Source organism: Malaclemys terrapin, chromosome 9 (assembly GCF_027887155.1).
Source record: "Malaclemys terrapin pileata isolate rMalTer1 chromosome 9, rMalTer1.hap1, whole genome shotgun sequence".
Classification (NCBI taxonomy): Eukaryota; Metazoa; Chordata; order Testudines; family Emydidae; genus Malaclemys; species Malaclemys terrapin.
Window position 1 is genome coordinate 38,208,707 of NC_071513.1, and position 144,179 is coordinate 38,352,885.

A 144,179-nucleotide genomic window follows, 5' to 3' on the forward strand; every position below is an offset into this window, starting at 1 on the left:
ACAAATGCGGAACCTTGCCCCCCCGTGCAAAGAGCCATGCCAAGCCTGACTCACCATGGAAGTACTTAATGTGGGGTTAAAGTGGTGCAAATTATTTTATGCAGGTCCTCCACAATGCAGTGAATTCAGCCTCAACGGATCTTCATAACTAAAAACCCATCAAGGGCTCAACCCTGCTTCCTTTGCTCTCTCACAACTCTCAGTGAAAGGACATTGGAGTGCTGAGTGTGCAAGGAATAGAGGATCTGCAGCGAAGCACAGATTTTATTTTTCCTACCACACATTGCAGTGTAGTGGGATTTTCTTCCTCTGGCTTGTAACAGGGCTGCCACTTACTGAGTGCCCCTTCATGGCCAGAGGTTCCCTGCAGCACTCTTCCTCTCTTCAGGACCCCTAATGAGCTCTACATAGTCTCTTATGAGTAGAACCACCCTCCACTTAAGGCAGGTTTCATGACCACAACCAATCCCACATAGTCCTTAAGGTCTCAAAAATAAAGTTCCGCATTGCAACGCCAGAGCTCGCATTTATCTCTGGCTCTTTGTCCACTCAGATGGCGTTCTTCTCCTGCCAGCATCTGTTCTTCACAGGGTCACTCCTAGCCATTTCTAGCTCAGCCTTCTGGCTCTAGCTTCTTTCTGCTACTGGCGCTTCTCCTGTTCCAAGGGAAGTGGTTATCTATAAACTACCTTCCTCCAGAGTGCATCTCTTGACTGGAAGAGAGGGGAGCCTTACCTCACCTTACACTCCAGGGCTCCTGATCTGTGCCTTAAAAAGGACAGAGTGCTGGGTTTTTTCCCCACCCATACTAATTCCCTGGCACTACTTCCTATCTTCCATTAAGGCCATCTTCTGAGCCTTTGTTCATTCCGTCTTCCTGGAACGAAGTGATCTAGCCCCCTCTATTGTTAAAGGGCCAGTATAGGCTGTTATCAGCCTATACTGTGTTAAATCTCCCCAGTGTTAAATCTCAGAATCTGGCAGTTTTTAAGGGATAAACCTAGAGGAACCTTCACTATTGTACCATACTGCTGTAACCTTCTCCATTGCTTTAAAACTAAAGACAGCAAATATAAATCTGTTTTTAAACTATTATTCCCATCATCACCAACAGTCACTCCACTTCCTCACGTGTTTCTAAAAGGAACGCCTCAAACAGACCCCACTGAATAATTAATTTTCTGCAGGATATTTGGGTTTATTTAGTCTTTCACCAGAACTCCACGATCATGTGTTTTAGCTAAAATGAGTACCAATCCAGTTAATGGAAAAAGACCAATGTAACACCCCCTTATGGGTGAAATTCACCCCAGTGCAAGACCTGCAGAAGGATAATCAATTAAGGGCTGAGAAAGCTCCCTAACCACTTCTCTAGGTCCTCCAAAGAGACCTCCTGCAACACCTGGAAAGGCAAGACTTGCTTTCCCTCATATTCCTGTGGAAGAAACATTTTATAGGCCTTCTTTACAAACAATGAAGAAGGGGGCACACACTTTTTTTCCTTCCTTTGCAGTTCACATTTAAGCCCTCAACATGGGTTGTAAGTGGAATTTAAATAGAAGGGAGGGGCTTATATGGTCCCAATGCACTACAATGAATTTCGCCCTTCGGTGAACCTATTATAGATCTGAGATTTAAAACATTTCAAAATAAGGCTGTTATATTAAAACTGGGCAGTTGCCCCTGGATATTACAGTATCCATTTTAGCACCAGTTGAAATTCTACAGGGTTAAGAAAAGCCCATGTGAACAGCTCTGTTTGCCTTGATTTCTGCCGGGCCAACAATCTGAGGCAATCACAAGCAAACCCTCTTAGTCGTATTTAACCAAACGCTTATTTTCCATTTTATTCAATAATTGCCTTTAATACTAAAATGCATTAGATGTTCGAAGCGGGGGAGGGGGGAAAAATCACATTGAAGTGGAAAACAAAGTTCTCATCAGATGAGAGAAAATGTGGCAGGTACACCATTTTGAAACAGAACTGTAATAATTTAATAAAGCTGCTTTATCATCTTCATAAAATAGACAGAATGGTGATTTTTTTTCCATTTTTTTTTGTTTACAATGATTCCATCACTGTGAAAATGTACATAACATACATATCAGCATATACAACAATTTATTCTTCATATAATCAGCAACAGAGACACCTTGATGAATCGAACTGTACTTATGTCCCACTGAAATCCGCCTTGCTTTGGCAGGCAGTTATGGTGTCACCAGACTGGTCAGCAGGCTACAGAAGCTTGTAGCTTTAAGACTTAAGATCTTCTGCAACCAATACCTTAGCATTTGAATAGTGCAAGGAGGTATTTGTTGCTGAAAACTAGCTTGCACTCGGTCAGCTCTTGTCGCTAAAGATTATATCCCAGCTCGTATCAGCTGAACATCAGCTGATGCCAGTAAAGAATCCATGTCACCAAGGCTTGCAACAGAGTTAGCTGGGTTCTTCTGCTAAGGTTAAATGCACCTCATAAGTTGGATAAAAGATTATCTGTAGCAGCAAAAGCAGCTGTAGCAACAAGATCATCCATTTCCCCCAATGACAGACAAAGGTGTTTCTATTTGTAATTAGTTCCCCCCCCCCCCCAAGAGTAATTTCAATATATTAATCAGACAGTGTGTTGTTCACAAAAGCAACTTGTTTCCTATTTGAAAAAAAGTAATTCACTTCTGCACAATATGTGATCCACAGGCCATTTCCAGCTTCACAGTAAAACAGGGATAACCGCAACAACTTCATCAGGACAATGCATTAAGTGCTTACGGATTATTTTTAAAACCATCAATCAACCCTCCCGTAACCAACCCCCCCATATTCCCCTTTGTATATATCAGCATAAAAATAAAACCAGTGCTGCAAGATTTCAATGTAAGGAAAAGAAAATTCCACTTGTGAAAGGATTTTCTAAAGATATTCTATCAAGTAGGTAAATATTACACTGAGTACAGCATGTCATGAATTTACTCATAGACTGTATCTTTGGGATCTGGTATCCAGAGGTGCTGCATGCACAATACAGTATTGGTTTCATTGTGGGTTATGATCGGCACCTCTGGAAATCAGGCTGTTAAATGTGGATAAACTACTACACCGTTCTTACGATTTTCCTGCACCAAATTAGATAACAATATAAATTCTAAAGAGAGCTTCATTACATCTTGTCCAAAAAGGCCATCCTGGGTCATTCACATTTTGATGTGGTTAATTTAACTACTTTAAAAAATTATAATACAGCTCAGTCATAAGCTCTGAACTGATTTCAAATGAGAGAGGGAAAGCAAGTCGGAATAGGAAATATTTGGAAGGGGGAAGGGAACTCTGTCGGTGATGAACCTTTTCCAGTCCCTCTCCTGGTTTTTCTTCTCATGTGATAACAATACGTCATGCAGGTGCCTTAGGCACTCAAGATCCCAAGCTTCAGCACAGGCCAGGATGGAAAAGACTGTTTAAATGGTTTGCTTGGAGGCAGTAGGGCTTACTGACCTCTTAAAACTCCCTTTTAATAAAGGAATATTTCACATATTTTCTGGGCTGCGCTTTTATTTCTAGTGGCAAGGAATGTTTTCAATAGGTAAATCAGAGAAATGTTTTATTTTTCTTTTCAGTTAGCATCTATTTTCTACCCAGTGCCAGGCTGATGCTGGCAGCTTGATAGTCAGAGGCCCAAGTTCAGTAGAAATCAACAGCTGGACTCTTCTGTCCGTTTTATATTCACCAGGTCAGGTGACTGGGGACCATCGCCTAGTTTCTCCTTGGATGGGGAGAAGGAGGGCTGTGGGAGAGGAATAGGACGGTCCAATTTTCACACCACAGTGTAGTGGATGGAGGAGAATCCATGCTGATTGGCTAGCCTCTCCTCTCCCATGTTGCCTGATGGATTGTTGCTCTCAGTTCCATAGAAGATAATGTACAAGCCCTTCTGGGCAAATTATTTGGCTTGGGGAGTTAAGTCCCAATCCAACCCCCAGGGAACCAATGGGAGTCTTCAGTGGAGCTGGATCAAGATAACCCAAGGCAGGAATCACGATGTTAGTGCTGGAATTTAGCCAGAGCTCAGCCACAGAGTCCAATGATATTAAAGTAGGGCCATACTTATGTGTGGAGTGTGTATGTTTGGAGAGAGAAGGCAGCTCTGTGACCTGGACCAAACATGACCTTCTTGGCTAAATAGTTTCCCACTTGTTGCAGACATGGAGTTGTTGGGTGAGGAATGGGGCTCTCTCCTATCACAGTGAGGGCTCATGCCTTCAGCTCTCCTCAGGGAAGCCTATTGGCTATTCCTCATCAGCTCCCTTTTGTGAAGTACTTGAATGGCTCATTTCAGGGAAATGACCTGCCATTAAATACAGCATGACACCACCAATTTCAAGTCAGGAAAGATTGCATCAACCAATCGGATAGGATCAGTTTACACCATTTGCAACACACACATCCCCAATCCAGGTTTGTTTACATTTGGGGGTGTGAAAATTCGAAATCTCAAGGTAACTTTTGGATGGAGAGTTTCACTGAACTTGGTGCAAAACTAACAAAATCCCAGCAGTAAAACTCAGGAGTTTGAAGAAACCCAAGCCCTTTTTGTGGGCTCTCCAAGAGAGCAAAAGGTTCATATAAACTTCAACCCATTTTGTCAGCTAAACTAAAGCAACCAGAGTCTTTGAGCATCCTAAGTAGAGGCCCCTGATGTCAAAAGTTTCATGATTGCCATCGGTTATCCATATGCGACTGAAGAATGTGTGTTGGAGGGGTGGGGGAACAGTACTATAGACTGATTCTGAGTTACTGCTGACACACACACACACACACACACACAAAATCCTTCTATAAACAATTTTCTGCCAATCAATGAGGATTAATTTCTGCAGCTAACAAAAATATCCAGGAGGCTTCTGTGGCTCAGTAAGGAAGGACATGAATTTTCACTGAATAAAGCTCTCAGAAGTTAACAAATACAGGTAACATCATAATGAACAAAACACCCATCTTAATATCCAGTAACTTAAACCCCCCCAAACCAACCTACCTGTTTCTTCTATTGCTCATATAATATACATCCACTTGCAAAAAATATATATTTTAGTGACAGCAGTACAGTACCCCAGATATAAAAAACTACAATAAAAAGAACATATTATTTAAAAAATGAATCAAACTTCAAAATTAAAGGAAAAAAAGAAATATGGGTCAGTTTTAGAGGGACAGATGTAGTCACATCAACTAAGGGGATTCCATCTACATGAGGTAGCAATCAACACCAATAAAAAAAGCTTTAGTAATTTAATTAGAAGTTCCTTTTGATAAATTATTTTCAAATTCCTGGACCCATAAGACATACTGGTAATGTACCAACTGGAGTAGTTAAAAACTCAACCATATTCATTTTATCCACCTTCTCTAAAGAAAAAAAGGACTGGAGTTTATTTGATTTCTAGGACAATAACAATTGGAGGCTCTTTTCCTGATGACATTTTTAATTTAAATAAATCAAAGTAATGAGAATGTTATCAAGATACATTAGTACTAGGAAGACTGTTTCTCTAGAAACCATTATTTTCAGTTCATTGGCAGAGCAAATGTTGGCAATATCTGTATTTTTCCCTGCCTCATAATGAACTGTTAAGCTCTAATGAATATTCTTTTGGGTAGAAAAGTCTGTCAAATAAAGGGTTACTAATTCACAAACCTTCATCCTCCACTCCACCCCACTCAAACCCAATCTGAACAATTATGTAGTGCAGGAGAGCAGAGAATATACCATGCTGTGAAAATCTTTATAGTTCCCCTTGTTTCTACAAAATGGCCGTTCAAGTAGCTCAAATGGTCCTTTTTCTTTTAAAAATCAATTTCATATGTGCAAATTTGTAACCACATAAAATATGTACTTAATTATGAGAAAAAATAATGATTCACTTTTTCTTCTCCATATGGAAGGCACATTAATTTGATTAGTAGTGGTGTTACATTTCACCTGTCTGTCCCTATACGTATATCTTTCTATTGCTTACTCTATACCTATTTTTGATGCAGGATAAATAGAAATAATACCACTCTAAAATCCATTCCATGATGAGATACATACACTCACGCCGGTACTTAGTGTAATCATGACTGGGAAATGTTGAATCAGGAAGTGTGTGTCTAACCAAGATGCTAATTTAGATCTGTTAAACAATTCCCTCACTGAGATGATTAGAGACAGGGAATATCTAAACCTGGGAACTAATAACTTACGGAGAAGCTTTTCCATGCAGTGCCTTGACATTACCAAAAAAAAAAAAAAAAAAAATGGATCTCAAAACGTTCAGCACGCTGCATCTGACAACTGCAAATTAGGCAGCAGAATATCCCCCAAATGACTTTCCACAATGATCTATCATAGCTCTGTGAAAACAAGTATAGGATGTGTGGGGTGCTGGAGGGTAAGACGGGGAGAGAACACTCCTTACATTGGCTTTGAAATTAGCAGTTTCCCCAAGTTTTAAATATATCTGTGTTTTTTTAAACTTGAAAGCCTTTTGCCATCACTAGACATACAGTAATTTGCAATATCAAATACGATAATAGTACAGATAAGCATGTGATAGCAAAAGGATTCTTAATGCAGGGGTGTCCACAGCAAAATAGCAACATTTTAAAGTACAAGCAGCCTTGTGCTCGGCAAATATTAAAACTCATTGAATTGTTCTTTTAACAGTTGTACACAAGAAATGGCCATTAAATTGTATAGACTACAAAAACATCAGGGTGATTATTAAAGATGGCCGGATAAGGAGTTTTCAATTCAATTCATTACAAAGAATGGCAATTTATAATAGAGAGTTTTGATATATAAAAATATATAAATTGAAAATACTCCATACATAATACTTCTTTATAACTGAACTGGTCTCACCTTCACCCCCACCCCGAGACACAAGAAAAACAAGCTAATTTGCTTCAACTGAACACCCCTGCTGGTTGCTGAAACAAGTGGGATTGTCACATTAACGATAGCTTCATTTATAAACAATACATTTAGGGAAAGCTCTTAAATACAGCAATTTGTGAACCATTGGTAAGCAATTAAAAACAATATGCGTTTGTAGTAGTGTCGGTTCTCCTTTTTATATGGTGCCGTTTAGAGTACTATGTCTTTTAGTCTCTTCACTCCTGGTGAGTCTTTTTCTCTACATTCTTGCAGAAGTGGGTTAATTTCATGCATTACATTTTCACTGTCTGCCCCTCTAGGCTCTGCTTCGGTGGGCCGAGAAGGGCCATTGTTTACAAATTGCTCCAGGTCGCGATTTACCGGGCAGTGCATTATGTTGTATGATACTGAAGGTTTGCTAGACAGGGGGCTCTTCAAATGAAGGGGTGAAGTAATGGGGCTCACAGCTTCGCAGCCATTCCCCGCTTCACGGACTGCGCCATTTACCTTTGGGCTGCAGATGGGCAGATCCATTGTTCTTTTGCCTTTCAGGTTGACGATACGCTCGTCGGCGAGGGGTTCACTCCCATCTTTGCCAAACGTTGCAAAAGTTCTTTTTGTACTACAGTCTTCATAAGGCTCTGTATCCACAGTGGTAGCTTCTATAGAGAGTGCTATGACATTCCTTCCATGCTCGGGGGATTTTGCACGACTGGGGACAGAGTTCCGGGGCATCCAGCATCTATCTGAGTGACCAAGGATCCGACACTCTTCCCTACAATGAAATCCTTCAGTTTGATCTGTGTGAAGAAAATACAATGGCTTATGAAATTGAGGAGTCTTTCTTTCTGGAAGATGACCCTGCAATCCTTACTCACACATGTAGTACTTACAAACTAACACTGAAGTCCCATTAGATAGCATGGTGTAAACACACACACACACACACACACACACAATTCATCAACATAGTAGGATGTGCTAGGACACAGATGCTGGCTTTCAGGGGATTCTCAGGAAGTTTTCAGGATCAGACCCTTTCTATTATGCCTACATAAATGTTGGTTATTTTCAAACAAACAGCAGACAGACATTTTAAAGGGGCATTTTATTGCATTTTTTATTATTATTATTATTATTATTATTAACAGGCTGAAGTTCAATTTCCAACAGGTTGTGTGTCATTTGCTTTTTGCTGCTGCTGCTGCCAGAACTAAAACCTAAAGGGAAACAACTTACGATAGGAAATAAATTAAAATGGGTTTGTCTCATGTGTCAAGCTGCTTAGAGTCAGCATTTTTGTTTCAGTAACCAATGCTAAAAGGCACTCTGCTTTAACTTTGTTCAACATGAAAAATCTGAGCATAAATTCTACATCTGGGATTGCCATTTGTTTGTATTTTTGTTGATTTTTACATTTTGCTTAATTCCCTGTTGGCCTCCCACACAATTGCAGAGGCTTTGTAAATAACCAGCACCACCCTCCTTCCACTGAAGATTAAATTTGTCACTTCCAGCACTTGATCTCCATTCGTATGGGAATAATAAAGATTCTCTCCCTACCGTCTGCTCCAGAACCTATGGCTGCAAATAGCAGCATTTCCATTGTTGATACACAGGATAATATTTTGCACTTCTACAGAATCTTTTATCCATGGATCTCAAAGCTCTTTACAAAAACTAAGGATCACATTTTCAATCTCTGCTCAAAATCATATCTGGTAGGATTGTCACGGGGAATCTATACCCCAATAGTGGCCAGATCACTATGCTGGGGTTTTGATCAGTGGATCTGCATAGTTTGTGAACCCGCTGGCCACACTCACGGCACACACAGGGTGTGGAGTTCCCCTACACAGCCATTTTGTGGCCAGTCCTCCATATGGAGAAGAAATTCCGTGGTTCTGCATCTTTTTCAGTACTCCCACACCCAAGCAAGGGAACACATTTTCCCCTTGTACATCACACAGTTCTCTTGTGAACTTGGAAATATTATCCCCCTTCTACAAATGAGGAAATGAAGCACATAGAGGTTAAATGACTTGTCTGAAGCACTAATGTGAATCTGTGGCAGAGCTGGGAATAGAATCCAGGAGTCTTGACTCTCACTGCCTTGTCCTAAGAACTAGACCATTTAATACAGATAACATCCCAGGTTTTTTCAGTATATGCTTTTGACTCTAGTGTTTTCTTCATTTGATCAGAACTTGTAGCTGAAGACAACTCAGTAAACCTTTGCAAAGCACACACATTTCATTCAAAATTATGTAGCAGAGGTTCTCAAACTGTGGTCCGCGGACCACCAGTGGTCCACGAGCTCCATTCAGGTGGTCTGCGGATAGTTCCCTTAAGGTGCGTGCCTGGGTGGCCGCACACAAGAGAATGAAGGGCCACCCACCTAATTAATGGAACTGTGCAGGCATGGCTCCACTAATTAGGTGCCTGGACCCCGGAGAAGACGCACATGTAAGGTGAGGTGGTGGCCTTGGGGAGACTAGGGGGCAGGTGGGATGAGAAGAGGGGGTGGGGGGAATTTGGGGTGTGCAGGGCTGCAGGGGCCAGAGAAAGAGGCAACTTTCCCTAGCTCCAGGGCTGCGGCTGCCAGGGAGAGACGGCCCTCCTTCCCAGCTCGGGGGCTGCTGCGGTGGGGGAGAGAGGGAGAGACCCCGCCCCCCTCCTCCCAGCCCAGCTCGGTGGCTGCCACAGCAAGGGAGACTCCCTCTCCTTCCCAGCCCCAGCTCGGGGACTGCTGTGGCGGAGGAGAAAGGGCACATCCATTGCATTAGAAAGGTAAGACTACTGATATTAAAATATGAGTTGTGTGCTTTTATTTGTAGAACAAAAAAACGTTAATTATTATTAAGTTTTTTTAATATAGCGCTTTTATCCAAAGCGCTTTACAATAATTAGCTAATTGTACAAACATTTGGAAAGATCATTTAGTGGTCCGCCGAGACCCTCAGCAATTTTCAAGTGGTCCAAGAAAAAAAAAGTTTTAGAACCACTGTTATGTAGCATATTCTTATTGTAATTTGTACACAAAATAAACAAACCAATGTGGTCAAGAGTTAATGTTAATAATAATACAATAATGCATTTAGTCCTTGCCAGTTTGATATACTGAACCCCACAGAGGTGCAGACTCAGCTTTGGTTTGCTTCCTGTCCATCTGAAAACAGTTCATTTTGATGCTTTGTACTTCTGTGCACATAACCTCAGCTTTTCAAATACATTTGTATTTCCACCACATTCTAGCACAAGGGCGGCTGATAAAAATTCTCAGCACATAGCACAATGCACCAAAATATGAGCAGCTTAACACTTATAGAGAATCAGCTAGTAAAAAGAAAACCTAGAAAAAGAGAGAAAAACCAATTCATTGAAAATCTATGTCTAAAATGTTAGCAATTTCTCTACATCACAGCAGCTACCTCACTGTACAAAAGGCAATGTTGACTGGCTGTGCAGGAGGTCTGGATTTCAGTAGCCTTTTCTACAGTGTTTTCAGAGAATGATGCGCTCAGCTTTACATGCAGAACAACCTGCATTAGGAGCTGCCTAAATACTCTTATACTTTGATTATGTTACTTTCAGTTACTGCTCTGTCTGGGAGGTGAATGGTTCCCTCCTTTGGCTTGTTATAGACAAATGGTTAGGTATTTGTTTTCGGAAAGTCATCTGTAGCCTGCATAGAAGAACTGACTGGAATCCATGAATAGCAGGAGTTGGGAAGAACTGGGGAATGTTACATTTATGGACATTGTTTGCTTTTAAGAAGAAAATTAGTGATTGTGAAAGATGCAGGACTGACTCCCTGTTTATTCACAGAACTGGTACAGTGCAGGAAGCATAACTGATAGCTTTGCCATGTTGTTCCTATCCCCCACAACATGCTTCAACTTTGTTCTGGAGACCATCTCAAAAAGTAAGATGGCGGCTTCACCTCTCTGCCACCTAACTTGCTGGACTCACTACAGAGATTGTTAGCTCTGGTAGCAGGTTTCAGATGTGCACAGATAGCCACTAGGAACTGGACTGACACAAGCTAATTCCTTTTGCAAAAGCCACAAAATGGCAGACAACAACTACTTTGGCTCCCTTCAGTTGAGGATTGGACTGGGCTCTCAGACACCCTGCTGATCAGCATGGCATGGATGACCAGTACTTAATCTGAAGTAATATTTTACTCCATTATACATGCCAAGGGCAGGTGTGCTAGAGGTAAGCACAGGAATTTCCTTTCCTCTTCCAGTGCACCTATGCAAGAGGCAAACATAACTGAGTTTCTAGTGCTCCAGCAGTGCTAAGCACTGATCCCAGAAAGATGATGTTAAGGTACGTGACCATAGCTCCAACCCTTCTATGCACTAGCCTGCGGCCACCATGGAACAGGCTGAACCCCAAGGGAGGAGTACCTGTAGAACTGGAGTAATAACTGCCTCTCGTTCCCCTGAGATATTCTGTATGCTCCTGCACCATTCAGGCACAAAGCCTCCAGGCAGTGTTGTTCTCCCTAGCGTAGCTCCAGTTCACCCAGCCATCACAGCACCCACAATAGTTATTCACATTCATGTACTGTTTCTTTAAAGCAGTATTTTTAAACTATCCAAAATAATAAGACAGGAAATTCTTTACAGCTCTAGGCTTGCCTGAGCCATACAATTGTTATCGTCTGTACTAAAAACATTCCTAATGTGAGAAGCAAAGCACAGGTAATAATCACACAGTGCAGTGCACACAATGCATAAACAACAGGGAGGCAGCTGGCAGCAGGGGACTTCCTGGAACTGGGCAGGAAGATTGCCTGGATCCTTGAATGAGCAAAGTGGGAGCAAGCAATCTGACAGAGTGGATGGAGGGGTGGGGGGGGGTCACTGATCCATGAAGGAGGCACCCAACAGGAAGTAAAGGGAGGAGAGAACAAAGGAGTGGCTGGGAGCAGTAAAGAGGCAACAGCTTCCTTCCTGCAGCAAGGCAGACAATCGACAGCTCTGCTGCCTCCATCTCCTCTCTGCTCCACTACGTGGGAGACCCCGAGCCATGGAGCAGGCACCTGAACCCAAATAGGACCACATGCATGTGACTGAATGATGGTATTTCCTGAACCCAAATGCACTGGTCTAGGAAAAACTGGGAGGAATAAGCAAGCTAAATCTGATCTGGCATCATGGAATTTGGACCACAACCTCGGGCTTTAAAAAAGTCTCAATATAGGGGTCAGATTTTCCAAAGAGCTCAGCATGTTGGAAGCTGAGTGTGTTTGAAATTAAGGTCCTAGTTCTGCTGAAAATCAGCCATAGAGGACCATATGTTGTTAGACAATGTTGTAGCTAGGGATCACTGAATGAGCAGCATCAGCTCAGCAGGTCAAATACTGTAAAGAAGGCTATGATTATGCAGTCCTTGCATGCAAGAAGTGTGAACCCCCTAATAAAAGGCAGCACATGCACAAAGTAGGTTTTTCCCTAAATCTCCCTGACCCTGGATTATATTCAGAAATTTAACCCAGAACAAAACACCATGGGACGGGATTATACTTAAAACAATTCAACATAATGCTTAATCCCTAACACTTTCCTAAAACAGCTACCCTCAGAACACTTCCCTTCTCTCGACTGCCTCTGCCTTTTATCTTGCCAAGTTGGAACTAATGAGATACACCTGGCCTGGCAGATACAGCAAAAAGCTCTGCATCTCCACACAGGGTCCCTCTTACACAAATGAGAGGAATTACTTCCGCATGGGCAAAAAGTGCTGCCCTGGGAGCCTGCTGGAGCCATTACCCTACCTTATCAGGAAGGTGTGCAAGCGCAGCATATGATCTCCTGGAAAGATCTCCTTGCATGTTCCTACTCAGGACTTTGGAACAGCCCAAGTAGAGTCAGCCCCCGAAGACTCCATCCCAGGTTTTACACAAGACCAAGTGCCTGCTGGGACATGATATTGGGGAGCATTTGGTCAGTTCTACACACACCTCCAGCCCAGATGGATGTTTCCAATGAAGCTTTTAGCATTTCACCTTAATATTGATTCCTACAATGTGATCCTCAGTGATCTAAGACACTACAGCACTTCTGGAGCCTAATCAGAAAGACAGTGGGCTACTGCTTTTAAGTTAGACAACAGGGGGAAAAAAAACAGTCAGAGCTGAGCATAATCCCTAATATAGAAAAATAAATAAATAACCAATCCAACCACCTCTGGAATAAATAGACTTCTCAAAGAGTAAAATAAAGCCCATGTTGAGCTCCAGATTTCAAACCATCTCTGTTCCCACCTCAGGGGACTAGCACAAAGGCAACTTACAATGAGCCCCAACCACACACATGTTGTGGCCGTATTGATTTTAAAGGCCTGAGCCATGCAGTCTTCAGACACACAGGCTGGCGAGGAATGAAATTGCTTCAGAAAGGTCTGGTGGAGGAGAGAAACAAACCTGTTTCCATCTGCATAAAAAAGGTATAGCCCATATTGGTAAGGGCGGGGGAGGGGAGAGGGGAAAGGAAGAGAGAGGAGAAGGGGAAATGGGAGCCAGGGAAGAGACTGGAACAGCATTGATCTAAAGCAACGAACTGGCACTGCAGGCATTAAATTGTGTCAGAACAGTGCCAGTTAGGCCCTCAGCATGTACCAAGCATGACTACCTCACAACTGCAGCTTGCTTAGCATGTCAACCATTTTTTTTACAAAAATCTATTGCAGAAATACTTCACCAGCTTCACGTACAAGTCATAAGAGAAAGGGTAATAAACATCCGTTAGTCAAAAATCAGACCAAGATATTGGTCCCCAGAGAGGTAAAAATCACCATCATTACACTAATACAGTGTTTCTTGACCTGAGCAGCTGACACCTGAGGGACTGATCCCCATGATTCCTTATTGATAGGGCCTTATCAAATTCACAGCCACGAAAAATGTGTCATGAACCATGAAATCTGGTCTTTTGTGTGCTTTTACCCTATACTATACAGATTTCCCAGGGGAAACCAGCATTTCTCAAATTGGGGGTCCTGACCCAAAAGGGAGTTGCAAAGTTATTTTAGGGGAGGTCACGGTATTGCCACCCTTGTGCTGCTTTCAGAGCTAGGCAGCTGGAGAGTGGCGGCTGTTGGCCGGGTGCCCAGCTCTGAAGGCAGTGCCCCGCCAGCAGCAGTGCAGAAGTAAGGGTGGAAATACCATACCATGCCACCCTTACTTCTGCTCTGCTGCCTTCAAAGCTGGGTGGCCAGAGAGTGGTGGCTGCTGACTGTCCAGCTCTGCAGGTAGGAGCACAGTAGTAGGGATGGCAATACCATGCCATCCTTACTTCTGTGCTGCTGCTGGCGGCACCTCTGCCTTCAGAGCTGGGATCCCGGCCAGCAGCTGCCACTCTCCAGCTGCCCAGCTCTGAAGACAGCGCTGTCACTAGCAGTAGCACAGAAGTAAGTGTAGCAGTACTGCTACCCTTCCTACAATAACCTTGCAACCCATCCCCACCCCCAAACTCCTTTTTGGGTTACGACCCCTACAATTACAACACACTGAAATTTCAGATTAAAATAGCTGAAATCATGAAATTTATGATTTTTAAAATCCTATGACCATGAAATTGGCCAAAATGGACCGTGAATTTGGTAGAGCTCTACTTATTGACTTCTGTGGACTTTCTTTCAGGCTCTTAGACAAGGTGAACAAGACAAGACATGGGGACAGTGAGGAGAGGTGTGAAAAGATTCTCTGAGAGAACAAGGTAGGGAGAATTCCTGGAAGCAGTGAGTGATCTGAACAAGGAGAAAGGGAGACAAAATGTAGAGGGCCACATGAATGACGGAACAAAGCCGGACATGGGGGAAGGAGATGAAGGGAACAGTGAGAAGGATCTGGAGTGGTGACAAGAGCAAGAGAGGCAGCGATAAGAACCAAGAGTAAAAATATGTTCAGCAAATGGGGACTAGAGTCTGTAGGGCTTTGAAGATGAGGATCTTGACTGCAATGCCATAGAAAACAGCATATGAACGGAGAGGGGGGAAGTGAACAAGGCAGAGGAAGAGGAGGAGGAAAGGGGAGAATGGCAACATTTTGGATTGGCTGGAGGGATCAATGGGAGGAAGTGAAGAGGCTGGAGAGGAGACAGTAATAGTCAAGATGAGAGATGAGTAGGCATGGACAAGGGCTACAGCAGTGGAGACAGAAGGGCTGACATGACTGCAAAGAAGCAACACCCAGGAGATAGCCTGATGTGTAATAGTCTGGACCCACAGAACCCTTCCTGTCCGTAGGTGCAAGGAGCAGCTTTCACTGAACTCTAGAACACAAGGGGCTGGGGGAAAGAGAAGCTGTTGCAGCCACAAAGTAATGAGGAAAATATCAGGACTTGTTATGGTGCTCGGGCATTTCTACAGACTCATGAATTCATGACACCAGTGATATACTGCAGCCTCCACAGAATGACAAAACTCAAACAGTCTGCAATCGAATTCCAGACACAGGAAGCATGCCCCCTGCTCCACCCTGCTCTCTCCATTCACCCCTTCTAGTCTTTTCTCTTTCCCTCTTTTTTACTTTCACTATATTTGGGGAGAAAGTTGGGGTAGGTGAGAAAAAGATTGTTGTGGCCCCAGTCCTGGGATGTGGCTGAGGAGTCCTCAGTACAGCCCAAAAGTGGGGGGGGGGGGGGAAGGGGGTGGAGTGTTTAACACGACCTTTATATCCCCTGGATCCCAGGGCAGTTCCTGGATGTAAGTTAGAGCACCTGCAAAGACCATTCCTGAAGCTAGGGTTAGTCAGGCATAAAGAAACCAGAGCCATGCCCTTTCTCCCTGCCACCGCACTGGAGCTGGCAGGGCAGTGGTGTAGGTGATATCATGATGGCTCTAGAGTCTAGACCAATGGTCCCGAAACTGTGGGGGTGCGCCTCCTAGGGGGGCTTGCAGGAAGATTCAGGGGGCAAGGTGGGGCCCAGGTCAAGCATGGGGGAACACGGGGGAGCGAGCGCCACCTAGCTCTGCTCTGCCCCCAGCTCCACTCCAGCCCCAGTTTCGGCTCCTGGCCCCAACCATGACCTGGCCCCAGCCCTGGCCACGGCTCCTGGCTCCAGCAGCAGCTCCTGACTCTAGCAGTTCCTTGAGAGGGCATGGGCAGATTACATTACGGGTAAGGGACGGGGAGTGACAAAAAAGTTTGGGGACCACTGCTCTAGACCAACCCAAGAGTCACTCACATTGAAAGAATTCTCCACTGGCCAGGTAAGCCAGCTCTCAAACTGCTATGTGCCAGCAAAACAGCACAAAGCAGCTGTAGTGGGACTGAGGTTCTGGCCTCGTAAGTCTCGCAACCTTGTGGCTGCTTTACAGGGTTCTATGCCATGGAAGACTCCCTCTTGCCCCGGAGGCTTTACATGCCACCTTCTGCCTGGCACAAGGTGTTGCTTCACAGATGTGAGTCGCAGCAGGGGACCTGTGAAGAAACAAACCCCAAAATGGCTTTTAAATCCCACCATCGAGCAGGTACACGTGTACAGTTTTCAGAGTAGCAGCCGTGTTAGTCTGTATCCGCAAAAAGAACAGGAGTACTTGTGGCACCTTAGAGACTAACAAATTAATTTGTTAGTCTCTAAGGTGCCACAAGTACTCCTGTTCTTTTTGCGGATACAGACTAACACGGCTGCTACTCTGAAACCTGTCAATTTGTTAGTCTCTAAGGTGCCACAAGTACTCGTGTACAGTTTTGTTTGGGGAGGTACATGAAGGCCTGTGCCCCAAATCATCTGTATTTGTAGTGTCTGTGGCAGTTAAGTAAGTGTTAACTGAAGCCTCTGCACTTCCCCTTTTTTTTCTCCTATTCACAATCATTCTCCTATTCACCTGAGTTCCCTCTAGCCCTGTACAACATGAAAACGGATTGAAAAGATGGCCCATTCAGCTCCCTGAGCAACTGAATTATCTTCAATTGGATCTCTAGTGCTGGCCAGAGGCAAAGTTAAAACATACCGAGGTGCAAGTGCTAGGGGATTTAATATTTCTGATAAATGGTGGGATGACATGTGCTGTTATACCATCTACAGTGCAATTTGGGCAATCACAATAGTCCCTGGAGTTTCCATTTTTGAAAAGAAAATCAGTTCAATCCAAGTCAGAGGAGGTTTGGAGAGGCAAATAAGTAGGGCTCATTTGTGCTACACATGGGGAGCAAAGAAAAGAAGCAGGGAGTCACATGAAAATGGAAAATAAGAAAGAAAAGGTTAAAAGGACACTCCAAGACTGACTGGGGCTTCAGCATGTGTATTCTGGCCTGTGTGATGGAGGAAAAGTACGTGACAAAGTGCTAGACTTCACTGAAGCACCTGATGCCATTTGGATTGTGCAGGTGTCTACAAAGGGAATGCCTGGATGAAGTACAGGCTGCAAATGATTCCTGGTGTCTCAGGATCCAGCTAAGAATTAAAGCAGCTTGCTATGGACTGATTAGAGCCAAGTCAAGCAAGTAGTAGGCAGGGGAAATGAAGATGCTAATATCCTAACTGAGATGTTTTGAATGATTGTGGCTGCATACTGAAAGGTGAGAAGGGATATTGTGCGTAAGCACACATGCATGTGTGAGAGACAGAGATCTGGAAGAAGGGAACTCCAGAAATTCTCCAAACATTTTGCAACACAGGAAGCACACAGCTTCTTTTTGAGTTGAGCTCTGGTTATTTGTCTAAAATATGAAATAAACAGAGTGGTGGCTGCTTTTTCCATACCATTGATCATGTTTTTGAGCCACATGAAGATGGTTCATAGGGAAGTCTGTGCAAGGGGCCATATAAGTGTTAATATTTATTAGTATATCTAATTTTCGCTACCCATTACCATAAGTACCCTCATATGAAAGTATGGCATTATCTTGATGTTTCAGTGTTTTTTCAGCAACCGTATGGTTATACTGTAATCATGATGACACTGCTGCTGGGTACAGCAAACAGCACGATCATTAAAAAATTCATTTCAAAATCTTCCTGGAAGCTAATACATTTTACAGCAGTTTCAATCCTTTCTCATTGCAACAAAGAAAAGCTTAGTTCCAGACAAATTAAAAGTAAATTGATTGCCTTAGGGGAATCTATTCAAATATCACTTTTCCATGTTAAAAATCTTTTCCTGAAACAAGAAGGGGAGAGCTGAGAAGAGCTAGAGAGCACACGCAAGAGAAACTATCTGGGATGGTAAATCATTAAATCCCTGTTTGAAAAACCAGAGGGGGGAGGAGGAGGGAGAGAAATCAAACTTAAAGTAAAATGCAAATGTGTCACTGGGGTGCAGGCCTAACATTTGTGCTGGAATTTATGAATAATAAATATGAATAAATAGTAAACATGAAGGGATCAAACACTGCCATTGATGTTTACTTGTGGTTAGCCATCTTTCATGGACAACTGCAGTATTTTACACTTTTCTTTAAGATTCTTTTCCATCTGACATCTTTATTTTCATTAAAACATACTCAATACAAGGCATTATCCATTCTCTCAGTGTAAATACAGGGTTCTGACCAAGCAGGAAATTTACAGAGTCCTCTATGTCGCGCAGAGCCTGGCTATTTTTATGCAGAAGGCCAGCCCCTGTCCCCAAATACAATCCTTTGCATCAGGCAATTGCAGAAATTGGAAAGTGTGGGTGAAGAGCTATCCTGGACCTGTCCTTTTAAAACACACTCTTCCTTCCTCTTCTCCCTCCCACTTGAGGTCACACATGAAAAAGGTGCAAAAATACACGCCCAACTTTTGCAATGTGCAAACTATGGGCTCAGTTGTGAGCCAGCCTACCCACTCCAACCTACAAGCTGCAGACATTGCCCTGGCTGGCGGGGATGACAGGGGAGTAGCTGCCATCCAGCTGCTACTTCCCATCCTGCAGAGGTGAGTGGGTGGAACCTCTGATTCCCAATTTGCTTCCTCCTGGGACAGTGCACCTGTGGGCTGCCCCTAATCAGGGGGGAATGGAAAGTGGTGATCTAGTGCTATGTGCGCAAAAGGGAGGCCAGCTGCTAAAAATATACCCCGGTACCAGTACCAACTTCACTGAGAGACGTCTGTCCCTCACTTTCATGGCACAAAATTCACCCCCAAATGTTTTGCTTTAAAATCAAGAAATAAGTGCTATAGTGCAGGAAACTAATTTAAAGTTAACTCAGGAGTTGCTCTTATTACAAAACAGAACAAACCACACAGCAGCCAAGTATCAGGGGGTAGCCGTGTTAGTCTGTATCTACAAAAACAACAAGGAGTCTGGTGGCACCTTAAAGACTAACAGATTTATTTGGGCATAAGCTTTCGTGAGTAAAAACCTCACTTCTTCGGATGCATAGAGTGAAAGTTACAGATGCAGGCATTATATACTGACACATGGAGAGCAGGGAGTTACTACCTACATGCCTCCAGCTTCCATCCAAGACACATCACACGATCCATTGTCTACAGCCAAGCCCTAAGATACAATCGAATTTGCTCCAACCCCTCAGACAGAGACAAACACCTACGAGATCTTTATCAAGCATTCGTAAAACTACAATACCTACCTGGGGAAGTGAGGAAACAGATTGACAGAGCAAGATGAGTACCCAGAAATCACCTACTACAGGACAGGCCCAACAAGGACAATAACAGAACACCACTGGCCATCACATACAGCCCCCAGCTAAAACCTCTCCAGCGCATTATCCACGATCTACAACCTATCCTGGAAAATGATCCCTCACTCTCACAGACCTTGGGAGGCAGGCCAGTCCTCGCTTACAGACAACCCCCCAACCTGAAGCAAATACTCACCAGCAACTACACACCACACCACAGAAACACCAACCCAGGAACCTATCCCTGTAGCAAACCTCGTTGCCTACTCTGTCCCCATATCTACTCTGGCGACACCATCAGAGGACCCAACCACATCAGCCACACCATCAGGGGCTCATTCACCTGCACATCCACTAATGTCATATATGCCATCATGTGCCAGCAATGCCCCTCTGCCATGTACATTGGCCAAACCAGACAGTCCCTCCGCAAAAGAATAAATGGACACAAATCAGACATCAGGAATGGTAACATACACAAGCCAGTAAGTGAACACTTCAATCTCCCTGGTCATTCTATTACAGATTTAAAAGTCACTATCATTGAACAAAAAAACTTCAGAAACAGACTTCAAAGAGAAACAGCAGAACTAAAATTCATTTGCAAATTCAACACCATTAATCTGGGCTTGAATAGGGACTGGGAGTGGCTGGCTCACTACAGAAGCAGCTTTTCCTCTCCTGGAATTGACACCTCCTCATCTATTATTGGGAGTGGACTACATCCACCCTGATTGAATTGGCCCTGTCAACACTGGTTCTCCACTTGTGAAGTAACTCCCTGCTCTCCATGTGTCAGTATATAATGCCTGCATCTGTAACTTTCACTCTATGCATCCGAAGAAGTGAGGTTTTTACTCACGAAAGCTTATGCCCAAATAAATCTGTTAGTCTTTAAGGTGCCACCAGACTCCTTGTTGTTCACACAGCAGCCTTCACTTCAAAAAATGCAGCATTTGCTTATCTGTGATAACAGCAGTTTTTCCCTCCTAGCAGCAATGCCCATCCTGGGGGAGGATTCCCAGGACAGATATGGGAACGGGTCCTGTACAATGTCAACCCTGCAGGGATGATACAGACACAATGGCCCCTACTGCCCAGGACTCCCATAAAATTTTTAATAGAGCAATATCCCAGCCCCATAAGGATATTATATTATGCAACCCCATCCTCCCTTAACTCAGATTCCAGGCTAGATACAATTCTACTGTCTTCAAGGAGCTACATTAACCTACACCAGCTGAGGCTCTGACCCTTGGTCTATTTTTGCAGAAGGGTTGGGGATGAGGGATTTGTTGGTATTGGTTAGCGAACAGTGATCCACTGTATTAAGTTCCAGATAAAATAATAAGCTCTAGCAATTGCAAACAGTCCCCAACCACAGATCATCATTTGCTTATAAATTAAGACTCTGCACCTCTCCCTTATCTACCCTAATGGCTTGATGTCAGGAAACAAGAGCCGGGGAATACTGTATTATATTTTTGACCTATGGGCTTTTACAGAGCCCTCTGCCTTTACTAATAAGAAACCTCCAATCCAGGCAGAAATGTAATCCTGCCACGGCTTCTCTTGTAAAATGTTTAGAGGCTACTAATAGTTGAGGACAGTGACAAATGCTTTTTACTGCAATGAGGATTTTTTTTAAACTTCCCTGTTTGGGGTTTATGAGTTGAAAATGTTTATGCTTTTAACCCCGTGTTGCCCATTCCAATACAGGAGGTCAACAATGTTTGGACAAAGCAATCGCTCACAAGGAATGATTTTAATGAAACAAGGGATCTGAACTAGGCTAATTTATTATTCAATTTTTGATAGAGACCAAGGTTCACATGCAGCTTCTGTAAAGAATTTTTGCAGTGTTCAACAGACTAGGCATAATGAGCCTGGCAGATGTAAATCAGCATAGCTCCAATGAAGTGCAATGAAGCTATGCCAATTTATACCACCTGGGGATCTGGCCCAATATCCTTATTTTTTCCCTGACCTATGTTACCATTAATAATTTCCTTTTCTTCTGATTAACTGTACTTGTATAGAGAATGAAAACACACACCCAGTTACAACTACGGTACCTTTTAAACTGTAAATTAGGTGGATACGAATAGATTTAGTGCAGGGGGAAGGAACAAGTTCTGCCATAAAAACAGGTTTTTTTGACAATTTAAGAAGCTTTCTGGAAACTGGGATGTTGTGGGAAGGAAGTAGATCACCCAAAGGAATGTTGAATTCTGGACACACTTTTAGTGTAGTATAGGATTAATGCTGGCTGTTCCCCCTTATCTGGGGACTGTGGATCAAATCATGCCTTAGTCATGAGGTGAAATTCACTCCTGTGCATAGGACCAGCACAGTACACCATTTAAACCCCAATTAAGACCCCCTTCCCCAGCCTTTTATTTATTTATTTATTTTTAAAACATGAGTGATCCATAGAGCTTGCGCTGGCCTCTTGCATGGGGAGAATCACCCCTGAAATTCTGCTCCCTACATATCTACTGCGATATTTTATATGGGACTCATCTCCATAGAACTGAGCCAATAGGGCTGCTTACAAGAGCGCAATGAGAAGGATTTGTCCCTAAGAGAAGAATAAACTCAATAATCTGATAGGTCTTTTCCATCTTTAACTATTATGATCCTATGATTCATCTGTGCAGCACCCATTAATGCTAATGGGAGTTACTATACTGCATGCATCAAAAGAAGAATACAACCCTTTGACTTCATTACTGAAATTCAAATTCATTAGCACAGGATACAAAGGGATTGTCCTAAATACACTCTTTGTTATATATTTTCATGTTAATGTAACCATTTAAGTGTATTATACCCTGCAGAGCAGGAAACATTTCTAGCCTGTTTAAACACATTTCCCACAATTGGGAGCAAAACTTTGTCTCCCTTTATGCCTTTGACAACAGCTGTCTTCAGTTTAATGGGACTTTAGCAGACAAAGCAAATTAATCCAAAGGTGACTTTTCTATCCTATTGTCAAATCTTAAGCAGCCAAATTCAAGTATTCTGTGTCATGTAACTCAATGCAAACCCCGTGTCCAAACTGAAACTACAGCAATGAATCAAATTACCACCATATTCTGGTAAAAATCCAAAAAAAAACCAGAAATTATAGCTGGGAAAGATAAGAAGATATGCCAAGTTGATTTGATCTGACCAACAAATGGCAAGGTCCTCAGAATATTTCATCTTAGTTTTATCTTATCCTTATCCTAATGAAAGTGAAAAAAACATTCATCCTCATACCCCCTTCTTGTGAAGCTGGCTCAGAAGATGCTGTTACTGTTATTGTAATGAAAGTGCTTAATTTCAGATGAGAGGCAAAACCTAGGACCTCATGCCCAGATGAGGTCCGTTAAGATCCATGGCTCTTTGTACAGTGGACTGGAATCCAGGCCAAATTCCACTTTGGGTCATTACATTCTGCTGCCCTAACTGAGCCATGGAATTTAATTACATATGCTGTTGTTCACTATTAAACAGGTGTTGTGACCTACCCCAGATGTGGCTGCATTTAAGTGGTGGTGTAACTGTTCTTGTATGTGTAAAGTGTGTACGATGCTTCAAGTTCCTTTAGGATAGAAGCTGCTATAGAAATGTAAGGTTCAAGTTTCTACAATCTCATTGTAAACATCATTTAAACACTTTATGCTTTCAAGAGTGATAGGAAAAGTAGGGATAGACAGCTTCAAAGGCAGGGAGGGAGTCTCAAGCATGTTTGCTACTATGCGCATCCCCAGATCCTTGGACAAATCAAAAGTCCCCCCGCCCACCCCCACTACCCAGGACACTTGGCCCACTTAGTGTTCTCCACTTTGGAAGTAGAGCTTGAGTCTCAGGAGGCAAGACAGACTCTAGCAGTCTAGCTCCTGTTGGACTTTTCAGCCCCTGGGCCCTTCCAGCCAGCCTTTGACTTCAGCAGAGAAAGATTCATTTATGTGAAAGGAAGGGGTCAGCTATTTTGGGCTGATATAAGAACACTGGGAGTGAATCTGGGAGTGAATTGCCAATGTGGAGTGAAGTTAGATGGTTTGGATGGTGGAGAAGTTGGAGGGGAATGTAGTATGTTGTTTAACAAAGCCAGCTGCACCCTCTCTAGGGGACTGAATTGGGCTGGCCCATCCCAGCTCAGCAAGATGGTACCTTTTTGTAGTGGGGACCATTGGGACTCCATTTTAAAAAATACAAATGATGTCTCTAGCCCTTATAGGTGCAAAAGTAACCTGCAGCATGTGAATTGGGTCTACGCTGATGCCAGGGTTTCTGAGTCTGCAGACTCCTTGCATCAATAGCTCTGAGAGGTGTGAACAGCCCCTCTTCATCTTAATGGAGAATTACCCCAGAAGACTAATGGTGATAACTAGAATATCTATATTGTGAACTCTCAATGAAAGCATGTAAGCAACCTACTGTAAACAGCACTTTATTCTGATACCATGAGTAGGTGGAGCTTAAATTGTGAGTGAAGTTTAGGGTAATACTGGCATATTTTTCATCCCAGTCCAATCCTTGTGACCTGCTGGGAATGAAGCTAGTCCTGAAGAAGGAAGGATTGAACTTGAAAGTGCTAGTGGGAGGGCAGCTCGGAAGAGTTCATATAATCAGAACAAAATCCTGGAATTAACAAGCTATGTGCTTAGCCGGAACTTTTTAGACGATAAGCTCTTTGCGGCAGGGACTGTGTATGCCCAGCACCTAGCCCAAGGAGGCCCTGATCCTGAGTGGGGCCCTTTGGTGATCCAAAATACAAATAAATTACTCCTACACCAAAGATGAAACATAGCTTTGCATAAAATAACAACTGTTCCTCACATTTTTCAAGGACATCATTAAACTTCATTATTATCCAAATAATCAAAAAAGTATTCAATAGAACATGCAATGGCCTGCCTACTGGAAACTTATAGCCTTTATCTAACACTGGTCCTCTGTTGTCCTTCATGTAAATATTGTTGGGACGTCAGCCAAAGCCTAGGGAAGTGAGCTTCACCCTAGTGGATGGGAATCTCTAGTGTCAGATACTGTCAGCCTGACTAATGAGACCCACAGCTTGCCAAAACCTACAGCCTCGCTGTCTGTTCCAGCCACTGAATATGCTTAGAAACCCAGTGGCACCAGCCCAACAGTCTACAGATCCCAATCAGCTATCAATAGCTTAAGTGTAAGTGATTGTGTATGAAGTATGAGCCAAATGTGTTTCCTTTTTCAGTTTTAGGACCTCCAGAACTATTAGTGCACCAGTAATGCTTGCTTGGAATTAATCATATACATACCCACGAGGCAAAACATTATGAGAAGCTCTTTGTACTTGTTAGAAACACACAGCTCTGAACTCCAGAGAAAGCTGGCAGGGTTCCCAGCACAATGGGGCATTTCCCACTATTGAGTAGTACTGGGGGAATCCTCTGTTACCGAAACTGTTGGGCCCTGCTTTTCCCCGCCATTATGCTAGCCCCACATTACTCCAGAGAAGGTGACTGTGTTGGTTTTGTGCTATTCCTTTCCTATTCTTTTGCTTTAACCCCTTTGTTCTGTGCCTAATACATTCTCTATTTTTCACACTAGTGGCTTCCTCGTTCTGAAGAAGGGGAATATTGAGTGTAAATACATTTTCCCTGATTCTCAGCTGCATCCCGTAACCCCAAAGGTGGCAAAAAAAATCTGCAGCTTCCTGATCCTGGGGCCAGTTTGACATAAACTGCTCTAAACTGTGCCAGCTTCCAACAGGCCCCTGGGTCCATTCTGGCATTGGGAATCAGCAGAGCACAAGGGCATTCTGGCATGCCCTCTTTTCCCAGCCTCATCTTTTACTCTGGGGGATAAAAATAGGGTATGCAAGCTCTGTGTCTCCCTAGGGAAAATCCTCAGCTGGCTGGTTAGGCTGGCTTTACGGCCTTCTTTGAGTATATCTACATTGCAAAAAATAAAAATAAAAAATAAAAAAACCACCATCATCACCATCACACACACACACGACAGTAAGTCTCAGAGCCCAGGTCTACAGGCTCAGGTTCACACTACAGCACTGAAAATAGCCCTGTAGACATTCTGACTTGGGCTGGCTCGGGCTCTGAAGTCCAGGGAGAGGAATCCCAGACTTGCCATAGGTTTGGAGTTTTTTTCAGTGCAGACGTATTCTGTCTCCAGAGCAGTGCAAGGGAAACCGAAAGGACAGGGAAGTGGCCCATTAAATTCAGCAGATGGTTAGTTCTAGCAATTGAGTTTATCCTCGTAAATTAATAGCATGCCATCGTATCATATTATATATATATATATATATATATATATATATATACGATAAAGCCAGTATGTCGTCATAGGTCAAACCTGAGACCTTAATACAAATCCAGGGGAAATTACTTTACCGATGAGATATGTTGCAAGCTCAGCTCCCAGTAGTCTTGGTGCAGTCCCTCTCTGACTGATCATAGATTCAGAAGGGCTACATTAACTAATCGGTTTCATGCTGAAAACCAGAGAGGTATGGCAAAACGACTGAACAAAAGAAATGAAAAACAATCACATTTTCATAATTTGTGTAAATATTCTGAGGAAAACAGTTGGCTCCATGGTGGCTTTTGTAGTTCCCCAACACACAGATGGTGAAAGTTTCTCACAAGGAACCTGTCACTTGGAAACTATATAATATCATTCTGATGTCAGAAATGCACAGCACTACTGGACTGACATCAGACCTAGGGTGGTGCTACTTTTTTAAATCCATGAAGAAGAAAACAATATATGTGCTGACCTTTGATTCCAACAGCGGTAAGGGGGTATTGCAGATTCAAGTCTTCCTGGTCCCACACTCTACTAAGTCTTGCTTATTTCTCTGACTAGATCCTCAGCTGGTGTCAACTGACATAGCCCTACTGAAGTCAACGGAACTACACCAATTGACACTAGTTGAGAGTCTGGCCCTCAAAGTTCAATTTTTCGTTTTTCCTCCTTTATCGGAACAAAAACTAACCAATCCCCAATTCCATCTCTTTTCAACTACTGAGGTCCAAAAACATTTGTAATGGATGCCAACTCCAGGGTAGAGTCAGACCAGCCTAAATAAGGAGAGAAGACTGTCTGGAATCTAGATCTCTGCTGGTTCCCCCCCATACCTAGTTCTAATCCTCCTCTCTTAGCACACAAGCTCTTGCCTGCTCAGTCAGCACAGCACAGATCTGCCACACAAGTGCCTTCCTTCAATTTCAATAGCAATTGGGAGAATAGAGGGTAGATGCTAATGACCTCCAACATGCAGGATTAAAGTGGCTTATGGTCAGCAAGGTGATCTTCTCACTCAACATCTCACCTCTCAGTGTGACTTCAAGCTATTTCTGATAACGTTAACCATGTAGCACCAATCCAGCTATGGGTAGGCAAGATGGAGTCTATTTGGCCTTGTACATCTTTCACAGAAACACTAGCTAAGTTCCAAGGACAGCATTGTTATTTCTGGTGAAGGTGTAAGAGGTGGACAGAACCCAGCTCAACTTTCAGATTCCACGCAATATGCAACACTGACAGCTAGAAAAACATCTTTTGCACTGAGCAGATTTGATCTGGAATCATACAGTTAATAAATATGGAACCCCACAACATTATTCAGACTGAGTCACCTTTCTGACCAAACCTTTTAAACACCACCGGAGTCTGAAGACCAGCCAGCCAGAGTCCTAATGTAAGTCCTAAACACTGCTAGTTATTTAGGCTGGCTTCCATCCTATCCAAATTGCAGCACTGCTGTAAGGGAATGAAACAGCACTGCAGTAAACTGGTGTAATTTGGGAGTTTCAAATACACTTGGTTAAAGGAGGAGAGTAAGCTTCATTATATTCAAGCTCACCACAGCCCCTTATCCTGCATTCCCCATGCAGGCAAGGCTCCCAGTGAATCAGCAGGCATTTTAATGCTATCTACCACACTCCAGGAGAGGCAGGAATACAATCCTCGCAGGGAAGGAGTTTACTGTTACTGCTGGCGAATATTTTAAGTTTGCATATGTTCCTCTGTACGACGCCAGCCTGATTTTCCCTTTGTGTTCAGTGATAGGGCTGCCACTTCCAAGGCAGCAAACATGGTCCTGTGGAAATTCTGCTTGAGAATCTCTGCAGGGAACCTACCTCATGCCTCCTCCCTGTCTGTGGCGCACAGATGTAAGGCTGTCTCTGCCACTGTGCACTCTCTTCATTTCAAAAACACTTACACATGCAGCATACATTAGAATTAAAAAACCATTAAACCTTGGAAAGGAAAAATTTTGACAGGATGTGTAATATACTAAGTATAATTAATTAAATTGGATGAGCCACAAGGGAGGACGAGAGAAGAGAGGATGGAGACTGTTCTTGGAATCGGGATGCTAATGCACTAATGTTTTGTGTGTCATTTAGTAAGAAATGCACTAGGAATGCAAGAGACCTGGGTGGATGAATGAGGCTTTGAGTGATTGTGGAGAGTGGTAGCAGCCAGTTGGGCACCTAAAATGAAAAGGAAGAGGGTGATAAAAAGAAGTGCAGGCAATTAAATTAATAAAAAATGATAATGAAGGCTGGAGGGGCAAATAAAATGAAAGAACAAAGGACTGGAAGCAGTAAGTTCTTTAAATACAGATACATAAAGGCACAAAGGCAACAAGGACCTGGAGACGGGAGCTGAAAAGTTACAACAAATGAGGTTAATAATATTGCAGAAGGACTAAAAGCATACAGCACCTTCTCATCCTTATCCTCAGTAGTCACAAAAGTAGCAACATTAGAGACAGAGATACATTTCCCATGTTTGGAGGGGCAAAGTTATAACAGGCTTAACAACTGCATCAGCACAGATAATTAAGCAATTAGAACTGTTGAAAGTTGACAAAGCACCAGGCCCAGACGAATTACACCCCAGAATTCTGAAGGCAGGAGCATAGCAAATAGGAAAGCCTTTGGCAACAATGTCTGGTAGCTCCCTGAGTGCAGGGGTAGGAACAACAAACTAGAGGGTTGCTCATTTACTTGCCATTTTGAAATAAAGATAAAAAAGGGAAGCTCCAGGAAATTAGAGGCCTTTAAAAATGCCCTCCTCGGTTGTGGGTGAGGGGGACTGGAAACACTAATTATGGAGAAGATTGCTAAACATTCAGGCATGCACAATTCAGTGAGAGACAGCCTTGGTGAGTTCAGAAAGGAAGAGCAGATTTTAATGGGGGAGTGCATTCCTAGGTGGTCTTGGACAGACTTACTGGAAAAATTGCTCATCCTGTATGAGTCCCACCATGGCGATTAACACTGCCTGAGCTACATTCTTCCTTTACAAGCTACTCTACCTTACACAATATCCTGAACAATCAACCATTTTAGAGACTGATGGTATGTAAGCCCAGAAGGGATCAATATGATCACCTAGCCTGATCCGCAGCATAACACAGGCCATTGAACCACACTCAGAGAGCCCAATAATTTATGGTGGAACTAGGCATATTTTTTAGAAATACATCCAAACTTGATTTAAAGTCTCTAAGTGATGGAGAATTTATCACACCCCTCAGGAATCTGCTTCAGTAGCTAATTATCCTCACTGTTAAAAACTTGGGTCTTATTTACATTTGGAATTTTTCCCGAGTTAAACCTGCAGCCACTATAACGCGTTATTGTCTTTGTCTGCTAGATTAAAGAGCTGTCTAATATCTTCTCCCTGTACAAGCACTGGGAGACTTGGTCTGTGTTGCACTAATGAGGGAAATGAACTCCAGAATCAAAGTATCTCCACTGAGAATGTCCTGCTTCCAAGCCTCCTAATTCAAATCGAAGACTGTCAGCTGGGGTCCTCCAACTGATAGCAATATTGAGATGGTACATTGGGAGAAATGTACTAGTGGCTTCTAAGGGCCCGATATAAACCCAATTATGTCAATGGAAACACCGCCTTTGATTTCAGTGGGCTTTCAATTAGGTTCTAAGTAAAGCAGCTACAAGACAAACCATATAGTGTTTTATAGAGCAAAGCCACCAACTGTAATCATACCCAGAAGCTTCTGCTACTGTCAGTTCCTGGAGTAGAATGGTCTAGGAATGGTTCCAGGTTGTTTTCAGTAGGGGACTTTCACTTATGAAACTTTCATTTTCTGATTGTTTGCCTGAGTTAGAGTATTGCAGCCTTCAGGGACCAGTGCAAGGCACATCTATTCAGCAAGGCTTCTGAACAAGTTTTCTAATCATAATGTAGAGAGATCTACAAAGCAGTGAGCAGAGAGTTTGGACTGAAGTAGCAGAGGTCATTTGACTACCCTGTACAGGTAGAATTTTTCATTTTAATTGAATATTTTTAATTAATGTGAAGTTCCCAGATGCTACAGTGATGACTGTTGTTTATAAATACCTGCATAAATAAATATATTCCCAATTAAAAAGACAGAGAGGGAGGGTGAAATAAGGCAGGATTTCCACTAGATTTCAAGAAAGCATTTGATACCGCTTTCCACCACTAGACAGAATGGCTTACCAAAGCACAATAGTGTGCTGAAGGGAGAGAGTTGATGACATGAGTTAAACATTTCTTATGAGACAAGAAACAGTGTCCATGAAATGAAATAGCTCAAGGCGGAATGATGTCACAAATGAGCTACAACAAAAGGCTGGTACCAGGGCCATTTGTGTTTCCCTTGCACATAAATGAGTTTGATATGGGCATGGTTACATGTGTTAACAGCAACACTGGAGGGCAACAAAACTTTGAAACAAGACAGACAAATTCAATTTGTGTTGAATAGTTCAGACTGCTGGGTTAACATGTGGTTCATAGAATTCCACAGAGACAAGCTCTATTGCAAAGTAAATAAGGTCTATAAATCAATAAGTCTGCAGGACCAAAATTAAACAGAGAATCATTTCAGAAGAAGCACACGTCAGAACAATGCAGAACATGAAAACCAAACTTGAGGGAGTTGCAAGGTAGAGTCTGTACACCCTTAAGTCCCCTTAAGATGGTTTCTGAGGAGCTTAGTTTAAGGAAACCAAAAAAGCTAAGCAGAATGAAGCATCAAGACCCACGCTGTGATTCAAGTGAAGTATTCTGGTGAGCAGAACTGTCAGTGACACAAATAACTCAGCAGACAAACAGAGAAAAATAGCAAATAACTGAAAGTCCAATACATATATCGTGTCCAATACTATAGCTATTTATACAAAGCTATTTATACAGTTCAGTAATTTACCTAGCACTCACAGTAGTGCATGTGGCTCCCTGGCCTTGTCTGATTTAGTGTTGTATTAGGTTTCAGCTTCAGTCTTCTAGCCAAATTCTCCTCTTCCAAACATGAGATGCCTCTTTTATAGCTTCTCACAGAGCTGTATCCTCTGACACAGAAGCAGCTGATTTGAATTGATAAAGATATTTCTTTTCTATAACAAATCACAGGACTCCTCCCCTGGATCAGAATTGGTTTAAGTATTAAAGCAGCTAATTGGAGGGAAGAGAGAGGTGTGTGAGCAGTGAGGGCAGTCCACTCGCACAGGGTGTGTTCACTCCCTTGTATCCATACACGTCAAAAGAGTGAAATCCAAGCAGATCATTAAAACAGGAAAAAAGGGTAGAGTGGAATTTTAAGGCATGAGTTGCTACCCATCATATAATGCATGCAATACAGTAACATTATGTGCTCCAATCAACATGGGAAGCACGCAGCATGGTGCATTTTGACAGACATCTACAGGCTCTTCAATGAGACTGGAATATTCAAAGGAACCAGAGTAAGTACCTACCTCTCATATTTCAATGGGATTAGGGCATCTAATTCCCTTAAACTCCTCAAAAAACTCACAGCCTAGATCTTTTATTGCTCTGTGATAGGTCACTTAATTGCAAGTGAAACAACGTTTCCTTTTAATTTACAACTAAAAACATCTAAGCCACACTTAGGCACCCATCTTGCAAGGTGCTGAGCACCCTCAACTCCCATTAACTGGGAGCTGAGGATGCTCAGCACCTGGCAGAATCAGACCATGGATCTCATTCTCTATACCTTCCATCTTAACACTCAGACTGTCGGCCCATAACACTCATCCCCAGCACACGTTGGGAACTGCACCCCCAACTGCATTACAGGGAAATCTGTAGCCTCTTTCCTTAGTCAGATCTGAATTTTGAAACCTCACAAGACAAATTATCACAAGATGATTTGAGACCAAGATTTTAGAATAGGAAACAGCAGAGTGCCAGATAGATTGTGCACTTGGATGGCCTAGCAAAATGATCCAGAGCCAAGCATGAGTTATGCTCATATAAGGCAAAGAGCGCCAAACAAGGCAGGTAGAACAATTTTTTCTGTGTTACAGCGTATCCAAGCAATTTTCGTCTCCTACTGTTTAAATTGAAGAGATTATTTTTGTCATTTTTTTCATTCACTTCTCCCCTTTTCCAATGGGAATTCACACATGCAGGGAGAGATTTTTCATAATATCGCTCCACTTGCACAAAATGCAAAACCACACACTTCACAATTTCCATATTTTGTTAGTTATTCGGCATAGACCTAGAGCTTGATACATCACTATGTCATTTCAGCTTTATGCATTCAGTGTATTTACACCAGACTAAAGGTGAAGTAGCAGAGTGGTAAATCCAAGTCACCTGGTGTTATTGTCTGTAACTTACAGCCTTCTATAGCTGAGGCTGAGACACCAAAACATGGCATTATCTTAAGAAGCTAGTTAAGCAATTCAGTCATTCTGCAAGCCACAACTGCTACTGTATAAAGGCAGAAGGTAAAAAACAGGTAAGGAAAAATGCACAGAGGCTGTTCCCCCTAAAAATAACAACAGGGAGATGCTTAGGCTTAAGAGGAGGAAAAGGTACAGAAACTACCACGTCCTATAGCACTTATTTGTAGTATGGCCTTCCAAGCCCTAACCCAAAATCAGGGGCCCCTTATGCTACCCACTGTACCAATATCTAATGAGAGAGAGTCCCTATTCATAATCTAAACAGACAAATGGTGGGAACGGAAACAGAGGCACTGAGCAGTGAAATGAATTGCCCAGTATGACACAGCAAATCAGTGACTGAATCACACATAGAATCCAGATCTTCTGATTCCCAGACAGTGTCTCATCCACTGACTTAAGAACTCCAGATCCTGGAGCCTTTACTCAAGTAAACTTCTCCCACTGAATTCAATGAGAGAATTGCCTGAATACCCAGTGACTAAGGGCTTCACAAGTTTTTCATAATTCTGTGGCCTGTTTAAAATCATCTGTCTTATATTCATATATGCTGTATAAGAAATAAATCTAAGACTCTCACTTGAGTGGCAGCATATCCTTTAAGATGGATAAAAGCTGGACATTCTCTTTACTGTGTAGTGTCAATTACAGCAGTTCTGATGTTTATATTGTTACATAGATCATTTAGTAAAACAGCTTAAGTAGAGTCCTGCAAATCCACAGATACCCACTTTATATCCACGGATCATTTTTGCAGCGCGGATGTGGATACAAATTTTGTATCCATGCAGGGCTCTAAGTTTAAGAACAAGCTCAGGGGTACAGTTCCCTTCAGCAGTAACCCCATTGTAAATTGCAACATTTTTGACATATATTATTTCAGAATATTGCAGATTCTTGTTTGTTTATCCAATGAAGGTGCATTTGTTCTTCTCTACAACTTTGTTTATAATGGAAATATTTTACTTTAAAGAACCCTGAACCAGGCAGAGTCCGTGACTTTTCTCTGCTACACTTGCTTACTGTACCAATTTTGCCACGGGGAATAAAACCAAACATCTGATTTACACCCAAGTGACCATGACAAAAATAAAGCCTTGTTTAATGGAATGAAAGGCTGTTACTGGCCATGGTGTCACTTCAACTGCTGATGGCTGTTGTGATCAGACAGCATTTAGCTATTGGGCATCCAACTTTCTATTGTCAGTGTGGACAGTATGTTAGCTCTTGTGATTACGGGACTATGGTGGCTGACAGTTGAAAGTGTTTTTGGTCAAAGCCATAAGTCTTTGGAGACCTGATCCGGGGTAAGGGTGATGTAGGGCATTCTTCCCCAACTGCGCACATAAAGATACTTATTTGTATTAAATATCTATGGCCTGATCTCTACACAGACCCATAGTGAAGGTGACAAAGTTTTCTATGTATATAACCAAGAGAACATTCGGCGCTCCTTAGTGGAGTGTGATGTAACTCACAGATGGAACACTGCAGAAAGTGATGTTATTCTCATATCGAGATGTCTGTACAGAGTTGCATCAACATTATCAGCAGACTTTGTGGGTACATGTTATGGGGCACACTCACCATCGTGCTTCAAGACGTGATGCTGCAAAAATCTGCATCCATAGCACCACCTGCAGGTCATCTACCTCTACACATAATTCAGTACTCCTGCTGAGAGGCATCTAATAGCTCAAACTAGTAATCAGAGTCTCTCAACAAATCTACCCTTCTCTGAGCTCCTCCTTCAGCTATCCAGAATCTTCTCCCCCAGCTACAGCCTTGAGCACTGGCCCCTCAGAATGAGCCTCTCTGAGGTCTCTGCTCTCTTGCAGCTGCTGGCTCAGGCCACTTCACAGTGTTTCACTGCTCCCTGTGGTTCCTCCCTTCAAAATGAATTCTCTCTCCTTTTATAGGGCCCAAGTGTCCATTAAGTTATCACCTTATGCCTCCCACTCCAACCCCTCTGCCTGAGAAGCAATTAATTAGGTACATCTATTGCACCTATGCCATAATTAATAGACTCTTAACCCTTTTCCAGCCCATGATGGAGTTTCACCCCACCACAGTGCAATATTACATAAGCCAGAAAGTGGTTTAACTTGATAGTGACTGGATTGTGAACAGAACTCTGGTCTTTAACTACCAGCACTGTGATATCATGTACTGAAAATCAGGAGAGGCTGCAGCTCAGTTCCACCATCTATAGTGACTATTCCTTTAATAAAGGGCCCTGTATTTTACTGCAGCAGCAAAATTGATGCAGGTTGCCATGGTAAGTACACATTTTCTTATTTAGTAGCATAACAAACAGCTTTGTAAAGTTCACTGATTTCAGAGTGATTTCTCACCCAAAGAGCATGCCACCCGGGTTCCGTAAGTCACCTGTTGTTTAGTCAATCTGGCAATTTTAATTAGAATAAATTTTACAATCCCTCAAATGCAACACTTTGTGCTGCCGCACCACTGGAATGCAGAGACATCTGTAAATTATACAGGTTCCAATGACATTTTTTCTCTCCCATTTTAATTACAGTAACATTACAGCATTAATCATATGAGCCTCCGTTAAACAGCAGCACAGCCATCCTCAATCATAATTAAAGGGAAAGGCCTGGCAATTGGGAGCTCTGGAGTTGATCATATTTCCTTTGAAAATTGTATTTTAACATAGCGATCCACACGTGGTAGTTTTTATTTGGTTCTAATTAGTGTCATGAAGGAAACACAAAAGGTTAATAAGAGATGGTTGGTTTGTAATGCAAGTTTCCTGGTGCCAGCCCCAGCAGTTCAGTCTGTTTTCAAACTCATTAGTTATGTAGATTGATTACAGTCTAAGATCAGGAACTGCTCACTTGCTGTGTTAGCAGAAGGTTAGTTTTTATTCATACACCTACCCTACTGCTAAATATGAAACAGATTACTTTAACCATTACCACACTTCATTGTTGTGATAGATTGAATGAGTTAATATTTTCTTTAGAGGTGACTGGGAAAGGGAAAAAAATGGGTATGTCCACTATTTGGCTTGTTTATGATGGAAAACGAAGCCATGAGTTGTTTGTTTATCTTAGAAATATCAGAAATACCAAGTCTTATCTTCATGATTTTTGCAAAAGGATGACTTGGAGGACCCAGAGAAAAGGTAAACTGGACTGTAACAAAGAGATCTTTTTTTCAAACTGTGTACTAGGAACTTGAGTTAAATAGATATTAACAAAAACAAACACAAAACTAATGGGTTTAAACCATTTGAATAAAAATCACTACCCCTCTCATTTAAGTTTTGCTCCCTTTCTCTCTCCAATTCAGAGCTCTCCAGAGAATCATTCTAAAAAATAAGTTGGACAAGACCTACATTTTTATTTAAAAAAACAACAGGGGGAAAAAGGTTAACTAAGAAACCACACAAACTTTCACATACATCACTAAGGAATTTTCCTTTGCAGGTGACCTTTAACAGATGGAAAAATCACCAGTATGTTCCAATCTGGAGGTCTATTTCCTGCACATACAGGAAAATGGGCTCAATTATCTACAAGATCTAACTTCTATGACCTTGGATTGATTAATTTTAATGAAAGAGATATTCCAAGAGTGATCTTTAATACGATAAGGTTGAAAACTGAGGAAAGCCTTCCAGAAAGCCCAGGATATAAGATATGAACTTGTTATGCAAAGAAAGGGGGATACAAACCTGTTTATTGTTTACTCTGTTGCTTTAAAATCTGATTTGTTTTTCTATTTTTCTATAGATATTTCAGTATCTCCTTTTTTTCACCTCACACCATGTTCCAGTGCAGGGTTTTATCAAACTGTACATGTGGAAATTTAAAAGCTACTGAATCTACAAAGCTAAGAAAGAAGTAACACAGAGGATCCATTAATGCCTGCAAACAACTCTACTGCCCTCAGGATTCTCTAGTGTCTACTAATTCCTCCACTACCTTTGAGATCAACTGCTGGTAGACCTCAGATACTGCCCCATGCGTCTCATGCACAGATCACTGGCACATTAAATAAATGCCACCCCAAATGACTGCCACCCTGGCCTGTTGCAGCAGAAGTTAAATACTTTACAGTCCAACAACTGGGGGTGACCTGACCCTGCTGTCCAGCTCTAGCTTTTCAGATGATCAAGCGAGTTGCAGTCCTTTAACAATCTGAGTTTCCAGTTTGGCTCCCTGTATCTGAAGCCTGCAGGATGTGGAAGCAACATTAGTCTTTTTCACAAAAGGAGAGTAGGCAGTTGGGAGAAACGTACACATAATTTTCCACTAAGTACAAAAATAGCCTCGTCACATCAGCCATTCACAACACACGCTAGCCCCTTTCAGCATTTCTCCAGTGAGGCATACTGAAGGCTTTCACTAACATTATACTTTTGGATACTCAACAGGCTATCATTTAAAAGGGGCAAAACCAACAACCAACTCCCCTTCTTATTCTAAAACTCAGTGTGACCATGTTCCACAATCCCTTCTTCCTGGGTTTCATAATTCATTCATAAGGTGGACTGCCCCCTTCCAAGCTAGCCAGAATGCACTATAGCTATACCACTGAGCTTGTATTTAAGCTCTTTTACTAAATGATCAAGGTAATGATACATAAATCAGAACCACTATAATAATTGATACTGCACGGTAAAGAGATCTTCCAGCTGTTATCCATCTTAAGGAATATACTGTCACTGAACCAGGAGTCTTAGATTTAATTTCTTACAGAGCATATATGAATATAGTTTGTTTGTTTTTTTTAAACAGTTTTGGGGTTTTTTTGGTTTTTAAATGCAGCAGTGCCTCTACATCCAAAGTCCTAGACCAGGGGTCAGCAACCTTTGGCATGCAGCGGGAAGCGGTGACCAGCACATCCCTCAGCCCGCGCCACTTCCTGCCGCCCCCATTGGCCTGAAGCGGCGAACCGCAGACAGTGGGAGCCGCGATCGGCCGAACCTGTGGACACTGCAGGTAAACAAACCGCCCGGGTGCTTACCCTGGCGAGCCGTGTGCCAAACGTTGCCGACCCCTGTCCTAGACTATATCACTGCAATCTTCATATGGGTACAAAAACAGACTACATTAACTGGCGTTTTGCAGTACAAAAAGGACTCCCTGGTATAAAATGTCTGTTTGAAACACGGACCAAAATCAACAAGTTATGTCAGCTATATATATATATATATTTCCAATTATAAATGTTAATCAAATTGTTTAATGCACTACTGGAAGGTGCTCTGAGATATCTATGGAAATGAGCACAGTGTAAGACCCTGTATAGAACAGAATAGGATCTAATCCTGCAAACACTTATGCATGTGAGTTATCTACACTAAGGCCCCTTTTCCACTGCCAGAGCATTGTAAGGGGGCCTTAAATTAGGAATAAAAATGTAATTCATTTCCACTCAAAGATCCCTTGACGCTCCCAGCGTAAATGAAAACCAGGCCCAATTAACTACCCACGCACGCATGTCTGCAGGATCAGGCCCTTAAAGATGATATTTTCTGCCAATCTTTGCTGCTGATTTGTTACTAGTAAAATAAAAAGTGGTGCTTTTAGAATCAATTCTCTGAACATACACGAGTGACACAAAGCAGTTTATCAAAACCCCTTCACCTTGATTTTTAAAGCTTTTCTATTATTGCTATAGTTATTTCTACCACAAACTTTATGATTTGTGTGTGATTATAATAAAAATAGAATCTGAGGAGAAAAATATTAGAATAAACAATGAATCATTGCTTTTTTGCGCAAGACACTGTTTCTTACAACAGATGTTAAAAATATTGACCACAACTGGGAATTCAGATAAGTTTGAAGTCTCTGTTGCAGCTAATAAATAAATATTTGAAGTAGTCAGTTACACTTTTGTTTCTAGATAAGCAAGTGTTTCTATGGCTTACGTTTTTAAAATACATGTATGCTTCTGGCTCATAACAAGGTGAGAAAAAGTAACTGAAGAGGTCTAAATATTTCTCTATATATCTACACACACACACTCCGAGAGAGAGAAAAAGAGAGAGAGAGAGAGAGAGAGAGAGAGTGCACTAAACTTTTGCAACTAATATGTTTGCAAGAGGACGAAGGCATTAAAAAAAAAAAGTCTCTGAATGAGCAAAACCAAGGGAGAAATAACTACATGAATTGCAAAACAGTATATCTAGCCTCAAAGATGCTAATTCAGGTCCTTAGGGATCTAATCAACCTCTTTGTTGAAGTAAAGATAAAACTTTTTGACAGCAAATGCTATTCTGATAAAATGGAATTTTCAATTACTCTATGAACATCTGGTCCATGCTACCATTTATGGAACAGAGCACCACACTGCCTTGCAATGTCAGAAAATATTCCACACCAAGAATTTCCCGCTTTGCTGAGAGGCTGGGAGGAATGCATGTTAAGAAGTTTCAAAATAAAAATAAAATAAAATAAAAAAGAACATTCTGCCACTAGCGTTGTAACCTGCCATTGTTTGACTTAGGCCTTTTCTCTGCTGGGCTTTTTGCACCAGTAGCTACCCTGATATTTCAAACTCAGTATAGGATTCATTGGTGGAAATCACAATTTCCACACAAAGTAAACCTCTATTAGAAGTTTACACCACCAGTGGAAATTGTGATTTCCAGGAATGCTTCATATACTGAGTTGAAACATCAATGTAGCGGATATGCACCTTCATTAGAGGTTTGGGCCAATACCCTGGAATAAAACTGGAGTGATGCAATGGTGAATTAGGCATTCTACAGCACATTGTTATACCAAAGCTGCAATAGCAGTTAGGTGTAAAAGGAATCAGTTTCTTCAAAACCTTGTTTTCCCAAACAAACCTGCTATGTGAAAGTTCAATTGATTAAAGAATTGATAAATAAATATGTTGAGTAAACTCATTGCAAAGCCCTGCATCTCCAGAAATAAACAAATGATTAAATTGCAGTAGGTAAATTCAGTCGAGAAAGGCAAAGAAACGTTAGTGTGTGTGTTCCTGTATGTTCCATTTGGTATCAATTAGGAGGAAAAGGAAAACAATTCAGTGTGGTAATGAACTCCAAATTGGGTGCATATTACAGCAATTAAAGTAATCTTTTCAAATGATGAATTTATAATCAATAATTAAGATCATGAGGTAAAGAGGGACTGGGCATGCTTCCGACTTCTAAAATACGCTAAGCAGTAGAGCTCAGGATATTATTTCTGACCACATGCTGCTACCCTTGACCTTAGGATCTGCATTTTAGAGGTGATACTTCACTATGGGGCATCTACATGATTTCCAAAGAAAGGAAAGGGGGAAAGGCATTGCCTTCTGGCGGAGAGGTGCATGCTCAGCACCTCTTGACTGCAGGGTCCAAAGCCACACAATTAAAGGGACACTGTCAAGTAGTCCAGGTCACACATTTCATTTGAACAAACAAAACAAAAACAAAAACCAGGAGGAGTTTAATAATATCATGGACCTGAATCCCTCGCATCAGCTGAGGAGCAAGAATACAAGGCAGGGCAGGGCCAGGATAACTAGCAAATGTTCTGATTCAGCACCCCTCAGCAGCAACCTTCCTACATAGCCCCACCAGAACTAAAAGGTGACCTCCCACCCCCCTTTCTCCACACAAACAAAACTCCCAAGTAGGGAGGGGGTGGGACACAGTGGTATCATTGCACTGCATGCATGTCATTCAGGGATTAATCCCCTCCTGAGTGCCGCTTCCCCCATAGACACAGGAGGGCTGCACTTTGCACACCCCATGCCTCCCAGAGTGTATTTGGCCTATGTGACGGCACTCCTGAATACTAGCTAAAGCTAGAGCAACTGGGCTTTATGAAGCTATCTTGCACAGGCACTGTAAGAGAGTGATGAAATTTCCCCCAAAGTTATAGGCAGGCTACTGGGTCCTTAGCCCACCAAAGTCACTACGCCTACCTGTGACATGGAGTAGAGGGTCTTTGTCCCTCAGCAGCAAGTTCCCAGCCAATGGACCCTTTAGGGTGGATCCTGTGTCTTTACCCAATACACCCAATCATGCTAACATATTCACAACCAGCATGGAGGTCAGCTCCCTACCAGCACAGGGATGCAAAGCCCTTCCCCACCCAGAATGGCCAATCAGCCCATGCCTTCTGACTGCTAAGAGTGCCAACAGGTGTTCCGCAAAAAGAACAGGAGTACTTGGGGCACCTTAGAGACTAACAAATTTATTTGAGCATAAGCTTTCGTGGGCTATGTAGTGGAAAATACAGTAGGAAGATTATATATATATATATATATATATATACACACACACACACACACAGAACATGAAACAATGAGTGTTACCATACACACTATAAGGAGAGTGATCAGTTAAGGTGAGCTTCTATCAGCAGGAGAGAAAAAGAACTGTCAGTAGTGGTAATGAAAATGGCCCATTTCCAGCAATTGACAAGGCGATATGAGGCTTTGGGGGGGGTGGGGGGGGAAAGGAGGAGAATAAGCATGGGGAAATAGTTTTACTTTGTGTAATGGCCCATCCACACCCAGTCTTTATTCAAGCCTAATTTAATGGCGTCCAATTTGCAAATTAATTCCAATTCAGCAGTCTCTCGTTGGAGTCTGTTTTTGAAGGTTTTTTTGTTGTAATATTGCGACTTTTAGGTCTGTAATCGAGTGACCAGGGAGATTGAAGTGTTCTCCAACTGGTTTTTGAACATTATAATTCTTGACGTCTGATTTGTGTCCATTTATTCTTTTACGTAGAGACTGTCTGGTTTGGCCAATGTACATGGCAGAGGGGCATTGCTGGCACATGATGGCATAAATCACATTGGTAGATGTGCAGGTGAACAAGCCTCTTATAGTGTGGCTGATGTGATTAGGTCCTATGATGGTATCCCCTGAATAGATATGTGGACAGAGTTGGACAGAGTTGGCAACAGGCTTTGTTGCAATGGCCAAACCATCAATCCAAGGTAATAGAAGTTAGAGCTTGTAGATAATTGAGCCCATTTTCCTGTATGTGCAGGAAATAGACCTCCAGATTGGAACATGCTGGTGATTTTTCCATCTGTTAAAAGTCACCTGCAAAGGAAAATTCCTTAGTGATGTATGTGAAAGTTTGTGTGGTTTCTTAGTTAACTTTTCCCCCCGTTGTTTTTTTAAATAAAAAACCGTAGAGACTGTCCAGTTTGGCCACCCCAGCCTGCCCTAGGGCAGGACATGTTCCAAAGCCCTTTTGACTAAGAGAACAGACTCCTTGATCACCTAGTATTTGGTTTCTCCATCCATGTTTAGCTAGGCCACTAGAGTCATATTCCCTGCCTGATGAAGAGGAATTGTTTGCGCAGCTGCCAGAAATGGAAATAGTAAGGCAGACTGCTTATAGCTCTAGAACACTTATGTAAAACTTAGCTTCTTGTCTAGATCACCAATCCTGAATTGTTTACTGGTTCAGGAGAGCTCCCACTAAACTGATGACTGGGTTTATATTCCAGATACTTGGGGCCTGATTCTGATTTAATTTAACCACACGCAAATCACAAGTTATTCCATTGTAGTGAAAGGAGTCACAGTACTCTAAAACCAGTGTATCTGATTCAGATTTTTGATCTTTCAGTGTTATTACTGGAAACGAAGAGAACTCTCAAAACTGCGCCAAAATTGTGTCTGTAGGCATGTAACAGAGAGCCAGATTCTGCCACCCACACTCATGTTGAGTGGTACCTTCCCAGATGGACCATGTGTCTCATCAGCAGCCAAAAGCCCAATTATTCCCCACCCAGCTGCCAAAGCCTCCAACTTTCCCCTTATGATCTCCTCTGAAGCAGTCGTGTTGTCAATACAAAACTCTGTGGCACACTGAAAACTGATACCAAGAAGAGAACATAGAATAAATGGAAGAGAATATCGAAATCAGTAACACAAGGAGCACTAACTGGTTCTGTTATTCATTTTCATACTTGATTCAGATCCCCAAACAAAGCCACCGCAAAATTTCCAGCATGCTGCATCAGCAAGTCACAGAATCCAGGGGCCTTGCAACAGAACATAGGTCCATTTAGCTGCAAAGTAGATGGGGCCTCAGGTATGTGTTACTATACAGTGTGTACCCACCTTTTTATAATTGGAAGCAGCAACACACGCACACAGGTGCCTAGTTTTTGGAAGCTGTGAATGCCAGAGGAGACAGGCGTCAGGAGAAAGTTAGAGTAGCCACAATACTTGCCCAACCATGTTCTGAAACACGCAGATGACGGTGGAAGCAGCCTGCAGCTCCACAAGCCCAGGAATGCTAGCATAATATCAACATAAATACTACTAATGCTGTCCTATGCTTGGTCTAGAGTACTCCCACTTCTAAAAATAGCCACCACAACAGTGTTAGTAGGGATTCAGGACCAAAGTCAGACCTGAGGTAAGTAGTGACTCCAATGGAGCTGTACTTCTCTTACACCAGATCCAAATACAGCCCTCCCTCAGCGTGTTAGTTCTCTAAGTATATGTGAAATGCCATCAGCAGAAAAGGATGTAGAGAAGCAGCATCCCAGACACCAGAATGAGCAGTTTTAGAAGGAGCAGGATGTGTAGGGATACTTCAGTCATGTAATATCCAGATCAAAATTTTGATGCAGGCTGTAACCACATAAATGCATATGGCTTAGAGCAGTGCTTCTCAAAGTGGTGGTCCGCGGACCGGTGCAAGTCTGCTAGTCATCGGCTGCCTGTCCACAGCGAGTTTCCTCATAAGAGCGTCAAATAGGCTATGGCACCGGTCCCTGGCACACTGGGGAAAAAAAATTGCTGGTCCCCCACATCAGATAGCTTGAGAAACACTGGCTTAGAGCGCATAACTAGGTCTTCCGCTACTCTATCACAGGATTCAGAGAAGAGGGCTTTCTCCCTCCCATTTAAAAACCCCTGCTCACATGAGAGTGTTCAGTCAAACCCAGCTAGATGGCAATATCAAGCCACAGGTTTTGGGAGGGCAGGACAGACCTCAACCCAGTAAAGCACTTAGGCCTGGTCTACACTAGAAAATTAGGTTGGAATAACTATATCTCTCAGGGATGTGAAAAATCCACACCCCTGAACAGCATAGTTAAGCTGGCCTAGGTCCCCGTGTAAACAGCACAAGGTCAATGGAAGAATTCTACTGCCTTTTGGGGAGGTGGATTATCTACACCAAAGGGAGAATCCCACATTAGCGTAAGTAGTGTTTAGACCAAGGGTCGGCAACCTTTCAGAAGTGGTGTGCCGAATCTTCATTTATTCACTCTAACTTAAGGTTTCACGTGCCAGTAATACATTTTAACCTTTTAGAAGGTCACTTTCTATAAGTCTATAATATATAACTAAACTATTGTTGTATGTAAAGTAAATACGGTTTTTAAAATGTTTAAGAAGCTTCATTTAAAATTAAATTAAAATGCAGAGCCCCCCGGACCGGTGGCCGGGACCCGTGCAGTGTGAGTGCCCCTAAATCAGCTTGCGTGCCGCCTTTGGCACACGTGCCACAGGTTGCCTAACCCTTGTCTAGACCAGGTGTCTCAAACATGCAGCCCGCGGGGCTATTTCCTGTGGCCCACCGAGCAACCCGACCCCACTCCCGCTGGCCTACCTCTAGGCCAGGGGTGGGCAAACTACACCCGCAGGATTGCCCCCCTCGAGCCCCATGCCGGCTGGCATCACGTCCCTGCGGCCGGGGGGGGAGGGAGGAGGGAAAAGCAGAGGGCTCCGTCTGTGTGTTGCCCTGGCTTCCAGGCACGCTGCCCCCCACCCTCCCCCCGCAGTTCCCATTGGCCGGGAATGGGGAACCGCGGCCAATGGGAGTTTCGGGGGAGGTACCCGGAGGAGCGGCAAGAAGTGTGCGTAGCCCTGTGTCCCCCTCCCCCAGGGGCCGCAGGGACATGGTTCCAGCTACTTCCCGGAGTGGGGCCGGGGCCGGCAGCCTGCCCTGGCCCTGGACCCGGTGTGCACCGCTGTCACCCCAGAGCCCGAAGCCTTCCTGCACCCCGCCCCCCAACTCCCTGCTGCATCCAACACCCCTTCTGCACCCCAACTCCCTGCCCTGAGCTCCCTGCTGCACCCCACACCCCAACCCCCTGCCCTGAGCCCCCTGCTGCATCCCACACCCCTTTTGCACCCCAACCCCCTGCCCTGAGCTCCCTGCTGCATCCCACACCCCTTTTGCACCCCAACCCCCTGCCCTGAGCCCCCTGCTGCATCCCACACCCCTTTTGCACCCCAGCCCCCTGCCCTGAGCCCCCTGCTTCACCCCACACCCCAGCCCCCTGCCCTGAGCCCCCTGCTGCACCCCACACCCCAGCCCCCTGCCCTGAGCCCCCTGCTGCACCCCACACCCCAACTCCCTGCCCTGAGCCCCCTGCTGCACCCCACACCCCAACTCCCTGCCCTGAGCCCCCTGCTGCACCCCACACCCCAACTCCCTGCCCTGAGCCCCCTGCTGCACCCCACACCCCAACTCCCTGCCCTGAGCCCCCTGCTGCATCCCACACCCCTTCTGCACCCCAACCCCCTGCCCTGAGCTCCCTGCTGCATCCCACACCCCTTTTGCACCCCAACCCCGTGCCCTGAGCCCCCTGCTGCATCCCACACCCCTTTTGCACCCCAGCCCCCTGCCCTGAGCCCCCTGCTGCATCCCACACCCCTTTTGCACCCCAACCCCCTGCCCTGAGCCCCCTGCTGCATCCCACACCCCTTTTGCACCCCAGCCCCCTGCCCTGAGCCCCCTGCTGCATCCCACACCCCTTTTGCACCCCAACCCCCTGCCCTGAGCCCCCTGCTGCATCCCACACCCCTTTTGCACCCCAGCCCCCTGCCCTGAGCCCCCTGCTGCACCCCACACCCCAACTCCCTGCCCTGAGCCCCCTGCTGCATCCCACACCCCTTCTGCACCCCAACCCCCTGCCCTGAGCCCCCTGCCTGAACCCCAACCCCCTGCTGCACCCCAACCCCATGCCCTGAGCCCCCTGCCATATCCCACACCCCTCCTGCATCCCAACTCCCTGCCCTGAGCCCCCTGCTGCATCCCCATACCCCAACCCCCTGCCCTGAGCCCCTGCTGCATCCCACACCCCTTCTGCATCCCAACTCCCTGCCCTGAGCCCCCTGCTGCACCCCACACCCCAACCCCCTGCCCTGAGCGACCTGCTGCATTCCACACCCCTTTGGCACCCTGAGCCCCCTGCCTGCACCCCAATCCCCTGCTGCACCTCAACTCCCTGCCCTGAGTCCCCGCCACACCCCTCATGCACCCTCTGGGGGCAGGGCTGGGGGCAGTGAGGGGTGTGTGTGTCAGTGATGCGGCCCTCGGGCCAATGAACTAGCCCTCATGTGGCCCTCGTGGTCATTTGAGTTTGAGACCCCTGGTCTAGACTGAAGCACTACAGCAGTGCAGCTGTGCATTTTAAGTGTAGACAAGTCCTTAGGCCCTGCTTAGCTCCAACTATGTGAGTAGCCCCACTGAAGTCAATGGGACTATTAATGTGCTTAAAGTTAAGATGTGTTTAAGTGATTTACAGAATCAGGGCACAGTGAATAATCCTGGCATGGCATAAATATGAGGATACTCCCATATGTGACAAATCTTAATGAACAAGAGCCGGAAGTTGCAACTAACTGAGTTTCCCTCAAAGAAATAAACCACAAGGGAGCTCTGCAAATGCACACTGTGTGATAAGCACCCAATTCCCATTAAAGGTCAATGGGAGTCAGGCACCTGACTCCAATATGTGCTTTTGGATCTCTCCCACCTAATTGTCTTTACCAGCAGTTAATACTGGAAGATTTGGTTCCAATATATTGAACCAAATTTATCACTAGTGTCTCTTTACTGACCAGGTCTGACTCCAGCCCATTCCTCTCAATTCATTCTCATTGTTATCTCATGCACACTGCAGGCAGTGCACAACCTTGTCAGAAATGTAATCTCTGTCAAATCCTATCCGGCACTCCACCAAGATTGTTTTTTGCTTAAAAAAAAAAAAAAAAAGTGACAAAAAAATTAACAGATGTTGTTCAGACCATTCCAACAGGACAGGAATCAATTATGAGCATTTTCACCCCCAGAGCCGTCTCTTACTGCAAGGAGCATCTTAGGAAACCTTTTCCTGATCGAAATGAAAAAGCATTTCTTTGTAATAGAAGAATAATAAATGATACCTATCAGCCTGCATTCTCTGACACAGTGCTAGTCCTTGGAGAATTAAATTGCCACTGTATAGTTATATAAATGTTTAATTTTTTCATCTTTAGCCACAGTATGGTTGTCTGGAAAATACATTATCATTGTAGATGTCACTGCTCTCCAGTTAATGTGACTGACAGTATAGAATTGGTAGGTGACCTCTATGTACTCCAACTTGTACAGTTTTCCAGGGTTAACTATGGTCATTTAACAGCATCCCTCAGGAATTACCATAGTGATCATTGTTTCTTTTAGAGGAAATGTTTTACGACACGGATGGTGAGAACTCTCCCCATTTGACTCTTTTACACATTAAAACAAAGGCTTTTAATGATGTTTACCACGAATCGAATTCAACAGCTGAAGCCCAGTTCATAATCACAGCACTTTGTTTTCACATCCTTAAGTCTTTTAGCAGTGGGGCTTCCAGTTGGGCCTCAGCTACAGCCTCTCTCAAGAGATATCCAAGCATCCCTAAGGCTTCCTTGAGCTTGAGCACCAAACTGCATTCATACATCTTAATTGAAAATGACAGGATGTTTACAGAGGATGTTTGCATCAGTAAGACATTAAAAGCGACATTCATGCCCAAGTACATATGAAGGAATGGGCTCAGCTGAACTCTTCTGACTATTTTCCTCCAGCTAACACTCATTTGGGTTTAGATCATAGCTTGATTTTCCAACTCTGCATATGGGTATGTGTAATAGGTGAAACTGCAGTTTAATGGGGTGGAGGGGAAGACACAAATACCTCGCCCACTTGACTGAGCTAATCTCCTGTGGAATGTGTGAATAATGTGTATATATGCTCAGCCGACCTTTTCGAAATGTTGTGTGGATGATGTCTGCTCACGATTTCCTGAAATCCTGCTACAGCGTGTCAAAAATAGGGCATGTGATCTTTGATTAAGAAAGTGAGGTCTAGTGCAGCAAGCACCTGACCAGAAACAAGTAACTCCTGCTCTAATTCTAACTCTGCCACTTGAATAGCTTTCACATAAAAACTCAGGGGGGTCTCAGTTTCCCCATCTGTGAAATGGAGGATAATCCTCATTGTTTACTTACTTGACAGGGGTAGTGAAGATTAATTTATATCTATACAGCACTCGGAAGATGAAAAGCATTATATGCAGTAAGTGCTAAGCATCCTTATTGCACACCCATGCAAGAATATATTCTAGCCATCAGTGTCCAGCTAACTACTGTTACTACAGTCAGAAAGCTCCATAGATCTCCCTCTTAACACACATTATTTTGAACTGACACAACCTACCTTGTTCAGGCATCTGAGACCCCATGGAAGTAACACTGGTGTTCAGCACATCGTTGACGGCAGTATCACAGTACAGGCCCCGTTGGACATCATGTTCACTGTCAGTCTGGTCACTCTCCTCATGCCCACTATCCTTGAGACTATTCCCCTCTAAGTCCTTGAAAGTTGAACTGCTGGGTTAAAGAAAGAACAATGATTTACTGTCATGTCAAGTCTGATCAGATAAAGTCTCTCGTAGCCAGGATGATGTCATAACCCTGAAGCAAGACTTATACTGGCTGTATTATCGGGGGGGGGTGGGGGGGGAGAATCTCTTTCATAGGTAGTCACAATTCTAAACCACAAAAGAGTGTTCCCAGTATGACACACTAACAATTCTATTCATTGATCTTTATGCACGTTCCAGTAGGCAACTAGAACTAGCTGCAAGTCTGAAACAGGAACTGCCTACAGGTTTGTGAGAATTACAGAAAGATCTTGCTCATTTATCACACAAGCAAAGTGCTGCTGCTCATTGTGGAATAAGCCAAAGAGACGAAAAGTTGAAGCGGCGCACAGCTGAAGCAGACTGGAGGCAAGATCAGGAACAGAGGATCACCTTATACCTGAGAAGAATAGGAAGAGACAAAGTATAACAGCAATTCAACCTATTCAACTTGGCATGTCACATACAGCTCTGAACCATTCTAACAGAAAAGAAATGAAGGTCTCCTGTGAATACAGACAAGCTATTGCTGAATGTGCCAGATACAGGCTGGAAGAACTTCCTGGCTGTGCTGCTGAGTACATAAGGTACAAAGAAAATGGCAGTCAGGACAACGACTAATGTATTGCTGAAAAAGGAGCCCTACAGAGGTAGCACTGTCTCGCCATATCCATTCATCCTGCAAAACAGAAAATCCAGCTTACATTGGTTTTCAGAGTTATTCTTTTTATACTCTGCAAAACTATCCTGTGGAACTCAATGCAACAATATATTACTGAGGTCAAAAGCTTAGCAGGATTCTAAAAAGGATTAGACATTTATATAAAAAAGAACATTCAAAATTACATTAGCTAGGATAACCCCTTATAAACTTCAGGGCATAAACCAACTTCTGTTGCAGCCTGGTATTTGGAAAAAAAAAATCCCTGTGAAGAAGGCTATTCCATATATTGTCCATTATGAGGTTTCTTGCACCTTCTGAAGCAGCTGGCTCAGGCCACTGTTAGAGACAAGGTACTGGAACAGGATGGACCCTTGGTTTGATCTGATATGTCAGTTCTTACGGTGGTAACAAGCCCAGTAGCAAAAGAAAAAGCAATGCACAGTACACACTTCTGAGATTACCTTTAACAGGTCATGGTAAGAACTGCATGAGGTGTTGGGTAAGGTGCATTGACCTGAAAGTAGAGAATGTACCAGCAGAGCAGCACACCCTGACTACCATCAGCATTAGGACATGAAGATGTTCAGGACATTGTGCCACCTGGGCTTTATGAGGCTGGGGCCAACTCCACTGACACCTGGAAGAGAGTGACTATAGAACACAGGCCAGGGAGAGCCTTTTATTGGGCAGAGACCAGGTAACCAAGACCCAGAAGAAACAGATGAGTATAATTCCCAGGGTCCATGAGACTTTAAAAGGCCTCAGACTTCTTTTGAGGAAACTGGCTTGTTTTACTTCAATTCTTATCACTGTTATTGTTTATTTGTATTGTAGAAGCACCTAAGAGCCCCAGTCACAGCCAGGACCCCATTGTGCGAGGCACTGCACAAATACTGAACAAAAAGACAGTCCCTGCCCCACAGAGCTTATCTTAAGAGGCACCACAGTGAAAGCTTCTGGCCATCCTGCTCAACACCTTTCTCCAGTATTGGGGAGTTTTGCTTGGGGGCCAGTCCTCACAGGACCAGGGCCTGGATGCTGGACTTTGCTCTTGACATCTCAGATTAGCAAGAGTTAGAACCTAGCATAAAACTGCAGAGTAAATTCTGGTCGTTATGGCAGGAGCAGCTTATTAATGCTACCAACGTATACAAAGAGATGGGTGCGACTCTGAGGGAATCAAAGACAGAGACAGGGAGCTCCTGCAGGAAATCCTATACAGAGCAAGGCTTGGGGGGAAAACGATCATCTGCATTTGGTGTTCTGTATAAGTCTGACCTTATACAGTGACTGATGTAACAAAGTTTAGTTTTACAGGTGAAGATATTACTGGTTTGAGCAGGTTCCCCTGTGGCTTACATTTTCAAGAGTGACTAGTGATTTTTTTTTTTTTTTTTTTTTTTTGACAATTCAAAGGGACCTGATTTTCCAAAGGCACATGCTCAGCACTTTCTGAAAATCAGACTCTTTAAGGCAGGGGTAGGCAACCTATGGCACACGTGCCGAAGGTGGCACGCAAGCTGATTTTCAGTGGCACTCACACTGCCCGGGTCCTGGCCACCGGTCCGGGGGGCTCTGCATTTTAATTTAATTTTAAATTAAGCTTCTTAAACATTTTAAAAACCTTATTTACTTTACATACAACAACAGTTTAATTATATATTATAGACTTATAGAAAGAGACCTTCTAAAAACATTAACATGTATTACTGGTGCGCGAAACCTTAAATCAGAGTGAATAAATGAAGACTCGGCACACCACTTCTGAAAGGTTGCCGACCCCTGCTTTAAGGTATCTCAAGACGGGCATCCAGAATCACTAGTCATGGCCATGTACTTATGATGGTGAGTACTGCTAGAACTGGTGAGCTCTCAACTACCTAAACTAAAGCTGCCCCCACTTGACAGTGCCCATAGACTTGTTATATTGCAAGCTGGAAACAGCATCTGCTTGAAAGCTCCATTTTATTTCACTTTCAGGTCTACTCCTGTAGCGCCCCTTATAAATGGTGCTTCGCTGCCTTCCATGTGCTATGGAGAGAGACAGCAGCAGAGCACTGATTAGAAAAAATGTTGCAAGAGCAAGCCCATATCATAAACAGTGCCCAACAACAGCTGAGGGTGAAGTTCTTACGGTAGATGCTCAGAGCCCAAAAAGCTGAGGGCTGGGAAATTTTCTTCGCTGGCTTGAGGATGGATGCAAAATGGGAAGCAACAAATCCTAGAAACTCTTGGCAGCCATGCAAACTTGTGTACAAGGTAAAGCTTTAAGACGTCAGGCTAAAAATCAGACATAGTCCATTCTGAAATGTAGCTAGCTCATGGAGAACCCCCAGGGCAGCAAAGAGGACAAGCTGACACCGCAGCATTGTAAAATCAATTGGTTACTGCTGAAGAGAAGTCGGTGAAATATACAGGCTGCCCATCCACAAAGAGACAGAGACACTCTAGAAAAGAAGGTCTGTAAAGGAGAATGCCTGAGAAGGAACAGAAGCAGCAAAATCTAAACGAGCACGTGGATAACAAGGAAGGGAGGGCTCATTTAAGCCCTCTCCTCCCCAGTGCTTAATTTGTAATGAAAGAGGTGCCAGGGCTCAAGCAATTTTTTACTTTCATAACTGACACGGCAAGCCCAGAGGTGCTGGAGCTATGAACTGCCAAACCTAGAGGTGTCAGGGCTCAGCCCTGGCAAACCCTGGCACAAATTAAGCACTGCTCCTCCTACTCCAGTGCTGACAGTACTTTGACCAAGATGAGGCGGAGATTGTCCCTCTCCATTTAATTTAATTGCTTCTTTTTGTAGTACAGGAACGCCTAGAGATGAACCAAGATGAACCCATTGCGCTTAGGCACCGTACAGAGTAAGTGAAAGTCCCTGCCCCACATAGCTTACAATCTATCTAGGCAGGCAATTCAAATCTCAGCGTCAGGGCTAACTATCCAGGAGCTCTCTTTCACAATGTCTTTCAACATTGCTTTTACCAAAAAAGGACAAACGGGTCATATCCACAGCAGGTGTAAATAAGCATTGATTTCACTGGACCACTTTCTACCAACTGAGGATCTGGCCCAAACTCTCCAGCTAGCTGGCTTTGACTAAAATCATTTAGTCTTGGGGGCGGCCTGTGCCTTAAAGCACTGAAGAAATAGACATTTTCATTACTTTGCAAAGCCCCTTTGTGTCTCCACGGAAATCGAGTGAACCACCTACCATTTCGTGCTCTGCAGAACCACAAAGGGGGGGGACTGTGAAAATACATTTAAATTGATAAACCTTCGAACACTACCTTTTAAATAAAGATGTCCATGTTGAAGCCACTGACTGATTCCAGGCAACATCAGAGAATTTTAAATTAAGAAAGTCCTTTAAATCCAGAATTAATTTTTGTGTGTGTGTGAGAGAGAGACAAATAAAAAAAAAAGGTATAAAGAGATTAATTAAACTGACAGATTTTGGGAGATTCACATAGCAAAGGTAGAGCAACTACAACATTTCCACAAAAACAAAGATTTTGCTGAATGAAAATTATTCCAGTGTTTAATGGATGACATTTCAATTCTCAAATGTCTGCCTCACATTTATGACATTCATTAGATTTCAAGTGCAAGACAAGTAAAGTGTGGGGGGGGGGGACATTGCACATAGAGTTGCCATTCAAAATGTGCAAGCAATCTGCATGACAATGCATTTGTCTTTCTTGCAGTGAGACAGGCCATAATGCAACACAGTCACAGACAACATGTTTCTACCACTGCCACTTTTTTAAAGGAAAGGCAGGTTTCTGAGTATCAGCAATTGCAGGAATCCCAGAACAATACAGGCTTGGAGTAAACCTTGCTGTGGGAGTCAGGAATGCTGCTTGCTTTTATGTTAGGTGTAAAAAAGAAAAGATTAATAGATTTGTTTTTCAGAAGAATGAATCCTGACTATATTGTGAGGAGTGATATGTTGCAGGCAGCCCATTTCTCTCCAGCAGTCACATTATCATTGTTAAACATCATGAACAATGCAAACAAATATGCCTGCCCTTCACTGTCTGAACTGAAGTTGCTCAGACAATGCACTTGTAATTCCCCTTGTTATATTTTTAAGATGTAAATACATGGGATTTTAGCCAGTAAAGTAATTGGATTTTCTCTACTATTGGAAGAAGATTTAAACAGTTCAGGGCCCAGCTGTGCTCTGTTACACCTTTGCTACTCCACTGTCTTCATGAATAAAACTTCACAGATAAAACTGTACAGAATTTGGTCCAGGAGTTGCCTCCCAGAGCCAGAGTCGGGGATGGGAGGGAATCCTGAGTGGGGAAGAGAGGCGATGGATGAATAGTTCTGTTCCTCCACCTCTCCTGGCCTGTCTAGTCCCACTCTGCAAACTGGAGTGCAGTAAACCCTCCCAGAGCAGAGCTCCATGACTTACACGGGATACAGATCTCCTGCACTGAATTGTGGCTTCCTGATTAGAAGCCATTTTGCTGTGTCAGGGTCTTCTACTGACTGGGAAGTGGAATGGGGGAACTGAAAGTTTTTAAGACTCCCCCCCACAAACTAAATTCATCTCTCCATTAGTTAAGATACAACCCAGCTGAAATCAATGTGGTTAAGGTGGTGTAACAGAAATGTTAGCTAACTACTGGGCTCATTTCTTCTCCTATTGATGAAGACCTAGGATATAATTTAGAGCAGAATTTTACACAGTTGGCCAAATTCACCCAAGGGGTAACTGCTGGGATGAAAATGGGCTGATGATTTAGTACTAATGGGAAAAAATCCCATCAAAATTATATTTTGCTTTAATATTCAAACTAAAACAGTGAATAAATATCAAAACCCAATTACCTGGCCCCAAATAAGTTTCTTTTCCCTCCTTACATGTCAGGGAGCTCTCACCATCCAGATCTATCATTTTATTCCTGTGCTTTCAAATGGAATAAAGTCTATGAATTTTAAAGTTGTCAGGGTAACAGCATTTTGCCTAAGTCATTGCTAGTTCCCAGTGAGGAGGCAAACGTAACAAAAAAGATTTCCCTTTATTAAAAACCACAAGCAATGGGATTTAATAGGAAGTAAATACTGTTTTAAAAAAATCAAATTATTATTCCAGAAACATTTTGCATACAAAACATCAAGAGGCATATAATAGGGCAGAAAAGAGTGCTAAAAAATCTGGATTTGGCTATGCAAACCGAAACATTTTCAAGCAAACCCACATACCTCTTTATTAAATGGGCTCTGCTGTTCACATAGTTGGAATCAAAAGAGTAGTTTTCAGTCTGAAAGGAGGAAAAGAAAAGAAAGATAGTTATAAATGTGATTCACCTAACCGGAACCTCAGGTTTGCAAGGTTCATTGTATTAAGGACAAAGGCAATTAACTGGTAAATCCTGCACCTAAAGACACACTCTGGGCCCAGGCCTGCTTATCCTTACTCAGGTAAAATTCCCACAATGCCTACTGGGCGTTTAACCCATATGGGGAGTGTAAAATGGGACATTTTAACTGGGACAATGTCTGCCTTCAGATCTACATGGGCAATCCCCTTTGGACCCAGTCCTTACTCAAAATATGAGCCTGCATGAGGCATTCCCAATTTCTTTAATGGCACCCAGATGCTCCTGGGATGGGTATAGTCAAAACTAGAGAGACAGTGTAGTCTAGTGAGCTAGGAACTGGCTACGGAATTGGGAGAGCTGGGTTCTAGTTCTGGCTCTAACACTGACTTGCTGTGTGGCCTGGAACAAGCTGGTAAGGCCCAACTTTCTGAAAGTGGCCTCTAATTTGGGGTACCGCAATTTCTGAGTGGCCCAGCGTAGGATGTATGATTTTCAGAGATGCTGAGAACCCCAACTACAAGTGAAGTCAATTGGAGCTGCAAGTGGCTCAGCACCGCTGCCTTCAGAGAATCAATCTGAGCCCCCCAAAATAGAAGCACACAAAATTAATGGAAATTTTGGAAATGTTGACCTTCCCATTTCCATGCCTCATCTGTAAAATGGGGATAATGATACTGACCCACCTCAGAGAGGGAGCTGTTAGGAGTTTATACAGGATCAAAACGATTACTAGGAATGCATGAGGTAAACAGAGTGGGAGTTCCACATGTAGTACAGCTGCATGATAGAACCCTCTGGCCTTACCCTGGCAAAATTCCTATTGACTTCAGCTGTATTCATGTGTGTGAAGGTTGAATTTGTCCCTTAGAGAGCAAGAAATAGATCTGATGCAAAATGAATACCTTAAATGTCCTACGTTATTTTTTTTTTTAGACAGCTGAAGTCTCCAAGCCCTGCCAGTCTTTATATAAACATTTGACAGAAAAAGGCTGACTGGTGACCACAGAACAATTTGCAGAGAAGAAACAATGTGACCACACACTGTTACAAAACTAATTGCTTTTAATTCCCTGATGGATCCAGTTCTGCGTGTGGCAATTTGGCAGAAAGTTCAAAAGATATTTTTCTTATTAGTGTATAATTAACATGTTAAAATATTTATTGCATAGATATGTAAATACCAGCAAGGTAATCTCCTGCTAGAGAATTTAAAGTGGGCGCTTTATTTTAATTAGGGCTGTCAATTAATCGCAGTTAACTCACACGATTAACTAAAGAAAATTAATCGCAATTAATCGCTGTTTTAATTGCACTGTTAAATAGAATACCAATTGAAATTTATTAAATATTTTGGATGTTTTTCTACATTTTCATATATATTGTATTCTGTGTTGTAACTGAAATCAAAGTGTATATTATTTTTGCTTACAAACTTTTGCACTGTAAAAATAAACAAAAGGAATAATATTTTTCAATTCACCTAATACAGTACTTGTACTGTAGTGCAATCTCTGTTGTGAAAGTGCAACTTACAAATTTAGATTTTTTTAGTTACATGACTTCATTCAAAAATAAAACAATGTAAAATTTTAGAGCCTACAAGTCCACGCAGTCCTACTTCTTGTTCAGCCAATCACTCAGACAAACAAGTTTGTTTACATTTGCAGGAGATAATGCTGCCCTCTTCTTGTTTACAATGTCGCCTGAAAGTGAGACCAGGCGTTCGCATGGCACTGTTGTAGCCAGCATCATAGGCGCCAATTTCTCCAGGCGCCAGTGGGTGTTTGCATCCCCTGCCCCCGGCCCCACCCCAACTCCACCCCACCCCACCCCCATTCCAACCCCTTCCCCAAAGTCCCCGCCCCAACTCTGCCCCCTCCCTGCCCCATTGGACTCCTTCCCCAAATCCCCGCCCCTGCCCCGCCTCCTCCCCTGAGCGCGCCATGTTCCCACTCCTCCCCCCTCCTTCCCAAGCGCTGGGAGGAGAAGCGGGGAAGGCACACTCAGAGGAGGCGGCGGAAGCGGAGGTGAGCTGTGACGGGGGGCAGAGAGCTGCCGGTGGGTCCAGAGCATCCACCAATTTTTCCCCATGAGTGCTCCAGCCCCGGAGCACCCACGAAGTTAGCACCTATGGCCAGCATTGCAAGGTATTTACGTGCCAGATTTGGTAAACATTCGTATGCCCCTTCATGCTTCGGCCACCATTCCAGAGGACATGCTTCCATGCTGATGACGCTCATTAAAAAAAAAATAAGAATTAAATTTGTGACTGAACTCCTTGGGGCAGAATTGTATGTCCCCCTTTTCTGTTTTACTCACATTCTGCCATATATTTCCTGTTATAGCAGTCTCGAATGACGACCCAGCACATGTTCATTTTAAGAACACTTTCACTGCAGATTTTACAAAATGCAAAGAAGGTACCAATGTGAGATTTCGAAAGATAGCTTCAGCACTCAACCCAAGGTTTAAGAATCTGAAGTGCCTTCCAAAATCTGAGAGGCACAAGGTGTGGAGCTTGTTTTCAGAAGACTTAAAAGAGCAACACTCCAATGCAGAAACTACAGAACCCGAACCACCAAAAATCAACCTTCTCCTGGTGGCATCTGACTCAGATAATGAAAATGAACATGCGTCGGTCCGCTCTGCTTAGGATTGTTATCGAGCAGAACCTGTCATCAGCATGGATGCATGTCTTCCGGAATGGTGGTTGAAGCATGAAGGAACACGTGAATCTTTAGCGCATCTGGCACGTAAGTAACTTGCGATGTCGGCTACACCACTGCCATGTGAATGCCTGTTCTCATTTTCAGGTGACATTGTAAACAAGAAGAGGGCAGCATTATCTCCTGCAAATGTAAACAAACTTGTTTGTCTGAGTGACTGGCTGAACAAGAAGTAGGACTGAGTGGACTTGCAGGCTCTAAAATTTTACACTGTTTTATTTTTGAATGCAGTTTTTTTTTTTACATAATTCTACATTTGTAAGTTCAACTTTAATGATAAAGAGATTGCATGACAGTACTTGTATTAGGTGAATTGAAAAATACTATTTCTTTTGTTTTTTTTACAGTGCAAGTACTTGTAATCCAAAATAAATATAAAGTGAGCATGGTACACTTTTTATTCTGTATTGTAATTGAAATCAATATATTTGAAAATGTAGAAAACATCCAAAAATATTTAAATAAATGTTATTCTATTGTTGTTTAACAGTGAGATTAATCGCATGATTAATCACAGTTAATTTTTTTAATTACTTGACAGCCCTATTTTAAATCTTTTTGTTAAACACCAGTATGAGTAATAAAACTCAGATATGTCCTATTACAAAAGCAAACAATGACGGGTATGCTTAAAACTGGGATGGGATAGGAGAGGGGGACAAAAATCAATGCTTGTAATTATGCTGTTTGCAAGCAAACCCCTCCCCCCAACAAAGTCTGCACGTAAAACAACATAGTTTAAACATGTATTAAAAATCCCACTGTCCCTTGTTTTCATAGGAACAGGTATTGAATAACCAGAACTTGTTTAGAAAGAAAGAAAGATTCAGTGTCACAGTCGATTAGGCTGTGGAATAGTCTCCCAAGGGAAGTGATGGAAGCTGCATCGCTTGAGTTGTTCAAAACACAGGCGGGCAAAGTGCTCCAGAATATACCACAGGGATCAGTGTGGACTGGCCAGGAGAGGGGATGGGCAGCAGGGCCTGATAGTTATTCCTGCTTTGTAACTCTATGATTCTGTTAATAATCAGGTATTAGCACATCCTGGAGTCATTATTCAGACATGGGCAATGGGTACATTGAACAGTCTTGAGTCTCTTTGCTCCAGCCATGCGTCTCTTTCCCCCTCTTTATCTTTCCTAACGCCATTAAACAGAACAAAACACCACCACCTTTTAGGCGCACCTGGGACCCAGTAGCACGGACTTTCCCTTTATCTCTCCTCCTCTCACCCCCCATATTCCTATGGTGCCATATGGCCAGGCTCTGACATTGCTCAATGCTCCCTCGCTGCAGTATGCACTACACACATGGCAGCATATCAATGATACAGACAGCACTAGACATTACCAAGAGAGCTCTGTGACACAGTCGGTTTAGGGAGACATGGGCAGACACTAGCAGGCAGACAGCACCCCTGAAAGAGCCACATTTTGCTCTCAATATGCATCCGAAGAAGTGGGCTGTAGTCCACGAAAGCTTATGCTCTAATAAATTTGTTAGTCTCTAAGGTGCCACAAGTACTCCTGTTCATTTTGCTCTCAATTTGCATCTCCCTACAGGAGATACATGGGCCTCACCCTTTCCTATTCTCCCAGATACTGGTTAGAGCCTCTAGGCACTACCATAATACACATAATAATAATAAAAATAGCTTGGAATAAAAGGGAAAAAACAGCTTGAGTCACAAAGAACCCACCCAAGTCCAAATTTCCTCAAAATTTGGGATGTTCAGTTGTAGCATCAACCCTCCCCTCCATCCTCTTTGTAAGTGCTACTTTGGAATACAATTTCCTGCTCTTATGGCAATTATGAACACAGTAAAAATAAATGTATGCATCTTTAATGTTGCAATAAATAAAGGAGCGCAGAGCCTGCTGCCAACATAATCGTACTGGCAGGATGCACAGAATCAGGCAGCTGAAGCAGGACTGGATAGGAAACCAAATCATGTGCCAGTGGAGGTTACACTGTTGTACCAAGATAATAAAGCAGAAGCAGCATTGGTTAAATGTGACCTTTTCTGAAATACAACACAATATCTAATTTAACAAACAGGAGCCTCCCCGTGAGAAACATGCTATCCTCTGAAAGCTGGGGGAGTTGGCCTACCGCTCAACACAGCTCAGTTATTACTTTCACATAGTAATTACTACTGTGGAGTCACGCAGGAGATTTACTGCACAAACTACCAGTCCCTGCAGTTCTTGCATCCTTGTTCTTGCAATATGATTTTGATTGTTAAAGTGCTTAGTGTCTCTGTAGGAAACACACACATGTATTTTTAAAACACACAGAGAAGATTTACATTGCATAAGATTTCTGACACAGTGTTTATCCATCAATCCTGATGCTTCCACCTCTGGAGGAGTGATCTGACCGTCCACAGAGATCTCTGTTGTATTGTCTCCCATAAACTTGTTGAGGGCTTGGAGGGCGGGGGAATCAGGAATGTATTTGTTATAAAGAATGGTGTAGTTTGTAAACAAGCTATGACAGGAGCTGAGCGATGGAGGACAGGAGGAATCAGAGGCAGCTTTAAAGCAATCACTGTTCTGATGGGAGTGCATTAAATCATCTTATGCTGTCAGATCCAGATTTGCTTGAGCCAGCCCTGCAGCTACTCAGCTGGCCTCCTCCCACCTCCTCAACCCAGCTGCAATGCCCAATCATCAGCATATGACCTTCTACACCCACCTGCCTAAATTCCTTTAATGTGCCAGCTGTGTGTGTGGTTCAGTCCCATTACAAAAGGGAAGAAGGGAAACGGTGGGAGGAATACGGAATATGTCCAAAGCTACTGTGTGTTTGTGTAAGAAGCTAAGGGAATAACAGATGGAGATTTCCTGCTAGAAGAGAACCTGTGACGTACCCCAGCCAGTGCCATGATAAACAGGGAGATGTCATGATCCCCACAAAGCTCTGCCAAAACACATCCCACCCAGGCAGGATCATGGCATGTAAATGTGTGCAGTAAATACCACACTAACATGTCAACCTATCACTAGTGGGGTAGAGCCTGTATGAGCCAGTGGCCCCCCTATGGCTGCAAGGTCAGCAGTACTGTTTGCATAGCACTGTATTGAAAGGAGACAGGGCTATATTGTATTGAATGGTAACGTGTATTTTTACTGACGCTGCTAGACACACCCAGACCACTTTGGCTCCCAAATGCCCATCCTGTCCAGCTACCCATCAATATCTCCCAAATCCCTTGTGTTATTTGTCAGTACATCATCCCTCTGGTGCCATCACATTTGGACATCACGTTGAGGAGACCACTGCTACAAAACTGGCTCCCAAATTCTAGACAACACTAGTAAAATTGCTGGCAGCTGGTCAGTACTAGTGTGAGCACCATTGTTGGAAGCTCCGGTGAAAGGGAGATAATTTGAGAAATTCAGTGCAGACAAGGCTTGATAGCAGCAACCCCTTTTGGTGCTCTCAGGAACATTCAAGAGGGTAGCATGCACCAAAGTGGAAAAAGGCTGAGTTAGCAAAATGCTTGAGCAGTTCAGTTATGACCTCCAAAAACTGTTGGTTCAGCAGATTCTGAAGTTCACCCAACCTATACAGCATCCCTGGTTAAGAGCTGCTGCCATATGACCCATATGAAAATGCCACTTTGCGCTTTGACTTCCATCCAAATAGGTGGCAGAATCCAAGTTACATATCAATATGTTACAGAACAGTTACACCTGGACACTGATCTTATCGCCGAATATAAATGCAATTAGACAGGATTATGGTAATAATTAGGGATCTACTTAAATCACAGAGAAATCACTCATTTTTTATGGGTTGGTCACAACATAAATAGAAAATTTTGCAGCTGTGTTCATACAGTATATGTGTAACAAGTATTGTACAGTGCACAGTTACCTTTGTAAGTCACCCTGGATAAGGGAGCCTGCTAAATTAATTAATAAAATAATACTCAAAAGTTGTACATAAAGCTTAGAAATACACATTTATGCTTACCTAAATAAAACAGTCAATTTTATTTGTTAAAGATAGCATGCAGCATCCACCAGCAGTTGCAGTTGACATCTTCTGTCCATACACTGAAATTGCACATTCTGCATCCACAGAATTGGTAGGAATTGTAAGGCAGTGTTTTGCCAACTTGTAGAGCTTTGGAAACAAATTAGAAATAGAGCCCCAAAACTCAGTTACTTTTACTGGCATCTGGCATTCTTTGACAAAGGTCAGATAAGCAGCACGTTTGTTGTCATGATTTTTCTCCCATCCAGGAATTGCTTGAATTAGCTCAGGGTCAAAACACAGAAAAGGCACCTGATTTGGGTCAAAAATGCAAACAAACACTCAAAAACTAGGCAGCTGGTTGTTTAAACGGAGGTTGCAATGACGGTTCGTACCTGTAGTATGGTTTAACTTTTCTGCTTTTTCTGACTGGAACACTTCTTGTCTGTGGCTATTTTCAGTTTGGCAGTCTGAAGTTTCTTGAGATGCCATATCTTCGGGGTCCAGCTGATCAGATCTATCAATTTGTTGTATGCTTTGTGAATCAAAATCTGCCGACTTTCAAACCATGTTAGAAGCTGCATGAACTGGATTGTATTCTCAGCCACCAACTAACTTCACCTGGTCTTCAATGTTGCTCTATTTTAACAGATCAGAAACTTTAAGCAAAGACTGTATGCCTGGTGTGATTTCAAGCTCCTCACACACAAATTGCTGGTAGTATTTAATAATCTTTGCATAGTAAGAAGCTGCATTAAACCACAAATTCCACCTTGTAATCACTGGTTCAAGTGGAAGCGACACTGCTTGGCTACCACTTTGACTGGCCACGGACTCCTTGAATCATAGTTTACAACTTGAACAATGCTTGAATATTTTTTTAAAAGAAGAAACCAGCACATCCACATCAGGGAAACGTGTGCGCCAGATATCACTGGCCATTGAAAGAATGTGTGCATTACAGGTAATGTGAATTGCATTGGGCATCATTCCTTGTAGTACAGCAGAGAAAGCTTTGCACACATATATCACGCTATTAGAGGGAAATGCTGAGACCTTGTTGAAATCTAACCTGTAGTTTACAATAGCCTTTGCTACCGCTTGCGATACAGTTGAAAAAAATTTACCAACTTGATCTGAACAGAGTCTGTTAGGAAACCAGGCATACGATCACCTTTCCAGCTGCCAGGTACAAATAAAAATGTGGAGTATGTACTTATCCTGTGCATCTGTTGCTTTGTCAGCTACAACTGAAATGGAATCTTATTTCGCCAGTGCAGATTTTGTAGACTGAATGTGCTTCGCAAATACTTCTGTTAGATAATGTGAAGTTTGTTTGCACACGGGAAATTGCCAGCATTTGGTACATGCTTTCTAAAGTACTCCCTTAGTATTGGATTATCCATTTTTTCTAAAGGTATGTTGACAGCAGCAAAGGCCTCCACTAGCTCCATTGTAGCATCTCTTTTTGCTAAACTACTTTCAGTTGTTGTTTTAAACATCGTGGACCCTGTCGCCTGTTTTTTGTTCTGATCTGTAGCCTCTGCACATGCTTTTCGTTTAATATGTGATTCAGGCTTAAAATGGCGATTGATCATGTTTTTTTCTGAACAAATCCAGAGTCACATTGCAAGATGTACAAAACAATTTACTACCATATGCATATAAGGTTCTTACCGGGTACTGCTTCACATGATCCAAAGCTGAAATTTTTTTGCCTTTATTTATTGTCAGCCATCTTTATATGCAACAACGATCCTTTCACTCAACCCGATTACTGTCCTGCTCAACTTATCATCATAAATGCTGACACACAATCAACAATCTACTATAATGACTGCCGTGCTCACTATAGTCTACATCATGCAACTTGACACACACTCTTACTATCCACTTTGATGATTGGAATGATATCACATGATTATAGTCAACTGTTTTTGCATTGTGGTAATCACAGAAGTTTTGCAGCATGTTTTATCAATAATACATATTTCTATTTTTAAGGTTAATTTCGTGAACAATCCCATTAATTCACAATTTTTGTGAAATCTGCAAAATCGTGAATTAAGTAGGCCCCTAATAATAAGAGATGGAAAAAAGACCTATTAGATAATCAAGTCCATGCTGGAGCCGAACAGTGTCCTCCCATAAAAGATGTACCACATATTAAATGGACTGTCTCCTTATCACGATATTGTCCACAGACCTTGAGTGATTAGTTTTCCTTCCCCTGAAGCACAGAGCCAGGATCATCCATTAGGACAGGGGTAGGCAACCTATGGCACGCATGCCGAAGGCGGCACGCAAACTGATTTTCAGTGGCACCCACACTGCCTGGTCCTGGCCACTGGTCCGGGGGGAGTTCTGCATTTTAATTTAATTTTAAATGAAGCTTCTTACACATTTTAAAAACCTTATTTACTATACATACAACAATAGTTTAGTTATATATTATAGACTTATAGAAAGAGACCTTTTAAAAACATGAACATGTATTACTGGCACGCAAAACCTTAAATTAGTGTCAATAAATGGTGACTCGGCACACCACTTCTGAAAGGCTGCCGACCCCTGCATTAGGATCAGGTAAGGCCATCCTACATCATCAATCAACAGAATAGGATGCGGAGCAATCATTGCCCCCATCCAGTTCTCTCTGTTTCTAGCCAGGGGATCATTTAGGGTTAAATTCTCATCTTATCGATGTCATTGGGAGTTTTGCCACTGACTTCAGTGGGACCAAAATTTGGCCTTTTGTTAAAAACAAAACAAACACTTTTCTCTGGAGAAAGATCCCTATGATTCAGATTTGGCTGGCTAGTTCCTCCCACACATACGTTCAGAAACACACCTCTCTCTCTGCACATTCTGCTGTACTTCATTTTACTAACTAAGAAGACACCACAACCCTATGTCTAATAGATTCAGTTTCTATTGGGATTTGGGCTTCATACACTATCTGTTCCCAGGTTTGAACTCTAGCATACTATAGAAATCAGTGCTATTAATGCAAATTACTTCCAGACTTCAGATATGGCAAGGAGCGATGAGGCTGCCCTAGAGAAACAAAACTTGATTCCATCCATTGGTGGCTTGCAGCCTTCAGCAAGGGCTGGCAGCGGGATCTAAAGTGGTACATACGAGTAGTTTATGAGGCAGCCTGGCAGTTTATGAGACTGCTCCTTGGCTGCCAGATTATCTGTCAAGGTTCTCTCAGTGCAGGCTATGGGATCAAAATAGAAAACTAAAAAAGAAATGAGTTTTTTTTCCTAGAGAAGCACTGGGTTATGGTTTGCATTATTTAATCAAAGTTCATTTGACTTAATTCCAGTTCAACCCTCTCTTTGTAAATGATTACACTTTGCAGGGTTCACTCTCCAAAGTGGTGCTGAGAACGTCAATTCCATCAACAAGAAAGCTCCAGCACTGCATGCAGCTTACCAATGTTTAATTTAAAAAAGTAGTTTTATCCAACTGTAGAGGGAATGGTTCAATAAAATATGGGGAAAAGTAACATCAATTATATGCCTTGCAAAATAGACCAGGGGCAAACAGGTTCGTTATTTGGTTACCTTTTATTCAAAGTACATTCATCTGCAAAAAAAAAAACACAAAGAAAAAAAACCCAGCACACCTGCCCAACTTTTTTTAAATATTCAACATTTGATAGACATGCCTAGTCTGTTCAATATGTGCAATCCAAGATTTCACTCAATTTACTAAAATCACTACAAAACGACACGTCACAGGTATTGTCCTGATGCTCACTCTGTCATGTGGTAACAGCTTGTTAAATAGAGAGATCTGATTATTGTATTCTTTAAATAAAAGCTCATTGTTGTAATTATTACTGCTTTGTTTCTGATATTTCTATGGCAAGGATTTGTAAACCTGTTAATATTTCCTAAATAGATAAATAGTGTTAAAAAAAAAAAAAAAAAAAAAAAAAAACACCTGTTTTTAGCTGCTGCCTCAACCAACCAAAAAACCTCCAAATCAGGTAACCAGCAGGAAAATTTTAAACATTTTTTAATTCACTGTTACTTTTCATTCAGAACAATCTTTCCTATTAAATTAAAAATTGCATAAATATCAATGAAGCTTTCCCCCCCCGAGTTGGACGGGGGGAGCTGGCTTTGCAATTACCAAATGACTTGTTAGCCACAAGATACAGTACTAATCTAAAAAGTACTTGTCAATCCCTTCCTGACCCCTCCACCCTTGCCTCCTTAAGGGTCTGATCAAAATCCCACTGAAGTCAATGAAAGGCTCCTATGAACTTCAAAGTGCTTTGGATCAGACCAAAAGTCTGCTCTCAAAACTTACTACTTCAAGGAAATAATTAAAAACAAGTAATCATCTTCCAAAACTTCCATGTTTCAGAGTGGTAGCTGTGTTAGTCTGTATCAGCAAAAAGAACGAGGAGTATTTGGTGGCACCTTAGAGACTAACTTCCATGCAACCTCCCCACATGTTCTTTAGCTTCTTATATTGCATGTTCTTTCTCTCCACTGCTCCCTCTGTAGTTATTTACACCAGCGCTTAAGTGAATGCAAAGTGGGTATAGAACACCACTTTTCTGATTTGGTAGCAGTATGTAAACCCACTTTGCACTCCCTTGCATAGAAGTATGGGCAAGGGAATGGAGAATGAAGCCCAGACTCTCAAAACTCTTCCTTCCTCCGGCCCTTTTTGCGTCATCTCCTCCTGCCGATCTGGTCCTATCTTTGTCCTGACTCCTGAAATAGGTTCCATATGGGCACATAGTCCTTCCATGTGGACCCATGGTTGGGACATATTAATGCAGGACTGCAGGGGGACTACTCTCTGGAGAAGAAAGGGTGTCGGAGAACTAAGCTGGAAGCACGAACAGTGCATCCACAACCAGATCAACCAGCCATAACTCCTGATGGAGGGAGGGAGTCAATGTCACTATAGCCCATGGATTGCACATAGCTATGCTATTCACCCTCTAGAGAAGGATTTTGTCACTCAAACCATGTGACAGGCCAGTATCCCCTGGCTTTGTGCAAGTGTCCAGGATTTGACCCTATAATGGTTTAGGGATGGGTAAAATGGAAAGTATGAAACAAGATAACCTTCTCCTACCTCAACATTCACCTAAAATCATAACAAACTGGCCTGAGGCTCAGAAAAGTTCAATTGACATTCCTCCCGTTACTTTTTATTCTTTCCACGGTCTCTGCCATCCCTTGGGACTGGAGTGCTTAAATACCATGAGATGGGGCAGTAATGCTGCAAAAGAAACTTGACTGGAAACAGCGATCTCCTGAGAAGGCCAAAGAATTCAAGTCCAGTTTTGCAAACCCAAGAAGTTTGGAGAACTTGGATCAAATTTAGATATTCTGGGCATTTATCAAAACTGAACCCCTAAACTAGACATGGAGTCAGACCACTATATTTGGATCTGGATTCTGAACACCCCTAAAGTTTGTGGGTCCAAAGATCTCTGGTTTGGCTCATTGTAGAGATAGGGACTCTTTGCACAATGTTGGACTTCAAAGTCCAGGGTGTTTAGAGCTGGGTTCCTATCTACCCCGATCCTATTGACATGTACCCATCCCTATTAAAACTCAAGACTTGGAATATGAATATAAAACATATCAGCCCTTTTTGTTCTTTTTCTTATGGCCCTTTCACAGCAAGATGAAAACATTTCTGTCTTTCTACAAATAATTGTAAACCTGCTGCAACCTCCTGCTAACACATGTAGAAACCCTTCACTAAATGAGCTACAGGACAATGACATTTTAGTACCACTTTTTGAGAGTTATCCCTCAGCCTTTTTTACATGCCTCATTAATGAAACTTGTGTGTCACTCTTTATAATTAAAAAATGACTTAGACCTTTATTCAGAGCTGGTGTGTGAATCTCTTGGTTTGGTTTTAATAAAATCCACCCTCCCAATACGATAGTTCCTCAATCCCAACCAGCACAACAAGGATTAAGATTAATGTAGTCATCACAAGAGCAGGTGTTCTGACTTTACATCAGTGCTGCAGGTGTATTCAGAGATCACAAAAATGTCCACTCATTCATAAAAATGCACAGGGCCTCTCTGGTGGAAAAAGCAAGGCTTGCAATATCACTTCTCTCACTCCCACTTAATTCTCAGCCTTGTTCTCCATGGGACAATCCATCAAAAACCTGCAGATTCTGAAATACATCAACCACTCACTACTAGATAAACATGCCAACACTTAACTGTTATGATCTGAGCTACATTACATGTAATAGGACATACATGCAAGTTAAATAAAGCATATGTTGTCATATTAGTAAAACATGGTTAATTACAGAACATGGTGTAGGTCAGGGATTCTAAAACTGGGGGTCGGGACCCCTGAGGGGGTCGCGAGGTGATTACATGGGGGTCGCGAGCTGTCAGCCTCCAACCCAAACCCCACTTTGCATCCAGCATTTATAATGGGGTTAAATATATAAAAAAATAAGGGGCGGTCACACTCAGAGGCTTGCTATGTGAAAGGGGTCACTAGTACAAAAGTTTGAGAACTACTGGTGTAGGCCAAATCATGCCTAGGCCAGCAATGGCTAAAAAACATTACCATCCAATGTACTGTTTGATGTCCCATGGGAAATAAGTCAGTGGCCTGAGACCAATTTTCAGTGGGCAACCTCCACAGTACAAATACAGAATGACAACTGGCATCTAACTTGGCAGCATCAGAAGAGAAGCCAGGGAAGGAAAGGGCCATGAGGACTGAACTCCCCATTTTCCGTTGTCCGTGCAGCTCTGGGCTGAGGATCTGAGGAAGGCAGGCTGAGGAGCCATGCATTGTCCCTATCCATGTTGTACTGCTCTATGGCTAATCGGAGACGCCAACTCTCCAGGCTGCTAGTTCGGCATCTTTTAACAGCACTAAATTCACTTTAAAAATGTTAGGGGGAAAATTAATATCTGAGCTTGTTTTTTCCCCCCTGTGTGTGTGTGTGTGTTTCTTTTCTTGAAACAAACAAACAAAAAGAGAGAGAGAGACTTTTTTAAACAACAAACAGTCCAGCCCAGGGTAACTTAGTGATGTGTCCTTTACCCAATTCTAAACATACCTTAGGTAAAAGGCAACAATCTATGAAACCCAGGGAAGGGATATATTCTCCAGCATTGCTACCTGGCTCACAAATGTGGAGCAGATTTTCAAAGGCTCATGTCAGATTTTAGCAGTGTTACTCCCCGTGACAACCCCAGGGCAGGCACTATTTCCTCAGTGTTTTAACACCTACTGGATTTGCTATTTTCTAGGAGTTCAAATATACACCTGAAGGTGTGCTGTGCCCAAGAAGAGGGAGGTGGGTTGTGACTCTTGGGAAGAACCAGATTTGTTCCTATCTACTTCCCTTTGCTGGAAAACCTCTTCCGGTCTGGGCCTGAGCACCCAGTGTGACCAGGAATGGGCATGGGGATGTGAATAATATCCACAGGTCAAGCTGGGCATGATGAAATGCTGGCATGGACTTAGCAGTGGAGGAGAGAAGGGATCTGACTGGCAGCACCATGGAAGTGTGGGTAATGTTAGGCTTTAGCTCACCATGAGAGAGGGAGCATTCTAGTATATTCTGTTGGTATGTCTACACAGCATCTAGACACCCGCGGCTGGGTGTGCCAGCCGATTCAGGCTCAGGCTGCATGACTGTTCCATTATTGTATAGTCTTCTTGGCTCATTCTGGAGCCTGGGCTCTAGGACCCTGCAAAGTGGGAGGACCCCAGAGCGCAGGCCCCAGCCCAAGCCCAGAAGTCTACACAGCAATGAAACAGCCCTGCAGCCCAAGCCCAAGTCAGCTGGTATGGCCCAGCTGCAGGGGGTCTTGGTGCTGGGTAGACATACCCTTGGAATCTAGGTCCTCTTTCAGGAAAAATGAAACCAATTACATCTCCTTTGATCTTACCATGTGTTGTTAATGGCCTAGCTGTCTTACATATTCTGCACCTTCCCCCATGCCAGTTAGTACTTCATGGCCCAGCCCATGATGGGAAATGATGTGCTAATACAACAGGACGGGGTTGGGGGAGAGGAAGAGGGAAGGGCTAGGGAGTCAGGAAGGCCCTTGTTTCATTGCATGGCAGGAGAGGAGAGGAAAGAGGAGGGTGAGAAAAGCTCGGCTCCTAGAGAATGGGAAGATGAAGGAGGGGGCTGGAGACAAATTGATTCATCTTCAGTCCTTCACTCAAGGCCACTAAAGATGACTCCACTCATTTTCAGTTCTCTAAGGATCAATGGAGTCACACAGCTAAAACTTAGCACATCTCTTTGAAAATGTGCCCCTTTGTGAGCCGGTTCGCCAGCAGCCCTGCAATTTCTCCAGGGACGTTACGTGGTTAGACTCCCAAGAGCTTTGGGTTGCTGGGCATGTCCTGAACTCGCAGAGAGCATTTGTCTTTGAATTAATCTTTGATTTGGTGAAAGTTGTGCATTATGAATAAGAGCTATACTATGAACCTTCTGCTTTGAAGGAATAAGGGTGTCTGCCTGAATGTCACACAATTTCTTGCAGCAATCCAAGCACCAGCTTTGTAGAGGATATTCTCATACACCTTGTGCATAGTGTTTAGGAACCTGAAGTTACTGTACAATGCACAGACAACAATTCTCGTTGGATGCCACAGAAATCCTGAAGTTCACAAAGAAAACACCTTGTTAATTTAAAAATTAAGGGCAGGACCATTAACACCAATGACCAGGTACATGAGTAATCTCACTGACTCATTAACTGCAATAGAACTATTAGTGTGAGTTACTACTCATCAATGTGAATAATGGGTTCAGAGTCTGGTCCTAGGGTATTTAAGGAAAAGATCTTAATGCTTTTTAAGAGAAGAGGTCTTTACTCCAAACCACATTTCTGATCCAGTTACTAGATGGGACACAGTTACAAATTTAATTTCCTTATAAACAGGTGAGAGCGCTATTATTTATATGTGCAATGCCAGAGTGACTTCAAACTCAAGCGAAAACTGGATGAGATCTAAATAGAAGAAAACTCTGATGCCTCTCACTCACACACAAACATACCAGCCTCACATAAATTTGATTTCTCCATTAGTATCTCTGATACATATGTATCGCAATCAGGTGAAGACAGGCATGCATAATTTTATGACCAGCAACATGACTGGTTGCTTTACATGCTAAAATAAGGGGAATCAAATCTCACACTCCGGGCTGTACATGGATCACCAAAGAGGCCAGGAAGGAATGGACAACATTATGTAATTAGCCAAGTGTACAATGGGGTGATGAAGGGGGTTGTTTTGCAGCCTGAAGTGCCATCAAAGGCATTGATGGTGACCCCAGCGTAGGTTTTGGAGAAGGTGTCAGAGTAGGAGAATCATAGGTATGTGCTGTTGGAGAGACTGCAGGAACAAAGCCCACATCACTATTCAAGAGTCCAATAACTCTCTCCGATAGATAAATGATTTGTGCCTTGGCTCAGAAGTGCTGCAGAGTCATGAGTACAGAATAAGCCTTTTGAGCTGCTGGACACTGACTCAGGTTATCATCAAACTTCCCTAACCTTTTGTTCATTTTTTGTGTGAATTTAATACTGGGAAAAGTTGCAGGATTGACAGCTCTGGACAATGACGACCTCTAATTATCCACACAACAGGCAGCAGCAATGCAAACTTCTCCAATGTGCCTCAACCCTGACCAGAAGGATGAGGGGAGAGTTCAGATTGAGTAGCCCATTCAGTCCTTGGCCTTTCTGCTGAGACTGCCAGCAACAGAGCCAATTAGTGCCAGTCATGGTGGATTTTGTGATGCACAGTCCTACATGCCAGGAACCGGATGGAGACTACCAACCCATTTCACATAGGACACTGCAACAACAATCAAATGGGGAGAACATTCCATCAGTGCCAAACTCAGCTGGAATTGAACCTAGAGGTGAATGGATCTACATAACCACAAACTTCCCAAATCTTTTCAGACAGAGGAAGGGCAATGCTGTGCACTCATTAAGTCAACATCCTGAAACAAGACTACAGAAAAATGTGAGGCAATTCAACTATAAATAGCATTTAGACCCTAGTCACCTGAAGGAGTTCAATAAAGGTTAAAAGGAACTGACCTCTGGTATCTCCCTTTGAAGCAGTTTTCCCTACATCCCAAGTTTATTGCTCAAGCCTAGAATACATGAGATTGCAAACTGAAAACTAGCAATTTAGTGTCTCTGAAACAGTAAGTGCATTTAGCTTCTGCTATTGATGTTTTATAATTAGATGTAATACTGCAGGTCATTTTCCTGCTCTTGATCAATGAAACCATGTTCTCCCTCCTCCCCTCACCCCAGACATTCCGATTGCTGCTAACCAAATGGAGTGGAGCCTCAGTTCAGCAGCAATGAGCAGAGATGAGGATGTGCAAACATCGCATCCATTTAGATTTACTGTCTCAGAAATATAAACAGAATATTTATTTCTGACCTTTTAAGTACTAATTCCAAATTTAATGAGGCACAATGAACATTCCTCAGAGCCAGACTACATGGTTGCTTAACACTGGCAACCCTCTAATTATTACTGCAGCTTAAATAAAGGGCATTTAGTTCTGTTTGAAATTATTAGACATTTAAGGAACTGACTGACTCTGGCCTCCATTTTCTCCTGATAAAATAAAAAGCATTGCAGCAAAATCACTGGAAGTAGCAAAGGAGAGTTTATCCCTTAGCATCACTTTGTGCACCATAATGAGAAAAAGTATCAAAACAGATTATATTAAGGCACAGACATACTTACTAATCCATTCTGAATTTCTGTCCCCTCTCCAAATAAATAGAGGCTTTTTCTCATTTTTAAACTGAAAATGGATGGAAAGCAGGAGGAAAGGAGTTGGTGTGACTTGATTTTCAAAAGGGGGATTACATTAGAAACCTAGATTCAGTCCTGAAAGCAGCAACAATGAAGCCATAATTAGCCTGGAAGTGGCTAATAATATCACCAGTTTGAATTTGATGGCATATCAGAAATCTGCAGTGTCATTATGAAGTGCACAAATGTAATAAGAAGAAAGCCACCTTACATTCATAATGGCACCTATAATCCAAAAGCTCTTTACAGGCGGTTATACACAAGGATTGCTGCACCAACCATTTTCAATACAGACACTCAGGGCTGTAAAATGGGGCAGTCATTTTGCACCAGCACTATAAAACAGACGGGGAAGCAAAGAACATTGACCCTAGAGGGGACGTTTTCTTTCAAAGGACAGCACAAGGATGCACAAATTGGAATTTGACCAGGAAAACAAGGCTAACACCCACCCTGTATCAATCAAAAATGGGAGCTATGCAAGTAGCTTATTCCTGCATTGCCTTTCGTCCCAAAGATTTTTACAAACAGCAGGTGAAATCCTTGATTCCTACATGCATCCAGAATGACCAAGCTGTGGCTGGAGAGGTCTGTGAGGAGTGGAAGAGGAGACCTTCCATCCCAAGTCACCTAGCAGCAGCAGCAGAACCACTTAGCCCAGGGGTCGGCAACCTCTGGCTCCAGAGCCGCATGCAGCTCTTTGGCTGCCACCTTGCTGACAGTCGTTTTTTTTCTTTTGGGCGGGGGGGGGGGGGGGGGGGGAAGAGATTGCAAGGTGCAGGTTCTGGCTGGGAGGCTCTTACCACAGGCAGCTCCCGGCCGGTGGCGCAGCACAGCTCTGACCCCATACCTAGGGTTACCATATTTTGTGCCTCCAAAAGGAGGACACTCCACGGGGCCCTGGCCCCGCCCCCAGCCCCGCCCCAACTCAGCCCCCTCCCCAAAGTCTCCGCCCCCTCCCCTGCTTCCCGCGAACATTTAATTCGCGGGAAACCTGGGCAGGTAAGGGGGGGTGTGGGGGGAGGAGGTGCGGCCCAGGCTGGCCCCCCCGGCGGCTCCAGCCTGGGTCGGCTCGGGCCCTCGGGTGCCGGCCCTGGCCCCCGGCCGACCACCCCCGGCCCGCCCAGCACTGCCGGCCCCCGGCGGCCCAGCGCACCCCCCGGCTCCCGGCCCCGGTGGCCCAGCGCACCCCCCCGGCGGCCCGACCCCGCGGCCCAGCGCACCACCCCGGCGGCCCGGCTCCCGGCCCGACCCCCCGGCTCCCGGCCCCGCGGCCCAACGCACCCCCCCGGCGGCCCGGCTCCCGGCCCGACCTCCCGGCCCAGCGCACCCCCCCCCGGCGGCCCGACCCCGCTGCCCAGCGCACCCCCCCCCGGCGGCCCGACCCCGCTGCCCAGCGCACCCCCCCCAGCGCACCCCCCAGCGGCCCGGCTCCCGGCCCGACCCCCCGGCCCCGCGCACCCCCCCCGGCGGCCCGGCTCCCGGCCCGGCCCCGCGCACCCCCCCGGCGGCCCGGCTCCCAGCCCGACCCCCCGGCGCCCGGCCCCGCGCACCCCCCCGGCGGCCCGGCTCCCGGCCCGACCCCCCGGCTCCCAGCCCCGCGGCCCAGCGCACCCCCTCGGCGGCCCGACCCCGCGGTCCCGGCCCGGCACCGCGCGCCCGGCACCGCGACCCCGGCCCAGCCCTCCCTCCCGATTTTCCCGGACATGCCCGGCTTTTGGGGGATTTCCCCCCGGACGGGGATTTGAGCCCCCAAAAGCCGGACATGTCCGGGAAAATCCGGACGTATGGTAATCCTACTCTGATCCCTCTGCACACTCCTGCCTTTTTCACACTGCCCTCCCTTCCTCCCCCACCAGTCAGTGCTTTTTGGCGACTCCCCGGAGCAGCTCCCCCAGCGCTGCCCCCCACCTGTGCAATCAGCGGCGCATGGTACTCCCAGCTTTGCTGGCATCCCTGGCTTACCTTAGAGCAGGCTCTGGCGACTGCTGCTGCTCCCTGACTCTTCAGCTCTGTTTAAGAGCCGAGCTGCCCTAGTGCTACCGGCTTCAGGCACTTCTCCTACCTGGGCTCCAGCTGAGCTGCTCCTCCCAGCTCAGACTGTAAGAGCCGAGCTGCTGGCTTCTGGCAGCCCTCCCCTACCTCAGGACCCAGAGCTGGCTGGACACGTCCCTTCCCCAGCTCCAGCCGAGCTGCTCGGCTCCGCCCCCCTCAGACTTACAGAGCAGAGCTGCAGGAGCCAGCGTTACCGGCTTCAGGCAGCACCCCCCCTGCCTCTGGACCTTGCACCGTGGGAGCAGCTCAGCTGGAGCCGGGTAGGAGAAGTGCCTGGCTGGGGGCTCGGGGTCCGGAGGCTGCCTGAAGCCAGTAGCGCTTGCTCGGGCAGCTTGGCTCTGTAAATCTGAGAGAGGAGGAGTGGAGCAGAGCCACAGGGGGAGAGGAAGTGCCGGCCATTTTCCCGGACATGTGTGGCTTTTCAGCAATTCCCCCCGGACGGGGGTTTGATTGCTGAAAAGCCGGACATGTCCGGGAAAAAGAGGACGTATGGTAACCCTACCCATACCGCTCAGGGAAGCACATCTCTGCGCATCCCTTGGGGGGGGGGGGGGGGGGAGAGAAGGGCAGCAGTTCTCTGTGCACGGCCCACTCTTGCAAGCACCGCCCACACAGTGTGAAAACAGTGCTGGGGGCGGAGGCAGCACGCGAAGCCGCCTCCTCCCTGCCAGGGGCGCGCAGAGACGTGGCAACAGCCAGCTGCTTCTGGGAGCTGTGTGGGGCCAGAGTCCTGCTGCACGGCCGGCCGGGAGCCGCCTGTAGTAAGCGCCTCCTGACCAGAGACTGCACCTTGCATCCCTTTCCCGCACCCCAACTCCCTTCCAGAACCCACACCCTATCCTGCACCCCAATCCTCTGCCTGGAGCCCCCTCCTGTTTATATTCAAATTCAAACAGCAGAAGTCCCATTAAAAGTATTGATGAGTAGTAATAACTTTAATATGTTCAATTATTATTAGTTGATAAATTCTAACTCTACAAGTAGCTTTGCATGTGATGTGGCTCTTGAAATATTTTGGTCAAAGACAAAAATAAAAAAAATGGCTCTTCTTCTTTGAAAGGTTGCCGACCCCTGACTTAGCCCCCACTGCCAGCAGTGTGCTCCACCTCCTTACAGGAGAATAACCATAGTTATCTGCTTGGTCACAGAACCACCAGCTCTGACCCACCCTGCACACTCGGATATAGTGGTTACCAAAGCCAGCCCTGCCTGCCCGTTCACAGTGGAGTCATACTGTTTCTGCAGGGTCCACTTTTGCCTTGGGCTGGGATACTGGACTTGGCTTTATTTGCATACGTCACTAAGAAGCAGTCACCCCTGGAGTGGAGGGAAGCACCCACCAGGCCCAAAGCAGAAGGGGGAGGAGAAATTGTGCCCAAAGACACAAAGACAACCTCGTTCTATTACAAAAGGTGTCCTGGGACCTTTAATGCCCATGCAGAGACAGGACCTTGGTATTTAAGGCCCCATGTGAAAGATCCTATACACAGTAAATGGCACAAAGCTATCTACCTAGACCAGATAGAGCGCTAAGTAGGCCCTGCTGGTTCCAGGAAGTTGAAATGTTCTGATGTTAAGGCCAATACCCATCCAGAGGGCTAGGCAAGATTTAACAACTGATCAGGGCCTCACATTCACAGAAGAAGGGAATTAGGGCTGGCTGGGTGGGAGCAGTGTGTGGGGAGTCAGAGGCATGTCTCTATAAAAAGCAAAAGTACGCAGCTGGCAAACACAACCCAAGCAATTTCCTTCAGGGAGCAGGTTTAGGAAGAAAGAGCGGAGACACTTGCATCCCAGCAGCTATGGCAGAGAAGCCTCTAAGCATGACTGCTAAGAAAGTCTCAGATTGCATTTGAAAGATGTCAGCTCCCTGCTTTTTTCTGTCCCATCTTCTGTGTCTCTCTTCCCCTCCCCCCGCCACTCCTACTAACCTATCTGCCGCTCTTCCCCTTCCTCCAGTCTAGACCCCATTTAAACACTACCGTCTACATTAAAGCCTCAGGAACATCTCTCTGAATGTGCTACTGAGGTCACTGCTGCTGCCTATCAAATCTTTTTACTTCCCTTCTTTCTTCCAGCTCCTTTCAGCAGCTCTGGGGTTGATGATGTGGACTGTCTGCTTAAAACATCCTGAAGGCAAGTTCAGGCTGGTAACCAAGGGCAGAGCCATAGAACTCTGAATCTTCTGTTCCCTGTTTCCAAAGGGTTGTTAAATATCCTACATTAATTAGTAATTTTTTAACAAAAGCCTAATGAAAGTGGATGAAATTCAGGAAGCTCACATAAAGCTTGAGTAACTGAGCTTTGTATGGGTGTCCTGTGCAGGGAATCAGGGGAATTAAATCCACACCCTCCAACCTGGGGCAGCGGTGATGGGCTTCAGCACAGTCCCCTCCACAGCCACTGCCCTAGCCTATGGGCTGCAACAGCAGTCATTGCCCCTTAATCACACCCATTGCATGTGAGTTCACAGCCACCAGAGCCGCCTCCGTTTAGATCATGTGGCTCCTCCTCCATCCGACATCAATGCTCCCTTCCATACCAGTCTATCTGAATGTAACAGTCTACCTCCTGTGTTCAGGGAGTGCATAGGACCTCTTGCATGGTCACTTTCCACACACAAACACCACAAGCATGGCAGGTAGGGGTGTGTGTGTGTGTGTCTGTGAGAGAGAGAGAGAGAGAGAGAGAGAGAGAAACATACGCAAGTGTGAATACATTCTAAAGAAAAATCGTGAAATGGCCCCTGGGGATAAAGGCCAAGACAATGTAATAATAGGTCTTTTGTAGCACCATGTCTAGGATTTTCTGATGTGTAATATGTACGAATGCAGCCTCAGACATTTCCTTTAACACCCTAAGCACTGCAAGGCTGTTGGCCCTGAAACAATCTGGATTTAATCAGAGATCTTAGACTAATGGGGCATGACTTGGAGACCTTTTAAAAACCTTTAAAAGCTGTCCTTTCCCTGTCTCCTTCTGTTATGAATAAAATCTAATGTAATAGATTCACTTTTTTTTTTTTTTTTTTTTTAATGTTCCTATCTCCAGGGTTAAATAAAACTCATTGTCATTTGCTCTCTGGAGCTCCAGGTCGGAAGTGATACATTTTGGGGACAGAGCGGGGATCTCAGATTTGTCATGACAAAAAATGCCCAAAGTCTTTGCAATTGTGTCGGGAATAATGAAGTCAAGAGGTCACGCCAATGCCTTTCCATTTCAATCAAAAGGAAGTTCTAGGAGGTCCGCTTGTGTGCCTAAGCAGTGCCCCTGCCTCCATTGCTTAATTCCAGGCCAAGGCATCAAGGGAAAGACTGATGAAAACAAGGGACTGGGAGCCAGGATGCCTGGATTCTGTAACTGATTTTGCATCTGACTCACTTTTGAGATCATGAGCAAGTCACTTAACCTCCAATGTTTCTGTTTCTTCGTGTGTATAATGGAGATAATGATCCTTCCACACCTTTGTGAAGCACTTTGAGTATCATGAATGAAAGGGGCTCTATGATTACTGAGTAGTAGATTACTCATGTATATTTCAACAGTGAGAGAAAAAACAGACAAGACAAATCCTTCAGGAGGAGCAATGCAGTTGCAAGACAAAATATTGGCACATTCTCACCTCAAGTAACAGTGCTGAAGGTGTTCTCTCTCTGAAGGTCATAAAGCTCCTCAGCAGCATAAAGAACAGGAGTACTTGTGGCACCTTAGAGACTAACAAATTTATTAGAGCATAAGCTTTTGTGGGCTACGGCCCACTTCTTCGGGGGCCATCGAAGGCTCTGAACACACCAGAGCTACTGCAATTCCACTGCATGGAGAGAAGGCTGCTGCAGAGTGTGCGAGCAAAGACCTTGATAGCCACCCCCACATTTGGCAGGGCTTAATTCTGTGCCACATTTGAGTAGGCCAGCACGGCATAGGATATCATCATCCAAGGCAATACAGTTTGGGGGATGGATCCAATCTCCCCAATTCCAATAGAGTTCCCAAATACAAACCCATTTATTGTAATTATGCACAAGGAATGAGAGGGAAATTTCTCCCTAAGGAGAAAGATCTCTATCAAACTCTGCATTTGCAATCTACATAACCCTTTAGAGTTTTTTTCCCCAATATATTTTTTTCAAAATGAAATTAACCTGGCCATAGTAAAAGGGCAAAGCCAGAGACTGAAGGCCTGATTTTTAAAATGTGCATGGGAAAATTGAGTATTTACACATATATAGTTGGCTAGACCCACAAATAACCATTTGTACATGCATCCAAAGTAGTTGTGTGCATGCATATTAGGTACATAATTGTGCCCATGCGTTTTTTAAAGTCAGGCCTTTGCTCCAGCAGGCTCAAGCTGTCTTCATCTAAAATCCCACAACAATGGAGGATGATCAAACCCTGTGAAATAATGCCCTGAGTACTTGTCTTGTCATCATTTAAACTGTTTATCTATAATTGCTAGGGATGAATTGCAATCAAAATATCTTCTGGCGGCTACCACTGTAAGTCTCAAGGGTATTTAACTCACAATGAAATTATTTATCAAAAGGCAATTTTTCCCATTTTTGCTGCATGGGTAAAATTTTTCTCACAGCTCTCCAAACCACAGAAATACCCTGCAGTCATGAGAGAGACTGACTGCAAGGCTGAAAGGTACTGTGCCTTTCTCCAGGCTGTACCAATGCAGAGAAGTTGACAAAGGAACTCTGAAATGAGAAAGGGAGGGGAAATGACCATCAAACTGTGGAAAAGTCAGGCTGAAGTAGGTATTTTAATGCAGGCTGCAGGGGGATCGATGTGCATCAGTCAATGCAAAGCAGCACAGCTCTGGCTATACTTTGCAGGCTGCAAGAGATGGGATGGGAAGTGGATGGGTGGAATCAGTCAATGTATAGCAGAGAATCTCTTTCCTCCCTTCGACAGCAGCAGTGGCACCAAAAATTTCAAAGTGACATAATGCCAAAGATGAGAGACAAATTTGTAAAGGATAACTAATTAAACTGATGGGTCCAAGAGTGAAATTCATCCAGTGGGGTTTACATTTTTGTACTACTCTTTCATCTTGTAAACACTGAAGCCCTTCAATGTGATCTGCACAAGTTGCACAATATGATGCACAAAACTTAAGACCATGGCTAAAGAAACTACTTTTTTAATCCACCTTGGAAAAAGGAAAGGGGACAGAGACAAGTCAATCTCTTCCCTCACCCCAGAGGTTGAACCCATCACCTTCATGTGGCACGCCAGTGCCAGACCAAAGATGCAGACTGAAATTCTTCCCCAAAGACACAGCCCTTCAGATGATTTTCCTCCAAGACCAGGGTGGAAAAATATCAGATTTTTAAATATTTTTAATTGGATTTTTATGGCATTTAAATTATTGTAAGTTTTCTTTTTAAAAATAAATCTGTTAAAAGTGATATCTGAAATTAATATAAAATATGCTAAGCCCTAAACTACTTATAATGTCTGAAAATATTTTATTAAAATATGCTGTTTTGTGTGTTTAAATTCCAGTTACCATCCTAATGCAGCTTGACACAAATCATGAACAGTTAATTATCTAGTAAATAAGAAATATCATTTACCATTTTCTAACATACTAAAATGGGCAATTAATAAAGAATCTGAAATTAAATTATAGAATTGCTTAAATAAATGTATAGTTATAGTGTACCCTCCTACATAGGAAAAAAAATGTACCAAATCTAATGTAAGGCTCCATTTAGTTGTAAATCAACATGTTTTAATTGTTTATATCAACCAATGAGAATTCCCTTCTTCAGAAAATAAGTGAAGTACAAATGGAAAAGTTGATTAAAATTGATGATTTAAATGGAGGCTTTTCACTTGGTGATTTAAGTCAAGTGACCCTGTCCAAAAGATCCAGAGCCTCACTTTCATAAAGCACCAAGACATCTGCTAGTCTGGCCCAAGGCCCAACCTTGAAAGGAACAGTTTGGCTTTAATTCTTTTCATAAAAAGTGAAAGTGTAAATAGTTGTCCTGCCATCCTTTGCCCGTGACATACTGATATCACCCAACTGCCGCTCAGTCTGTCTGATGACTTGTAATGAGCCTTACTGTTGTTCTAGACACCCTTTGACTGTGTGTTCTTGTTGTGACTCACACATACATTACTGGGTCTAACATCAGACGCTGGATTTTAAAATGGGGACACGGAGCTCATACTGAGGGACACAACAAACAATACTATAGAGGAGTGTGATGTATTGTACATCTGTGAGTGGGGCTATAGGAAAGGGAGAAAAACTGCTTTTCAACTTAGTAGGTCTTTATTAAGGTATGGACTGTACTGCATTCTCTTTCTTTTACTCCATCTAACTTCCTTCCATCTCCCCTTATAAGAAGAAAAAAAAAAAATACTCCCTCTGCATTATTAACAATCTGGTAAATATAGCCAGTTAGTTATTACAAAAGGTGCCAAAACCTCACTGCTTCTTGTTCCCTCCAGTTAATGTACCATGGCAGAGGATGAATTGCTTTTACAAGAAACTAAAAATAAAAATGTTTCAGATCCATAATTGGATTGCCTTGTTGGGCTTTTTAAAGGAGCCAAAGTACCAGTTCCAGGCTATTAGCCCTAAGGTGGTAAGAGAATGATGTAAAGTATTTCTTCATTAAAACTGTTGCCTCTCTGCAGGGTTCCTACCCCCATTATTTTCTTTTTAAAAGATGTGTGTTATCACAAACTTTATTTTTAAAAGGGTCTTCAAAAACCCAGAGGTGATAAAAAAATAAACAAGGCTTTTGCAGCTGAAAAGCCAGTCACTGTCTCCAGTCATGTTTTCAGTTCATTTCTATACAAAGCTTATTTTAATATGCCTGAGTCACACCTTTTATCTTGGTTCATTTTTAATAATCAACGGCTAAATCCTGAAGTCCTTTGTCAGATTTTTACTGTTCTTCAAAGGAGGGACTGTCTCCACTATAGGTCTTGTGAATCACCAAGCGCACGCTAGCAGTAATGGAGAAATCACAATAGCAGTAACTTAATGTAAAGCAAAGTGGGAAGATGAGGCTTCCAAGTTCCAATCCTTAGATCAAATTACATGGACAGTGAGCTCTCCATGACAGGGTCATCTTGTTTTGTCTGCATGCTGCTTAACATAACGGGGCACTGATCCATGACTAGGGCTCCCCACCACACTGTATAAACAACATTAATGATAATTATTATAATAGTGACTAAGTCCCAAGGTCTCAGGCAAAATGCAAAAAGTACTGAAATAAAGGTGTGCTTTACCTGAGCAAGGATGTCAGGATTAGCTCCAACTGGCCATCCATACCAGAAGAGAGAGAATTCAGCTTAGTAATTCTGATAGATGGATTTTGATTCTCTCTGTCATGTGAGCTCTTCAAGAAAAAGACAGTCTCTTTGTTATACGTTTGTACAAGCACCTAGCAAAATTGGGCTCTGGCTTGTAGGCACTACCATAATACAAATAAATAATAATTTAAAATCCAGGCTTTAAAATGAGTTCAAAAGTTCTAGTGTGTACAGGGCCTGATCCTACTCCCAATGCCCTCAATGACAAAACTCCCATTGGCAACAACAGGATCATAACAACTGTACAGCACCTAGCACAATGGGGCCTGGTCTGTGACTAGAACTCCTGGATGCTACAATAATACTATTCATGATGATGAGGAGTACTTCCCTATGTAACTCTGGCAAGTAGTAGCGGTTCAGTAGTAAGATTAAAATATACCCTGGCTTGCACAAGAAACAAAAGGATGTCACGTTTACATATGTAATGGCAGTCCTGCAGGTACTTACTACTTCAGGTTTAAGATTTGAAAGTTGTTGTGCCAGAAAAAAAAAAAAAAAAAAAAAGCGCTAGGGACGATTTCCCCTTTTGATCACGCCTAGGCAATCCCTTGTTAAAAAAGGGCAAAACAACAGTTATTAATTACCCTAATTAACCCAATTCATAAGACACATTTGTGTGGCTGTCATGACAACTGCTTTGACTAACTTGCCAAGAATAGCTCAGCTGTCCATTCAAATAAATCCCTAATAATTACCAGTCTCGTTTACTGCGCTTCTGTGATAATAATAATTAGTGCAACTATACAAAAGGTCGCCCTAAACAATTTATGAATGATACATTCTGCATGGCGATTATGTGAGTCCCACGGAATGTACAGAATGTACACAATTACATCTGTAACATGATGGAAGATGATTAGAGCCTACCTTGTTCAGAAATTCCTTATAGTTCCCTTTGTCTGAGATGAAAGGGCAGGTTGGAGGGAAAAAATCATTAATATTAAATGAGAAACTAAGTGAGCCAATAAAAACTTGGGTGCATGACAGCCAACCACCGCTCAACATGGCTTAATTCTACAGCATGGCTTACAAGGGATTCCTGCACAGAATTAAAGTGGATCATTAGGAGTGTCAAAGGGATGGGAGATGGTTGAAAAGAAAGTGGGAGAAAAAGATGGGGGGAAGCTTTGATTGAAGGCTGTAACATAGGTCATGTCTACACTAGGAGCACTTTGCCAGAGTAGCTGTGCCAGCGTACTATACCAGCAAAGGGCTCCTAGTGTGGATGCAGCTTTTACCAGCAAAACTGTGCTTTCACCCACATAGTTATTCCTGCCCTTCAAGTGAAACAAGCACAGTTTTGCTGGTATAACTGCATATACATGGGGGGCTTTTCCCATGCACACATGGTACCCCTCATCACAACCCAGAAGAAGTTTGTAAAGTACACCTGGCTATAGTTAAAGCCACAGAACCTGCTCCCATTGAAGTCAATAGGATTTGTGTCTATTACTGGGTAAAACAAAACACCTTTTTAAAATCCTTATCTCTGTTACTATTAATACATGAAAAAAATTAAAGATCTATTTTATTTCCATTATTTATGCTGCTCATTTACTTGCTGTCTTTCTCTCTGTTTGGAAGAATGAAAATAGGTTAGACTCTTTCTGGTCCAGGGGTTCAGTGCTGTAAGCGCTCTGCTCAGTTCTATAGGAGTTCTATACTTGGAGCACTTGGGCCCAACTTCACTTTCTGACTGTTGTGCACAAGTATAATGCTGCAATGCTACAGCCACAGACACCATGACAAAATGCTTGTACTAAAAAAACAAAAAACGGGAAAAAAAAGTACTACTGAAATTTTTTAAACTCTGGGAAACGTTCTTACTGGTCTTAGTGAGACCTGTTTTTCTGCATCCCCTTCTGCTGGCTGGTCCACAGAGAATATATGTCTATTAGAGTTGCCAGCTAGGAGAGGTCTCCCTTAGTTCAAGCAGTAGAGCCTCATGCTTTTAGCACTGGAGGTTCCAGGTTCAAACTCAATGCTGACCCATGATGGCAGTCACTGTGTGAAGTTTTGTAAAACTTGTTTTCATAAAACTTAAATTTTGGGGCAAATGTAACCTAATTGTGTCACTGGAATAAAGGATCAGAGGGGTAGCTGTGTTAGTCTGAATCTGTAAAAAGTCACAGAGGGTCCTGTGGCACCTTTAAGACTAACAGAAGTATTGGGAGCACGAAAAGCTTATGCTCCCAATACTTCTGCTGGAATAAAGGAGTGATTTCTATCCATATTTTTACTAAAGTTACATCCAGTATCATGAAGCAGTTGAATATCAAAATATCCTTAAAAAATGGGTTATAAAATTCTCCCTTCACTTTTCTGTGCCAGCAAATCCTCTTTACCATGCAATTGGATTAGACGGTGCTGGGAGTTGCTACTGACTACTTGAGTTTAATGCTACATTGCATATATCATGAGAACAGTTAGAGAGCTCTGAGTGAATTTCACAAGTCTCAGCCATGTCAATTGCTTGCAGTTCTGAACAACTTTGGTACAGCTGTCTGGAGTTGTGATATCAAAGCCCATTTGCTTCAATGGCAAAAAAAATATTTGCAATTATTTTAAAACAAACAAACAAAGATCTGAAAATCACCCAGCACCTCCAGGAACTACTTCACTAGCAAAGTCATTTTCTAAAATGGTTCTCTCGAGAAATCATACTTTTGTCATTTACAGTTACTTGTTTTTTGTTGTCGTTGTAATGCTAGAAGTAACTTACCACCAAATGAAAAACATATACCATTAACAAACAGACTTGGTTCTATGGCCAGAAAATTATACTCTATTTCTACTGAGCATAGCAGTAGAAGCCCAGAAATTCCTGAGTTTTAATCCCTGCTCTGACCCAACATTTTGGACAACTCACTTCACCTCTCCTCTTCATCCATTTCCCTACCTGTGAAACAGGGATGATAATGATATTAATAATAAACTAATAAATAATAAATAATTTTTATTATTATAGTAGTAGTAATAATATGGTTTGCATCACAATTTGCTTTAGGATTGTTGTCACCATTGGGCTTCAGGGTTAATTCTTCGGTGAGCTGAAAGGGACAATTAAAACCTCTCTCAAAGCTACTGGGTATGGTTTTTAGCAATGCTGATCTCCAACTCAATAGGAGCTGCAGGTGTTCAACATCTCTGAAACTCGGGCCCACTGTTTTAATCTGTATGTCTGCAGATTTAGAAAGCCAAAACTGCATCAGTTTATATTCAGTTTAGATTTTCTTCACAACCAGGTGGGTCTACACCAGGAGTCGGCAACCTTTCAGAAGTGGTGTGCCGAGTCTTCACTTATTCATTTTAACTTAAGGTTTTGCGTGCCAGTACATTTTAACGTTTTTTAGAAGGTCTCTCTCTATAAGTCTATATTATATAACTAAACTATTGTTGTATGTAAAGTACACAAGGTTTTCAAAATGTTTAAGAAGCTTAATTTAAAATTAAATTAAAATGCTGATCTTACGCCGCCGGCCCACTCAGCCCGCTGCTGGCCTGGGGTTCCATTCACCTAGTTCAGCAGCGGGCTGAGCAGGGCCTGCGGGACCCTGGCTGGCAAGGGCCCGGCAGCCGGGACCCCAGACCGGGGGTGCAGATGGGAATGTGGGGGGTGGGTGCAGGAGCTCCAGTTTGGTACTCAGGGTGGGGGTGGGAATGTGGGGGGGTGCAAGAGTCAGGGCATGGGGTGTGAGGGGGGTGCAAGAGTCAGAACGGGGGTGCAGGGGTCAGGGCAGAGGGCTGGATGTGTGTGAGGGGGTGCAGGGCAGATGCGCTGTGTGAGTGTGAGTGTGAGGTGCAGGGGTCATGGCAGAAGGCTGGAGGTGTGGGGGGGGGGGGATCAGGGCAGAGGGCTGGAGGTGTGGGGGGGGGATCAGGGCAGAGGGCTGGGGTGCTCACGGCAAGGGGCTGAAGGGGATATGTCCCACCCCTTTCCCCAGGGCCCCATCCCCACCTCTTCTCTGCTTCCTCCCCGGAGCAGCGAGCACACTGCCACTCGGCTCCACTCCGCTCCCCCTCCCCCTCGCAAGGGCGATCAGCTGGTCGGCGGCAGGGAGGGGGAGGGGCAGGAAAGCACCATGCTGGGGGGAAGAAGCGGGGGAGGGGGGAGCTTGGCTGCCGGCAGGACCAAGCTTCTGCCTCCTGCCCCCGCAGGAGAAATCAGTGGGCGGGGGGGCTGAGTGGGGCCAGGACCCTGGCAGGTAGCAGAGTGCCATCAAAAAATCGGCTCACGTGCCATCTTTGGCATGCGTACCGCAGGTTGCCGACCCCTGGTCTACATTAAAAGAAGTACACCTCTACCCCAAAATAACGCTGTCCTCAGGAGCCAAAAAATCGTACTGCGTTATAGGTGAAACCGAGTTATATCGAACTTGCTTTGATCCGCCGGAGTGCTCAGCTCCACCCCCCCCAGAGCTCTGCTTTACCGCGTAATATCAGGTTGCGTTATATCGGGGTAGAGGTGTACCTGTATTACATCCATAGCCAACAATACAGCAGCTGCACCAGTGCAAAGCTGCTAGCATAGACAGGTCTCAGGCATTTTAACCACCATTCCCCAGCCTGCAAATATAAAATTAACTGCTCCTAAGTGTTATATGATTTCAGGCAATGGGAATATGAAAGTGCTCAATTTGGCTCATATATGGTACTATAAGAGATGATGTCTCTCTGTGAGATGCATACAGAACACCAATTAAAGTTTGTGGTAAAGATGCCCTTTGTAGTAAATACAAAATATGGTGTTGAATTGCATTGTTATGTATGGGGCAAAGAATGATTAAACAAAACTGCAAGGAAGCATCTGTAAACTCAGTGCATTCTGATGCATATAATCTACAGAACAGGGTCTCAATCCATGGGCTACACTAGCCCATGTTCCATGGAAAGCTGGCTGATCATATGGTGCTGGCTCCTCTCCCTTATTTCCAGCTGCTCACTTACATTCAACATTCACCTAATATTACTTTTCTGTACAGTAACTCCCCACTTAACGTCCTCTTGCTTAACGGTGTTTCGATCTTACGTCCCTGCTCAGTTACAGAACATGCTCCATTTAAAGTTGTGCAGTGCTTCGCTATAACGTCATTTGGCTGCCTGCTTTGTCCACATCTGGCAGCCCCCTCATCAGCTCCCCTGCGCCCCCCCCCCAGCGCCTCCTGCCTCCCGGCAGACCCCGCAGATCAGCGCCTTTCCCCCCTCCCCCCGCCTCCTGCCCATGGCAATCAGCTAGCTTGCAGTGTTCAGGAGGGAGGGGGAGGAGCGAGGACTCGTCGCGCAGGCTCCCCCTCCCTCCCCTGCCTCCCAAACCAGCTGATTGCCATGGGCAGGAGGCAGGGGAGGGATGCGGGAGCCTGCACGCCAAGTCCTCTCTCCTCCCTCCTCCCCCCGAACGTCGCAAGCCAGCTGACTGCTGCGGGCAGGAGGGAAGGGGGAGGAGTGAGGACTCGGCTCACCTCCCCGCTCCTTCCCCTGCCTCCTGCCCACCGCAATCAGCTGGCTTGCAGCGTTCAGGAGGCAGGGGAGGGAGGGGGAGCCTGCGTGCCATGTCCTCGTTCCTCCCCACTCCCTCCTGAACGCTGCAAGCCAGCTGATTGCCGCAGGTAGGAGGCAGGGGAGGGAGGGGGAGGAGCAAGGATGCAGCGTGCGGAGTAAAGGGGGGGGGGAGAAGAGGCAGGTTAAGGGTGGGGGTTTGGGGGAAGAGGTAGCATGGGCAGGCCGAGGGTTGAGCCCCCCGCCCCTGGTGCTTGCAGAGCAGGGGAAGCTGCCGCTGCGCAACATGCTTCTCCTAGCCTACAGCACCTTTAGCCTCCTTGCCTGCCTCATTGTCTCCAGTGCCAGTGGGCTGTGCCTGTGTTGGGTAAGGTGGGGGACACCTCCCAACTATAGTACTGTACTATATGGCAAAAATTTCCCTGGAACCTTACCCCACCCCCCATTTACACTCATTCTTATGGGGAAATTGGATTCGCTTAACATCATTTCACTTAAAGTCGCATTTTTCAGGAACATAACTATAATGTTAAGAGAGGAGTTACTGTATAAGCAATTGTTGTAGGTGCCACAGGGATATTATGCGACTATGACCAGGAGGGGACATGGTCTGCACCATTGTGAATGGGTGGAGGTATCCAATAGACAACACTCAAAATTAGAAAAACTATTTTGCAAGACAGAACAAAACAACGAGCTATGCTGTGTCAGAAAACTAACAATTTACAATGTAAATAGGAAAATCCTTACAAGCAGTGAGGTAATAAGGGAACTTAAGCAGCTATGAATGGAAGACAGCCTAATAGGGTCTGATGTGATTGGGAATCTAATGAGCTCAGATAGTAGGAAACTCAATGCAGTACTTGATGAGGGGTACAGGGAATAAGCATCTGTGATTATTAACAAAATTGGCCACTGGAAGTTATTCTGATTCCAAAAAGAGAGCTGGAAGAGTATTTTTTTTCCCTGCAAGGAGAAAGTTGCCTGAATAATCACACTCTGTTTATCTAGGTGTTTTTATCATGCTTATTATTGAGTCTGAGCAGATTCAAGGATGCTGGATTTGGCCCACAGAGATTTTACAAGTTCCGAATGGACACTGACTGAACACGTACTTCAAAACCTCATTAATTTGCAACATCCAAACAAAGTAAAAAAGGACTGTGAAAAAGAACCACAAAGATGCACAGAGGAGATATTGAAAAAGAGGAGTTTTTCAGTGGTATAAAAAAAAAAAAAAAAAAGTTACATCTTCCACTGAGTGCTACTTTACAAAGATGCACTGGGTGGAATGTGTGTTATGCACCCAAGATTAATGCTTCTGTGGCTGTCATAGGAATAAGAAATTTGCCTCATAACAATAAACCCAGGATTGTCACATTCAATTTTTCTTTGATGGAATTGGTATGTGAAAACTGAGCTATATATAATTTTCTCAGATTGCATCAGGATGACTTTCTTGCCCTGTGTAAATGGAGGGTGGGAGAAGAGAGGTAGACAAATCTACCATCCCCCTCCTTCCGAAGATCCCCAAAAGGATTTTGGGTGTATGATATTTAGTTTTAATATACAGAGAACCACCATCAACTTCATGTAAATCTGTGAAAACAATTGCATTTAGAAACAATTTTCATGAAATACATATACTTTCTATCCCTATTCTTTATCACCAAGGACATTTGCATGCAAACATTGTCTTTGTATTTAAGAATTTGTCTGCTACTGCACTCTATTCCCTTATCCCCCACCTGAAGTAAAAATAATTATTATTGATTGACTTTAAAACAGCAACAGTCACACGCCTCAAGCTGCCATACAATATAGCAAACAACAACAGAGCAGCATTATCACAGCAAGCAATTGTCATGTTCACACATGGCAGGTTACGGCTTCAGACTGGAGGCAGCAAGGGCAGATGAACACTTACAGTGTCATTTTAGTGTGAAAAGTAACTATGTAATTCAACAGATCTATTCTCTGTGGGATTTGAGTCCCATTTGCTTATGTTAGGGACAAACAAGTATTTACTTCTGGTAACACTGCAGAGTCAGTACAGTTATGGGAGGGGAGAGTGGATTCTATTCTTCCATGTTTATCATCAACAAAATGATTAAAGAATCTGTATTACTGGGGTGATGGAAGAGACACCCCTCGATTTTCTGATACCAGCTGGTGTCAATGCTGGCAGTTATCAAATTAGAGAAATCATCTTCTGAAGCTATGTATGTCGTTGAGACAGCAAATACAGAAACCCAGTGTGTAATTTTTTTTTTTTTTTTTTTTTTTTTTTTTAAACTGGATCACTGTTCTGTCAAGAACCACACTTTAAAAAGGAAGATTTTAATCAGATCAATTAGAAGAATCTAAAGAAAATACAGAGCAGAGTAGAAAAGCGATAATGTTTTCCAGAGTTTTTTCATGTGGAGTCAGTAGCTTGGTATAATTTGTTAGAGTCTAATGAGGAATTTCCCAAAATTCTACAAGATATAGTCTTTCTCCCCTTAATGTGTGTAGGTTAACACCCACTAATGCTAATGAGACTTAAGGGTGAAAATCAAAGGAAGAGCCTACTCCTAAATATTTTCATTTTTAAAAAGTAATTCATCTCTGGTCACTGAGCACAGACACATGCACACAAAGAGCCCATAGCTACTGTAACCAGAAAACTTACATAACAATGTTTTGTGCTTCTGTGCTCCCTCTGCTGGTTCTGCAGCAACAGTCAAATCAAACAAGCTTTTTTGACAGACTCTGTAGAGAATCCTCTACAGAGTGGGGGTCGTGAAGGGGAAGGGCATATGTGCCACTAATTTCATCTCCTTCGCTGACAACACCACTGCTGTCAGCTCATACCTAAGGAAGTAAACAATCAGGACCAAGGCCAACACACCATTTTTCCAAACGGGCTCAAAAGCAGTGTGCCAGAAAGGGGGTGAGCGGGATGTCTTCAAGCTTTAGAAAGTTAAAATAAGTCAAATGCCCTGTGCAGTTAAAGACTGCATTTGTCATGAACGCATTATTAAATGTCAATGAAGATGGACCCAAGCCAGCCTGAAACTGAATTTGTGAAAGTTCAATAATAAACACAAGAACCAGGAACCAAGTTTGGATCAGAACTTCCCCAGATTTCAGGGGCACTGGATTTGCCCTAGGCTCATCTCTAAATATATGTAGAAGCTGAGTTCTTATTAACATTACTGATGTACTAAAAACATGACAACATTAGTGATCCAGGGCTGACTTTGCCACTGTTACAGTAAGTAGTATCTTAGGGTACGTCTATACTTACCGCCGAACCCGCAGGTAAGCAATCGATCTTCTGGGATCTTGTCTAGACGTGACAAAATCGATCCCGGAAGTGCTCGCCGTCGACACCAGTACTCCTGCTCCGCGAGAGGAGTACGCGGAGTCGACGGGGAAGCCTGCCTGCCGCGTGTGGACCCGCAGTAAGTACTTTGTAGTTCGAACTAAGGTACTTCGACTTCAGCTGCGTTATTCACGTAGCTGAAGTTGCGTATTTTAGTTCGAACTGGGGGATTAGTGTGGACCAGCCCTTATACTTTGAGCAGTCTAATTCTCATTTGAATGAGAATACATGTGAAGGAAGGTACTACTTGATGTGAGTAAGGGTGGCAGAAGCAGTTGAAAGTTATTCTTACTATTGTAATATAATGTCAGAGAAACTGTAAAATACTGTCCATACATAGCTGTAGATGCAGTAGTTAATGGAGTTTTATATTTATATTAGGGCTGTCGATTAATCCCAGTTAACTCACGCGATTAACTAAAAAAAAGTAACTGCGATAAAAAAAATTAATTGTGATTAATTGCACTGTTAAACAATAGAATACCAATTGAAATGTATTAAATATTTTATGTTTTTCTACATTTTCAAATACTGATTTCTATTACAACACAGAATACAAAGTGTACAGTGCTCACTTTATATTTTTATTACAAATAATTGCACTGTAAAAAATGATGAACAAAAGAAATCGTTTTCAATTCACCTCATTCAAGTACTGTAGTGCAAACTCTATCATGAAAGTGTAACTTACAAATATAGAGTTTGTTACATAACTGCACTCAAAAACAAAACAAAGTAAAACTTTAGAGCCTACAAGTCCACTCAGTCCTACTTCTTGTTCAGCCAGTTGCTAAGACAAACAAGTTTGTTTACATTTACGGGAGATACTGCTGACTTCTTATTTACAATGTCACCTGAAAGTGAGAACAGGCACTTTAGTAGCTGGTGTTGCAAGGTATTTATGTGCCATATATGCTAAACATTCATATGCTCCTTCATGCTTCGGCCACCATTCCAGAGGACATGCTTCCATGCTGATCATGCTCATTAAAAAAATGTGTTAATTAAATTTGTGACTGAACTGATTGGGGCAGAATTGTATGTCTCCTGTTCTGTTTCACCCGCATTCTACCTAATATTTCATGTTATAGCAGTCTCAAATGATGACCCAGCATATTTGTTTTAAGAACATTTTCACAGCACATTTAACAAAACGCAAAGGAAGTACCAATATGAGATTTCTAAGGATAGATACAGTGCTCAACCCAAGGTTTACGAATCTGAAATGCCCTCCAAAATTTGAGAAGGATGAGGTGTGGAGCATGCTTAAAGAACAACACTCCATGAGGAAACTACAGAACCCGAACCACCAAAAAAGAAAATCAACCTTCTGCTGGTGGCATCTGACTCAGATGATGAAAATGAACATGTGTCGGTCCGCTCTGCTTTGGATCATTATCAAGCAGAACCCATCATCAGCATGGAGGCATATATTCTGGAATGGTGGTTGAAGCATGAAGGGACATATGAATCTTTAGCGCATCTGGCACGTAAATATCTTGCAATGCCGGCTACACCAGTGCCATGCGAATGCCTGTTCTCACTTTCAGGTGACATTGTAAACAAGACATGGGCAGCATTATCTCCTGCAAATTGTAACCAAACTTGTTTGTCTGAGCAATTGTCTGAAGTAGGACTGAGTGGACATGTAGGTTCTAAAGTTTTATATATAAATAAAAGCTTCCATACCCAGAAAAGAAGAAACATAAAAACTATGTTTTAAAAGCAGATGTTTGTAATTGTTAAGCAATCCCTGTTCAGCAGAACAACAGACATTTGTTGAAATAGTAATCTGATCATTTTCCATTAGACTGCCTAACATCTCAAAATTTGCATTCACACTCCCCATACTGTCTAGGCAGATCACTTGATACTACCCCTACCATAGGAAACAGAGAAACAACTTTTAAATGCAACATTCAGCTGCTTTGATTGGGTCTTTCCCACTGTCAAATGTTTCTGTAAAACAGAAGAGTAATTCTTTAATTGTTGTTGTTTCTAATGCAACACATTAAACTGCTATGTGCTTACACTAACACATACATTTAGTTTTGCAAGCCACTAATCAATGATATAATCAATAATACAGAATGTAGCTGCATTATAAAAAACAGGTAAAATCAGCCAACATGGAAAAATTAATATTGAGTCCTATGTTATCCCAACTCATTTAGTCTAATAATGGTGAATGATATTTTCCAAGCACTTTATTCAAGCAATAAAAAGGCAGAATTATTTGATCTCCTTCTAACCTTTATGATTCTAAGCAATCTTTTTTTGACCCAGATTGACTGAAGCAACATCTGCAAAGCCTTTCAAAAAATTGTACTCAGCATGCACTATGTCAGTCCACAGCCAAAGATAAATGTTATTATTTTAAAACCATCATCCTACTAATAGATGAGCAAACCTACTACATTAGCATAGCCTGCAGATCTCCAGCATTGGTGAGAAAGTGCCAGAGGGTTTTAGCTTAATGGAATTTTACATACCTGACTTAGTATGGGTTAATGCAATCCACCAACATAGGAATTTTAAAACCTGCCCTGTGGCATACACCTGCCATTACAAAAGATGGTATAATCCGACAAGCTCAAGACCCCCGAGAGAATGGTAAAGGATTCATGTCCAGATCTCTTGTGGCCAATAGAATGCAGAAAGGCAGAGACCTTCTTATGCAGCTCAAAGATACAGAAATCAACTCCAATTTTCATATAGTATTTATTTGATTTAATGAGGGGTTTTTTTCCCTATGAGATTTTTTACTTGCAGTGTACTGAGCAGTTCCATCAGAAGACATTGGATAAGCCATTGAGGAGGAGATGTAGCACAATAAATGTAATACACATTTTTAGGGCATCATTACACTAACCTTAGCTACCCTGACAAAGAGACAAGAACTAACTGGGATTCTGTGTTAAACACACAAAGTAATAATCACTTGTCCAGCTGACATAAGCTATTACTTTGTCCTCATTTAAAATGCTGCAGTACCAACACTGCAGTCTCTCTTTGGTAAATCTGCCCACTGACTTCAATGGGTAGCTTGAATCTGTGGAACTGTGGAATCAGGCCCGTAATGCCACTTTGCTAATTAATCGACATGATTCTGTATTACTGCACACACAAAACTCCTACTAATGTCAATAGGCATTTGGGATAAAGAAGGATCAAGCCCTAAAAAAAGAAGCATTTTCACAAGAGCACACAACTCTATACATTCAGAGAACACTGTAATTTAAATTTTAATTAAAAGGTTAGAACTATTTATGCTACAAATAAGACCATCCTGTATTTTAATTAGTAAAAAGTAATTGGCATTCAACTATGTCCTCTACATGGAACAATATCTCATCATTTTTTAAAGCAAATCCATGCAACCTGGCTAGGGAGCAGAGAGCATGCACAGCTACCAAGTTCTATTTGACAAGCATTCACATGCCAAGAGAGAGCAGGGGTGATCGTGGACAGCAAGTTAGACAGGAGTTTGAAATGCAATCTGGCTGCATGAAAAAAGGAATGGCCATTGCAGTCTTTGGGCTGACTATGTAGAGCAGGGGTAGGTAACCTTTCAGAAGTGGTGTGCCGATCTTCATTTATTCACTTTAATTTAAGGTTTCTTGTGCCAGTAATACATTTTAATGTTTTTAGAAGGTCTCTCTCTCTAAGTCTATATTATATAACTAAACTATTGTTGTATGTAAACAAGGTTTTCAAAATGTTTAAGAAGCTTCATTTAAAATTAAATTAAAATGCTGATCTTACGCCGCCAGCCTGCTCAGCCCGCTTCCAGCCTGGAGTTCTGTTCACCTAGGCCGGCAGCGGGCTGAGCGGGGCCTGCGACTGGGACGCCGGCTGGCAACGGGCCGGCAGCCGGGACTCCAGACCTGGGGGGGGGGGTTCAGGGGTCAGGGCAGAAGGCTGGGGGAGCGGGGAGATTCAGGGGCTAGGGCAGAAGGCAGTGAGGGTGTGGGGGGGTTCAGGGGTTAGGGCAGAGGGCTGGGGTGTGTGGGGGGTGCAGGGCAGAAGGCTGGGTATGGGGGGGCATCAGGGCAGAGGGCTGGGGTGCTTGGCTCATGGGGGTGCTCCCAGCTCCCAGCCCCCTGCCCTGAGCGGCTCATGGCAGGGGGCTGGAAGGGATATGCCCTGTTCCACCCCCTTCCCCAAGGCCCCGTCCCTACCTCTTCTCTGCCTGCTCTACGGAGCAGTGAGCATGCTGCCGCTCAGCTCGGCTCTGCTCTGCTCCCCCTCCCCAGGGCCATCAGCTGATCAGCACAGGGAGAGGAAGGGGGAGGAAGAGGGGCAGGAAAGCACCACGCTGTGGGAAGAAGCATGGGAGGGGGAAGCTTGGCTGACGCAGGACCAAGCTTCTGCCTCCTGCCCCCGCAGGGGAGAGCAGTGGACGTGGGGGCTGAGTGGGGCTGGGGGCCGGGACCTCCCCTACCACTCTCCCCTGCGGGGGAGGAGGCAGAAGCTTGGTCCTGCAGCAGCCAAGCTTCCCTCCTCCCCCACTTCTTCCCCCAGCATGGAGCTTTCCTGCCCCTCCTCCCCCACTCCTCTCCTCACCGGGCAGGCAGCGTGCCACTCAAAAATCGGCTTGCGTGCCGTGTTTGGCACGCATGCCGTAGGTTGCAGACCCCTGATGTAGAGGTATCTCATTAAAAAATAGGGAGGGAACAGTATTTCTGTATACTGCACACAGACACTGCATTCTGTTCTGGGAACCTATTTCCCAGAAAGACAATTGGCAGATTGGAGCTTTACAGTACAAGGATGAGGTGATGCAGCACAACTGATCTCCCGGTAGAGGGCAAAATGAACTTCTAAAGAAAGAAAAATAATCACAGAATCACAGAACTGGAAGGGACCTTGAGAGGTCATGTATCCCAGTCCCCTGCACTCAAGTCAGGACTAAGTATTAGACTATCCCTGACAGGTGTTTGTCCAACCTGCTCTTAAAAATCTCCAATGATGGAGATTCCACAACCTCGCTAGGCAATTTATTCCAATGCTTAACCACAGTTAGGAAGTTTTTCCTAATGTCCAACCTAAACCGCCCTTGCTGCAATTTAAACCCATTGCTTCTTGTCCTATACCCAGAGGCTAAGAGCAGCAATTTTTCTCCCTCCTCCTTGTAACAATCTTTTATGTACTTGAAAACAGTTATGTCCCTTCTCAGTCTTCTCTTCTCCAGACTAAACAAACCCAATTTTTTCAATCTTCCCTCATAGATCATGTTTTCTAGACCTTTCATCATTTTTGTTGCTCTTCTCTGTACCTTCTCCAATTTGTCCACATTTATCCTGAAATGTGGCGCCCAGAACTGGACACAATACTCCAGTTGAGGCCTAATCAGCCTGGAGTAGAGCGGAAGAATTACAATACTTGCTTACAATACTCCTGCTAATACTTCCCAGATCCCTTTCTGCAGTACTCCTTCCTAGGCAGTCATTTCCCGTTTTGTATGTGTGCAACTGATTGTTCCTTCCTAAGTGGAGTATTTTGCATTTGTCCTTATTGAATTTCATCCTATTTACTTCAGACCATTTCTCCAGTTTGTCCAGATCATTTTGAATTTTAATCCTATCCTCCAAAGCACTTGCAACCCTTCCCAGCTTGGTATCGCCCGCAAACTTTATAAGTGTACTCTCTATGCCATTATCCAAATCATTGATGAAGATATTGAACAGAACCGGACCCAGAACCGATCCCTGCAGGACCCCACTCGCTATGCCCTTACAGCAGTCTGCGAACCACTGATAACTTCTCTCTGGGAACGATTTGCCAACCAGTTATGTACCCACCTTATAGTAACTCCATCTAGGTTGTATTTCCCTAGTTTGTTTATGAGAAGGTCATGCGAGACAGTCAAGATATACCATATCTACCGCTTCCCCCCCATCCACAAGGCTTGTTACCTGTCAAAGAAAGCTATCAGGTTGGTTTGACACGATCTGTTCTTGACAAATCCATGCTGACTGTTACTTATCACCTCATTATCTTCTAGGTGTTTGCAAATTGATTTCTTAATTATTTGCTCCATTATCTTTCCAGGTACAGAAGTTAAGCTGACTGGTCTGTAATTCCCCAGGTTGTCCTGATTTCCCTTTTTATAGATGGGAGATTTATTTAGGTTGGTACGAGAGGGTATAACTAGTAGGGTAGAATGAATTCCAGAAATGGAAAATTTAGGGTGAATACAAGATTGGGAAGGAAGGGGAAAAAAATCACTGGAGACAGTGATGTGAGGCTGTGGAGTAATCTCTGGGGAGTGGTAGATGTCTTATCAATTGAGATATTTAAATTACACTATAGGAAACACCTGAAGGCACAGTTCAGAGGAAAGTTGTGCAAAGGCAGGAGGATGAATTGGATGGAATGGTCTAGCAAGTTCTTTGCTATTTCTAGCTTGAATGATTTTAGGAAAAATGGCAATTTTCTTCAGTACGTCATCAAGGCAAGTCTTGGCCTTTTTCCACCAGCAAGCACAGCTTTTTGCAGCAACATGGGTGAAAACCTGCTCCTAAAGAGAAATGATAACATTTTTGCCATTGCCCCTTTGATGGATCACTGGGATTAAATGGACTGAAATAAAATGTAGTAACAGAACTCTGCTGGAAACTGCTAGCAACTGGCAAAGGAATTTGACTGAAGTAGTTGCTGAACATGCAAACAAAACTAGTAGAGGGATCTGGTGTGGTCTGACAGAGAAAACAGCTGGCCATCTCCACAACTGATGTAAACGGGCATAGCTCCATTTATTTTAATGGAGCCATGCTGTTTTACAGCGGCTGAGGATCTGGCCTAGTATGTAAAGGAAAGGGACTGAGAGCTGATAACTTCAAGGCCGAGCAATTTAAATAAGAAAGAAGATCTTTGAATAAACTTTGGGAGAAAGATGGAGCTCTCAAGCCTACTAGCTTTGCTTACGGAAACGTTTCCAGTGTATCTCAGGCAAGTGATTCCCAGATTCAACATACTTTTAGGTGAAAACTGTTAACCATGCATTTCAGCCAGATGAGTTATGGCTGAGCCAAATAGCAGCCCTTTGTGGCGCTACCAAAGCAGAATGGCATGAGGTGTTTTGGGAGTAGAAGTCCAGTGGGACTCAGGGGCATGGAGCATAATGAGATGTGATTGGTGAGAGAATGGGATCCTGAGTGGTACAACCTAGACACAATGAAGGCCCACTGGTTCCAAGGATGACAGAAGGGCTGGGGTAAAGCAGGCAATGACAAAAGCTGACCCTGTCAAAGTCTCTGAGATACTTTGAGTACTGACGTCAGTGACCACTTGGAGTTAGAAATTCGGATTGAGAGGCCGGGGGACCACTGGAAACTGTATAGCTCTAGGTTCCAATGAAGTCAATGGCAAAACTCCCACTGACTTCAACAGAGCCAGGATTTCATCCTAGTCCTTATTTTGTGTACCTAACACACAAATTTCAGGTTCTGTTTGCCAGCTGGCCCTTAGCTGCATACTGAACATCTCCAATAGACTGTGCCAAGCAAAATACGTGTTTAAATTGTAGGCCCACAATCCATACTGTTTTGAGATTACTTTAAATCACAGGCTTTTAAACCACAGCCTTTGCAACAGATTACAGCAAGGGGGAGAGAAGAAAAGGAAAAAAACACCCCATTTACTATTAACTTTCCTCTAGAAAAGAATCTTACTTCATGTTACATTATCAGAAACGACTGTTCACGTCAGTGTAGATTAGTCTGGAAAGGCACTTGACTGAGAGTTTTGTCTGAGTACAGACCGAGTAAACCCTAAGTAAGGATTTCAGGGTATGGCCTCTAGAAAATATACACCTCTACCTCGATGCAACGCTGTCCTCGGGAGCCAAAAAAATCTTACCGTGTTATAGGTGAAACCGCGTTATATCGAACTTGCTTTGATCCGCGAAGTGCGCAGCCCCCGCCCGGAGCACTGCTTTACCGCGTTATATCAGAATTTGTGTTACATCGGGTTGTGTTATATCGGGGTAGAGGTGTACTTCTGAAAACCAAACACTGGTTGTAGAGTTATGAAAAATAGATATACCCTTTGATATCGGAATTTGGCCTTGTAGCTAATGCAGCCTTTATGCAGTATGTAAATACTACCTTTACATACAAACCACAGGATTCATATCAGCTATTTACTACAGACAACTAGTTTGAAAGTTATTTTAAAAAGGACAATGTCTGATAGTGTAAGGCCAACAAGAAAAAACCCACTATGAATATTTAATAAGTTATTTTTTAAAGTACTTCTTTGCAGTGTCTTTTTTAACCCCAAGCCCAACACACGTCCACAGACATGAGAACCAGAAAGTAAAACCGGGCAAGAACAAAATGAAACTAACCAATCTACTTTCAGAGTCCAAACTAAAACATAAAATATAGAGAAACAGCATAAATGGGAAAAAGCTAATGAGATGTTTACAAGATTGAAACTCTATGGCCCCAGCTTTGGAATGGTCTCTAGGAGGAACCTCTTCAGTGTGCAAGACCCTCTTGGGGTCTCACTCTTCCTCCAGGGTAAGCCATCTGCTTCACCACCTCCTTAGATTGGACCTCTGGGCCTGCAGCACTCCTGCTTCACACCCTGAGCTCCATTCAGCAAGTCCCAGCAAGTCCTGTAGAGGCTTGTACACTCTTCAGGGATTAATGCACCTCAGCAAGCATTTGCAGTAACACTCACACAATTGTCAAAACAGTTCGTTAACTGGATCACTGCATAAGAAGTTCTTAGGGTCGTCTAGAGACATGAAGGTTAAAGCATAGCACATTCTGGTCAGCCCAGAGCCCAGCCAAGCTGCAGTGAACCCCCTGGTTCACGCCATCTCTCTATCTGATCTCCTTCATCAGACCAAACTCTCGATGAGAGACCTGACTCCTTCTAGTAGCCAACTCTTATCCCCACCTCACACCTTCATAGTCCTTTGTTCTCGAACTGGGAAAATGCTGTTCGGCCTCCCTAAGGAGGGGCGGGGGAAATTCATATCCCTCTGGGTCATAGGTTGCTAGGTATCAATGTCCAGGCATTGTCCATTTTTACTGATTCAAGTTTATTTTCCCGAACCAGGACATTTAAAAAGCGCAAACAAATCCACGTCAGACCCTGCTTCCATGCAAGGCCACAAATGCCACCTCCCACAAATGGTTATTGGAATCAATCATACTTCCATTGAAATCAGTGCTAAAACTCCCATTAGCTTCAACAGGAGGAGGTGCAAAGCTCTGAAATCTCTGCAACACTGACCCCACAAGTGTTTTGGGGTGGGATCACAGCCCTTTATCATCAGTATAACGAGAGAACAAACAAAGCAATGTTAAACAAGACCCTGGACCAAGAAACCATGCAGTGAGAATGATGATCAGTGCAATACATTGTTCAACATGAATATGAGCTACAGTATTTATCTCTGTTGCAAGGTATTAAAATGAAATTTTCAAAACTGAGAGCTTGAAGCGACTGCATTAGAAGATGCATAATTTGGTTAGACTGACCTTAGAATGGAATAAAAAGCTGCTTATTTCCATAATGTTGGCCTCCAACATTATAAAAGGTCAGAGAATGTATCATGATATACAAAACAGTTCAGGAATAGTTAAGCTGAGAGGTTCTCGGTGACTTGCAATTATGTGGCTATTTACATATGTATATATTTTAAGTGACTGTTGAGTGTTCTTGAGAGGTTCTGGATTTCCAGTAGTGGAAATTAAAGTCTTCTAATTATCCACAAGACAAATATAAACATGCACCAGCAGCAGGAGTTTCGTTCACGCTACCCTACTAATGTGATTCAGTCTTGACCTGGAGAGATTATCCCCAAGGGCAAGTTTCAGTCTCCTTGCCCTTTCTGTCCTTGGCCTCTCTACATAGGCTGCCAACAGTGGTGTCAACTGTGACAGCGGATCTTGTGAAATGACTGCCTATCCGCTAGGAACAAGACTAAGATTTCCAATTCATTACACAAAACCCACAAAACAGCAAATCAGATAATGACTCGCAGTTGCCACCAACCTGTGCTAGAGACGAAGAGATGACCTACGGTGTAATGCTACATACCCCATTAGCAATCCCATAAATCAGCCAGATGCTTGTTTTGTGTCCAGGTACTATACCTCTACCCCGATATAACACAACCCGATATAACGCGGGTTCACATACAACACGGTAAAGCTCCGACACGCTGCTCTGAGCAGCGTGTTAAGGGTGCCGGGCTGGGGCCGAGGGATGGATAATGGGCAGAGGGTCTCGGGGGCAGTCAGGAGCTCCCTCACCCCAGGGCCTAGGAGGCAGGAGCTGTTGGGGGGCACTTTTGGGGGCCCCGCAGGCCCAGAGTGGCCCAGGAGATTAGCGGGGGGCCAGGAGCAGCCCGCTCTGCTTCCCTCGCCTCCGCCCCAGCTGCAGCTCGGGGGAGGGGGTTTGGAGGAAGGGATCCCCCCTGCAGATGAGTGTGGGGGGCGTCCTTTCCCCAACTCACCGGCGGCAGGAAGCAGAGCGCCGCAGCTGGGAGGTGGCGGAGTGGAGCGGGCTGGGGCCACGTTGCTCCGCTTCCCACCGCTGCCGGTGAGCACCTGTCAGGGGGCGGGGGGTTGGGAGTCTCTGGAGGGGATGGTCAGGGAACAAGTAACGGGGGGAGGGGTGGGACCGACAAAGCAAGTTCGATATACCGTGGTCTCACCTATAAACGTGGTGAGATTTTTTGTCTCCGGAGAACCGCGTTATATCGGGGTAGAGATGTATTTGTGATTTCCTAAAAGCCAGAATTTTCTTATTGCTTCAGAGTTAAAAATCAGAACACCTATTGGTTATTTTTAAAACCATGGGGGGGGGAACATTATCTAATACTAAAAACATCACGTGTCTTTGCCAAGCTTTTAAAGAAGCAAAATTTCCATTAATATACTACAAACACAAAGGTGCACACTCTCAAAAATGAAGATGCACTAATTAGAGAAGTGACCTGTGTGTACAAACCTTAAAGAAAAGTGCTGAGTTACAGTGACCTCCCAAGGAGAAAACAAGGCTGGCAACTTCAGGTGTGAAGTCAATCTTCCGACAAGCTGAACAGTACTGCCGATAATCCTTTAATCATGATCGCCTCTTTAAATAAGCGGCATTTCAACAGCATGGCACAGCTGAGTGTTGAAAACTTTCTCTGCTTTGGAAGGTTTTATTTTAGCTCTATAAACAGCATTACTCACAGGTGAACTAAACCCTCTCCAATTATATATGCAGATGTTTCCCTAGTAGAACCCCACACATAAATGGCACGGTTTATAACAAACTGCCTGTTACACCAGACAGGAACTGATTTCCTCAAACCAGGCATATTAGTATGAAGGCATTCATTCTGGTTGTAACATACAAAATGTGATTATAACAGACACTTTGGGGGCTTTTTAAGGCTAGAACAAAAAAGGAGAAGCTGGGGGGGGGGGGGGGGGGGAGAGAGAATTGACAAGTAGAGAAATGACCGAGAAAGAGCCATACTGATTTCATTTCTTACAAAATAAAATTCTTTGCTAACTGTAAAAATGTATGTTAGTTAACACAGAGAGATATTCCAAATAAAAACTGCCTGGGTTACCCAAAAAGAAAATTGCCTCTTTTGCTAGGAAAACCATTTCCTATGGTCAGAAAAGCACTAACTACCTGGCAAGAAGATATTTAAAAGCAATGGGGACTAATCCTACAACCTTTGCTCACTATGTGAGTGGTCCTAATGAAGGCAATATGAATAAGGCTTATTCATGTGAGTGAATAAAGGTTGATGGTTATTTCTGAGCCTATTGCTGGAGTCCACCATCTTAGTAAAAAGTGGCCTTATTTGTGATACCAGCAGCACGGCATTCCAGACTGTTTAGACTGCAAACTAGTATCCCTTGTGCTTTAATCCTAGATTAACAACAGAAGTACTTAGTTAACACTGGGAGACTAATTATGAGACTGTGATTTTAGTGCACCATTGGCACAAATGTGCACACTACCCCCGTGCATCCATATATCAGATTTGCACAAGCGCGTGGGTAGCTGTGTGGGCATGCATTGCTCCCGTAAAGTAGGCCATGCATGTGCAGTTCTGGTCTGCAAACCTGGCCCCAAAAGCTTAACAGCAAAGAGGAATATCTGAGGGCAGATTCTGAAGTCCTAGGACCACTACACAGACAGCCTTTTTGAGTGGGCTGATAATAAACCAGCATCAAAGCAAGACAGAAATTGATTTACAAGCTCTTAATAATACATAATATGCGTATACCATCTTCATCCCAACGCATTTACACTCCCATATGCTGGCTTCCATACTACTTCCAACATTCTGTCACTCTCTACCAAGTAGCTGCCACCAGCACAAGATACAGGACACATTCCAATTTACCATTGATCCATAAGCACAACTCCCAGCAAAGTTCTTTAGAAGCAAAACATGATGGCTAGCTTTCACCCTTTTAATTTTAAGGCTCACTTCTCCCCAGGTTCCCCAAGGAGAAGGCCACTCATCCCCAGTGAGCTTTAGGAAACTGAGGCACAAAATGGGCAGTTTTCCTTTGGCTGGAAAACATCCTTTCCAAAGAGTACCCCATGTGCCCCTGCTGCAAAACAAATGTAAATAATTTAATATAAAGGGCCAAACTCTGACTCTTTTCACTCACCTTTGACATTGGCACCAATTCACACTTAATTCAACCTCTGCTTGTGACCAGTAGAGGGCCCCTAGAGACGGCAGTGTTTTGGTGGCACCCATGATGGGAGAGGGCAAAAGGACAGGACAGGTACCACATGATTTCCAGCCACCACAGGACTTCCAGGATAGGGTTGAGGTATCATGGGATCTGGCCCGTGACCTGGTGCCATAACATCTCACAGGATTTGGCATGAGATTTCAAGCCATGTGCTTGGAGCCACTTCCTGTTTGCTGGTTTCTAGCAGTCAGTCTACCTTTCCTCTCTTATCTAGGTCACTGTGGGATGCGCAAGTCACAGCCTTGGGATTGGGAAGGATTTTTTCCCCCCACACCACCAGACTGGCCGAGGCTGGTTGGGTTTTTCCCCATCTTCCTTGCAGCGAAACTTCAGGGTTGGGTTTTGGGTAATCAGTTGGCTGGAATTCGTCCCCTCCCAGAGGTCATAGTTTGGACCTACATGAGGGTTGTTTAGTTGTCACAACTTTTGGCAGATGCCCAGCACAGGAACTGTCTGATTCAAGCACCAGATCCAGAAAGGTAACACATTGGACACCTCCTTACGAGATGAGGCATTGTGTCTAACCCCTTGGAGACAAATGTGAACCAGCAGCCGGGCCCTACCCCAGGGGAACCACCCCATCAATGTGCTTGACAGCAGTGCTGGCTGGGGTTGAGGTCCCCCCTTGCCTCAACCCCGCAAAGAGGGCCTGCGAAGTGATGGGTTGGCAGGAATAGACTAGAGTCAAAAGTCACAGTGGAAGAATTCCACCCCACAGATCCTCTCCTCGCAATAATTTTACGGGCAGACACACACTGAAGTAACAATTTGGCCCAAAGAATAAAGAAAAAGCCTTTCTAGGCTAGGAGTCTCTAAGGCTAGGATTTTTCTCAGAATCACATTCTAATCCCTGCAGACATACAGGCTTCATCCCCTCCAAACCCATTGGACAAAAAGGTGGGAGCACAAGTGAGTTCAATTATAAGCAACAAGACACTGTATATTCAGCCCAGATACCTGCCACCATTTGAACTATGCTGCAGAGAAAGAGGAAGTGTCTCCTGAAGAGCATTTGTCTCCACAAACAACTCATCCTCAGGGACTTTTATTTCAAGGTTCTTAACTGTTAAAGTAAATGAGCCTCACATTAAAGACCAGCTATATATCAAGCCAATCTAAACCCATCCTCTGCTAGAGAAATGGTTGTTTTTAAAGACAGCCACTTACTTTTCAGATGCAAACATCTCATGCTAGCTGGCATATAAAGCTACTTTGTTTACCTCTGTATTGTATCCTGTATCAACCAATGTTGTGCCTTCCCATCAGCACAAAAATGGAAAGCAACATGTAGATTGAACATTAGTAAAATCTCCCTGACACCAAGATCTAATAGACTGTGTAACAGTCTTCCAAGGGAAAAGGCAGAGACGTCATCACTTGAGACATTTAAAACTAAGCTGGACAAAGTCCTAGTAAATATACTGCAGGGAACAATCCCGCACTGACTGGGAGATGGACTGGATGGGATAACAGGTTTTGCCCTTCTCTAGCAGCTACAATTCAGTTGTCTGAAATCTAGGTGGCTGAGTAAGAATCGTAATTACTAAAGAGTCTGCACCTGGAAGTGTTATAATAATATGCTTTGTAAACAGGTAATTGCTAATGCACAATAACTCCTATTAACGTAATACAGTCTGACACTGAGGAACAGCAACTGTGTTCTATTGCAGTTACATGGAGATTGCTGCAGTGAGACCTTCCTAGCAGACCCAGGCTGGAAGCACCCTGGAAGTCAACCATCATGTTTTGGACTGGGTGGGAGGACAGGAGCTCAGGCCAGGTAAGGGACAATGACCTATTTATCTTTTAGAAGCACAGACCGTGAGGGGGAGGGGAGAAGAGCATGGACTCAGGATAAGTAGTAAGAGAAAGCTGGGCTCTGGTAACCAGTTGCTCCTCCACAGACACTGAACAATTCTGGAATATTCTTTTGTGCAACTTCTCTCTAAGTTGGGCATTTGTAAAGAGCCCATGACTGTGCTACCTGGGCAATAATCTGGGCACTAGTGATGGCTGAGACTCCAAATGTTTGGAGGCTCCATTCGCACAAGCACTAAAAGATTGGATTTCCATCTGAACCTCTTGGGTCTTCCAGATTTAAAGTACTTCCTGGTGCTAGCTGAGTCAGAAATACCACAACAGCCTCTCCATAACAACAACTTGGATGGTACTATTTGGAAAAAGAATGTTATGGTTTTTCAAACCCAGTTTCCTACTTTCCTCAAGCCTCAAAGTAGGTTTCGTTTAGGGGTCAGTATGAGTTGTGCACAGAGGTTTGGTAGCCTTCCCCCCACCCCCCACCTGAACTGGTCCTCTCTGCCCAGGAACGCCCCTGGGCTGCACTCCTGTGTGAGAAGGTGAAGAGGGAAACAAATAAATCAAAGATCCCTGCAGTTCTGATGTAGCTGTAAGTCTGGGGCATCCTGCACTGGCAGAGAGAGGAGCTAGATGACTTAACAAGTTTTGGAATCAACAGCAGTGTGGCCGAGATAGAGAATGTGTCCAACAAAGGACAGAAGGCCAGGGATCCATGGCCCAAATTCATGATTCCTCAATTAGATGAACTGACTCCATTTCCCTTTACACTGTGCTACCCTCTTCCCACCTGTAAATAACTGGCAGCCTGACTTTTCATGGTCGTGCCTCTACCCACTATGTTCTCCTAGCCCTCCACTGGTCCCGAGGAGCAGGGCAGAGGGACTTAGTTCATGCAAACAGCATCAGCATTAAGCCAGCAGTCTGCCACATATTAGTCCACATTCCCTTGGGAGCATATCATGTAGCACAGCCGCTCTCCAACTCTGCCCCCATCTTTGCTGGCTTCAGCCTTCCACTCACAGAGACCAGCTTACACGCAACTCTCGTAAGGGGGAGGATACATGCTACAGGGATGCTACCATAGATCCACTTGCTCCGTTCAGCATCACATGGCAGGGGGATCATTTGGATCTAGCATTCTGATGGGATTATAAAAGCCCTTAGAAATCCCAGTCAGATCTCTCAGGGGCTGAACACTCCTAATCCTACATTTCATATGAAGGCGTGGCATGCAGTGCGGAGAACATTCAACACCTCCAGCATTGCAACTGAGTTGCACAGACTATTCGTCCATTCCCCTCTCCTCAGGGGATATAAATTAGGACACAGACAATGCCTTGGTGGAGAGACAGACATTCTCAGAACTGGATTTGTGTGAGACCTGACCAGTGAAGATACTTGTGCAAGGCCTTGACCAGTGAAGTCAATGGAAAGTCTCCCATTTATTTCAACTGGCTTTGGATGAGACTTTCTGAGCTCACCTAGTGAAAGAGCTTCTTGTATTCTTAAGAAAACTGTGAAAATCTTGTAACTGCCCTTTGTGCAGTTCTAGTTTAACTGCTGGCATACTACATTTTAAGCTGACACTGAGGCGGGGGAGAGGAACATTTTATTTGTTAATACAATAAAGTTCATTTCAACACTCCATGTTTCAGTGCCTTCTAATACGTTAAGCTTACAAGAAGTGACAGAGGGACTCAAGTTAGGGACAAGAAATGTAGGGAAATGCCATTCCCTTCTGCCTGTGTCCTGCCTCCCTAATAGAAAAAAAACAGAGTTAATAGAGTTGACGCTTCTTCAGGGAGATTCACACCCAGCTGGATCCAAAGCTTAACTGTAATGCAGCTGCATCAGGGAGAAATTTGGACATAAATGTATTCTGGCTGAGTATGTCTACTAACTTTATCAGCTGAGCTATGATGTCTCCCCTGATATTTTCCTCTTCCCCAATACTGCAGACCTCCAGCTGCCCACAGACAGTTCTAGTTAATACCAACGTGTGATGGATTTTATGATTGAATTTAGTCTGTAATACTGAATCATGACCTCAGAGCACTCACAATGTTGCTCAACTACCCTATATGTAGAAACTGCATGGGAGGCTCCTACAGTGCTCTGGAGTACCAATGCCTTTAGATAGGCAGCAGCAGCCAATAACACTTCTGAGACCCTCCTCCAAATGATACCATTCTTCCATCCATAAAGGCAGGAATTATTCATGGGACACTGCCCCCAGAATACTAAAAGCCTTTGCTTGCACGCAACCTTGGGAAAAAAAAAAAAAAAAAAGTGTGATCTGAACTCTCGGACATTCCACCCCTCAAATATTATTCTATGCAGTTCTCAGATGAGCCTGAATCTTGATGGGGCCCTAATATTAACAAATTCTGGAATTCTTCACCTTTTCTCGAGCCCACCTGAGTTGAGGGTTCAAAGATGGCTGTATGATCAATTTCCCTAGCATATGTAATTAAAGACAAGCCTGAGCCAAAAAGTTCAGATCTAGATACTGATCCAAACTCTCCTAAAGTATGACGGCATTTGGATCAGGGGTTCTGCCTCAGGTCTGTATCTGTATCTAGGCAAGTCTACACTTAAATGGCTACAGCAGCACAGCTGCATCGCTACAATTGTGCCACTGTAGCGCATCAGTGAAAACACTACCTGTGTCCATGGGAGAGCTTCTGCCATCAGCATAGGTACTTCAACTCCCCAAGAGGTGGCAGCTATGCCGATGGGAGATACCCCATCAACTTAGCACTTTCTACACCGTGGGTTAGGTCTGTTTAACTGCATCACTCATGAGTGTGAAAAACCCACACCCCTGAGTGACAGACTTATACCAACCTAATTTCCTAGTGTAGACCTGGCCTATACAGTAAATTATACAAGTTATTATATACAAGTCAATGCCATTCAGGTATAGCCAAGACACTTGATTACAGCTTTTATATCTACACCAGAGGTTAAACTGAGCCTTAATTCTGTGGAACAGTGCTCTATTACTTCAGCTGTACCCTCCTAATTGCATTTAGACACTCTCTCACTCCTGGCAGCTACAGGCTGTTATATTCAGTACTGGCTATGTGTGCTTGTGCACTGATGCAGAAGTTGTCTCAGTGCATCTAAGTGGGTAACCTTGAAAAAGGCAAAACCGTAAGACAACATGTAAAAAGTCTGGAGCTGCTATGGCAGGACAGATGTGGAATGCAAGCAGGGGTAAAAGCAGATGATATCTGGAAGACCTACAAGACAACTAAGAGTCACCTTTTAATTACAAACTAAATCCCTCCTTTAAAACTCTACACCTTGATTTCACCTAGGGACTCCATAATAATTCAAGACCAAAGGATTATATCCCTATTCAGGGTCCACCAAAAGCTACCCTTTAAAGGACCTAATTATGCAGTGCACATGGAGGCTAAAATTCTAGTGAATTCTTCTGGTCTTCAAACAACCTCGCCTACCTCATCATCAGAAGCAATCTCCCCACAGACTAGAGCCCAACAACTCAAAGCAGCACCAGATCCTGCCTTAACAACACATGCAAAACCTACAGACATATCTCCACTGCTACAATGATCAATACCCCACACAACACACCTTTCAAGAGCCCTAGGTTCTACACATGCCTAACACAATGTGTGCTGTACCTAGGGTGACCAGACATCCCGATTTTATCAGGACTGTCCCGATATTTCCTTGTTTGTCCCGCGTCCCGACCGACGTGCGGTCGGGACACTGGACAAACAAGGAAATGCGCCGGAGCCTGGAGCCCAGAAGTGCTCGCACACACACACACAAATACCCCCCCCCCCCGCCTCTTCCCCGGGCTCACCATTCCTCCTCCCTCCGCAAGCGCTCGAGGGAGGCCCGGGAGACGCAGGGGAAGCGCGGGGCCAGGGTGAGTGAGAGTCCGGCCTGGCCCCGAGCAGGCAGGACTCAGTTGGGTGGTAGGGAGAGGAGGGGGGCGGCCCGCGGGGCCAGGCGGCGGCTGTTCTCCCCCCTGGGCAGCGGGACTCGGGAGCAGCCGCTGCTGCAGCTCCCACTGCCGCGGGGGAGGAAGCGGCCATGGCGCTTGGCGGCTGCGGCTCTGGCGCCCCCGAACCCCCCGAGCCGGGGCCTGCTGCGGGGACCCAGCAGCGCGCACGCTGCGCCCAGCCCCTGGCCAGTCGCCTCTGGGCTGCTGCCCAGCTGGTGCAATCCCGCGGCGGCCCCGGGGCGGAGGCATCGGCAGCCCAGCCCCGTTCGTTATCCTGCGGGACCTGAGCGGGACAGGGGGGCTGGGGCCTGCTGCCCCCACTCCAGGGCCGCCGCGGGATAGCACCAGCTGGGCAGCAGCCCAGACATGACTGGCCAGGGGCTGGGCGCAGCATGCACGCTGCTGGGTCCCCGCAGCAGGCCCCGGCTCGGGGGGTTTGGGGGCGCCAGAGCCGCAGCCGCCAAGCGCCATGGCTGCTTCCTCCCCCGCGGCAGTGGGAGCTGCAGCAGCGGCTGCTCCCGAGTCCCGCTGCCCAGGAGGGAGAACAGCCGCTGCCTGGCTCCGCGGGCCGCCCCCCTCCTCTCCCTACCACCCAACTGAGTCCTGCCTGCTCGGGACCAGGCCGGATTCTTACTCACCCGGCCCCGCGCTTCCTCTGAGTCTCCCGGGCCTCCCTCCAGCGCTTGCGGAGGAAGGGTTTTTGTTTTGTTTTGTTTTTTGGCCCCGGCCCCCCCTCCCCCCGCGTCTCCCTCCCTCCCCCCGCATCCCGATATTTGACTTGGGTGATCTGGTCACCCTAGCTGTACCTCATTCAATGCACTAAATGCCTCCAAAGCAACCATGGGGGTGAAACCAAACAGTCACTATGCTCTCGAATGAACTCACGCACAAAAATGATAAGACAGGAACACCATATAACCCCAGGGTAAACATTTTTCAAAAAACGATTGTTCCACATCTGACCTCTCATTCCTTGTCCTCAAAAGAAAGCTGCACACCACCTTCAAAAGACGAGCAGTGGAGCTTAAGTTCATAACTTTGCTAGACACTAAATATCATGGTCTTAATAGAGACACTGGATTTATGGCTTAATACAACAATCTAACTCACTAATGGCACCTTTTTTGTCCTATGACTACAGAAGTGCTAAGGGGCCACTTCACTTTGAATGGCCCCTTAAAATGTGTTTTCACTACTTATGCTAAACAATCTGTTCCACCTTGTATTTAGGCAATACACTTTTGAGTACCTTTCCTAAACCTTGTACTGTGTGTGGCTCAAAAGCTTGTCTCTCTCACCAACCCAACTTGCTCCAATAAAAGATATTACCTCATCCACCTTTTTTTTTTTTTCCCCCTCTAATATCCTGGGACCAACACAGCTATAATGACACTACAAACAGTGAATTCAGTAGGAATTTTGACAACATAGGGACTGCAGGATCAGGCCCACAGACACCAACTGCTTTAAAATAGGCCTGCAGCCAGACACTAAGGGCAAAACTGTGCTCTTGGTGTGTATCTACACAGCAATTAAACACCTGCAGCTGGCCCAGATCAGATGACTCGGGATCGTGGGGCTGTAAAATGGCAGTGTAGATGTTTGGGCTTGGACTGGAGACCAAACTCTGGGACCCCATGGGGGTGGAGAGTCCCAGCACCCAGGCTCCAGCCCAAGACTAAACATCCACATTGCAATTTTACGGCCTCGTAGTTTGAGTCCTGTGATCCCAAGTCAGCTGACCCAGGCCAGCCCTGGGTGTTTAATCGCTGGGTAGACAAAAAGGTATAAATCTAGAGCACCTCCACTGTCTTCAGTGGACTCATTTTGCATTTACACTGATGTATTGAGAGCAGATTAGAGTAGGCCATAAATATTTTAGCTGCTTTTTCAACTTTGTTATTCTGTTTAAAGTAGGAAACATGACAAACCTTTGATTGTTTTGTTTAATACCAAACAACAATTCAAAGAGAAACAAACAAGCAACAGTAAACAATGCCCATGATGTACAGAGAACACCTGACAGAATTAGAGGAAGTCAGTGAGTGTGACCAGGACCACAGACACTCTGCCTCATTTCTTCATATTTAGGAAGACACCATCCATCACCTATTTCAATGGTCACCACTAACTCACAACAAATAGTGAGGCGACAATATGGGAGAGGTTAGAACTTCGGCTGCCTAATTTAAAGTGAAAACCCTGAGGCACTGTGTATTCCTGCTATAGTACCAATGGCCACATATAAAGATTAAAAAAAACCTTCAAAGACCTACTTAAGAATTTAACTATTGACTAATCTGATGTTTCCTTAAGAGTCATTCCATTAAAGCTAAAATGTATGAAATTAGCACAAAAAAAGAAAAAACAACATTCCACCAACACTATTAGCACAGCATGGGCCTGACCCTGTCATCATTACTCACGTTAGCAGTCCTGCTGACTTCACTGGGAATACATGTGGCAAGTAAGAATTACTCACATGAGTAAGAGTTGCAGGATTGTGCCCATATTTGAAGTCAGTGATTACAGTGGCTGGGTCTTCCATTAGAAAGCTTTATGTGACTTCAGACTTTTATATCCAACTCTTAACTTAACCACTATGTACACCTCTACCCCGATATAACGCTGTCCTCGGGAGCTAAAAAAAAAAAATCGTACTGTGTTATAGGTGAAACTGCGTTATATCGAACTTGCTTTGATCCACCGGAGTGTGCAGCCCCGCTCCCCCAGAGCGCTGATTTACCACATTATATCCGAATTCATGTTATAACGGGTCGCATTATATCCGAATTCATGTTATAACGGGTCGCGTTATATCGGGGTAGACGTGTATTTATACTATGCTCATCACCATGGTATCTGAACATCCATGTAGAGCATGCATTAAATACTGTTGCTTCCTGTGTTTGAGCCCAGAGACGACTATGACAACACCAACAGATGCGTGGAGTATAATACTCTGCAAAAATTAAAATGCATTATATGTAGATATATTTACATTAACATCTGCCTCCTTCTGGAAGCAGATACCATAAAGTCTGGAGGCATGACTTGCAACAAGACACATTTCCTTTATACACTAAGTTCTATACACCAAACTTTCATTTGCTGCTAGGGAGGTTCTCAAACTGTTTAGATTCAGCCTCACAAACTTTATAAAAGTTCTGGCCACACTCACCTCTGGCAATGGCATTCCATTGATGATCAGATCTGGTTGCTGGGGACTCTGCCCGGTGAAGGTGTGGTGATAAACATGGTTGGAGCCTGTGTTCCTAGTGTTCTGATTCTCCACATTGAGGAAGGTACTTTCAGATCTGCGGCAGCCCAGTGGCAAGGTCTGCTGATGATAGTCGAAATAGTTGAGAGATGAAGTAAGGGAGGAGCAGCTCACCACATTCATTTTATCTGTCTCCTCTACATCCCGTGGTACCAGCCGGATATCATTCTTGCTGATTTTTTTCTTCTTGCTTGATTTCTTTTGATGCCCATAGGAGTACTCTGCAATTCTGTGGGACAGAAGAAGTAAAATGAGTATCTAATAGAATCCTGAACTGTGCCCTGCTCGATAAATATTAAGAAACCCAGAGGGCTTAGCCCCATCTCAGCACAGACTTCTTATTCATGCACATTATATCGTGTTTTGAATCCTATGACAATATATGATCTTGAGCTTGTTTTCTTATGCATAAAGTTTACAGGTCACACACAAAAAGAAAGGGAAGGGAAAATTTCCTCCGTATTTTGTTTGGTGTTTATAATTGCTGATATTTAGTTACCAGGAATAAAGTTCAGCCTGTAGAAAAGAAAAAATGGAAATGTTAAGATCCATGAACTGAAAAGGGTACCTGAATTAATTTTCATGTGTAATAAGGATTTTAAAGTGTTTAATTCATGTAAATCAAAAACCAGCATGACTAGAGGTTTTTCTCCAGATCTTAGCAGTAAATACAGCAAATTCCACAATATTCTTATCTTGCACACTTAGCCCACCACACTCCAAAGGCTGTTTGCATAACAAAATGTTTCCAGGTTGCTTTTATTTCAACTCTTTCCTGGTAGCATTTGATAACTTTAAATCTTCTCCGGATCCTTTCTTCTCTCCTCCTCCCAATACCCCTCCCCACTTCCTGGGAAATGTTTTTCTTCTAGAAACTGGAGAGCAAAAATGGTGTTTTCAAAGAGAAACTATTCTTCTGACCTTTTCTTACATCAGCTTGTTTTTCTATGCCTCTTTTTCCCCTTTGCTTCGTACCTGCTGAAAGAACGAACTGATGAGTGTGTCTTTTTCCTCTTAAAAAATACCAAAGGGAGAAAGTCATCATTAAACTACTGGAAAAAATAATTAAAAACCATGATTGCACTTGGCATTATCCCTGTACATCTAGATTGAAGTGACTGTGGTTCTTTTTTGACACAGAGGACCGTGTATCATTATCAACGCCACGCAGATAGATAGAGATATGCATACAAGATTCCAGACATCACAATACTTCTCAAAGGAATTATGTTAAACTACTACCATAACCAGAAATATACATTCGAAAGTACAGAGTTTGTTACTTTTCATATTATGATAAAGGTGGGTTTTTTGGAATCCAATAATTGCAATTAAGAGATAATAGAAGGAATAAGTAACAGGTTTATCTAGAAAGGTAAATATTGTACAAGCATTCTTGCTCTACAAAGCTAATTGCCTGAGCAGGAAAAAAAAAAAAGACACCAAATCAAACAGCTCTCTCATACACCTCATAAATGAAAAACCTCCTGCAGATGTTGACAGGCACCTTGAACAAATAAGAAAAGAAAAGACAAGTCTAAACAGATACACAAAATGCACATATGGGATGCACGATGATCAAATACACAGCTAACCTATACAGTACTTCTTTGCGCCTCTGCAGCTGACTTCGCTTGATCAGATTTACGCTGATAATAGAATGTTCAGTCCATTGTGCTTGTAAATAAATTAAAGGAATTCAGGAGATTTTTGTTGTGCAAAAGATCTGTATGCATGCAGGCTAGTCTAACAACACTTGACAGAGCTTTAATTGTTTTGTTTACCTCAATGTTTAAGTTTGGCAATGTGAGATTCCAATTCTCACAGCATTCATTTTGATGTCCTTTCTCTATTGACCAATTATTTAATTAAACTGCACTTCATTAATCCCTAAAACACATTAAGCCTCCTGGTCCTATGTATGAAGTTGTTAGGGGCACCACCACGATTTGATTTTAGACACTCAGATCCTATTCTTATTTAATGGACCAAACTGGCAAGAAATCCGGTATATTAGCTCTCACTTAAAGCTAGGCATCCCATAATATGGCACATACAGTGCTTTATTTGCAGATGATTTTTCCCCATCCAGCAAAAGGGCTTATAAACATGCTTTATGTTGTGAAAATGGGATATAAAAACTGAACTCTCCGTTATTATATCTCTGTAAATAAAACTTTAAAGACTGCACATTCTTCTGCACTATAAAATTGCCACAGGCAATCGTATGTTACAAAGGTAGATCAAAATTAATTTCCATCTGAAAGATTCAGTGCTGAAGGAATGAAGAAGTCATGGCTATTTCACTAGTAACAGGATTAAACCATTTATGAGGCATTGCAGCTGCTCCTTTATGGCATCTGATTGATATTCATGTGTGGTTAGCATTTGTCTACTAACTTGTGTAACACAGAGAATAGTAAAAGAGACAATAATCGCATGGCTGTTACATATTCAGGGGACCCAATTTCAAATATTAGGCTTTCATAGCAGCTAAGGTTTCAGATGCAGAGATGACCTACCATTCCTCATTTTGGACTTGTGATCATGCATTGCAAAATCATACAGAGTTGTAAATATGATCATTAAAACAACTAATAAGAACTAAACCAACAATTACATTTTCACAAGGAATTGGGTTTATTCAAGGAAATGACTCTTTTCCCCCTATTCCTTTGGATTTATTTTTGCTTGTAAGAGCTGCACCCTGAAACATACATGCACAATAGTTCTTTTACATGGAAAGAAAGAGCTTTAAGGACATTGCTCCACTTCGTGAATTCTAGCTGAACTGTGATTTCTTTCATAGTGTGTTCTCCCAGCTTCCACTTTCCTTTTATAACCACCACTCCTGGAGAAAACCAACACATAAAAAATGCCCATAGTGACATCCTCTGGTGGGGACAGAATGCAAACACCACGCAGAGGAACCTTAAAGCAAAGCCCACCAATACCAACTACTACTGTAGGTGTGGACTTGCTATCCTATGTGTTGACTCAGTGCTGTGAGCACCTACTGCAACTCTCCTCACGTTGGGCTTTTTCCTTTTCAGCTGCTCAGTGCTTCAAAAATCCAACCTTGCTTTACAACCAGGATGGTACTGCTCACCCAAGAGTGAGTGCAACTATATGAAACATAGTTCTCTCCTGAAATCTAAAATCGGAGATCTCTCTTCTTTTGGTAATCATTCAATCTGTACATTTTTTCCCCCTAAACTCTCAGGAAATAGCTATGCTGATTTAAGACAGATTGGTTTGTTCTGCTACAGAATGCATAAGAAAATTTATATTAGGACAGACTGTCAAAACACACTTATTCAGATTGGAATATTCTTTTCAAAAACACTTCTCCCAGAGTAATTTAAAAAAAAAAAAAAAAAACGTTTATGGAAATTTTCTTAAAAGCAACGTAATACCATGAACCCTCATTTTTGCTCCTAAAGTAAGTGCAATACACCTGTGGGTTTAAAACAAATCAAAAAGTAATTTACATTGAAAAATCAAAGCACATATTGCATGGTACAAAGAAACAAGTTCACGTTACCTGCAGTTGTAGGTCCTTATTTCCTTGTTATCCCTTTTACACTTGACTGCAACAAAGATCATGGTGACAAAAAGAATGGCGGCAATAGAACCCAGGGCAATAATGAAAATCAGTGACAAGTTAACAGATCCTATGGATTCCTGGGCATCGAGAGCTGGAGATAGGTATATCAAAATCAAGGCAGAAGCTGAGAGCGATGTTTTTCCATGGTCATGCGCCACCACAATCAGCTCATAAGTAGTCTTTGCAGTCTCCCCGAATGCTCTGGTGGTCCTTATCTCTCCATTAAACTGATCTATTTCAAAAAACCCTCTATCTCCATCTGCCATTTCATAGGACAGTCTTCCATTCTCCCCCTCATCATAGTCATCTGCCTTGATCACGGTCACTAAGTAGCCAACCCCGGCATTCCTAGGGATGTACACTTCTGCAGTCCCATTGACCAGAGGTGGGGCAGTTATCACAGGGGTGTTGTCATTGACATCCAGGACAATCACTCTGATGGTGGCATTGCTCTGCAGGGATGGGTTGCCCCCGTCTTTGGCCAAGACCTTGAACTCAAAGGCCTTGGTTTGCTCGTGATTGAAGGACCTCAAGGCATAGATGTCCCCAGAGTTGGGGTTGATGGAGACGTAGGTGAAGACAGGCATGTCCCGGACTTGGGAGGGCACGATCTGATAGGAAACGCTGCCATTGAGGCCCAGGTCAGGGTCCCTGGCGGAGACGGACAGGAGGTAGGCCCCAGGGGTGTTGTTCTCCTGCACGATGACCTGGTAGTAGGGCTTGGAGAAGTGGGGGTGGTTGTCATTCTCATCGGTGATCTTGACGGTGAAGGACTTGGTGGCCTGCAGGGAGGGCACTCCGTTGTCCCTGGCCTGAATAGTGAGGTTGTACTGGTCCCTCTGCTCCCGGTCCAGCCGCCCGTCCACCAGGATGGTAGAGAAGCTCTCGTACTCCTGCAGGCGGAAGGGCACACTGCCCAGCAGCTTGCACTGCACCCGCCCATTGGCCCCGGAGTCGCGGTCGGAGACCCGCACCAGGGCGATGACATAGCCGGGCGGCGCGCTCTCGCTCACCTCCACCAGCTCGCTGTTGACCGAGAGCAGGTTGATGAGGGGTGGGTTGTCGTTGGCATCCTGCACACTGACCGTCACCTTGCAGTGGGCCGGGATGGAGTTGGGCCCCAGGTCCTTGGCCTGCACGTCCAGCTCGTAGCTGTGGCCCTCCTCGTAGTCCACGGCGCCGCTGACGCTGAGCAGGCCGCTCTGCGGGTCGAGGTGGAAGAGCTGGCGGGCCCGCTCGGACACGTAGCTGTGGAAGGAGTAGAGCACCTGCCCGTTGGTGCCCTCGTCGGGGTCTGAGGCGTTGAGGCGGAGCAGGGGCGTGCCGGGCGGCGCGTTCTCGGGCACGCTGACGGCGTAGGCCGGCTCCTCGAAGAGCGGGTTGTTGTCGTTGGAGTCAATGACCCGGATGCTGAGCTCCACAGTGCCGAAGTTGGGCGGGTCGCCGCCGTCCAGCGCCGTGAGCAGGTAGCTGTAGTGGGACTGCGTCTCGCGGTCCAGGCTGCGCTCCACCACGAGCTCGGCGAAGCGGGAGCCGTCGCCGCGTGTCTTGGTCTCCAGCCCGAAGAGGTCGTTGGGGGTGAGCTCGTAGCTCTGCACGCCGAAGCTGCCCGAGTCCGGGTCGTAGGCGCTCTCCAGCGGCACCCGCGTGCCCGGGCTGGCCGTCTCCGAGATCTCCAGCTCGATCTGGTCGGTGGGGAAGCTGGGCGCGTTGTCGTTCAGGTCCTTGATCTCCAGTTTGATCACGCAGATCTCCATGGAGCCGGACATCACCTCCAGCGAGATCACGCACTTGGGGCTCTGGCGGCACAGCAAGTCCCGGTCGATCTTCTGCTTGGTCACCAGCAAGCCCGAGCCCGGGTTGATGTCCACCAGGTGCGGGGCCGAGTTGGAGACCACCCGGAAGGCGGCGGGCTGGCGGGGGTCCAGCACGAAGCCAGCCTCCCGGGCGTCCTTGCCGATGTTCGCGATCACCGTGCCGGCGCGCTGCTCCTCCTCCACCGAGTACTTCAGGTTGATCAGGGCTCCTGCCCCGGTCCACAGCAAGGCGAGCAGGATGGGGAGAATATCCATCTCCCGGTTCCGCACACCTGGCGCCCAGCTTCTCTCCTGGTTGCCTGTTGATAGCCCCGCTGAAGCAGGCGCGCGGGGAAGGGGGGGGTGTTGTTTTGGTGCTTGGCTGTCTGGGGGAGAACAGGGGTGGGGTTTCTTTTAAAATAGGGTAAAATCAGAGGCAAAAATTGTCTCGCGTCTACAGACACACACAGCTCGTCTGCTTCACCCGGCAGTCAGTGTCACCTCTTTATCAAAGTTAGCATCGATCACCCCAATAAAATCAGCTGGGCTTTCCGCCCATCGATGTGCATGCAAGTTAGAAGTTATAGAAAATTTGTCTTTTATAGAGAGATTAAAAAAAATCACAGAGCAGTCAATATATGCGGGAATCTGGATTTATTTGCACCTGGCATGCGCAATATCTCCCCCCTCCCGAAAAAAAAAATAGCACAGACCTCATTGCAGAGACCAGGCACACTTTAAACACATCCTCGCGGTTATTGCATTAAAAATAAAATCCTATTTAAAAAAATACAAGCAAGCAGACACTGAGACAGAGGCTGCTGTGAAAGTGCGGCTGCAAACGTGCAAGGGTGGGGGAAGCCTTGTCCGATCATAAGTCACAGCCTAGAAAGGGGGGAGGAGGGGAGCGTCTGCAAAATAAGATGTTCCCTGGGGTCGGATTTTGGGAGTGGGGGTTCCTCAGGGCCCTAACGCGGAGCCACTTCCCTGGGCTGGAGATGGAGAAGGCTGTGTCATCTCTGAGAATCATAGAGTTAGCAGTGAAAAGTCACGCTCGCCTTTAGAAACCCGAGCTAGTCATTCACACCGTATCCGCCACGCAAGTTCTTACAGCAGTTTGTACAGCAGCTGCAATGGGCTACTTGCCCCACCTCTCCTCCTCTTCCTTCGGCTCGCCCGGGGAAAGTAGGAGCAATAGGTTGGCTAGGCAAAGTGCTTACAGCAGGTGCGGGCTGCTCCGCGGTGAATCAGAGCGCTGGCGTGCTGAGCTCGGAGACAGCCTTTGCCTTTTTCCTCTCCATTATTATCTCGCATTCATCTGGTTTGCGAATGGGCAGGGAAAATACAGCTTGCTCCAGGAAAGTTTCACTTCCAGGCTCATAGTCACTGAATCGTGGCTGGTCGCACGCCGGGGAGGAGAGGGGGGGAGCGCTTGGCGGGCGCCGTGCTTGGCTGGCTGCGTGTGTGTGCCCAACCTGCCGAAATGACGCCGTGGACGAGTGAGGAGCTTTTTATTTAAGTTCTTCAGCAAATCCGAGCCTCCCAAATCCTGAGGAGCCGCAGCTGCTGCAGGGCTGGCGGCGGGGGTGCTGGTGCCTGGGGCAAGCCCACCCCAGCGGTGCCACGCGTGTGCCAGAGCGCTGGGCAGCTTGGCTTCCCTACTGCTCCGTCTCCACCTCGCTCGCCGCCGCTGCGGCTGCTGCTGCTGCAAACTCCTGGCCACCACACCGTCTGGAGAGAGAGCGCGGCTCCGGACCTGAGCTACGCCGGGCTGCAGCCAATCAGCGGCCATGGAACCGCGTTCCTGGCCCAGGGGAGGGGCCAAAGCAGAGCAAGGGGAGGGAGCCAGCCGGAGAAACTTACAGAGTGGTACCTAAGAGCGGGCAAGGCAGTTCGAGCCCTTCGCAGCTTCCTTCTGGGCCAGGGATGCATGCAGCGAGGATCGGGCTGTTTCCTTGTTGCTTTCAATCCCTTTCATGAAACCGAGCAGGGCTTTATTTGTCAATATGTGTTTTGTCTGGTTGCCAATGGATGTAAGTGTTGGGACGGTTCCTTCTCTTCCCCCTGCAGCCCCCGACTTTGAAATGCACCCTTAATATTATGAGGCGTTTGGCAATAAACTGGAGGCAAAACACAGCAAGGCTTTTTCCTCTTTAAATAGTAGAGCCACCCGCAGTGTTTGAGCTCTGGCTTTGCTCATCTAAGATATTGACTGCATATCATGCATTATTACTTTTGAGGGGGGAAATCACGTTTGCCACATCATTTGTTTCTCGTTGACATTACTTCAACGCATTATCTTTCATTTACAAAAAAAAAAATTCACCCAAAAAAGGCTAAAAGTGGTGAATACAAATATAACAACATATGACACAAGATCTCTTGTGTTGCCATTGGCTTTGACACATCTCTCTCAGGCCCAACACATCAAATATTGATGTTGCACAACAACAGCAAAACGGCTTTAATCCAAAAACATGGGAATGTGCATTGAATTGAGATCAACTAGCCATAATGAATGTTACACTGTCAAGAGAAGGCCTTTTCTTGCATTGTCTCTTCCTGATAATTAGGGTCACTGAATAGAAAGGAGGGGTGTTTAAACTCTTCCATGACTAGCTTTCCAACAGACTGAATCTTTAATCAATGAAACTGACAGTAGGCTTGTAAATTAAATAATGTAGGCTGGGAGCTGAGTCAGAGAACAAGAGTCTGTCTGTGTTTCTATTTTTTGGTTGGTCGATTGGCTGGTTTTTGGTAGGTTCAATGTATTGGTTTAATGTTTATATTTAAAGTCCAAGCATGCAGTCTGTATTCAAGAAAAAGTCAAAAGGGAGTTTTGAAACAGCCAGAGTGGGCCCTTTAATTACTGATTTCATCAGCTCCTTCCTGCAGGAATGTTCCACATTGAATGGAAAGTCTGGATTTAGCCTCAATGTGTTAAGCACACGTGCGGGAGTTCAGCACATCTTTGTCTAAAGGTTTCTCTGTCAGCTATTTAGAATGAACTGTCTATGGGAGCAATGAACGTCTTATAAAAGGTATAAGTGATAAAAAGTTTAAAGGGACTCATACCATGAGCTCCTGTACTTGTAAATTCAGAGCGGGTGAGTAAACTAATAATTAGCCACTGTGACAATATTGATAGAGTCATAATGCTGATGATTACACTTTCACCGTGAGATTAATGAAAGTGAAATGGATTCATAATATTTGCTACAATCATTACTGTCTACTTCTAACACGTAGGGCCCGATCCAGTTGTCCTTCTTAATGTATACTTAAAAAATATTATGTATGCCAAAATTAACCCACTTGTCAGATTTTTATTGGGTTGGACACCTTATATTTGAATAATATACTAAGGGGTTCACATTGAAACTTACTGTATATAAAATTAAGGCAAAGAATATCAGTAGGACAGTAAACTTGGAAAAGCTGTAGGATAACATAATACGGAGGGCCTAAATCATCCCCACTGAAGTCAATAGGGGTCTTTTCATTTACTTTAATGCACTGGAGGAAGCTCTAACAATATTTTAGGTGTCAAGGACTTTCAGCATAGAAACACAGGAGAAAAAAAGATATGCAACCTAACTATATGGTTGACAATACATGTATTTTATGCAGGGTGTTAATTTTGTAAACATATCTCAGAAATGCAGAGTATAAATATTGGGGAAGGTAACATGGCAACGTCCTATGTCTTTCAAAAATAAAACAAAACCTCCATTGTATTTAACATTGTTATTTATCTTTGATCTCAGTGTGTGGCAATAAAGTGCATTTAGGTATAATTAAAAAGGCCTAAAAAGGGCATTAAGAAGGTTTTGTCTCAAACACAGGATGTTATTTGTGTATTTGGCAGCCTTCTAAAATATTGCCTGGACATTTTAAAAGAACAATTAGCATTGTGCTCAGATGTTTTTAAGATATGCTTAGAAGCTTTTAGCTGCAAACTTTAAAACAAGCTGTTCCCTTTTGAGTTAAAAAAAAAAAAGGATGATGATGCTTCCTTGTGGCAAACCTTGTCAGGAACCCACTGATCAATAAAAGTAAACTGGCGCCTTCAAGATTTGATTGAGCTGGAGAAAGTCTGAATAGGATTCTCAGCCATTAACAATCCCCCAGGTAACGAGAAATGGAAGAATTACTCAGGTAAAATTATTAACATTGCAGTGGCATTTAAAAAGATGCTCACAACAAGATAAGCAGGCAGCAGACCTGCTACCTCAGGGAGACTTAATAGAATGTGTATACTCTGCTGTCTTTTTAAAGCTAAAGAGGGGAATGCAATTCATGTACAATGTCATTACCTTTGTAATTGCAATCACATTCCTAAGACATGCTCTGCATTGGATCTCCTTTATTAAGGAGATCTGACAATGTTTACAATACCAATGGCTTTTATCTTTAAAAATCCCCATGATCCCAATCTTTTGTGACACATATTGGGAAGCGGGGGAGGACACCAAAACAAACTTCCCGCCATTAAATAACAAGCAAGGAAGGAAATTAGGGTCATCATGTCACTGCTTTGTTCCCCCACATGAAGCTGCAGTTGCCAAAGCAGCTTCCCTGTATCTGCTGGTAATTACAATCCTATCGGTTCTTCTGATCTGTTTGTTAATATGTACATTTAATAATAATCATTTAATAATTATATTGACAAAATGGTCATTGAAAACACTTCCTTAGAGCTGGAATTTATCTGACTGACTAAAACCCATTATGCATTTAAGGCACAACACCACAAATAAAGTCCTCTTTCTTTATCGTGTCTTCTATTTACTTTGATCCCAGAGGGAGGGGAAGTGGCTGCATGTTTCTTTTAAGACACAAGAGGGACATCTAGTGACCATTGGTGGTATTTTCCTTATTCCACCACCAGCTTAAAAACTAGTCACTTTCAGTAAGGGCTGCAGCATTTTGTGGCTCATGACATATTGCCTTTCTCTGAATCAACTCCTCCACCCTGTTTGTAAGGGATATTGGGAAAGAGATTTTTGTCTTTAAAATGCCAGATATGCCACTAAAATAGTGCTGATTGGCAAAGTGTTCCATTAAGCCTGTGACATTCCTTTCACTTCACTGGGATTGATAAGGAACCTGTTGGAACAGTTTTAAGTAATGGCCCAGCAGGAGGGGGCGGGGGAGCGAACACAGAGAGATGGGAAACCGATAAGTGAGAGAGCTCAGAGGACTTTCTTTAGGAATTAGCGACATACATTTTTTAAGGACCTATATTCCCCCAGGACCCATGCTGCATAATGCAGCAACACCTCTGCTCCTCTCCCCCATCATTCTATCAAATGAGTAAGGATAACCTGAGGGGGGGAGGTGCTTTGGTTTTACATATTTCAGCAGCTCCTTAACTCGCTGGATTATCATCTCTTAATGCATGTTTTTGGTCCCCTTTCTATTCCTAATAAATGAATTAGCCATGTTGTTTCTAGATAAGAATGAGCATGAGAATTTTCTTTTCCAAGGGGAACATTTACCTCCATGCAGCAAAGCAGGTTTACAAATGGGATGGGAAAGCAGGCTGATCTTTGGATGTCTGAACGTGTCTATAGTATGGTGACTTATACACCCAACTATTAGACTGACTCAGCCCTCATGTCTGCTCTATTCATCTCAACTCCATCCGTGAATAAGCATCATCCACTGACTTTGAATCCCCTTCAGCAGGGAAGCCTTGTGGTCTCTCAGCCCTTCTCCCAGTGTCTTCAGAGGCAGTCAGCCTGCTCTCCCATGTCCTGTCTTCAGAGGCAGTCAGCCTGCTCTCCCATGTCCTGTCTTCAGAAGAGGGAGCAGATAGGTCTGCCTTTCCCAAGCCAACCGGGTGCTTTGAGGGTCTCCATCCTGCCTGCATTCCCATCTACAGCAATGGGACCCCAAGACATATCCCAGGCTTGTAAAATGGGGAGAGGAAGACTACCCAGGTCCCAAAAGATGTTCTAGCAAATCTCTCCTTCCTAAGGACTGGCATAGGCAGCAGTCCAGCCAGCTATAAAATTAATATCAGAGCGACACCCTCAGCCCTGAAGATGGCTCAGAGTAAATGGTGGAGGGGAGCCCAGTGATTGCTTGGGAGAAGAAATTCACTGGGTTATTTTCTTCCCTTCCCCATGAGGCCAAGGGAGCGGAAGCCAGGCCTGTGGGGTTGGGGACAGAGTGGAATCTTCACTCCAGGAAGGCCAGGGGGACAGTGGTGGAAGGAGGTCCTCTTTTGCTACCCCTTCCCCAGCCTCAAGGAAGAAGATCTTTGTTCCCCCTAACGTGGTCTCCAGGAAGAAGAGCTGTGAGTTATCATTGAGGCCAGAGAGAGAGAGGAGTCAGGGAAGGCAGTCATAGGCAGCGAGTTATATGGGCCCGTGGTGCCAGTGCTTCACCAATATTCAGGAATGTGGGCCCAGCTCCACCAATGTTTAGGTTTATATTTTCAGAACCATCCCATCCATAGGACAGACCAGGGCAACTGCTTTGGGCCCCGTGCTTTGGGGGGGCCCTGTGCTTCAGGTGGATGCGCGGTCCAGGGCGGCCTGGGGAGTTAGCAGGAGGCTTGGTGCCGGCAGCAGTGAGCGACCCAGACTCTGCCCACCCCGCTCTGCTCTGCCCCGCCTCTTCCCGCTCCTGCTTTGCCCCTGCCTTGCCCCCACTCCACCTCTTCCCAGCCCTGCTCCACCCCATCCCCGCCCCCATTCCACCCCTTCCCCCAAGCTCCCGCCTCCACCCTGCTTCTTTCCAGCTTCTGCCCCCCCACCCGAGCGACGCCAGGACCTGGTGGGGTGGGCCGGGGCTGGGTCGCTTGCTGCTGCGAGCGCCAGGCCCTTCGCTAACACCCCAGGCTGCCCTTGACCCCATATCCCCCTGAAGCGCGGGGCCCCCCAAAGCGCGGGGCCCGTGGCAGTTGTCCCGGTCCATCCGATGGACGGGATGACTCTGCTTGGACCCGTTCTGGGCACCACCAAAAATTATACAAACCTGGCACCCATGAAGGCAATAGATAGAATATCTCTGCAATCAGTAAAGCATTTAATACTGTGTTTCACAGAATCTTACTTGAAAATTAATTCTGATCACTTGAATAGTGCCATGTGGATTGAAAACTGACTGAAGGACCATAAACAAAGGGTAATTAGAAACAGGGGGAGGTGTTTATGGGGTACTGCTGGGATCTGGGTTAGATCTGCTCTCATTTAATACCTTCATTAATGACCTGGAAGAGGGAGTAAACAGCACGTTAATGAATTTGGCAGATGATACTAAATTAGAAGGTGGTGTGAGCATCAGAGAGTACAGAGAATTAAAACAAAAGGGCCTACAGAGATTAGAAACATGGGCAGGAAATAATAAAACAAGATGCATCTTGGACAAATGCAAGCACATTTACTACACGTAGGGCAAAAACTCCGGCACAGCTATTCAATGGGAGGGAGAAAGCCGGGAAGCACAACTGTTGAGTGAGAGTTAGGGGACACTCCTACAGAACTCCCATTGAAGCCAGCTGGAGCACTGTGCAAGAACATTTAGGAGGATCAGGCCCCTAAGCCCAATAACAGAGTGCAGATTAGACACATGAGTCTGCCATGCATTAAAGCAGCAAGTAAACAAACAAGCCACTGCAGTTTGGGGCTGCATCTCAAAATGCATCATCTCATAGTGCAACGAGGCCATAGTCTGTATGTGGCTCAGATGTGACCACACCTGAAATATTATGTTCCGTTTGGGGTCTCTCAGTACCAGTAAGGGATAGATAAATTGGAGAGAGTTCAGAGAGAAGCAATAAAAATGATCAAAGGGCTGGAGAGACTGGCTTATGAAAAAAGATTAAGAGAGTTAAATATATATGGAGAGAGCGCTGGGCTAGGAGCTCTCTATGAAGAGATGAAATTACACTCGTAACCAGATAATGGGAGTAACTACTGAGGAGGGAGGGGAACTATTTAGTCCACTAGAAGGGGGCATAACTAGGAGTAATGATATTCAACTGAGAAATGGAAAATGTAGGTTGACTCTCCAGCAGAACCCTCTTGCCAGGGAGAGCTCTGAGGCAGTGGAGAGGTCTTCCTAGGGAAGGGGTGGAAGGTCAATTGCTTGGGATATTTAAAACCAAGGGGACAAACCCCTACCAAACGTACAAACAGGGTCAGTGCATTGGCAGGGAGAGGGACTGGATGGGACCTAATACTAACTCTTTTGCTTGTTAAACATTTCTTCATTGAAATAAGCATAATTATAGAAAGTTATATCAATTATTATGTATATTACAATAGCACCTAAAGGCTCCAACTCAGATCAGGGCCCCATAGAGGTAGGCACAGTACAGACACACAGCGAGAGACAGCCCCTGCCCTAAGAGTTTATATTCTAAATGGACCACACAAATGGAGAGGGGGTAACAGGGAGATAAAGTGACTGGCCCAAGGTCACAGAGCAGGTCAGTTGCAGAGCTCCTGGTGTCCTGAGTCCCAGGCCAGTATCTAGTCCCTGAGCCACATGGCCTCTCCAAATTTCTGCTATCACTGGCAGGACTGTCTTTGTCATCCATAATTTGTCTGGTCTGAGCCGAGAAGCACTATTCAGCCCCGTGGGTGAGCAGAGAATCATACGGTAACATTCAGTCAGACAAATAGCACAAATATTCATGGCATTCAGCAAGGTTATTATTTTACACTCCCATCCCTAATTTTGGGTCCAACATTTTATTTACTAGAGTTATTGGCTGGATCCAACACTTTACTTCCCAAAGCAGATTTAGTGGAGTCAATTCTAGTCCCCGCCCATTACATCTCCTGTCTCAGTGGAAGTCAGAAAGTGCTCTCAGAAAAATGGATTCATAATCCTGTTATCAGTTCAGATAAACAAGGGGAGGAGAGCACACCACATCCCAAATATTTAATAATGGGCTCTTCAATTTAGCAGAGAAAGGTAAACACGATCCAATGGCTGGAAGTTGACACTAGACAAATTCAGATTGGAAACAAGGCATACATTTTTAACAGTGAGGGTAATTAACCAATGGAACAATTTATCAAGGATTGTGGTGGATTTTCCATCACTGGCAATTTTTATCAAGATCGGCTGTTTTGCTATAAGATCTGCTCTAGGAATTATTTGGGGGAAGTTCTATGGTCTGTGTTATACGGGAGGGTCAGACTCCATGATCACAATGATCCATGGTCCTCATGAAATCTATGAACTAAAGCATGCACATTAACCATACCACACATGGGCTTTGAAATTTAAGGGCTTCCATCCCTGCTCACTGCAACACAAGTAGCTTTGCCAAAGCCCAATACAAATCACATTGTACTTGACACTTTACTCATCATTAGGTCTTTTTAGCCTAGCCTGCATTGGGGAATGGAGTGGGGGCAATGCGGCCTTTGCTCTTCCTCATCCCGCTTCGATTTCAATCACAGCAGACAGATGCCACACTCTGTGCAACCACTTTCCAGCAGTAGCATCTGGTTCCCTAGCAACCTCCTCATCTGTGTGGGCATCTGTGGAGCTGACGTTGGGCCTGTCATGGGGGAACAGAACCAGTTTCTTCAATCCCTCTTCTCTCATGCCCTAATTAGAAGGCTCCTTTCACTCATCGACTCCCCGTTAAATGCTCTTGTGCCTCCCATTTCCTTCTTTACTTTTCTGCCTCCACTCCCAGACTCAATGCTTTGGATCAGACCTCTCAGCCGGCCCATACGGTGTGGGCATCCAGCACCTGGCCCCGATTTTAAAGCTGCATTGCCATTGCAAAGGCCAGACACCATGTGATATTGGCCCCCTAGGGAGCCAAGCTCAACTGATCCTGAGGCACAGCAGCTGGTGCTGGAGGAACTGATCATGTGCAGCCAGGACTCTTTCCAGGCTTTCCTGCACCAGGAAAAGGAGCCCAGCTTCCTCTTGGAGCCCAAGATCCAAGGCATCCTCCAGCCAACCGTGCCATCCATGGGGCCAAGGAGGGAGCAGCCTGGCAATTGTTCAGTGCCCTACTGGACTGCTCCCCTCACTCACCTACCTCCCTATGCAGGAGCTGGACTGGCTGGGCCTGTACCACGGGCTCACCTGGGTAGAGGTGTATTTCCAGCCCAGCTTCAGGAAGTCCATCCAGAGCTGCAAGGAGGCCAGGCACAGGGAGATCCACTCCAACAGGGAGGTGAGTCCCCTCCTGTCCACATCCCTAGGAGACCAAGGGGCTGCTGCACTGAGGCACGCACCCTGCTTTTCTATAGGCTGCAAACTGGATCATGGAAGCTGGTGTTGCAATAACACTGCCCGTGGTCTGTGCAATAACACTCCCCACTGGCTCTGGTCACCTAACTCCACAGTTTAGAGCTTAATCCTCACATTACTATTCATTTATTATTTTATTGCACAATTTTAAAAATACCCCTAACGTCTTTGCTCTTGCAAACCTATGACATCCATCAGTGAAGGTAGACAACTACAGCTGAGTGCTTGTCTCTAAAATGATGAGAGCTTGCATAGTTTTCACTTCAAGTATGCTTTGAGTACTCATTGTTTAGTTTAATTAAAAGTTCCAGGCTATTTGCATGCTTGTACACAAAGCTGTATTTCATAAAACAGTGTGTTCAAGAAAAAATGTGACGTCCCTCATTTCAAGGTGTCTTGTCCCTCATTATATTGGGGTGCACTGCAGAGTCCAGGGGTTGGGTGGTGGCACAAGAAAGGGGGAACCACATGCAGCAGTACTATTTGTACTTCCCTGCCTGGTTCTGCCCTCCAAAACTTTATCCAAGACCATCATGAAAGGTCCCCGAGCTGCGGTACACTAATGAGCAACAGCAGGGTAATAGCAGTGATACTCATGAACTAGAGCTTTACAATATTAACTGCTCAGTCTTCACAGAGGGCTCGAGCCAACCAAATAAAACCTAACCAAGCACCAGAGGTGAAAGTAAGCCGGTACGGTACGGTGTACCGGCAAGAGCCAGTACGCCGTGCCGGACTGGACCGGGTTCCGCGGTGGTGATTTAAAGGGCCCAGTGCTCTGGCCACTGCGGGGAGCCCTGGGCCCTTTAAATCCCCGCCTGGAGCTCCGGCAGCCAGGTTTGGGTGGGGATTTAAGGGCCCGGAGCTCTGCTGTGGCAGGAGCCCCGGGCCCTTTAATTCGCCCCTGAGCCCCGGGGCTCCCAGCCGCCTCTGCAGCTGGTAGCTCTGGGGTGATTTAAAGGCCCTGGGGCTCCCAGCCACAGCCCCAGGGCCTTTAAATCTTGAAAGGTCCTGCCTCTTCCGATTGAGGCCCTGGCTCTTCTGGTTGAGGCCACACCCCCGCTCAGGACTCCGGCGTACCGGTAAGTCCTTTAAGTTACTTTCACCCCTGCCAAGCACCCTTGCCCCACCCCTTCTCCGAGGCCCCACACCGCTCACTCCATCCCCCCCTCCCTCTTTCGCTCGCTCTCCCCCACCCTCACTCACTCACTCATTTTCACCGGGCTGGGGAGGGTCCCTTTTCAACTGGGTGTTCCGGTTGAAAACCGGACACCTGGCAGCCCAAAGCCTCTTATCAGGAAGGACTCAAGAGTGGAGCAGGGAGGTTAAGACCACTGATTTTGGGTGCCCCCTCGAGATGCCTTAAAAGCAGAATCACATCTAAAATGGGGAACCTCCAGATGTGATTTTTACCAGACTGACTTTCTGTCTGTGGTGGCACTTACAAGAATCCGATGGCGATGAAAAAATGGCTACCTGTCAACTGGAATTATATTATCTGGGCTAGCACTAAGTATTTAGATGCCAAAGGCATGCTGGCTAGGCCAGCAGCACAACCCACAGCATTCCAGGGCAACTGGAATTAGCCTGAAACAGTAAACTATGAAAAGAAGGCAGAGAAAGCAGTACAGTGAGGGCACAGACAGCAGAGGTGACAGTAGTGGCAGAACATCAAGCCGGCAGGGAAGTCCTGCACCTTATTTTACAGTCTAGTTCAGTCAGAACATTTCAAACAGCTCCCTTTGGATCACTTAACTATCTAAGTACTGTACCTTATTTGGCAACACAATCAGGTACTTAGATGGCTAACTGATTTGAGAGTATTTGTCAGTGAAAAACTGTGCCAGCTCTTTGCACATAGCAAGGAGGCGAGAGCCAACTGTGTCAATCTGGCTTTAAGACTTTAAAAAGTGTCTCTCCGGTCAAAACCCTAACATTGGTGTAGCTGCATGAATATAAACAAAGTTAATGGCATTGAATAGATGTAACCAAGGGCAGAATCTGGCCCCTCTCTATTCCAGTAGGGGCTAGGGGTAGCAGAGAGAACATATCTTACCTCTATGGAACTAGGTAAACTCTGTATCACTCAATAGTTTAATTCAATTTTACTAATGCAGCAACGTTCATCAAAGATCACAGAATGCTGAATAATCAGGAAACATATAAAGCCAGACAAACAGATGTACTCAGATTTAAGGCCTATATACACAAATAGCAGGGGGTCAGGGCTAATTCTCCTCGTTCACACCAGCATCAATCCAGAGCCATTCCATTGGAATTACTCCAGATTTACACCAGCAAAATATAGCCCCTTGGATTAGATACAAATCTCGGATGGATGCATCTGCACAGCAGGAGGTCCAAGGGAACTCAGTGTGTGCTCTGTTGTGTGGCAGCATACAAAGAGAAAACCTAGCTGCCCACAGAAGTGAATTTAATTTGGGGAACATTCAATTGGTTCTAGGAGAAGGAAAGGAGAGAATGGGCAGCATGAGAGCTTGAAATTGTATCTATCAGCGCCTTCAGTACAATTCCAGCCAAAGGATCAAAGGTAAATAGTAAACTCCTCAAATCAATGCCTCGTGAAGGGGGGAGTCAGCCAGGAGAGCTCACATGGGAGCACACAGGATCATATTTTTTCAAGCTACCTAACGAATGAGGCAGCTACATTCTGTATGAACAAAGGATGATGCAGGGAAGCCTGCAGCAGCCCAGACAGAGCAGCAATGTAATAGTCTAAATATGAGTGGATGAGGAATTCAGCAGACATTCGCTCTAACCAAGGGCACATTGGGCAAAATTCATGCAAATGGAAGCAAGCTTGATTGCCCACTATGCTTACAGTACATTCTGTTAAGACCCAGAGCATAAGTGCTACACAACTCAGGGGAGTAGTAATGGGATATGCAGCCTTTCACCTCTAGGCTTATGGCTTAAATCCAGCCCAGGTTGGTAGCAAGTATTTATTATCCGATGGCTACTTGATGGCCTGTGTAAATTAACATGTTTGTTCTCGGGCCAGATCCCAGGGGAAACATTACAAAAAACTCTTACTATAACTGGCATCTCAATTGGCCTTCTCAGCAAAAAGGCTAAGGACTGAATGGGCTATAGACTCTGAATGTCCCTTCAGACCCTTGAAGGGACCCAGTTAGGAAGGAGGCACGGTGGGAAGCCTGCACTGCCTGGTCTGTGGATCCTCAAGCCTCCCATCATCATAGCTGTCAATTGGTGACCTAATACAAGTCATACATTCACAATGGAAAAACCATGTGAAGCCACACAGAACATTATCCAGAGTTCCAGACATATGCCGCAGCCTCAGACCACGTACAAATAATGGGGGGCAAATGGATCACATGCAAAATCTGTAATTATCGAACCAGGAAAGGGGCAGAGTTAGAAAAGATTTGATTAAATCTGTCCTGTGAAAACCTATTAGCCCCTCCCTGGTCACATCATATGAGAATTAGGGGCCACTCAATGAAATTAAAGGCCAGGAAATGGATAACTAATAAAAGAATGTGGGCAAAATCCTGGCCCTACTGAAGTCAATGGCAAAACTCCCATTGACTTCAGCGGGGCCAAGATTTCACCCCATATTATTAAATGCAACTTATAGCCAACCTGTAAAACTCACTGCTGCAAGAATAACATCAAGATAGACAGTTTTATGACCACTTTTAACCTACATAACAACAAAGGGGGGGGGGGGATAGCTCAGTGGTTTGAGCATTGGCCTTCTAAACCCAGGGTTGTGAGTTCAATCCTTGAGGGGGCCACTTAGGGATCTGGGGCAAAATCAGTACTTGATCCTGCTAGTGAAGGCAGGGGGCTGGACTCAAGACCTTTCAAGGTCCCTTCCAGTTCTAGGCAATAGGATATCTCCAAAAATGATAGAAGGGTGCTCAAATCTCAGGAGAGAAGCAGAACTGGTCACTTGAGGGGCCCCAAAATAATTTCCACCCTAGGGACAGCATTGGGCAACTGGCTAAATGTACTGCAGAAGCAGAGATTGTAGGCTCTTTGGGCACTGACTATCTCTTATGATGTGTTTGTACAGCACCTAACACAATGGCACCCTGATCACTATTGGGCACTATGAAAATACAACTGTAAATAATGTAATAGAGGAAGGTGGCTGTTGGTGAGCTCTGCTTCCTGTGAAGGAACAGATACTGGCTACAGTGGAAATAAGACACTGTACTATGAAGGACTGTGAATTTAAAGATGGTGAAAAGAAAATGCATGCAGTGCAAGACAGACTGAAATGTCGATAAACGGCTGCTGCATATCCAGAGCAGTATGGCTCAAAACACAACTTTGAAAAAGAGAGGCCAAAAAAATGCCATTCTTACTTGAGCATTAGAGCCGAATATCCTCACCAGAGATTGACCACGGAGCACTCGGTGGTCACACCGGTGGGTCAAAGGCAGAGGGCAAAACGAAGCAGAGCCACAGCTGTGAGCCCAAGGAATGTTAGAAGTGTTGGCCAGAAATTGTCCATTAAAGGAAACCAACTATGCACACTCCTCCAACAGGAGACCCTCCAACCAAAAATCACACCATATAAGAGTGCGTAATATTATCTACGGCAGATACTGAGCTATAGAGTTAACACAAGCCCCAAACACACAGCAAAATATGCTAACAGCACTGTAACTGCATGCACCCCAACTCTAGCACATATAGAGCTAGAGAGACAGTAAAGGACTAACAGCAATGAAAATGCAGTCAGTGATATTTGTGTAGGTGCAACAGCAATGTCAGGACAGAGAAGTACCGCAGTGCAGTTCAGTGCACAATTGTGTGTTTGGATTTCAGGATCTCATATTGGATGCCTGCCTGGATTTACAAACTGTGTGAACTGTTGCAAGCACAGGCAAAGAACAGACGGCCCCAGGGTTTACAAGTCAGCAGCACTATAGATGAATTAAGAGGAAACCATACTACTCACTGCAGGAGATCCACCTGCTGGCCAAGGTTATCCTAGGTCATGAAGGAAGCACGGTACCCTACCCATCCTCCCTGCATAAAGGATGCCTTTTCCGTCTTCAGACTCTCCAATGGAAAAATTATAGGGGTGTTCAGCAGGCAGGGATCTGGGAGATCTGCACTGACAGTGGAGAAACCTGGAGAGCATCTGGGCTTTGCCCAGTGATTCAGAGAAAGAATCCAGGGCAACTGCTCTGGTATTATCCACATGACAGTTAGGACAAGGAAGTTAGTGAATGTTGCATATCAGCTAGAGCAGCAGCCATTACATCACTGGAAATGTGTCATTGGCATCTAATTGTAACACTAACCAAGCCACTTATTGTATATTCCCCCTTGCTCCCCAAGAACCCCTTTTATTCTAGCAGACTGGAGGGTGTGCCACAGACCACACAGTCACAACAAGAGGAAGTGACTATACTGTTGTCAGCAAAAACTGGACAGCTTCAGAATGTTCCCTTGCTACTAAGTGGAGATGGTTCTGAGTCACCTAATTCATACCCAGATGTTGATGCCAAAATCCAGGAGGGATCATTTCTGGGATTTTGTAGCATTGGGAACCAGCTGCAAAATGTAGGAGGCAGATCCTCCGCTGGTGTAAACTGTCATAGTTCTGCTCTAGCCAATGGAAACAATTGACACCAGTGGAGGATTTGCCCCAGCTTCAGTTCTGGGTTCAGATTCCAGCCCCATCTCACCAAAGTTTGGGGGATGTCCAACTTTGGGAATTCAGCTTGGGTTCATCTCTGTGTAAGCAGTTCCACTCCCCACCTCAGCACCCCTGGCATCAGGGCATGGCATTGCAGGGGTCTATGCCTCTGGTGCCCCCCCACCCATGCTGCTCACCTCTTGGCCCTGCAATGGCCTGTTCCTGTCCATGATTTAGCCGTTCAGCTATGTCACACCTAGTCCAAACCCCCTTTCGGGGAGCAAAAGTTCACACAAACAAAAGGTTCTTTTACCCCATTTGGGCTCCTCTTCAGCCTACCCTCCAGGCTCAGCTCCCAGCCTCTTCTGAGCCACTTTTACATCTCTCTCTGGCTCTGGGATAGTCCTGATGCCCAGGCTCCTTCCCTGGAACCCCCCTCAGCACCTCAGACCCTACTGCAAGGCCTGCCACGGGCACCCAACATGCTCCCTAGGGCTCCTCCTGCAAAATTGGAACTTCTCAGCCCCTTTACGAGGCAGGGGGTTTCAGGCTGTCACCTGATCCCAATCAGTCCAGCCTCCTCTCAGGAAGATGCAGCTAACTATGCCACAGGTGGGGCTGATTGAACTGGGCTGACTAGCCCCAGGCCTCCTGGCCCTAAAAGGTGCAGTCCACCCTGTTACTCTGCCATTAAAGTGTCACTGTCTCTCTGGATTTAACAGTCAGCGTGGTGTGCCCCCATGATGTTATGATTCAAACACTGTCCACCTGGATCCAAAAACCCTCAATGCCAATTACAGCTCCAGCATGTTTGTCTCACCTTCTCCCCTCCCCCCTCACTATTTCTGCAATTACAGATGTGTGAAAACCACAGCGCACGGTATGTACACACATTAGAAACCCAGCTCTGTACCCTCCCTCTGTGTGTGTGGATCGTTCTCACCCATCAAACTGAGTTTCACACTTTACTGAACCCCATCTGTTACAGACCCGATGTTCCCAAACGATAGCACGGGCTGCTTATTGGTGTGCTTGGGCAGCGCATTCCGAGAGACAGGAGTGTCAGGGGAAACCGATTTGTCACAAAACATTACCTACAAGAGAGGGGAGAAAGGGTTAGAAAAATGCTCAACAGTGGCTGTAATTATAGCCTCTTCGAATGATTACATGATGTCAGACACAGAGCAGGGGGGAAGAGCTGGCATAGCTTAGGATGACTGAACCGGAGGTGGATCATGTTCCAAGCCAATGATGAATTGTCTGTTAGGATTTATTTTGGCATCCCTGAATGTAGCATCTCTGAGAGATGCCAGATGGACAGCACCAGAGACAGAATTCCTCCAGTTATCACAGAACCAGGACAGCTCAGGTATTGGCAATGGATGGTGCCAGGGCTGGCTGGGCCTTGCAGGCAGAACAGGTGTTCTAGCAGCACAGTCTTTAGGCCTTATTTGTGTGGGTACGTGCATGCTGGCAGGGGGAGTCACCTGCCAGTGTCCAAGGGCAACAGGACCCCTAGAGTTGGTGGATGTTACATGCTTCCATGCAACTCCCTGCAAAATATGCCTCAAACCTAACCTAAAGGATGGATGGGAGGTCTGCAGAGGCTCAAAGCCCATTTAATTCTTGGCCTCGCTCTTTCTGAAGTAGAGGATTATAAAGCGCAGCAAGGAAAAGGTTAAGTTGGTGCCCCCCATTTATCAATTCTGTCTTCAAGCCAAAATGTGAGACATGGAATTTAAAGTTGCACATCACTTCTAACAGAGTCAGAAGTTTCAGGGGCAATATCTCCCTCCTATGGCACAAGCCAATCCCTCTCCTCCTTCAACAGACCCATCAATGGTGACACCACAGACTTTAATCCCACTGGCGTTCAACCCGCATCAGTGGTATGCAGCAGTCTGTCAGGAAGGAGAAGACATGAACCTTCCAGAGCACCCCAGTCAGTGGACTATTGGAGGTGTTTAACCAAGGACAGACATCTGTCTCCTGGTGCAGAGAGGGTTTTCCTACATGTATGGATCACACCATCCTTGAGCCAATACATCATTCAGTTCCAGACAGGATGCTAGCAACAATGTCCTGAAGATGAGGACACTGAATGGGGATGTAGCTCCAGTGGTACTGACAGCATCTAAATATTCATGTCCCATCTCTCTTGGGATTCTGCAGCCGTTGATATTGGCTACCTACCTGATCAATCACAAACATCTCAGCCTCTATAGATTTCCAACACGAGGTTAAGAAGAAAGCTGGTCCACAAGATTCATCATTTCCTAGGTTGAGTCAGGTGGGGATTACTAATTCAGTGTTTTATTAACCATAATGGATAGCTGTGGTTGGTAAAATAAGTCATAATCCTGTTTAAAGATTCATTCCTGAATTGTACTGCGTTACTGCTAATGCTGCAAACTTTACTCTCCGGGGGGCAGACCCAAGTTCTTTCCTATATGCAACTGGGGCACAAAATCAAAGAGCTTGACTCTGACAGCAGCTCCATTTTTAAGATCTGGAGAAAGTATGACAGGTCATCTGTAGGACTCTTTCATCCATCCATCCACACTGTGACCTCCCTGACTTTCCCTTCACCTCAGCTCAATCCATCAAACCTGCTATCCCAAATGAATCACATTTACCCTGCCTGCCATGCCAGCTCCATCTGGGGATCTTTAAAGGGGCACACCACTCAGGAGGGTAGATCCTTAACAGGTGTAAACTGTCATCACTCAATGGGAATCAAGGGAGGTATGACAACATACACCAGCAGCAGATCTGCCCCATCTACAGCTGTTTAGAGGTCATCTGTAATTTAAGGTTTTAAACAGCAACAGCTGTATCTGTTCCCTGGCTCCACACTGTTATTGACTGGCTGATCCTGCTGGGCTTGTTTTCCCACTGGAGAGAGCACAGATAACGGACCCCTGTTCTGTGCCATGGAATTTCACACTTTTCTGGGCAGCTGGGGCATTTGCTGTAGCTACAGTATTGCAGGTTTTCCACAGTGGAGAAGCTGGAAAAGGCCTCCAGAGACAGACTGGATCATATGTGACATGAGAGATGCCTTTCAAGCAAGACCTGCTCCAGACTGTTACGTGTTCCAGAGCAGCAAAGCATGCCCCATCGAGTTTGTCACCAGCTTTCCTAATGACAGGACATGCCACTGCCATTACTCCAGCTAAAAGCTTCTGAGCAGTGAACTGCAAAGATCAGATACAGTGTCTGAGCTTCAGAAACAGCAGCAGTGGGGAAGACAATGATATGATGCGCAGAGCTGAGTATGAGAACCAAGACTGCAATGGAAGGCCTGGGTTCCTGAAGACTGAAGGTGCAGCCAGGATTATCGGAGACAAACCTGGAAAAGCCTTGAATCAGTGAAATTCTAGCCTCAGGGCCATCTGAACGGATTGCAAACATAGTATCCTCTAAGTCGGGGAGAAGATACATGAGTCAGAAGCATCTAGGGCTGTGATCTAGGAGATCTCAAGGTACATCAGAGTAGATCAGGTTGCAAACAAGAACTCTGAGGTTGGGGTGGGAAGTTAAAAAACATCTATTACAGAGACTGTGCCAAAAGCCATTCCATAGCAATACTACACTATACCGTACTCTGTCTGGACTGGAGAGAAACTCTGAATTAGAATCCTCCTCGCGCCATGAAATATCACTTAGGGCATGAACAAAGCTCCTCTGTCCTTGTCTATCCTGGGTCTCTTTGCATGTCCTCTACGGGTATGTCTACACTGCAGCTGGAAGGTCTGAGTCCAAGCGTGTGTAGACAGGCTCAAGCAGAGCTAGCACACTGAAAGCAGCCGTGTCGACGTTGTTGCACCGGTGGTAGCTTGGGCTAGCTGCTTGAGTCAAAGGCCACCTGGTCCCCTGCGACCAAGCTCGAGGTGGTTAGCCTGAGCAGCCATCCGTGCTGCAATGTCCACACCGTTATTTTTTGCACACTATCTCAGCTTGAGCCAGTGCAAGTCTGTCTACCCGCGCAGGGCAGATATACCCCAAGTTGCTAAGTCCCTCTCTGTGTACTGTTTGACAGAGGGATTCTTCCATTCGGCCTCTTCTACATGTTCATCCAGCTGCCCAATGGCCTGCCTGCCCCTGGCAGACACTCTGGCTTCATTCTGAACACACGTCCCATATATTTCCATCTTCTTTTCTGGACAAGGCTGTGTTTTCGCAACTTCTATTCTCATTCTAGAACAGTGGTTCTCAGCCTTTTCCACACCATGTTATAACAGCAAACATTACCCCACCTGGCTCCCATCATAACTGTAAGGTCTTAAGGCAGGGACTGTCTTTGTGTTATGCACTTGTACAGCACTTAACACAGATGGGCCTTGGGCCACATTTGGGGCTGCTGGGTGCTACCACAATGCAAGTAATAATAACAAGAAGTTTAAAACAAAGTTTACCTCCCACTTTAACTTTCCCTGTGGACAGAATACTAAGGCTTTGTTCCAGACTAGGCCACTGGGGAGGCTGTTTGATGCGCTATATGAAAAGTGGAGGATGGGACTCAGTTGTTCCATTTCCTAACAGGGATTTAAAAAACCTGAGCCTATCATCACAATTTGCACAATTAGAAGTCTCATCAGTAGAGGGGACAAAAATCGTCCTGTGCCATGAAGCCCGAACTCCCCTCTCACCCCTAGAGGCAGGGTTGAGGCCCGTTGGCAGGAAGCCCATTTCCACTGCCCATTCTACATGTATTCAGTCTCCAGTGCTGTGAAATGAGTGCTATCCCGACCTCTCTCCCCCCCCCCCCCCCGCCCGCCCAGTCCATATTTAACCTCCTGGGGCTGTGAGTCTGGAGGGTTTCTGATGTGCTGGGAAGATGCAAACTACATTAGCCATAACAAAGAGCACTCCTGGAGTTGCTGGCTGATCCTGGCAGAGGGGTTAATGCTTTCCTTCTGAAGCCATCCAGTGTAAAGTCTATTCAACCTGGAGGTGTGATTAGAGATCACATTTCAGGCACTGAGTAATGGAAATGAAGCTAGTTGAAATTCCACATGCCTCCACAAACAAACAAAGGCTTTAGCGGGCTTCAATCTTAATCTCCGGGCCATTGCCAGGCAGTTTGGAATTTAGGCCCAGGGCTCCCCTTTGTAGAGCACCTGCCTTAGCTAATGGATTGTGCACTAGTATCAGAGAAGGGAAGCACTCCCTGAGTCTCTGTCAGCTCACACTTTCACCTCAGGCCAGCACAGAGCAAACCCTGGCTAAAAGCCCCTGCTTTATCTAAATGGGTTCTGGCCATGCCGCTGCTCAGCCTGCTGTAAACAACAAAATAAAATGAAATCAATAATAAATAGGTATCTTGCAATGCACACATGCCACTGGGGCTTTCTTCTTTAGTGCCTGCTGTTTCCTCCCCTGGGTGCAGTGCTCACACAGGCCTCTTTGAACTTTATTTTCTTTTGGTTCTGGCTGCATCACTGCTTTCTTTGACTAACCCCTATCTAAGACCAGCAGCACATCTTCATTGTCTCCCCACCACTCTTTCTACTTCCAGACGCAGATACTCATAGAAAACCCCACTCACTCGTGTTCAGGAAAACTATATCCTGCCACTAAAAATATAAAATAAAGCATGGCCATCAACAGTAACCTATTCCATTTAAGTGACCTGGCAATTACCATTAGTACATGAGTGCTTGAGTGATTTATGGGATACCAGAGACCAGAGCTAGAATGGACAGCACTAGCAGAGTGTTTTTAGCAAACAATTTATTGGGCAAATTTAGCCCCTTTTTCAGTTAATTAATTATGTGCAAACATGCTTGGATTTTTACAGGTGTGTTCATTATTTGAATTTATTCAATGAATGGTTTACTGGAATACCTTTCAGATTCTGACAGGTTTCAGAGTAGCAGCCGTGTTAGTCTGTATCCACAAAAAGAACAGGAGTACTTGTGGCACCTTAGAGACTAACAAATTTATTAGAGCATAAGCTTTCGTGGACTACAGCCCACTTCTTCAGATGCATACAGAGTGGAATAAATATTGAGGAGATATATATACACACATACAGAGAGCATAAACAGGTGGGAGTTGTCTTACCAACTCTGAGAGGCTGGATTGTTTGCAAACTATTCAAGTACTGTATTTGCAAATAAATATTAGCAACATGTGATCTGATCACTCAAGCAACATGGTACCGTTTCTGTGCCTTGACTGGATAATTCTTAAACCCATAAGTTACCTTCAATGGCCCCTGAACACTTCCAGCTTGAATACTTATGAATCTATATCCAGACAGGTTTTCACGACACTCCCTCTTTCTATCAGCATTCCTATAAACAAAACTTCAGTTGTGAAAATATTTCCTGGGAGTACATAAAAGGGATTTCAGCTGGAGCCCATGTGCTCCCTGGTGCTCACAAGTGGAGTCAGGGTGGACTGGAGTTATGTGGGGGTCTGTGCACATCTATCAGCATGACAAGGGACATTTGTTCAAATTAGCCAAGGATACATGGGGCTACGAGGGCCCCAGCAACTAAAATGCAGTGTGTGAATTTTAGCACAGCAGCTCAATAGTATTAGAGCTCATTGTGGAAATCACTGATTTCACAAAGACTTTGGAGAAAGCTTAAAGGAAAACTCCCACACATTCCTACCAAATATTGCATAGATTAGGAGGATGTGCACACCGGAGTTCACCAGCCAGCAGCTCCCTGCATGACTAGGGCCCTGAGATATGTCTCCCTTCCCTGCTTCTTCTTCCTTCTTTGCCAGAGGAAGCCAATGGTAAATTTAAAAAGGTCTTGGCTGACATGATAAGACAGGAGAAGTATGCTGAGACATATGATATTAGTGGGAGTTATGTATCTGAAGGGAGAGAAGAATATTGGTGTTAACATCAACACTGTGGATCTGAGAAGAAAACTCTGCCCTCAATGTTTAGCAGGGTTTAAAATTCTTTGGTCATCTGATCTAATATTCCAGCAACAATCCCAGCAACTTCTGCGCACTAATATTCCAGACTCATTGTAAGAGATTTCTTTTATTTCAAAAATATTCCACAAGCCCAATTCATTTCAGGATTTACATGGAGACAGGCAGGCAGGCAAGACCATTACAGGCTATAAAAAAAATGCACATACTTCCTGATTGCCCTGCACTCTTCAACAAACCATCTGCTTCTCTTGTACTTTCCTTTGTTTATCCTACTGTGCTTGGCTGAAATCAAAATTGACAAAACCAATTTCTACAGATCAAGTATGAAAGATAATGAAGGTGGCTGCTGTATATGCTTTGCCATAGAAACCTAGGGCTACTCCTGAGTTCTCATCTTGTTACTTGTATGGTAGCACTGAAGTCTGTGGAAGTAAAGCACCCAGCCGCAGTGGGGAGATTCCCCTGCTAAAGCCCAGAAAAAACAAAGATGGATCTAACCCCCAGAGAGCCAGCTCGCAAACACTATGTTGGGAAGGAGATTTGTTGTATTTATGGTGAGGTTATTTTTCATATGCAAATAGAAATGCAAAATAGTCTGCTTAATTAGAAAAACATGTTTGGCTAGAATCTGAATAATTTTCCATTAAAGGAAAGGAAAAAAAAAATTTCCACCGCCTTCTCCACTTGCAGAGCTGTCTCAGCCCAGGAACCACAGTGTCCTTTTCATGACTTGGCTGTACCACCATCCATACCTTCACCCTTCCCAGGGGAGGGGGAGTTAAGAATCTCCTAGTTCTGTAGTTCAGCCACTTCCCCAGTGGCGAGTAGGAGGGACCCAGGCCCTCCCTCTACTCTGGGTCCCGACCCAGGGACCCTGTAGGTAGCAACCTCCTGCTGCGTCTCTTTAACACCGCTCCAAGCTGCTTCTATTCCCTGGGCCACTTCCCTGGGACCCCAGCACCTTCTTTGCCCTCTTCTCAAGGCCTCCAGCCCACAAGTCCTAGCAGCCAGTTAGGGGCTCCCTCTTACTCCCCAGTCCCTGTCAACAACTGCTCTGTCCAAGGTACTACTTTCCTGCAACTCGCTAGGAACACAGTCCTCTCTCCTTGGGTTCCCTGCAGCCACTGACTTGTCTCTGGCCCTGCAGCTTCTTTTATGTAAGCCCACTTGACCCCGATTGGCTGCTCCGTGCAGCCACTCTCTGATTGGCTGCTCCCTGCACGACCGCCACAGATTGCTTTCAACCCCTTCCTTTCCGGTGTTTGATAAACACCCCATCAGACCACCCAATCCAGAATTCCTATATAGGCACAACTTCCATCAAATTCAATGAGATGTCTGCTTACATGAAGACTACAAGATCAAGCTCCTATTACATACACATCACCCAGCACTTAAATGTAACCAACTGCTGGCATAATAAGGTGCAACTCAATGGGAATAAGGATGCCAAAATCTAGTCCTTAAGATGGAAGGCAGCAGCTATTTAAGGTCCCAAGTCAGCAAATGCCTGTGCCTAATTTTAAGCACATTAGAGTCAATGAGACTACTCAGGTGCTTAAAGTTAGACCTGTGCTGATGTCCCTTGCTGAATCAGAGCCAACCAGTGAGATCACATGTATATTCAGGCCCTAGAGCACTGCACCATTTGTTGAAAGCTAGGAGGAAATTGTGTAGTGCACAGCTACAGTGTGCAGTTCTTTAAAGACTTGGGACTTTGATATGTCTAAATCCAGTTTCTTCAGACGTATTAATAGCACAGGGCCTCTTTTCTCTGAGATACATGAGCAGAAGCACTAGTCTCCACTGAATTGAGCTGAGGGCAAGTTTGAAGTTTTTAAAGGAGATTTTGGGGGGGTTGGTTTTTTAAAGCTGAGAGCTCAAAAGGGCATCAGAAAAACATGAAGCTGTGGGAAATGCCATTTCCCCACACTGGGATAATTCAAACAGCTGAATAAAACTGAACCACATGTTCCTAACAAATGTCCCCATTGGCCGAGAAAAGGCTGGAGACTTGCTGCCCCAGAAGAGTTTAAACTGTTTCTTTAAAAGTTATTAGCACCTGCCAAGAGGGGTTTTTAACCAAAAGTGCCTTCTTGGGAGTGTGACAGTGTCATGTGTGGAAATGTACAGAAAACCTATGGCTGCACAAACAAGGCGGGTTTGAATCATGCAGGTCACATGACCCTCCTGGTTGGAGGACTGCTTGTTGGGGGCGGTGCTTGTTTGCTATGCGTCTAAGTTTCCATGAAATCACCCTCAGTTCTCATCTCCATTTGCCAACTGTACACAGCCAGCTTCCCATGCCCAGGGGACACCTACTTACCAATGATATCTTGGGCAGGGTGAGTAGCTTGACTTCTTTCCTCATTGCTGCCTCCTGGAGCTATTGGGCCTCTGCTGTAGAGTGTTCAGGACCTGCCAGCTTGCTGCTCCCCCACCTCTGCAGGGTCACTGCTGCTCCCTAAATCTCCAGCAATGGCAGTAAATGGCCTGGGTAATTCCCCTGCACCATTACACCACTCGGACAGCTAGTACCCCAGTGCCCTGGCTGCCCTCTCCAAAGACACTGGAGAGCTTAGGACGTAGCAGGGTCAGGTCGCCATTGCCCTTCTCCCTACCAAAGACATGAGTGGTGAGTAAGGAGAACCCTGGGGCCTGAGGAGAGGGGAAGTTGGAGAGGAGATGGGGAGATCTATGTGGGAACCAGGGGCCTAGACCCAGACATCCTAAGGGAGTTAGGTGCCTGCATCCCATTGAAATCACCTAAATACTTTTGCAGATCTGGGCCCTAATCTGGACAAACTGCATTCACTCAGGTTGGCTGAGCTTTTGCTGACCAGAGCAGACGTTTGCGGCTCCACTAAACATGCCCTTCTTTGATCTTGCTGAAGGGTTTTCGCGACCCAGATGAAAGGGCACAAAACACCGAGATGAATAACTGGACTCATCACATCAATCCTTGAACAGAAGTCACTGCTAAAAATCAAAATCTTGCTTCTCCATAGGAAGATCAGGGCTTCACAAAGCTAGAGAGAGAGATACAGGATATTAACCAAAATTAATTAGACAGATGGGTACTTATACTAATTCTACATTGGGGGCCAGACGCTGATCTCACTTACAGTGGTGAGAATCTAGAGTAAAACCACTGAAGTCAATACAGTTACCCTGGATCTATATCAGGGTAAATGAGATTAGAATCTGGATCAATTTCTGGATTTACATCAGGGTAAATGAGATTAGAATCTGGATGGATCTATTACACCTAGGTAAACAAGACTAAAATCTCTATCAATCTCTGGATTTACACTGGGGTAAACAAGATTAGCATCTGTATCAATCTCTGTAATGATTTTATAACTTGCCACTGTATGTTAGGAAGAAAAATTCTGCATTCAGCTAAAGGGGGCCACCCCAGCATAACTGAGTGGCCATGTCAGCTCTTTTGTGTTCAGTGTGTTCATCAGACGTGTCATTCACATGATATATTTATTGTTTCCTATAATAATGTATTTAAAATTCTACAGCATGCTCTACCAGCATTAAAATAAAAACAGCTGTACCCCCGGACATGTATTAAACATCAAAACAATGTTTTAAGAACTGGAGTAAGAATTCACCTAACTCTTCATTTGTCTGCTGATAATGAGACTCCACAAATCATCACAGCAAAAGCGGAGACCTTCCCTAGTAACCAGATGAATGTGCACATATGGAACAGTGCCAGAGGGGCCAGCAACACAGTTCACAACCTTCAAACTCTCCTAGTTAGACCAGAGCGGTTCAGATGGTGGAAACGGAGGGAACAGCATGCAGTCTGTTTTGTAAAGCAGGAGAGAAGAAAGCACATCATCCAAAGGCTCTTGGTATACAAAGAGAATTGGAAATGACTCGTGATGCTACTTGCTTGACAACTTCTGTAAGAATCGGCCAATGCGATATGACATTTTGGTGTCTGGTATGGGGGACGTGGCTTCTTCATCTAGACCTTGCTAAACTTTCCTGGGATTCTGAAGGGTCTGATGATAATAATCACTGGTTGGTTTTGCATGAGCTGCTTTTTATGCATTCCTGACTGTAAGTGCTAGAAAGAATCAAAGATTTAGTCAACCTTCTGGCGGCTTTAGGGATCTCAACCCGCTGTAAGCGGGAAGGCTATGGGAGCGCTCTCCCATGCTGTCTGAAGTTTGCTCCTCCTTGGGGATTTGTGGCATGTGAAAAGTTATTGCTGTAATATAGACACTGTATAATATTAGCAAAGAAGGAGGTTACATGAAGCTAATGGAATCATTCTAACCCCGTTAGCAATGGGACAGTATAGTGCCGCGGTAGTCAATAAGCAGTCCATGCGTCAAATTTGGACCGCCAGACACTTTTGAACAGACCCCAACATTTTTATTTACTTATTATCATTATTGTTGTTATTTTTATTCTTATTTTCTCTGGAGTCTGGACCTTAA

General features: G+C 44.5%; 1 protein-coding gene across 4 annotated transcripts; it reads right to left on the reverse strand.

Annotated features, from left to right (window-relative positions):
* Window positions 1–1,816: 1,816 nt before the first annotated feature.
* Window positions 1,817–118,774, reverse strand: PCDH19 (protocadherin 19). 4 transcript variants are annotated; one of them, XM_054040592.1, is made up of 6 exons: window positions 118,039–118,774; window positions 115,069–117,313; window positions 111,426–111,753; window positions 53,757–53,815; window positions 47,674–47,846; window positions 1,817–7,714 (listed from the first exon to the last, which is right to left on the reverse strand). In XM_054040592.1, the coding sequence occupies exons 2-6, from the start codon at window positions 117,201–117,203 to the stop codon at window positions 7,125–7,127; spliced, it is 3,285 nt and encodes a 1,094-aa protein (XP_053896567.1). In that variant the 5' UTR covers window positions 117,204–117,313; window positions 118,039–118,774; the 3' UTR covers window positions 1,817–7,124. The 4 variants fall into 4 exon arrangements, with proteins under 4 accessions (XP_053896567.1, XP_053896568.1, XP_053896566.1 ...); XM_054040594.1 differs by adding an exon at window positions 42,306–42,359 and having other exon boundaries at window positions 7,638–7,714; window positions 115,069–118,774; XM_054040593.1 differs by having other exon boundaries at window positions 47,674–47,843; window positions 115,069–118,774.
* Between the last annotated feature and the right edge of the window lie 25,405 nt (window positions 118,775–144,179).

What these genes read in the sequence shown, in the direction of transcription:
- PCDH19 (XM_054040592.1), bottom strand. Translation starts at nt 117,203, where the DNA reads ATGGATATTCTCCCCATCCTGCTCGCCTTGCTGTGGACCGGGGCAGGA. An exon ending in ATAAGGACCTACAACTGCAG is followed by an intron (nt 111,754 to 115,068) that starts GTAACGTGAACT and finishes TCTGTCCCACAG; the next exon opens with AATTGCAGAGTACTCCTATG. An exon ending in ATGGAATGCCATTGCCAGAG is followed by an intron (nt 53,816 to 111,425) that starts GTGAGTGTGGCC and finishes TCCTCCTTTCAG; the next exon opens with ACTGAAAACTACTCTTTTGA.